Genomic DNA, 144,179 nt, shown 5'->3' on the forward strand with positions numbered 1-144,179 from the left:
AAAGAGAGTTACACCTTCAAACAAGAAGGCAGAAAAGTCTGGATATATTTTTATACGTGCAAAAATTACTCCTGTGCTTCGGAGAACTACAATAATTATGATGCTTATCAACATTTTATTTAGAAGTTACTTTGGAATTGCAAAACATCTTCCAATCATTTTTAGAACAGTGGTTCCTTGGGAGCTTTAATCATTTAAGGAATTTATGAAAGGATTTGAGAAAGCTAAGTTCTTGATTTAAACCAGGTCCAAGCCCAAGGCAGGAGGGACTTAAAGAACATTTCCGTTCCTGATATTGGAACAGTTAATTTGATATAAACCCAACTTCTTGTCTCACCAAAACTAAAGAATGACATCTCAGACAAAAGGAAGGAGTTAGGGAAATGTTTATTGCAAATAAGAAGAAAAAAGCTCATGGTGCACCATGAGGGGATTCCAGAAATGGAAAAGCCAATGTGTTTTTTTTGTTTTCTTTTGTTTTTGCCTTTTATCAGTAAATAAAGCAGCAGTGACTTATTTTTAGAGTGGCTTTGTGGGTTCAGGGTCTAAAGAAAATCAGTTATTTAGCTAGTTCAAAGGAAGCTGTTTACTCTGCATTTCTAAGTTTGTGTAAGTCCAGCCTGGTGGTTAGGGAAGAGCTGTCAATTAACTTAGCATTTCTTTTCCTAGGGAGGAAAAGTTCTTGTCTCCCCTCTTATTTTAACTTTTGTCCTTTGTTCTCATGTTTTATATGATTAATTAGTTGCTTGAATTGGCTCTTAACCCAGTGGGCTAGTTTCACCTGGCAGGCACTATCTTGGGCTCGTCTCTGTTACAATATGATTGGACTGTAACCTGTGGCAGCCAGGCGTGCTGTATGCCTTGTTCTGGATTTAAATGGCCAGGTGGCCAGATATTAAATGGAATCTGTACAATGTATAACCATAAGATGTCATTGTGCTCTGTGGGATTATTTGGGGTCTGAGACCTAACAAGTGATTGTAAATGTATTATGCATCTAAGTCTTTCTTTACTTAACTGGTAACACATGCTATTTTGGATTCCCATTTTGTCTCTCAGGCCTGGTAATGTCTAAATACCTGCCTAACATTACCTCTTCTGAAAATGTAGTAATAAAAACAAAGTACAGGTTTCACTCAGTGAAAGAGTGCTTGCTTAGGATGGGCAATCTCCTGGGTTCAATCCCCAGTACTGCAAAAACAAACATCAAAATGCTTTTTCTATTCTTATTTAGCAATCAGTCGCTCTGGTTACAAAGAAGCATGTGGGGATTTCCACTTACCAGGAACCAATCCATCAGTTCTGCAGTGGACACCAACCAGGTGTCCTCTAATTCATTTCAGCTCCGACACTACCTGGAGGTAGCATCAACTTACAGGTTGATAACTCAGCCTCCCAAGATGGTCCCCATTTTGGATGTTGACTGGAAGTTCTTCCCCTTGGGTTTGAGTAATTTAATATATTGGCTCACAGAACTTAGGGAAATACATTTAACAATTTATTACAATGGAGGCAGAGGAAGATGTGGGCAATCATGGCACCAGTGTTGTTTTATTAAAGGCCACATTGCCACTGAGTAATGAGTCTGTAGAATATTAACTTTACACCTTATGAACTATGCACAAGAATTATGTATACATCACTAGATAACCTAGTCACTTGTCATGTTGTAAAGAATACTGTTTTTTCCACTACCCCCATATGATGTCAAAAGTCTCTTTCAAGTACAAACATATAGTTTATTCTGGTCACCTTGACCACTAATATTAGTCGATCTTAACACATTTGTCAATTAATTTTACCCATAAGGACTGTTTCTAGCCATGCCAATGGCACAGGACCCTGTCAAACAAAAAGATTGTCATTTTAAACAATACCCATTATCCTTAGAATTTAGATGGATGGACAATTGAACAAACTTGACCTGATGAGAATAATATAGATAGTACAACTGGGGCTATGAGACCACTCCGCTGAAGCTGGGCAATGCCTCAGGGCCAACCCTCCCACCTTTGTCCTAAGGCCTACTACCCTGAGTCAGAGATGAGAAACAAGACCTCTGGACCTGCCTTGAAAAATTCTGAAGTCTCATACAGGACCAATTTGGCCAGATTTTCTACCTTGAACATCATAGTAACCTTTCTTCACCTGGAGCTCAGTGAAGTTTCATGCATATGGACTACATCTCATAATCCAATTATAACAGAGTGAATTATGGGAAAGGACATGTGTGATAGAATCAGCGACATGACACAGGGCCCTGTCAATCGTACTCTCAAAGACATAATGGGAGGAATCCTAGGCCTGTGGAACATTTTAAATTCTTAAACCTCATGCCCTCAAGTGTTCCTGCCATTTTCCTTTCGCTACATAAGTCCACACACTCTGAATGTACCAATTGTCTAATTAAACGTCATTGAATTTTGCTGCTTTTTCCTTATCATTGGGTGCCACCACCTAATTCTTTATTCACTGCACAGGAGAACCTAGAAATTTGTCTGGGACTGCATTGCCCACAGTAACAAAAGCACTCCTGGGATGACATTTCCAGACTCTCCCCTTATGTTCAAATAAAATATAAAAGTCTCAGCCTTCATTGTAATGGCACAGTCCTCTTCTGAATTTGCCTGCTGCTCTCTTGTAGTATGTTAATAAATTTTTATTTTCTATATTCTGTGACTATTAGTAAATTCTTTATACCACCCAGAGCACTGGGCTCTCACATTGATACAGGAAAATGATACCAGAGATGAAATGTGAAAATATTATTTCTCCCAACCTGTTAGAAGTCTGATATACTGAGCTCATATTTTCTTAAAATCAAAGAATGAATTGTAGGAACAACAGAGATTAAGAGTAGGAAGGATTTATTGAAAGAAAGATAGCTTCTGTCTAAGAGGGACAGAAGGGGTCTGGAATGGATAGCCAGGGACCCCACTTTACAAGGAGGGTTTATGGCACAAAACCCACATGAGTATAATGTGGGTTACAGCTATGATTGACCAATAAAGTTACATGCATGGTCACTTACATAATAGTGATCCAATGGAGAAGCAAGTCACATAGCAAGAGTATATGGAAAGAACAAAGAAATTCTCAGGTAGGTGATGGATCTGAGGGTCTTGGTCACCCACTGAGATGACTGATACCTATCTAGACTTTACCAAGCCAGGTGTTGTCACTTATGTCATTCCTCGAGGAAGTTTGTAGGCTTGGTTTTTTTGTTGTCATCTTGAGGCTTGGCCCCCAACTGATGTATCTCTGGCCACATTTGTAGTGTTTTTACCTTTTGTTTTGACTCTCTTGAGGGCCCAGCCCTATCTGATTGCCTATTATATTTCTGTCTAACTTAGCTGTCTATAATAACATGGCAGAAGAGATACACATAGAAACGTATAAGAGAAGGGGTGCAGAGCTTCCATGCCCTTTCTGGATGCATCATCTTCTAAGGAACCTTCATGTATTCCCTTATCTGGAAGCTATCTGAGCCTTGTCACTTAATGTTTTTATTGATTTATTATGTAAATATAATTGATTAAATTATCATCTATTAGTGATGAATTTAAGCTTAGCTATTCTTTTAATTCTCCAAAGAGTAGATGAGTGGGGTATTGAGTTCAAACCCTGTGAGTACTTGGTAGGATCCCTGGAAACCAATCCCCAATCCTAGGATTATCTAGGGATTTTTCAAAAATCACCTCATTAACGTAAACTGAGGTGTGGTTGAAGGGGCTCCTTATAAATAACAAAAGACTGATCTTTCACTTTTGGAGCTGTTCTGGGGCTACTTCAGGAATAAAAGGCCAATATTTTAACAAAAGATACTTATTGCTCTAGTTATTTGGTTATGGCAGCTATAAACCAAGACCAGGGCAAAAATCAAAAAATATATATCTTAATATCAAACCACTATTTCAAAACTGGTATGCTTGTCAACAAGTAACACTTGAAATGCTAGATATATTCATTTCAAGTAATACTTAAGAATTTTTGAATAATTATACAACACTTAGCAAAGATGAGCTTATCAAGATTGCTTGATCTCTGAGCATGTTAATACTGTTGTTTCATTTAAAGAGACATAGTATATAAATAAAAGAGGATATTTGACTATGTTTTGTATAAAAAATTAAATTCATCCTCTGGGGAAATAAAATGGTTATTTTAATTCAGTATTTTAAAAAATTATCTTTAGGTATAGATTTTTCACTATCTTATTCTGATGTTGTAAAATAAAAAATTACCTCAGTCTAAGGATATCTCTAAATTAGAGGGTTTTTTTGGTCTGCGGTTCACCTACAGAATGAGTTAGATTTTGTGATTCTTGCTCAATGCTTTAACTGTTTGTTCTGGCACCCTATAATTCAAGAAAAGAAATTTAATTCCTACTTGGAAATGAAATGTAGAAGAGAAATTTCAAAGCAAGCCACATTATGTATTGATCATAATGGGAGTTGCAGAAAATCTTTGTAGGTTTTTAAAAGGAGGTTTTTTTCTAAAGGCAATTGTACACTGACAATTGAAGTTAGTAATTTTGTTTTAACTTTAACAAATGTGGGGTTGGCTGAGTATTTCTTATTTTGAATTTGAACAAAGAGAAGTATAATAATAATGTCTCACACGTATGGTTTACAAACTCCTTTTATATAAGGTATTCTCATTTGATCTTTACAGCAACACTATCAGAAGGCAATTATTACTTTTCTTATGTTAGAGCTAAAAAAAGGGATTCACAGGTTTTAAACTCAATGAAGGCCGAGCGAGGCACTCATTTGACCCTATGTTTCTAGCATCTAACATAGTGACTGGCCTATAGTAAACTCTACAAAACTATGATATATGAGATTAATTGGAATTACATTAAATTAAATTAACTAATCAACCATTAAATAGCTTAACAAATGTTAAAAAATAGCAAAGGAAGAATAGGGCACGAACGTGCATCTTTTTTTGTTGTTTTGTTTTGTTTAGTGTCCCTTTTGGTGGCTTTGTACTTGCCCATTTCTGCACACATTTTTAAAACATGGTCGAAGTCAGGGGTTGTTACCAGCTTTGGGGGTGCCAGAGTCTCTCTCTAGATGTGGTTTCTAGGTTCTTTCTGCCCTGAGTACAGAATTGGTCAAGACAAACAGAAGTGGTAGCAAGGATTTACACTTATTAAAGGTAGGAAAAGAAACAGGCTCTGCAGAGGTAGTTTGGGCCAAATAAAAGCAGGAAAATAAGTACATTTGACAGGATGAGACCAGACTACTGTGAGAGAGAACAGTAGCAGAGAGCTCAATGGGACTTTCCTTTTTGTATTTTCCACGCCTCAGGGTGGTGTAAGGTGTAGGCTGTCCTATCAGACATATGCTCAAGTTCTCAGGATAAGTCCACATGTAGGGCCTGTGTCCTGGTATTTTATAATTAACAGGTCACACGTACTTCCCCAATCAGCTTTGCACTGCCCTAGTTCCCTACCTCAGAGTGTCCTGGCTTCAGGCTCAGTATGAACCAGGCTTTTTGTTCATCCTGCTAGGGATTGAACCCAGGGCCTCGTGAATGCTAGTAAGAAGAGCCCTACCACCGAGCTACACCCCAAGACGCGTGCACACGTGTGTGTGTGTGTGTGTGTGAGTGTGTGTGTTTTACTGGGCCTTCACACTGAACTACATTCCCAGTCTTGTTTACTTTTTGAGACAGGGTCTCACTAAGTCACTAATTGCACAGGCTATGATTGAACTCATGATCCTTCCTCAGAATGCTGAGATTACAGGAGTGTAATTCTAGGAAAACTGCCTTGTCTCTTCTTTTTCCGTTCATTAGTAGTCATCTCACCTTTCCTCCTTTCTCTTTGCTTCTCCACCCCACCAGTAAACCCATGGATTCTTATATTATACATTTAAAATGTATTTTTCCTTTTAGTTTTAAATACGTTTTACCATTAAAAACAGTTGGAAAACAAAGGGTATTTTTCTTTTTCCTGCTCTTTCTTGGTTTTGATAATTACTGCTATAACAGTATCCACATTCACCTAAAGCAATAAGGCAGAAAGATGTGAAAATCTTTGACATGATTTCACTGCGTGTGAAAGTAGAACTCTATTGAAACGATATCACGATCAGAAAAAATTCAAGTAATATACTTCTCCCACAAGGACTGTCTGGCAGGATAAGCTTACATGTCATGGACTGTTTGGAGAGCAAGATGGCAGGAACCTGAAACAACCTGCCCCAGAGCTTTCTCCATCTTGTTCTGTTAGCAAAACATTTCCCACTGGGGTCAGGAAGTATTATTTCTTTATATTAAGAAAAGGTGCAGAAGCCTTTCTTAGCCCTACTGAGATAAAAGATTGGATTTCCAACCATACTTTTCTCCTGTCCTGTCCTAACTCCTTCCTTCTCTTATCTTCCTCTGTCTCTTCTTTGCTCCTCCCTTGTCTTCTTCTCTCCCTACCCACTTTGGTCACATCATAATGGTTTATAAGTAATGTATGTAGCTACTTTTCTGCTGGTACAAAAAGGTCCTGTTAGAACAGGGACTTTCTTTACCTTTATATTCCATTCCATGGCTTATATGGTATTTTCCAGGGGGCTAGGGCCCACAAATCCATAGACTTCAGATTTGTTTCCATAGCAGTCTTATTTGCTCTTCAAAGTATTCCATAATCAAGTTCTCAGCCACCCAAATTCTAGTACTTTCATTGGCAAGTCCAAACTCATGATATCTTGACTCCCTTCTCTGCACCTTCTTCTTTCTTCTCTTTCTTATCAGGCCCAACACATAATTTCTTTTTCCATGCCTATACTATTTGGGTTTTGCAAATACCTCTCTTAGTGGATTTTTATTGGGTTCCCGGTGCTATGCTGGGTCCTGGGGATGTCGTAATAGATGTGCAAAAGTCTCTGTTCTCTCGGAGCATGCATTCTATGAAGAACTTCAGATAAAAATTAGTTAAGCAAGTTAAATATGTGTGAAGTAGTATATGTGCTGGAAACAAATAAAGAAGGGAAAGTGACAGGAAAGATTTCTCCAAACCAGCCGATCATGGACTCATAAAAAGAGCCAATTTCCTATAACACTTCTGAAAGAAAAAGCACAAGGCTACACTAAATTAGTTAAGAGTAGACATAAAAGGCATTCTCCCTATTTTAACAGAGTGGCATTGACATGGTATATATGTTAGCAAAGTTAGCAGCTACTGACAGTTTTGGACTGGAGAGGTGGTAAAGCCCAAAGGATCCAGGAGCTCAGGACCTCGGGGCATGTCTAGGTTCTGAACCTCTGTGGGGCTCAGAGACAGTCTAAGAGGAGGGGCCATTTGGATGTCATGTTGTGGCAAGAGCACAGATTTGTGAGCAGAAGTCAAACACAGTCTGAGACCTGAGACCTGACATAATGGGTGGATGTTCTGGAAAATGCTGAACAACAGGTTTTCTGAATGGAGGTCCAGCCTACATATGTTGGTTAATATTCATGTTAAATTAATAACTACAATGGAAATAAAAGCTGTTTGTCAGGATATGATTTGTATTTTTGTGCCTATTCACAATACAATAGCATAGACATGATATATTTATTTTTTTGGCTGGTACTGAGGATTGAACCCAGAGCTTTGCACATGCTAGGAAAATGGTCTACCACTGAGCTACATTCTTCATCTAAATCTAAAATAATAATAATAAAAAACCATACATCATGCTGATCATGCTGGTGCATGTCTATAATCACTGCACTTTGGGAGGGCTGAGGCAGGAAGAGTACAAATTTGAGCCAAGCCTGGGAAATTTGGTGACTTAGTGAGACCCTGTCTCAGTGTAAAAAATAAAAAGGGCTGAGGGCCGGGGATTTAGCTCAGTGGTTTTGCTGCCTGCTGTGCAAGCGCAAGGACCCAAATTTGATCCCTGGTACCAAAAAAAAAAAAAGGGCTGGGAATGTAGCTCAGTGCCAGTATAGCAAAAAATAAACAAACAAAACATCACATCATAACTGTTAGCCCTGACTGATATCCATGGTATTAATACTTTCCTCATGGCTGATTTTAGTTACCATAGTAATGTCACTGAACATCAGATTAGCAAGAGATGTCCAAGAACATTCCTTCAAATATAGACACTCTTAGCCGGGGATATAGGTCAGTGCTTCTGTTGCTTGCCTTGCAAGCATAAGGTCCTGAGTTCGATCCTCAGTACCAAAAAACCCCCAAATATAGACACTCTTTGTTTAAGGACCAAGGTCCAGTCCTGTGACTGGGTTGTTAAATGAATTGGTTGCTAAATAAGAAATTGTATATAGTATGTACATTACAATATTCACAACAAAGAAATGGTCAAAAGAGACTCCAACTTGATGACTTTGCTTTTATTTGCATAACTTTTACATGTGATACTGTAATGTACAACAGAATGTAAAAATGACAGTACTGTACAGTACAGTACAACAAGCAAAAATTACAGTACTATATAAACAAGGTGTATTGTACCAAAAAAAAAAAGATGGTTTGTAAGTCTGAACAGTTGTTAAACAGGTAAGTCATTAAATAAAGAATCTGTTCTACAGTATTTCTGCCATTTAAAATAGTAACATTAAGAATATAACTTTAAAATACAGTATAATACTTAGGAAGTGATAAGTTTTGAGTATTGATTATCTTTGCCTTAAAAATAATTTAAAGGCGGGCATGGTGGCACATACCTGCAATCCCAGCACTGTGGGTGGGGGAGGAAGTTGAGGCAGTAGGATGGCTGAGAGTCCAAGACCAGCAGGGCTACATAGTGAGCTCACAGACAGCCTGAACTACATGGTGAGCCTGCCTCAAAAAGCAGAACACCACAAAACAAAAAATAATACTTTAAAAATTCTAAATTCATATAATATTATTTTAAATAATGGTGATTTTAGGGCCGGGGATTTAGCTCAGTGGTTTCGCCGCCTGCCTTGCAAGCACAAGGACCCGAGTTAGATCCCCGGTACCAAAAACAAAAAAAACCAAAAAAAAAAAAAAAAAAAAATGGTGATTTTTAACAAATGCATGGTAAACTTCCTAAAAATGTGATAAATGGCTCCTGTGAGCCCATACATGCTGTCAGGCCTGGTCTATATCAACAGGACAAAGCAAACAGGCTGCTTTAAGCAAACAACGGCACCTTCTCAGTAATAATAATAATAAAATGAAGGCTGGGTGTGGTGGTGCACAGCCGGTACCGAGAAGTCCAGTAATTGTCTACACATCTGAGCAGACTGTCCTTGAGCATCTAAGCCATAAATACTTCACCCCAGAATCCTTTTCCCCTTCAATACCTATATAAGCCTAATTCCTTTCCCAGTTAGTTGCTAATATCTCTCTCCTAGTGTTAACCCATCCTTCAAGGATGAAATCTCTCCCAGTTAGCTGCTACTCTCTCTCTATCCCAATGTCAGCCCATCCACACACGGTTGTGATAAACTCAGCATTTCCCAGCTAGCTGGTAGAATCTCCTGATTTTAGTCCCTGTTAACTGGAATAAACTTTCCTTTCAAAAGCCTGTTTTGACAAGTGGATTCTTTATGAGGCATGCTAGCTATCACATATCACTTGTAGATGCCAAAGCAATGTAAACGTGGATTATTACTAATAATCTGATAATAGTTATTTCCTAGCTCAAGTTGCCCTGAAAGGGCAAGTTTTTTTTTGTTTGTTTTGTTTCAGTTCTTTAATTTTATTCTATTTACTTAGATTGGATTAAGAATTTTCTCTGAATATCTGAGTACTATATTTCCAAATCTCTCAGGGCGACATAAGAACAGACAATAATTCCAGTCATTATTTGTTGATTCTTGGTAGCTTTTCTGATGGTGATGTTTCACTGATTGCTCCCCAAATTGTAGTTCTCTATTGTATTCAGCTGTATACTAATCATAATCACTGCTATATAATATGTATTAGGTTGAGCCAAATGAAATTGCTATTGTTAACCTACAAAATCAGCAATTTCAAATTTCAATGTAATATCTCTGCTGTAGTCAAACTGTTGTTGTTTCCCTATCTGTGTATGTGTTCCTTTAATTTTGCCCATCTGAAATAATCTTCCTTCTCCCATTACTTCAATTCTATCTTTCAAGACTTAATTTCCACTTTCACCTCTCACATAAAGCTTCCCATAATTATTCTAATTTTCAGTAAGCAATTTTAAGCATTCTCTCCCTTAACCTTTTGTGATACTTATACATGTACCACACAATTGAACACTTAATTATAATTTGTTTCATATTATTTGTATTGTTTCTTGTATTAGTCTTGTCACTAGGGAGTAAATTCTCTAAGAGATTAAAACTTCTGTAATTTACAATGCATAATTGTGCTGAAAATTAGTATGCACTCTGGTATTTCAACTGATTTACACAATGTCCTTTGAAGTTGAACTAATTAAAATTAGGTTATGTAGGTACTGAAAACTTGGGCTTTGAGTTCAGGCAGACCTGGATCTATTTCCTTGCTCTGCTACATTAAGGTGTATCCCTGAGAAGTCACTTAAAAACCTGGAGAACTTTTTCTCCATCTGTCAAGTGTGATAATAATAGTATCGATCCTAATGAGCAATTGTTAGGACTATATAGACTGTAACAGAAATTAAAACCAATGGAATATATTTTCTTAATTGAGTAAGCCAGGGAAAGGAAAATTTTTGTGCATGTTTGTCTTAAGAATGAAGAGAGTGGGGCCGGGGAATTAGCTCAGTGGTTCCACTGACTGCCTTGCAAGTGCAAGGTCTCGAGTTCGATCCCCGTACCAAAAAAAAAAAAAAAGAATGAAGAGAAAAGTTATACCGTTATAATTCTTTTTAAGATAATGGTTTTTGATTTGAATCAACTTTCCAATCTTCCAAATTAATTTTCAAATTGGTACCTAAACATGGCATAAAGCAAACATGAACACAAATATGTTTTTGAGAGGCACAGATATTTTAAAAAATTAAACATACTATATTCCTATCTAGTTAAGTATCCATAAGTATATAGTGGTTCTTATTTCTAAAACAAAAAAAAAAGAAACTTGTTTTATTTTTATTTAGTTAGTTTGAGATGAGGTCTTGCTATGTTGTCTAGGCTTGTCTTGAAATTGTGGGCTCCGAGGATCTTCCAGCCTGAGCCTGACAGGTAGCTGGGACTACAGCTGTGCACCACCACACCCAGCCTTCATTTTATTATTATATTTTTATTGTTTTTTTTTCTTCGAGACGGGGTCTCACTATGTATTCCAGGCTGGCCTTGAACTCCCTAGAACTCACTATGTAGCCCAGGTTGGCCTCGAACTTGCAGCAATCCTCTCACCTCAGCCTCCTGAATCCTGGGATTACCACTTTATTATTTTTGAAAGTAGAGGTTTTTGTATGCAGTAGTGAGTGCTAGCATTTACTAAAAATGAACTATATCGCATTTTGCTATGTGCATCAGTTTATTTTATCCATTCAACAACAGTGAGGTATTTTTTATTATCCTCACTTCACAGATGAAAAAATATGTATGACATCTTTTGGGGTAGTGAGAAAAATAACTAAATAAAGTCATATGCAATAATATTGAGGAGAGATTTAATAAAATATCTCCCATGAAGAATGACTTTATAATAGTAACTAAATTTTAATTCACCCTTCTAAACTCTAAAATGTATTACTGAAGGGCTATTAAGGGTTACTACCAATAGTAATGAGTCCAATACAAAATAGGCATAATTTCCAAAACAGTGTATATATGGATGGAAAAAATGAAGCTGAAATAGTTTGTAATTGATGAGTACTTTTATAAATAGCATATAGTCATTCATCATTTATCTCACATTTATTGGACATATATAATGTATGAGTTATCCTTAAATATATTGGTTACTTCTCACTTGTCCTTTGAAAAAAATTTAAATTATTGCATGAATTTTGATTAAACTGATTACAAAATTTTGAAACACAATGGAACCCAAACGAGGGCCAATGCTCATTTCCTAAATGAACATTTTATGTGCAAACAAACAGCTGCTGGAATCTAACAGAATTTAAAACAAGCTGTTTGTAAATTTTACTGACAGCTGTTTTTGGTGATTTTTGTCAACAGAATTTTCTTGCTTTGCATCACAGCATTCTTTTATTATAGTGTCCCCTCAAAGAATCACTTGCTTGCTTTAATCACGTTTGCAGAGATTTATGACTTGATGCTTATTCAGTGGTGGAGCTTCTCAACACAAAATGTCAGTGAGCCTGTTATAAATTGCTTCTGGTATTCCTACTCTATCTTTTATTTGGCTGGGAGTATTTCCACCTGAAAGTGATAAATTCCTGCTATAACCGCTTTATGTGCTTCAGTAATTACACTGTACAGAAAAAGGGGGTTTCCATTGCGATATCTCCTTAAAAATAGCAAGCAATAAAAGGCAGTAGAATGGGCTGAACTCTGAAGTCCACTGAGCAAAACACAATGACCAGTGAAATAGCTGTCCAGATCTGATAAATGATCATAAAGTACAGAAGATACCAAAACCTTTATAACTACTGCCATAGGGACATATTAATGTAACTATGCCCTTAGATGAGCTGCTTTTGATCCTGTGACAGAAATTTGGCAGGTGTCCACAAGAATGGAGTTAACAGCCTTCCAAAAACCATCTCAAAACATCTACTACATGGTTCTAAAAACTTTGGTAATTTTTCACTGAATGGCAAGGTCTTTATGACATTGAGACTGAATCTATATGTGCAAGTCAAAGAGAATGTGACATATCAAAACAGTTCAGTACAGTCCACTGCAGCCAATAATTTGATCAATACATGTAGGCACAAGTGAACTGATTAAGAAAAGAGCTACATTAATCATTATGATATCCATAGGTGGTGAGTATTTATTAATATGGGACCTACTGGTATGTTTGGATAATAAAATCTGTCTACAGTGCATAGGTCAAATTAACTTTTTTAAATTACTGAGCCTGTTTTGCTCTAAAAGGAGCAACAAAATTATATAAATAAAAGATCTCCAAGTTAATTACACAAAAATTATGAAGATTTTCATTATCAAGCCCTAATAAGGATGGTGTTAGGAATTCAGTAGACGGTGATGCTTTTTCAAAGATGATAATACAACAGATCGTGATCATTACATAGGATTTAAGCTCTATTTCAGAGTTACTGCACTAATTTTGCAAAGGAATTGCTACAGCAAGTATCTCTGTCCTAATAGTTACAGGATGTGTGACTCCTCAAGAGAATTTTAAAGCATGTAACTGGCTTAGTTCAACTCAACAATGATAAAACTAGTCCTAAAATGTGAAAATATATTAAATGCTTATTATGAGCTAAGCTTAAATATATATAGTGTTAAAGTTCTGTAGTTCATTGAGAAGGAATTTCCATTGGTTGTACTATACCATTGGTTTAGGATAATTAATTTCATAATCTGTAATTCCTTTTCATAACAACCTTAGGAATATAAGATTGATACACATTTTCTCTCTTCCTTTCTCTATATATTTTTTGAGGCAGGAGTTTCAGGTGATTAAGCCCAGAGCCTCATGGTTGCTAGGTGCACATGCTATTACTGAGCTATACTCCCAGCCCTGAGATTAGAATATACTGACAGGCCCCAGAGTCAGACCTCTCTGTGCAAGCAGATCCACTATCTGCATCCACAGGAGCATAGAGAAAACAGGAAGCCAGCAGCTGCCCTGCTGCTCTCACCATTGCCCTGTTTATCAGCCAACCCCAGGCCCATCACCCAGGGAACTCTAAAATTTTCCACCCTCTCGACCAGTGTCCCCTCCCCTATCCACACTTCCCTATATCAACCATGTGCACCCTCCTGTCATTGCCAACCGCCTTTTTGCCCTTGGTCCATCTGCACCCAGGCAGTGATAAACTCATCACATATTGTTTTAACTTTGCCTGGCTCGGCAGTCTGAATTGTGCCTTGGTCTGACCTTCTATATATTAATTCTAGACTTTAAAAAGTTGAAACTAAGCCCTAAGGTAGGTTAAACAATGAACCCACAAATGTAATCCATGGAAATGTCAGTTTTGCTTGTCTTGAGCTCTGTGCACTAATCATTATGCCACATTGGATTCCAAAAAATACAGCACAAAGATTATCACTTTCACCTACGTTAATAGTATTTTCACATAGGAGGCTCAGCTCAGTCAAATGCACACAGCAGACACTATAGTCCTAGATTCTGTGATGGTTTGTCTATTATTATTATTCCCTTAATTACCATATTTTATTGCTCCATATCAATTGCTTTCAAATTGCTTTTTTTTAAAAAAAAAAACCTCTGGATTTCACAAAAGTCCTTACAAACTTTGTATCTGACAAAGAGAACGCACTTGAGTGTCAAAGTGGTCCATTCACTGCATGATACCATAATGAAAAGAGAAGAATTAGTATAAAGGAAGAATTCATAAAATTATCTTCACACTCCATGGGAAGTGTTATGGTTAATATCTAGAGTAAAGTTCAGTACAGTCCATTGTGAAGGGATTTTCATTGGTTGTGCTATACATGGGTTTAGAGCACTCTTTAATAGCAGGCATAATCTGAGGTCCCCCGAAAGCCACATCCCATCATCTGTGGGACCTTTGGAAGGCGACTGGATTATAGGGGGTTATAGTTAGGAGGTAGGTCCTGGTGGGAAAATGCCAGGTCACTGTGTGCATAACTCAGAAGGTTATACTGTGTCTCCCTTCCTGGCTCCTCCCTTCATCCTCTGCTTCCTATCTGCCAACCCATGAGCAGCTCTCCTCCATTAAGCTGCTCTGCCACACCATCCTGGCTTGGACCCAGCCAATTATGAACTGAAATGTGAGTACATATCATGGACATCCCATTTTTCTTGTAATATGTGCTTATCCAAGTGAATGAGAAAGTTTACTACTTTTAAAAACCATGCACAACATAACAAAAGAAAGAACATCACCACCGAGACACTTTTCAACAAATATATTGAGCCTGAAGATTAGGAAAGAGATCCAGGCTGGAAATGCCTTTGCAGCACAGTAGAAAAACAAACAGTTGGTAACAGAATCACTGAGGAGTGTGGGGGTGTGGAAAGAGAAAAATGGAAAAATAGGCTAAAGGAAGCTAATCTGTATTTCTCAGAATTCTGTTAGGACCAGAGTATTACTCTGGGGTAAGATGAATGCTTTTAAGAGTGTAAGGTGCTTGAGAATATTGCTTAATTGGAAAAGAACACACGGGAGTGAAATGGTGCAACAGCCTCAACTTTTATGTCCAAATGAGATCCTTACAGTGAAACTCTGGAAGGGAAACAAGATGCCATTAAGAAAAAAGAAAAAAGAAAAAAGAAAAAAGATGCCATTTAGACCTTTGTAAAGTGAGCGGATGACACAGTTAATGTGGTAAACTAAGGTTTTAATGAGACCTGCTGATGGACTACATTTCTCTGGGACAATTCCTTCAGAAGTTTTTTTTTTTTTAATTTTCTTTTTATATTGGGTATGGAGCCCAGGGACTTGTGCATATGTTCTACCACAGAGCTACATCCCTAGCCCAAGAATTTCAAAGTTTTACACATTGTTGGTGTACTGCATCCTTAAAGGGTTGTCCATGTTTTATACACACACAAGTGCACACTCACATGTGCACTCACACACGTGCGTGCATACACATGAAGAAGGAACTAACTAGCTCTTCAAATTCAGGATCCAGGGCTCAAGAAAGGAAAGTACTAGCAATTTGAGGTATAACAGAGCAAGACTGCACGGAAAAAAAGGGGACGGGAAGTTGCAGATGGGAAAGTAACCTTGCTTATTTCTGAGTTCACTACTGCATCATTACAGTTGCCAACAATGTCCTGAGCCATGGGTAGAGGCAATGGGGTAATACCAGGGGGAAGGAAAACAGGAAAAAGAACTTATCACATCTACATCAGAATTGACTTAATGTCTGATCCCCAAAGTATTCTACCAAAATGGGACATTTACATTTACTTTGGCCACAGTCAAATTATGCCCTAATTAAAAATCATCTGATAAAGATGTTGTTCTTTAGTAAAACATTAACAGTACTGGTTGTATACAGAAGCACATATATGTATAATCATCTTCATATTAGATATGATTTATTATTTATAATGTGGGTAATTTAATTTTCATTTTATAATTTTAAAAATCTAAATGATATATATTATAATCCCCATTTTGCAGATAAATACTCAGAGCTTAAGGTTTAACTTAAATCACACATTTATGTGAGATTAGAAGTGAGACTGATCTAAATCCTCAATTTATTCCACTAAAACTGTAGTTTCTCCAAGTTTTACTTTTTTAATGTATTCTAGAGCTCGATTTTCCAGAGGCTCACTAGAGAGTAAGCTATGGCTTCACAGGGTTAATAATGAAGGACTCAATTTCTTGAGTGCCTCTGAGTTTTTAAAAAATAATTTGGTTAGTTCATGTGCTTTCCATAGGTCTAGTTAAAAAACCTTATAAGTCCTAATTTAGGGGCTGGAGATATAGCTTAGTGGTATACCATTTGCCCAGCATGTGGGAGGCCTTGGATTTGATCCCTACACTGCTAGAAAAAAAAAAGGACTTTTTAATTTTGTTCATTCTAGTACTAATTGTCAGGCAAAAGAGCCAAAGACCAAGACCAGACCAGGCCACAACAAGCCTTTATTAGGGGAATAGATCTTCCGGGCTGTCTCTGAACAAAGGAGAGACAAAAGCAATATGGCTGGGGCAGGGAGAGTCTTTTATAGAGACTGGGGTGGGGTTTGTAGGGGCTGAGGCGGGGTTGACTGAGGTAGTGACTAGGGAATGGAGGAGCTGGTGATGTCACTAGGTGGTAGGAGGTGAGCGAGTATTAGGTTACTCTCTAGGTGGGAACGGGCATGCTGGGAAGAAGAGTTTGTTCTTTGGTGGGAGCAATCATCTTGGCATGACATCACACAGGGGAAGGGGCAAGGCACCGTAGGAAGAGGGCAGCTACTATACGTAATAGCTGCTGAGGTGGTGGGAGACCTATCACTAATCAAGTTTGGTTGTCACTAAAACTTCTTAAGCATTTCACAGTTTAGCGGAGCCACAGAAAAATAAAAAGATCTGCGTTAAAATTCTGCCTCTGTCATTAACTGTGTCTCCACTTGGCAAGAAAATGATCTGAGTCACACCTGTCTCCTCTTCCAAAGGTCAGTATCTTAGCTGGAGCTGCTATAATGAAACATTAGTTTTGGTGGTTTGTCTGACGGAAATTTCTTACAGGTCTGGAAGCAGAGTGTTGGAGATCGAGGTGTTAGCCTGGTGAGGTTCTGGTGAGGGCCCTCTTCTCCCATGTTCTGTTTTCTAGGGTAAACAGTGAGTTCTTCCTCTTGTACAGATACTAACAGCATTATGATGGCTCTAGCCTTGTAACCTCATCTAAACCTAATTACCTTTCAAAGGCACCACCTCCAAATGCCACCACACTGGTGGTTAGGGCTTCAACATATGAATTTGGGGTAAACATGCACATTCAGTCCACAACAGATATTAATACTTATCTCATAAGTTTTCCTGAGGCTTAAAGCAGATAATTCCAGGAAGCATTTACAATAGGCCTGGCTTATATGTAGTACAGTGATTCAAATCTTGTGCAGCTAGTCAGGGAGAGATTAACACAAACATATATATACATGTGTATCAGAGGCTGATCAGTCCTCCAATGTGCCTAAAGAAATTATGGCCAGGATTAGAGAAAGACAAAGAGATACCTTTTCAAAGTATATGAGAGGGCTGGGAGGTCCATACCAGAGTAGGCAAAGAGGAAGACACTTGGTAGCCAGTATTTATTGGGTGCATACAATAGGACAGAGTATCAGATGACTCAGAGGGCGATGGTGATCTTATGCTGATGAGGATCTTAGGTTGATGAGCATGGAGAGATGGGCAAAGCATTCTTCCAATAATAGGTGGGATGGGCTAGCAGGCTAATGAGTTTGTCCTTCCCCCAGGCAAAAACTTTCTTTTTTTAAAAAAAATTTTTTATTACTACTGGGTTCTACAGGAACCAAGACATCTTCAACTGATGTAATCTTGCCCTGGAGCATCACAGCATCTCAGGACCATTGAGGCCTCAGCTGTGACCAGAAGCACATGGAATTATGTTTCCATAGGTCATAGCCAGCAAGCAGGGTAAGGAGAAATTAGGCCTCAGACAGCCCTAACCATAATTTAATTATGAAATGATTTTTCCCAAAAAATTATATAGCATGGCTCTCAAAACATGTGTACAAATTCCTGATGTGAAGCACCTGAGAGAATCTAGTTAGGGTCCAGGAAAGTCTTTAAAGGTCTGAGGTTAAAGCTGAGATCTGGAGAATGAGTTGGGGAAGACCAAAGACAGGTTCTAAAATGAATCTTTGCACAGGAGTGCTAAGGCAGTAATGATATGAGATAGGTGGCAAAGCTGGCTGGAGAAATAAGCGGGACTTGTTCATTACAAGATCCCCCTATTGCAGATAGTTAAGTTCGTCAGAAATTATTATAAGGCAGTTAAACTAAGCTGGGCTCTCAGCATAGAAAAACAATTGAGGCACATTCACTGGTTAGCATTGGATAGAAGGGAATGGGATTAATATGAGAAAATGGAAAAATAGGAACAAAATCTTTGTAAATAGGGAGGGCTGGAGGGGTTGAAGGGAGGGCTGGGCAAGGGTGAAAAACAAGAACCAAGAGAGACTATGTAAAGGTGCAAATTTCCAATGATGAATGTCATTATATTGTATACCTAAAATGTACAAGGATTAGAATGAATAATCGATAATGTAAAATAGGAAGAAAAGGTCCAAAGGGGTAGGGGTAGTGGGAGGCACAGGGGAAAGGAAAGAAGGGAAAGGAAAAAATGTTGAGAAATGGCAAAAATGGAAATAAAGTCTTTGTAAATAGGGAAGGGTGGAGCAGGTGAAGGGAGGGCTAGGAATGGGGAAAAAATAAGAATCAAGATGCATCATGTAAAGGTACAATTCCCAATGAGAAATGTAATTGTGTTGTATGCCTACAAAGTACCAATAAAAGAATTTAATACAAAAAAAAAAAAAAAAAGAGAGAAACTACCACTGCTTGTAGCTTGCTTCCCCTAGGGATGAATAGCAGTGATTGATATTCTAAATAGGTAACAATCACCTGGGTTGGGGACCAAGACCTTAATCTCTTTCAGGAAAGGTTCCTGACCTATCCCTTACTGAAAATCCATGTTCTGTGTAGGCTTGCTAGGTGACTTGGTTCCCCATTTGATCTCCATTTAATCAATAATACCTAAGCGACTATACTTGTTGTAATCTTATTGGTTGATCATAGTTTTGTCCCACTTCATGTCCACCTTGTGCTTTCCCACTGGGCCAATATTAAATAAGCGACTGTACTTGTAATCTTAGTAGTTGGCTACAGTTTTGTCCCACTTTGTACATGCCTCACCTCATGGCTTTGTCCCATAAAACAACTTTGAGAAGCAGGGTGGGCGGGCCGGGCCACCCACTTTCCAGTTCCCCTTCAGTCTCTCTCAGAAGCTGTCTTTCTCGCTACAAATTCTTCCTACTCCTAACCTCTGTCGTTCCTAGAATTCATTACATGAACTCGTATTTTGGATATCTAGCAGGTTTGGGAGTTACATCTATTCCCTCCATATCACCCAGACTGCGCCAAATAATTCTCAGGACCCTGAAGGTAGAATTTCTTGTGGCCTCCTATGAGATGTGGATGGCATAAAAGAGAGGAGACACCAAGAGAAGAAGCCTGCTATTGTGACTCCACAGGGCAACCCAACCTTCGTCTCCCTTTCATTTTTGCTTTTATCCTTTCCTCTCTTTGTTCGGCCCAAGTTCACTCTGCAGAGTAGTTCTTCGTATGACCCTTCACCCATTTTTCAAATAAACTTTTGGCATCTTTTTTCGCTTGTCTTGTCTAATTTTTTGTTCAAAACAAGAAGGACCTGAAATGCTTTTAACTGGCAGCCATTTCGAAAGGAATTACACTCCAACAGTTAAGGTGTTTGGACTTCCCGTGACAGGAGGGATAGCCTTGTCAGGGTGGGAAAGTGACAGCTGGAGAACGTTCGGAGGGGTGGTACAGGCCTTATTAACCAGAGGGCAGAAAAATATCTTTAAGTACTTTTGGGTTTTAGCCAAGGTACTACCAAAATGAGTGTTTTTGTTGGTTTGGTTTGGTACTAGGGCTGGAATGCAGGCCTGGCATAGGCCAGGCAAATTCTCTGTAACTGGGCTACATCTTCAACCCTTTTAAAAAATCTTATTTTGAGAGTCTTGCTAAGTTTCCCAGGCTGGCCTTGAACTTGGAATTCTCAGCCTCCGGAGTAGCTGGGATTACAGGACAGAATTGTTTTGTTTTGTTTGTTGGATACCAGTTAGAAGGCCTAAGGCAACACCCCTGCTTAGGACAGGTGGCTGGGTGCCAGGTGAGATTAGGAAGGTAGGAGAAAATGCAAGGACCTGGTAGTAGACTGGGGCGGGGTCCTTATAAGGTTGACACTTGAAATCTTACCGGTCCGGGTTTAAAAGTGAACTGGAACTTTTAAAAAATGCGTTTTTGCAGATATTTACAACTAGCTAAAATGAGACAGAAACCCTTCCTTGTATTTATCCCACTCTTGACGCCCCACAGCTAGTGCAGGGGACAGAGGGAAAAGTCAACTTTAGGATGAATAAGAGTGGTACCTTCAACGTCATGGGCAAAGATTTTCAAAGTCCAACAGTAGTTAAAACAGCACTCTATAAATGATGCTCAACTAAGTCTCTCTGTTTGCGATTTTCCTTCAGTCAAACTCATCTGAGGAGCACAAGGACCCAACTCGGAAGCGCAAGGACTCAGCGGACTCTGCCCTTCACCCTTAGCTAGGCCCTTCCGCTTTCCCGCCAAGTTCCGGGCGCCAACGCGGCCCCGCCCCCTCCCTTCGGCGCACGCTCGCGGCCCCGCCCCTGGGTCTCGCCCTGGACTTTCAGCGCCTCTGAGCCGCCGACCCCTCCCCCAGGTGTCCCGCTGGCCCAGACGCCGGAACCGCTCGGCCGGGTCGGGTGGGTGCCCGCGCGGTGTCCGACGTTGCCGGAGTCCGCCCGCTTCCCGCCTTCCCAGGAGCCGTCGTCGCGACGGCGGGGCGATGCCAGGCAGCCGGCAGCCGAGGGTGCACTCCGGGAACCTGCCGCGCCCCGCGCCCACCATGGAGCAGCCAGCTGGCGGCGGAGCCTGGGCCCACAGCCGCGCTGCGCTTGTCCGCCTGGAGCAGCTGCTGCGCTGCTCGCGCTGGTGAGCTCGGGCCGGGCGAGGGGTGGCGAGTGTCTCGGGGCCGGGGTCTTCTCTTTCCACACCCCGCCGCCTGCCTTCTGGCCTGCGGGCAGCGGGTACCTGCCCGGCGATCCACCGTTAGCTGTCCCCTCCCCGTCACCACCTTTCCCGCAGCTTTTCCCGCCTCTCGCTTTAAACCAAACTCAAACGGTAGTTCTGGAACTTTGGCTGCGGAGCCGCCTAGGGGCGTGGCCGAGGCGCGCGCCGGCTCCGCCTCCGCGCTCGCCCCCCCGCCGAGAGTGGGGCTCAGGCTTCCGCGTTTCAGCGCAGCTGCCAGGGGTGCGCTGCTCGGCAGCAGGTCGCGGCCGACCTGTGCTGGACTGGCCGACTTGACATTTTCCTGGTATCATCTTTTGGGATTGGAGGGATGAAGTGTTAGAGACCCTTGTTAGGGGTAAATAAAAGATGTCAGGGTGTTGGACACTGCTATTCTGTTTTTCATTTCCTTGTTTTGGTTCAAAGACTGACCAAGGGGAATAGGAATGTGACTCTGTGATGGAGTGCCTGCCTCGCTAGCGTGCGCACAGTCCTGGGTTGGATCCCCAGCACCAAAACAAAACAAAAACCCCAAACCGACTGGTGGCGCATGCCTAATCCCAGCACTCTGGGAGGCTGAGACAGGAGGGTCTTACATTCGAGCCCCAGCCCGGGCAGTTAATAGACTTTGGAAGACACTATCTCACAATAAAAAGGGGTGGGTATGTTTCTTAGCACTGGAGCGCTCCTGGGTGATCCCCAGGACCCCCCCCCCCCGCCCCCTTAAAAAAGATTATCCAGAGCTTCTAGTGCTCCGCCGCTGGGATACATCTGTAGCCTCCTCAGGGTTTTATTCCATTAGAAGATATTATTACTATTATTATTTTGTTACTGGGAATTGAACTCAGTACCTTGGCGCTTGCGAGGCAGGCCGCGGAACCACTGAGCTAAATCCCGGGCCTAGAAGACATTATTATCACGAGTGGTACTTTTTCCTTATTTTCCTGTAGCTTTTCCTTGTATAGAATCCAAGGTTTATAAAATTCAACAGAGACCTTTGTTTTCATTTGTTCTGAAAGCATTTAATGAGCACCTGTTGCATGCACAGCTCAGTGTTTCTGCCTGGAGATCATTCTGGTGGGTTTTATTTTTCTTGTAACTGTCACAATTATATTCCCCTTTTGGACTTGGTTTTGATTTTTTTACCCAATTTTCAACTTGCAGTTCCTACTTTGTTATTCAGCAGCTTTTTCTTTGGAAGGATTTAACTGTCGCCAAGTTACATTACACCAAGTTGCAGTTACATTTTGTTTCACAAAAACTCCCTGTTTGACAAACCAGCATCATTACACTGCTTGGGAAAAGTGATATTTTTGTTAGAATGAGTACATTGTGAGTTGTGTGTATGTTTTTCCAGAGCACATGGATTATCCATCTGAGAATAAAAAAATTAAAATTGGCTCTTCTAGTTTCAGTAACACAATAGTAGTTCACACTTTAGTGGTTCAACAAAAGTTAGACATTCAGATGGTGGCATATTTCTATACAGAAACTGTTTCACTCTGACTATAGTCAGACTGCCTGAGTTGAGGTGCCAGCTTTGATACTGTTGAATGGTTCAAGTCATTCTTTTTGTGTCTCTGTAATTATTAGCTCATTCTCCTGGGTGAACTTATTAATGATAAATTTATTGAGCACCTACAAAGTGCCAGACCCTGTTCTGGCTATAGGGGAATTGTTTGTGAAGAAAGCAGACAGAAAGCCCAGCCTTTATAGAGGTTTTTTTTACACACACACACATTTTTTTTTTGTACCGGGGATCAAACTCAGGTCCTTGTGCTTGTGAGGCAGGCCAGGTGCCACTGAGCTAAATCCCTGGCCCAAGAGTTTATATTCTATGGGAGGGAAAAAATTAAATGAAAGTATACATGTAAATTATTGGTGTGATTGTCATAGAATAAATGATAACTGATAGGTGTCGTAAAAATACAAAAAGATGTGGTCTCTGCTTACTGAATGATTTGGAAGAGACCAGCAAATCTATATAAATAATTTATAGATTATCCTAAAATCTAACAAAGCCAGTTTCACTTTTTAATTACTTCCCAAATGTTTTTTTACCTTCTAAGTGTAGTGAGTTTGATAGTAAGAGCCAAAAGACTTGAGGGTAGACAGGTAAGTAGCCCATACTTTAAATTTATCTCATCTAGGGGCTGGGGATTTAGCTCAGTGGCACCGCACCTGCCTCACAAGGGCAAGGTCCTGAATTCCATCACTGGTACAGCAAAAAAAAAAAAAAAAAAAAATCTCATCTAGAGAAAAGTATTCAGTGCCAGTGTGTTTGTTTTAGTTTATAAACCACTGATGGATGAACTAAATTTTAACCATTTGTTAGAATGTACATTTTTACATTTATGCTTTGCAGGGCACAAATAGTTTTTTGTTTTTTTTTAAATATCCCTTAAAAATATAAAAACTTGTTTGCTTAAGGGCTGTATGCAAAGAGCCTGCTGGATTGATTTGGCCCACAGGCTATAGGTTGCCAAACTTACTTTTAACAGGAAAAATGTCTTAAGTTTAATAATACTTTTGATGTGAAGTTTTATGACAGGATTTAATATGTAGAAATGCTTTTGCTCTCATCTCATTGTCTTTGCAAGTTTGGCATTACCTGTAGTGAATAAAGCATGGCCAGTTGCACCTTTTATTTACCCCAAAAGAAAAATACATTCTTTCTCAACTCTGCTTTGCCCTCATAATTACCTGACATCTTTGCTGGAAAGAGACAGTTTAGTAAGGTCTGCTTCTTGCTTGCTTCCCACCAGTTAAAGTAGTGTCATATTACTTGAAATTTTGTCAGTACATCCTTTTACAGAGTTTGAAAGTTCTACCCAGTGGGCTAGTGATTACCCCGATTACCCTCACATTCAGCTCGCAGCTGTCATCTATCTGGTATTCCCAGCTGTCACCTGTCTTGTGTAGCACATTGGATCTGTTTTGCAGCAAGCGTTCCTTGCTGGCAAGGGTAGGTTGGCTACAATACAGGGCATCCTTTCTTGACCTTTAATATGACTATGGCTTCAAGGTGAAGCTGATGAAAGTGTTCAAAAGGCCAGATATGACATTTGTGTTAGGGCCAAGCCTTACAACCAGATAGAAAGAAGCTATTTAAAGATTTGGAAAAATTAGGCCGGAAGACCTTACTATTTGAGAGGTTGGCAGAAAGCACAGTAATAATGTATTTCTAAAGGAAGCAGGAAATGATAATAGGAGCAGCCCTATAAAAGCCCTGGGTGTCATATGATAATGGTTTGTGAATTAAAATAGTTAGGAACCTCTTGGATTCTTTTTGGGTGGGGGCATCTGTGACAACTGTATTTTGGGCTTTTAAAATCACTTTTAGTAAAAGTAAACCTTAGAACTTTTAGAGTACTTGAACCACACTACACCACACCCACCACCACACCCTGGTTCTTTGAGGCAGCACAGTTTAGAGATTAAGAATGGATGCTGGAATCAGACTCCCAGCTTCACATCCTGGATCATTGATTTGGGGCATGTTGTCTGATCTCTGCGTGCTTCCTTTATCTGCAAAGTGACCTAGTCGGAGCTTCTGCATTGCTAGGTTGTTATAATTAAATGAGTTTTTTAAACAAGATTCTTAGAGTCTTGCCTGTTACCTAGTAAATGCTAGTTAATGTTTGTAAAATAAAGGATGGCCAAGAGTGGTGGTGCACGCCTATAATCCCAGTGCTCAGAGGCTGAAGCAGGAGGATTGCTGTGAGTTCAAGGCCAACCTGAGCTGCTAAGCCAGACCCTGTCTCAAAAAAAAAGGGATGGTTTTCCTGACCCCAGCATTCAGCTTTTGCTATTCTTGCAGGAGCTTTCAATGTCAAAAGCATTGTTATAGGCCAGTGGTCCTCACATGGTGTGATTGCTCCCTTTGGTTTGCTATGGCACTGATTATTCATTAGGACAAGAAACAGCTGAGGCTGTGTATTAGTGGTGCTGCGGTGCACTTTTCACCTTAAAGAGTGTATGCTTAAAGGGCAAAATGTGTATATCATTTCAGGGTGAATTTTGGAGAAAGCCAGGGTGGGTATGGAGAAGAGAACTTGGGTGGGTCCAGGGAGGAAAACTTTATGGGATTTTGAGTTGGGCTTTAAAGTACAGATAGATTTTATAAATGGAACCATTGCTAATAGTGTGGAGGGATTATTGCAAATGGTGTTACCTTAATGTGCCTCAGTAAGGAATTGTAGGATAAGCAAGGAATGGGTCAGGTGGACGGAGTTAAGACAGGGTCAGGTTGCTTAGTGGTTAGTAGCCTAAAGTTCAGATGGCTCACATAGTTAACTTCCTAAAAAGAGCAATTAATGTATCTTTCTTGTGTTCTGTGTTCATATCTATAAATGAAAAGAAGAGATTAGTTGGCTTTTAAAGCTTCTTCCAGTTTGCAGATTTCATATTAGTGCCCACTGGATGTAAAACTTTTTATCAAAGTTTAGCATACATACAGAAAAGTTGATGTTCAGCCTTCATCATATCCTCCAAATTAACCTATTTGTGGGGTTTGTTTATATAGTATTTTGAGTGATGTGTCTTTCAGTTATACTATAGTTGTACAGGTTCACATTTTTACAGACACATAGTTTGTTAAATTAATGTATGAAAAAATTTAGGCTAGGTTGGGTCACATTTGCAAAGTGGTGATACCAAAATGGCCTAGTTAGTTCACAAGAATTGCCAGGAATCCTGGGGTTAATTACCTGTACTGAATAGTAACTTAAGTTCTCAGGGCAGATGTAGATGTAGGTCTTATAGGAGTTAGAGTAAAACCACCATACACATAGTCCCCTTGTGGGAATTAATAGTACAGGCTGGTTACATAGGTATTATACAAGGTGATGACTGCTGGAGAGAAACTTGCCAGGTGCATGGAACACTTACATTTATTTAATTTAAGCCAGTTAACTAATTTATTATTTTGAGACAGGGTCTTGGTGTGTTTCCCAAACTAATTTTAAGATCTTGCACTCAAGTAATCCTCCTGCCTCAGCCTCCTGAGTGCTGGGATTATGGGTGCTATCATCCTTGCTTAGAGCATCCTTTATACTGTCCACTACCATTTAGGAAATGGCCTTACAGAGGAGAGATTTTAAGATGGCAGTGGAAACTGGAGAGCGACCCGCGTGTACATGGTAATTGAAGGCATGTTTCTGGAGGTGAGGGGAAGAGTAGAATGCCAAGATGTGAATATTGGTACTGAACATTTCATTGTCAGATGGAAGAGGTGAAGCTTTGAAGGATGGGAAGATCAGTTACTTAGATACTGTTTCACATTGGAGGAAAAGGGACAGAAGACAGAATGACCCACACTTTTTGAGTCAGATACACATGACAGTCTCTGTGGCTTATCTAATAGTTTTTCCTATAGGAGGGACTATTAGTCATTAATAGAGTTCTACTGCCCGCTTTACTATTGGGATATTCAACATTTACTGATTCAGGGCCATTAGAAACAATTTAAAAATTTTCCCATGTGATTTACTTGAATCTGGCTTACAGAATAACTGTACAGAACAAGATGCCTCTATGTCATCTGTTCACTTTGTTTATTAAGTACCGTATCTTTAATTTCCTAAAGATAAACATAACAAATTGTTTAATTGACTTGGAGAACCTGTACATTTTCTTGTTAAACATATTGGTCCACAACTTAAAAACCCCTTGAGGATTCTGTAAATTATAAAAATACTGGAGTGGTTGTCTTTACTGATAATAAAGAGCAGATGATGGCTCATGGGAGCTTTGTAATTTAAGATTATCAATTTCTCATGTGCCCTTTAAGAAATTCTCTGTGTTTATATAGGTATTGTAGTCTCAGATAAGAGGGTACTGTACATCAAATAGATGTATCATGGCTTATTTAGCTTTTTCCTTACTTACAAAAATTTAGGGTTTTTTCTCTGTCTTGCTGTAACAAGCAATGGTGGAGTGAATATCTTTGTCGAGTGCCTTTTAACAATTTTTAAAATTTAAAATTACAGATGAACTTAACTGACAAAAATCAGCAGGACAGAGACTGTAGTGAATATGTTTGCCTCATTCCTCATCACCCTTAAAGCCTGTATTCTAGACAGAACACATCTTTTAAAGATAAGCTTTCTTAACTATTACCTTTTAACTTGCTCTATAGAAGATGACGGGATATAAAATTGGTAGTACAAAATGGCTTTCCAAACCACCCAAAAGGTTTATAGCCTGGAAGGGATAAAAAGGAAAGGTGGGCTTGTGGTTCCCTGTCTTCGCCTGCTACACCTTGTATTGTTTTTCCTCTTTGATGTCCTTCTGCCATGCCACCCTGCCTTAAAGCCAGCCAACTGTGGATTTAAACCTCTACACACGTGAGCTGAAGTAAACTTTTCCCTCTTTAACTTTGAATGTTGAGTATTTTCCCTCAGCAATGAGATCTAGACACCTAGATATCTTTAGTTTTGAAGTTTCATTGTTTGCAAGTATCTAGTATACCTGAAACATAAATTGCTGACGGGGGAATAGTTGTGTAAAAAGTTGGGTGCATTTAAAATTTTGATTGACATCACTTATTTGTAAGAAAAATTCTTTTATTCATGGGAATCTTCTCAGCTACGCTGTCTCTGTTCTCAGAAAATACGGCTTTGGGCAGCTTCAGCCCAGCTTAGTGCCACCTCAGCGTAGTTTTTTCTTCTTGGAGCTCTTCCATTGTATGTTATTTTATTTTATTTTATTTTTTATTAGTACATGTTTACAGTTCATAATGATTACATTCATGTGTATAACACATTTTAGAGAAGAATTTAAGGTTTAAGATGTGTATTATATGTCTTTTAAAGTTGGCACTGTTGTGTTGCGCTCCTCTCCCTGCCCTCCATGTGAGCTTGTTGCAGATCATACATGTACTTCTCATTCACGTTTCCCATGTCTTCTCTCATCTGTTACCCACCTCAAAAAATATAGCCTAGTTCACTAATTGGAGTAATTAGTTCTACTGATCAGTTATTCATAGATACTAAGTCACTGCTAATTACATGACAGCATTTGATTGCTAGGGTAGAAGTAGGAGGTTAGGTTTGCTAGGTGAAATAATGAAAAAAATGATAGGAGCAGCATGAGCATTACAAAAGAGATTTTTTTTAACAAAAGAAATCATTTTAATTGCCAGAAATCACAAATCATATTTTTATCACTATATTCTGTATAATGTGGTAGAAAAACCAGATACTGTGAGTTTTTAAAAAGTAATGGCTTTTATAATGTCAGTGCACAGCATTTTCAGTATGTTGGGAATATTGTGGCTCAGTACTCTGTGCTCTTTCTGAAAGCTCAATTTGACTTTAATGTTTGTATTTATTAAAGTGTGCAGTGTGATCCTTTTGATCATTCAAGAAATGTGGAGAACTGTTTTTATTGATAGGTGGTATGTGTGCAGAGGTAATTGGATAATAGTGATGTAAATACCTAAAGGTCCTAGGGTTAGTACAGGAAACCAAGCACAGAAAATGTTCATCTTTTAAAAGCCTTCTCTTACTGCAGTATGTACACTGAGTTTAATGACTTGATGTATGTTTATTAGGAAGTACTGATACCTTCCTAAGACTATCAACGGTTGTAAGATTGTAAGTGTTTTCATGGACAACATTGGGAATATTTTGTTTCTCTTTTTTCTTCAGTCAGTGAATCATCCTTAGTTTTTGGACTGCTACCTTAATGATTTTGTAAACAAGGCAGTCCTTGTTTACACCTCTTATCTTGTTGACACCCTTGCCTTCACTCTAAGAAATGTTCGCATTTGAACAATATTGTGACCATTCTCATTGTAGGTCACATTTTGAGATTTATGATCTTCACTTTAAATTGCTCAGTGAAGATGTGCCTTAGCAGTTAAAAGAAGCCAGCAGTTAATTTTGTCACTAAGCAGTTTAGAGATACTTGAATAAAGTTGTCCTTTCCTTTTTGTAACTTCACAGCAAATACGTTATAAAAAGTGTTATAACTTGTACTGAGATTCATAGTTGCTATTTGGATTCAGCAGTTACATTATGAGAGTGTTTTACCAGGGGAATAACAGCCTTTTAAATGAATATATCATTAATATTTCCAGCTTTGAGAAGGAGAGAAGTATGGTTGTGTACATATTTGGATTTATGAAATGATGAGCGTGAAATGTTTATCTAACAATGACCTAAATTTGACTATTTTCCTTTCATCATTCAGTACTAATATTCTGAGGGAGCCTGTGTGCTTAGGAGGGTGTGAGCACATCTTTTGTAGGTAAGTAATTATGTCTTGATGTATAAAGTGTAACTGCATTTCTTACTAGATAGCAATCATGTGAGGATGTTGATAATAGTATTTCATGTTTGTGTATCTTTCATAGCCTGTAACATACTGTACATTATCTCATTTGGATCCTTATTATTGCCTTAGTTTATAAATAAGAAAAAAATCTCAAGGTAACTTGTCCAAAGTTACAAAGCTTAGTTAAATACCTTTCCTAAATTTGAGGGGGGATTAATGACTTACATAATCCAAATGTATCTTTTTAAAAAGAATCTTCCAGTTTTGAATCTAGATTTTTAAAATTATGAAAGTCTAGTTCTTAGAGTTACTAGTTTCCTAATGCTACCATAGCCGAGTATCAAGGACTGGGTGGTTTAGAACAACAGATACTGTCTTACACTTCCCAAGGCTACAAGTTTAAGGTCGGGTATTGGCAGGGTTTGTTCCTTCTGAAGTCTGAGAGGGAGAATCTGTTCTGTGCCTCTACATAGCTTCTCATGAGTTGCTGGCAATCTCAGCCATTCCTTGGCTTATAGATATATTATCCCTGTCTTTACCTTTGGGTTCATGTGGCATCTTCCTGTGTGCATATTTCTTTCTCTGTCCAAATTTCCATTTTTTATAAGAACACTAGTTCCTGTTAAATAACGGTTCATCTCGTTTTAACTTGATCATCTACAAAGATCCCATTTTCAAATTAAGTCACATTCAGAGTATTGAGTAGCTGACATCAACATATTTTGGGAGGACATAGATTTTAATATTGACAGTATTGGGGTATTTTGAAGTTATGATTTGCCCTCTGCATCTACAATCTCTGTGCCCTGCACTTAACCAACCATGGATCAAAATATTTAAAAATTACATCTGTATGGAACATGGACAGACTTTTCTTGGTATTATTCCCTAAATAACACAGTATAAATGTTTACATTGTATTGGGTATTACAAGTAATCTAGAGATGAGTTAAAGTATATGAGAGAATGTATGTAGGTTATATTCAAATACTGTATCATTTTGTTTAAGGGACTTGAACAGCCATAGATTATGGTGTCCATGGGGTGTAGGGAGATGGGAAAGTCTTAGAACCAATCCCTTGTGGATACTGAGGGATGACTATTTTATATCAATCCCTGATAAAAATAATCTCTGTGGTCTCTTTAAGATATAGTTCATTTAAGGCATGTAGTAGAGATATCAAACTTTGTGATCTCAGACCCCCCTTTTATTTTGGTGGTATAGAGCTTGAACCCAAGGCCTTTGCAGTGAGATCCATCCATAGCCATTCTTTATTTATTTGGAAGAATATTCTCACTAAATTGCCTAAACTGAGCTTAAATTTGTCATCCTCTTGTCTCAGTCTCCCAGAGTGCTAGGATTATAGACATACAGTATCATGCCCAGCTCTCAAGCCATTTTATACTCATCGGAATTGAGGACCATAAAGTGCTGTGTGTGTAAGCATGCAAGTTCTTGCACACGCATTTACCATATAAAACTGAAATTTCTTTAGCCTTCCAGAGTGCTGGGATTACAAGGATGATTACAAGCTGGGTATTGCTTCTTTAATACTACACCAGTACTTGAGAAGTGCTAATTTTTTAGGTTAATTGCAGTGTGGAATCTGAGTATATCAGTAAATTTTATATTGTTATATTAAAATCATTGGTTTATACACTACTTTGAATTGATCTTTGAATTGAGCATGCTTGTATGATACCATACATTGACCTTTTGGAAATTTTAACTGAATGGGTTATGTAGCTCTGCTGAGAAATTATATATTTTTCCAGAATTCTGAACTAATATCTATATAATAGGGGTTCGTTTGGTTTTTTTGGTACTGGGGATCTAACTCAGGACCTCACGTTTGCAAGGCAGGCGGCAGCAACACTGAGCTAAATCCCCAGCCCAGGTTTTGTTGTTTTGAGACAAGGTCTCTCTCTATGAGGCCCAGGCTGCCTTTGAACTTGAGACCATTGTCCTGCCTCAGCCTCCCAAGTTCTGGGATTATAGTCATGCACTATCATGCTTGACCCACTGTATAATAATTTGAGGATAGTTATAAAATAGAATATGGATTGAGCATTCCTAATCCAATAATCTGAAATCCAAAATGCTCTGAAATATGAGACAAAGTTTTTTGAGTACTGACTTGGTGCTGAAAAAGTTTCAGTATTTAGAAACTTTCAGATTTTCAAATTAGGCTCACCTGGTAAAGTATATGCAAATATTCCCAATCCAAAAAGCTCCAAAGTGAAACATTTCTTGTAGGGGATACTCAGCTTGTATGTAAAGCAGACCTAAGTAGTAGTGCAGTGTTGAATAGGTGATTTAACTAACTGGATCTCATTTTCTTCTTCTGAAAATGAGCTGGTGGTTTTCAAGGAATGGATTTCAGATTGTATTTCACTGGTATTCCTTAAATAAGTAATGAACAAGAATTAATTTAAATTGCCTGAGTAATTAGTTTTTATATTTTTTGGTGTGTTGGAATTCCAAGTTAGAGTTCTGTTTTGTTTTGTTCTGTTTGGAGATAGGGTCTCACTTTCTTATCCAGTCTGATCTTGATCTCTTGACTTACATGTTCCTCCTGCCTCACTCAGCCTTCTGAGTAGCTGGAACTATACTCAACATGCCTGACACAAGTTTCAGTGTTCTTTACTATAAGCAGAGACACTCATAGAAGTTCCTTTGCTAAAGAAATTGAACATTTATTGAACTTAATGATCTCAAAGATGTCTCCCAACTCTAGTATTCATTTGCACTTTTTTCTGCATTACTTTGTGTCAGGAATCATGCTAAGAGCCAAGGATACAAAAAGTAGAAATGCCACAGGTTTTGTTTAGGATAGTTCATATAATAAGAATTTTCTGTGCCTACAAATGAATACTTGGAATGAATTAGTTGGGGGAGATGTAGCTTTTACAATTGCTGTGTTCCTCATTCCCATTAGCAACCATCTCTTGAGGATAAGGATGGAGTAGATTTAACAGGATTTTGTTCTGGAATTCAAACGTGTTTCAGGGAAGATTGTGGACTCCCTCCTTGAGAGAGAGAGAGAGAGAGAGAGAGAGAGAGAGAGAGAGAGAGAGAGAGAGAGAGAGAGAATTTGCAAAGTATTTGTAACTATAAATGTTAGGAAAACCTTCTATCCTAACTATGAGACTATAACACTTAGAAAGCCTGAAGTAACTTAGTCTATAGATTATAAACCTGTGTGACTCAAAGATCTTATCTCAAAAACTACTTTAAAACCTTTACACACTAGTCCAAAAACAAAACAAAAGGTACTTTCTTGCTCTCTGCAATGATTTTAAGTATTTCCATGAAATGGAATATTAAGACTAGGAGAGAGGAGGTTAGGATTGCATAGTTACAGTGCATTAGATACTATATCTGTTTACATCTTTCTCTGTACCCTAACTTTTTAGATGGTATGGGTTTGTTTGCAAGAAAAAATTATGCAAACTAATGTCAAGCTAAGTCAAGCCTCAAAGTAGTTTCGTAGCAAATCACGTCAATTTTATATTTAGATTTTATGTGTTTTCATACTTTGTAATCATACTGTTTTAAGTGTTTCACAATTTACCATTATATGTTGGAACAACCTCTACTTTATTTGTTCTTGTTCAGACTATTTATTGCGTAGTTTTTGAAATTCAAATTCTGCTGAATGTATGTGTGTGTGTGTTTTTAAGTGATTGTGTAAGTGACTGCATTGGAACCAGATGTCCAGTATGTTCCACCCCAGCCTGGATCCTAGACGTCAGGATAAACAGACAATTGGACAGCATGATTCAGCTTTATAGTAAGCTTCGAAATTTGCTACACAACGATAAGTTTTCAGGTAAGAAATATTCTTGTCTCTTACTAAATAGTTGATTAATTCATATTGATCACACAAAGAATATAAAAGATCTATCAGCAGTTCTAAGATTTATAGTTTTATTGTTGTTGCTGCTGTTGTTTGACTCAATTTGAGAAGTGACAGGAAATAGAGTTCTCTATTTCATAGACGAGAAACCAAGATTCCGAGCAGTTAAGTGATCTTGCCTAGTCACATTTGTAGTCTGTACCAGAAGCATGAGAAATAGATCTCGTTTCTTTTTTCTTCCTTTCTTTTGAGACAAGCCTGGCATTGAACTCACTGTTTAACCCAGGCTGGCCTCAAACTCATGGTGACCTTCCTGCCTCAGCACAAGTGTAGAAGGCCTTTTTTTGATTGTTAGTCCAGAAACTTTTTCACTACTTTATACTGACTGCTTTTTATAGTTATTCTGATTTCTGTAGAGTATATATGGAATAATGATTTTGTCCTTAAAAGTGCTTAACTCACTTAAATACACTTTTGCAAGATAGAATATAACATTCTTCCCATGGATCACTTTTTTAGACTGAATTAATTAGATGAGCACATTTTGAAAGAGTAAAAAATCTAGTATTCATTTTCTTTTCTATATGAATGGGAGTTAATGTTTTTCAAATTGTTCTTGGACTCTGTATTAACTATGTATCTACCTATTGTGCTTTCTGCTTAGAATTAATTAACTGTGAAAAGAAAGTGAAGTGTTTTGAATTTTTATAACTGGATATTGGAATTTTCTTTTTATTGACCAGATCATGCCATTTTAGCCTGCTTATGGGAGACCCTTTTCTTGCTTGGCAAGATGCCATGAATGATTAATAATACTAACATAAAATTGTTGGATTTCTGTTTCTAAATCTTTTGTTCTTTGAATTCTGAAATGATGTATTACTGTCAATTACTACAGATAAAGTGGATTAAACAAACATTAAATATTTTAAGTCTTATGGAACACAGGACCCTATTTTTAAGAGGAATTTAAAGTGCAGTCTGCCTATGAAAAGTTTCCATCTGCTTAACTGGATCATTATATTAGACTCTATTTTTAAAATGATAGTGTTAAAGTTTACTTATTTTTGGATGTAGTTATACGCACCTTTTAAAAGTATTTTTCAAAATATAATATTGTGGTTATAAACCTCTTACGAACACAATGAAGGAAAGTTTTTTCAGTGTGTTTTCTAGTTGAAAAGATTGGTTAGTAATCTGGCTCCCCTCGCCCCACATGGGTCTGTGGATTAATTTGGGGTTTCTCAATCAAGAGTCATTGCATCTTTGACAGTGTTTCGAGTTGTGCACAGGGCAGGATCAGTGAGCCCATGAGTTAATTGTACGATATGAGCAGTGTTCGTGTCTGTGTGACAGTGGCTTTCATCACATTTGTTTTTTGGTATTGAACTCAGGTCCTTGCGCTTGCGCAGCAGGCAGCAAAACCACTGAGCTAAATCCCTGGCCCTTTCATCACATTTTTAAGGGAGTGTAATTTGCTAGGCTTACAGCCATGCATTGAAATTTGGGGTCCTACTGTGAGATTCTCATATTTTGATTTGACTTTTCTCTAGTTACTGTGTAATACAAACTGGGTGGCTTACACAAAAGGCTAAAAGTCTGAGATCTAGATGTGTATATGATTGGTTCCATCCCCTCTGAGATCTGTGAGGAAGAATCTATTCTAGCCCCATTTGGTGGTTGGCTTGTAATTCAGCTGTCTTCCTGTTCACATGATGATCTCCTTGTACAAGTGTTTGTACCAATTTACCTTTTTTATAAAGTCCCCAGTAATAACGTACAGTGCATCCCCTCAAGTTACAACCATCCTGACTTAGGAGCAACTTGGTTTAATTAGGTTAATGGAAGATTTATCTGCCTCTTGTTATCTGTAGCGTGTGCCCAGGTAAACATCCAGATCTCAGCTATATTGACTTAACAGCCAACTTGAGTTACAGCCAGCTCTCAGGAACCATCGAGTTTGTAAGTCAAGAGTCCACTGTACTAGGGGTCCGCTCCCTTCCTCTACGCACATCATCTTAATTACGTCTGCAATGACCCTGTTTTCAAATAAGGTCACATTTTGAAGTAGTAGGGGTGAGGGCCTCAATGTATAGATTTAGGGAACAAGAGGAGAGACACAATTTAATGCCTAACAAGTAACGTGACATTTTCAATGATGAAAAACTAAAGGTAGAGTAACCTTTACAGGTTAACTGCCATCAATTGTGGCCTGCTGGGTGCCTTGGAGTACAAGGAAGAATAAGATAGACTCTTTTATCAAAAATGGTGCTGTAGTAAGTGATGTTTGAATCATTAATATAGTTTTCATGTAAATACCTTAATATTTCATCATTGAGGAAGATATTTAGCAGAGTGGAGTTTAGAACAAGTTTCTGGGTGGGCCTCTTAGAATACTGTCTTATCTAAGTAGAGGTGAAGTTGGATGAAAGATTTATAGTAATTCATTAATTACCAATTCATCATTTTCCAAAGGGCATTTTGTGTTCATTTTTATTATAATGAGTAAATGGAGGGCCTTCAATTTTATGCCAGCACCACAAAAAGAAAGAAAACAAAAAAGAATAATAACCATTTTAGTACTTACTAGACTATCAGTACTGCCTTCAGCATTATTCCCCCCTTCCCCTCCTGGGACTGAACCTAGGGTCTTGCACTTGCTAGGCAAGCAAACACTCCACCACTAGCTAAGTCCCCAGCCACTCAACATTACTTATTTTAAGATGAATTAGAATTTTAGATAACACATAATTACAATTATAGGAGCTACAGAAGCATCTTTATCATCCCCTTAATCTGTATCTTAAGACATTGAGGACCAAGGTTACACAGGTCAGTTCTGTTGTAATTTTCTTACTTTTTTTTTTTTTTCTCATTTAGAACATATTTTTGAATTGGATAAAGTTGGCAGTGCTGGGACTAATTTATATCCTAGAGACTACACTGAATTAAAATAATTTTAAAGCAGATTTTCAGATTTTGGTTTATATAATTCATTTTATAATTGTAACATCCTTCTTTGCTACCCTGAAAAGAAATGATAATAAATGTAAAGTATGAATACACTGATATATATCTACCGAGATACACTCAGTTCCATGGTAAAAAGCTTTTTCTACTTTAATGTAAATTGTATTGCAGTCAACTTTTTCTCTCACAGTCCTTCCAAAACAAGCCTTGAAGGGTATATAGAATTTCTTTTTCTGAAGCATTTTCCTTTTTTTGAACTCAAGGAGTGCTGAGCTAAGGTCCCTCCTGCCCCTGTGGTTTATTTTTGTTTCGTTTTATTTATTCATTTTTTAAGACAGGCTCTCCTCTGTAGTCAAGGCAGCCTAGAACTCACTGTGTGGCCCAGGCTGGTCATGAACCTGTGATCTTCTTGCCTCAGTTTAGGGGTAGCTGGAATTGCAGGCAAGTGTCACCACACCTAGCCGCCCCTTTTATAGTTTGTCTGTTAGTACATTTGACATGGTGCCTTTGTGTTAGTTCATCTGTTAAGCATTTCCGAAACTAGAGTAGTGTAAGTTACACATATATATTAAATGGTAGATGCAGTTAATAATTGGCAACAAGTGATGGTTGGACCTTTTGTAATGAGGAGATTAGAAAGTGACCTCATTGTAAGGGTGTTTGATTAAGTGATTTCTAAGGTCTATCTCCAAAATTGTATCTCTGTTAAATGATCACCTGTTGAAGATGATGAATTAAATGGAATGGTTGAGCATCTTTCATATTTTCTTTATCTTTTAAAAACGCTTATAGTTCATAATTTATCTTTCAAATGAACCTTGTTACTTGCATTTATTATAAAATATATAATTACTGTAATTAAGGTGGATAATTAAGAACTTGTCAAATCATGGAGATAGTGTATATGTTATAGTGGAGATAAAAGCCTGACTTACAGTAACACTTCCTAAAATGAGCTCCTAAATACTTTGATTTTTCTTGGTTCAGTGTACTTAAAGAGGAGAGATTGTCAGATTTTTTTCTAATGGTTTATAGATAATTTTACCTTATTCTTTATAACATAATCTGCTTTGTACTAATAGAGTTAAATTTAAAAGTTTTTATTTTCTCTTGAACCCTATGAAATTAAATTAGACCTTGCAGGTGCTGGTTCTGTCTTCTGGTTTAGAGAGATACTGGTCTTTCTGAAATGATTACATAGTGTTTCATATATACTTAACTTTTTATAATAGATTAAGATGAGTGAATAGCTGTACTGCTTTTTTTAAAAAAATAGAACTAAATATTACTTAACTTACAAGGTAGTCACTCTTCAGTAAAGATATTAATGTTAGACAGATGATAAGCAAAGTACTTTCATTTTTTAATAAGGGACTAGTTAATCAGAAAGATTTCTCAACTTCTGTTGTGAAACCTATAATAGAAAATAATTTGAAAGGCACACAATGCCCATCATTATCATTTGATGTAGATTAATGATAGTGAAATCACATTTTGTAATTGCTTCTCTTTTTCTATAGTTTATTATTAAATTTTAAGAAAAAACTTGGCTAAGCAGCTCCTTAGTAACGTGCATATCTTTTCCTCGATATTTTGTGTTGTACTCTGAAATATTTAAATTCAGAGAATTAGACTTTTTAAAAATGTTATCATTAAGAAATTTACTATATAGAAGGAAGGCTAATATTTTTCTTCCTGAAATGAATGCAATAATTTATTATACTTAGAAGCATTCATCCATAAGAACCTTTGTAGCTGTTAATAGTATGATTTATATTTTAATGGTAGTATTGTTTTTGTTTTTATAGTTTTGTCTTAGAGATGCTGCATAAAATTCAGAAATTTACAGTCATACTTGCAGTTGTGGGCCTTGCTTATTTACACAAAATTAGATAATTAAAATCTTTTGAGCAAAGTTGTTATTACTGGATTATCAGTAAAATTACTGTGTACATATAAATTACATGAATATTTACTGTCTTCATTTACTTCTTTATCAATTAAGAAATAATGTATACCTGAATATGAAATTTTTGTTCTTTTAGTTTTAGGGTCTTTAGTCAGTTAAGTATGTTATTACTACTTCTAAGCCTTACTTTTCCCTTAAGTGGCCAATTCTGCATTTTGTAAGGGTTATAAATATTGAGGATTTCGGGATTTGAATGGTTCTTAATTGAAAATATTGTCACCTGTTTTGAAAAAATACATTTAAAAAAATCAAATACGAGTTTTTACAGACTTACTGAGGATTAACGTTTAAGTCTTTGTAATCCTGAGTCTTTCTTAAAAAGTAATCTTGGTAACATTGCATTTTGACCTTTTCTCTAGACTTGAGATTATATAAGAAATGGCTTAGTTTTGAAATCTACTTACCACTGCAAAGAAAAAGACCTTCTTGAATTTAGATGTAAAGTCTGTGTGAGTGGATACCTCTTTCAGAACATGATTTCCAAGATTCAGTCTCAGTAACACTGTGGACCAGGTGATGTTCAGCTTGGACTCTCAGTGAAAAATGTTTCACGTTTTGTTCTCTGCTGTACCTCTGATCTCTAGAACACTGTCTGGCACAAAGTAGGAATCAGTAATCATTTGTTGAATGAGAGGCTAAGTGCCTGCTCTCCAATAAGGCCATAGCCTAGAAGTAGAGAAAGAAGTATGCAAATTAAAAGTGACAGACTTTAGTAGAACTACAAACAGAATTCTTTAGGAGCTCCAGATGAGTGAGACTAACCCCTTTAACCATTTACTTCCTTTCCTTCTATCAGATTTGAAAGAAGATGCATCTAGGACAAATTTATTTAATGATGCAGAAAACAAGAAGAATTCAGTAAAAATGTGGTTTAGTCCTCGAAGTAAGAGGGTCAGGTACGTTGTGAGGAAAGTTTCAGTGCAAACCAAGCCTCAGAAGACAAAAGATGAAAATGCTCAGCAAGCCTCAATGTATGAATTTGTTTCTGCAACACCTCCTATGGTTGTTTCTAAGAGAGCTAAAAAAGCTTCTACAACATCTGCAAAAAAGCAACAAAAGAAAACTTTAGCCGAAATCAACCAAGAATGGAATTTAAACAGAGAGAAGGAAGATGATGAACTTGATCTCAAAGAAGAATTTAAGGAAAAGCAGGTATCCTTCTGTAGCCAGCCAGCCATTATTGGTAGTCCAAAAGTAAATGGCGAAATAGACTTACTGGCAAGCGGCTCTGTAACAGAATTGGAAAGTTGTGGAAGCTTAACTGAAGTCTTCCTACCATTGGCTGAGCATATAGAGTCTCCAGACAATGACAACATGATTGAAGTGTCTCCTGAGAAAGCCTGTGAGAATGATCTTACATCCAAGACGTCTTTGCCATTAGGTCATAATGGAAAACGTGGACCTTGCAACAGACTTTCTAGTCCTGTTTCTAAGAAATGCAGAAGCAGCATTCCAAGCACCAGTGGAGATGTTGTTAGGCAAACCGTGCTCTCAGAAAACATAGCATTGCTTGACTGTTCATCACCAGCTTCAGGCACACTTAAAGTTGATGACACATTAAGGAGGGAAAATGATAATGTATCAGATGATTCCATTAGTCTTTCACCATGTACACTACCTTCTACACTGAATAGTTCCAGTTACAGACGACTGATGTCAAGCCCCTCTGCAATGAAGCTGTACCCCCATGGCTTTATGGCCAGGAAAAGAAATCATAGAGGAGAAACTTTACTTCATATTGCTTCTATAAAGGTAGGATGCTTATTCTGATACTCAGAATGAAACTGTGTTAATCAACTTTTTATTACTGTAAAAAAATACCTGAGCATCAACTTACAGAGAGAAAGTTTATTGTAGTCTGGAGTTTTGGAGGCTCTGTTCCATGACTGTTCTCATCACTCTGGGCTTGTGGCAGCATATCATTGGAGTGTATGATGAAACAAAGCCATTCACCTTTTGGCCAGGAAGCAAAAGAGGGAAGAAGGAGAAGGGCTGGGGTCCCTCTGCCCTTCAAGGGCATGGCCCCAGTGACCTGAAGGCCTTCTACCGGGCCCCAGCCCTTAGTATTTCTAATACTACCATTCTGGTGACCATGTCTCCAACACATCAGGCTTTGAGGGACATCGGAGATGAAAATTGTAGTAGAGACCAACTGTGAAGCAGTTTATTTGAGGTTTTTGAGAATTGGCTTAAGATTACTAGGATATCTAACCTACTGCAGATATGATACTTCCACTTCACGGGGACTGCCTGTCTACCTCAGTGCAGTGGCCCCTGGCTCTGGGAAGCAAGATCATGCAGGAGAAAACCAACATTCAATTATTTTGCAGCTCCTTTGCCAAGTGCTTTTGCCTCTGTTTTTGTTCAGTAATCATTTTTGTTTACCCTTTCTTTGCGTGAAAAATGAATATAGATAAATGCTAAGTTACTGTGGCAACATATTTTTACCTATCAGAAGAGCTAGAGGGGATGAACTTCTATCTCTGCTTGACGCTCCCTGTAGGCATGCCCTGTATCTGGAAGGGTAAAAGATGCAGTGTGTGGATCTCCAATGACCTAGCCATTTCACCATCAGAAATATCTCCTGCAGTTTGACACAGAGCTGCTGCTAGTCCTGTGCCTCCCAGTCAGCTGTTTCTTTTACTGCCCTGTTTACTGAAGTTAATTCTCTTTAATTATTGCTTCAGCACCTGAATGATGCTGTCATTCTCTGGAACTTGGCCTGTTTTCTGAGCAGGAGGCCCACTTGTAGTGATTAGTCTTTGCAGTTGACACAGTACTACCAGTAAAAGGGAGTGGGAACCAGCACGGCCTTTTAGACTGCTCCTCAGTTTGTGCCAGAGTTAGGAAAGTATCATGTATCACTTAGTACTATATTAGTGTAACTTTTATGTTCTTTTGTGACTTTGCACGATAAATTCACCCTGAAAATTTCTGGGGGTTTGAATGGATAGAAAACTGTAAGATTTGGAAGGAAGGAACTCTTTGGAGGCCCCTAAATGTGAGGCTGGCAGGGCAGCATAAAGAGAACATGCAGTAGACGTTGAGTGTGGTCCATTGGTTTCTCTGTTTTGTGTGGAGAAAAGGAAACGCACAAAAATGAGCACCTCCCCAAAATTAGTGGCTTTTTCCCTCTTGCTTTTATTCCAAATTAATATAGTGAACTCTAGTACTGATGCCAGTTGGAAGAGGGGAGAACTTACCACTGACCATGCCAAGGGTCTCATGAAAGATCCTTGGACAACTCAAGTTGTTGAAGTCGGCTCTGGTTATATTTTAGTGTGATTTCTGCAAAGCATGACTTAGAAGGCAGTCTTTTTTGTCATCTTTGGATATACACATACATACATACATAGGAATGTGTTCACAAACTATTTTAATCTTACGATGTTCTTAATACCTTTACAGACATAAGTAGTGTGATATTTAATATTTAATTTAGTATTTAGTTTAGTTTTCTTTCTGGAAATTTTTATACCATTAGGCAAACATCCACTTAGGTTAGTAGGGGATTTTTTCTTGCAACTATAAAAATAATCTTATCTTTTTAAATGAGGATTTCTAGACCAAGAGATGGAGAGAGGGAAGAGGGATGGGGAGAAATGAAAAGAAGAATTAAGATGTGTTTTATAAATGTACCAACTCCCCATGATGATTGTAGTCATTTATTGCAAACTTGTACTAATAAAAATTAGAATTAAAAATAAATGACGGGCCGGGGATTTAGCTTAGTGGCACCACTCTTGCCTTGCAAGCGCAAGGTCCTGAGTTCAATCCCCGGTACAAAAAAAATAAAAATAAATGAGGAACTCTAGAGCCTAGAGTTTAGGCCAGGGTTTGGTAGACTCTCTCTAAAGGATGTGGTTAACTATTCAGCTTTGCAGGGCAGACAGTGTGTATCAAAACTGTTCATTTCTTATATCCTAGATCAAAAATAGCAATATATAAACCATTAGAACTTTGCATAAAAATCAGTGGCTGGTCCAAGGGCCACAGTTTGTGTTTTCTTGGTCTAGGCATGGGAAAAAAGCTGCAATAGAATATTAAAACAGGAAAAATAGTGGCATGATGTTGTCTTGGGGGATTTTCTTCATTGATCTACTCATGACTGCTTCCTACAAGTTTTATCAGATTGTCAGTTTACTTAAAAGGCTTGCCAGAATTACGGTTACCCAGTTTGAGCCAGGTGGTGGCACATGGCTCTAATCCCAGTATTCTAGGAGGCTAAAACAGGAGGATCACAGGTTTTAGTCCAGCCAGGAAAATTGAATGACTTAGTGAGACCCTGTCCCAAAATTCTAAAAAGGGTTGAGCTCAATATGAAGGCTCTAGGTTCAATCCCCCAGTACTACACACACACACACACACACACACACACACACACACACACGCACACAATTGTTCCTTTAAACTTCATTATCAAACACTATTTTCTTCATCATCTGGAAGATTCTGGTAGAGTACATTTAGAAAATCTCATTGATTTCTATTGCTTTTAAATCATGAATTAACAATAGTGTTCCTTTTAAAAAATTTTTGTGAGCTGAATCAAACCTGTTTGATTTTTGTCATACAAATGTTGAGAATACCATCACCATCGACAGCAAAACCCAAAAAATAAAGCAACAGTGGATTTGTCAGTACTATGTTACTATCATTTTACAAATAATTTTCATCTTAGTCTTATCCTAATTTTCTCATTTGTAGCTACGAATGAATAATCTGGATGTGCTACAAAACAAATACTGTGATTCTATTATTTCATGTGTTTTGTAACACACCTTCAGTTAAAGGAGTTTGGAAAGGCTTTAAAGTTGAAGCTACCATAAAATCGGACAAGAAGCAAAGAAAGCAGAAGTACTATGGCATAATGAAGTTAGATTTGGTGACCTTTACAGTAGCCAAAGAAAATAAGAGGAAGTACCAAGTGTTTTGCTGTCAAAAAATAAGATTTTTCTTGGTGGTGGTTGTTGTTACAGTCATTTTTTCCTGAAGCAGATTGGTAGACTTCCAGTTTCCATAGTTCTATTTGTTCCTTTTGAGTTTCAGGAGGCACCATTGTTGCCCTGTCCATGCTTGGGCTGTACACTGAGGCAGAGTGCAGCAGTAGTTTTTTTCTTCTCTTTGTGGGGTTAGCTTCTCCTGCTGTAGGTTGGGCTTTCCCAACTGGTTCCTGAACCTGGAAGTTTTATTACTAACATTCTTTAACATCTTCTCCAAACTTACCTGGAGCTGTCATTGTTGACCATAATCTTTCCATATCTACTACCCTAGTGACCACTGCTTAAACACTCTGCTAGTTTTCTGTTGCTTCCAGAACAAACCACCACAGGCTTAGTGATTTAAAGTATGCAAATTAATTTTTTTATGGTTTTATAGGTCAGAAGTCTGGCATGAGTTTCTTTAGGCTGAAATCAGTCTGTCATCAGTTAGTTTCAGCAGGCTGTAGGGGAGGATCAGTTTTCCTGCTCATTTGGGTGCTTGGCAGGCACAGAATAGTTCTTGTGGTAGGATGGAGATTCTGGTTTGTTGCTTTGAAGGTTCTAGAGACTGTCATATTCCTTATTTGGTGGTCCTCTTTTTGTTTTTGTTTGTTTTTTGAGACAGGATCTTACTGTGCAGTTTAGGCTGACCTTGAACTCACTGTGTAGCACAGGCTAGCCTCAAGCTCACTGTGATCCTCCTGCCTCAGCCTCCAGAGGTGCTGGGATTGCCAGCCTATGCCACTATATCTGGCTGGTAACCCTGTTCCTTTATCTTCAAATCCAGCAATAGCAGCTTGAGTCCTTCTCATATCCCAGTTTGACATACAGGGAAGGTTCTCTGCTTTTAAAGATTCACGTGATTAGATTGGAGACTACCTGAACAGCACAGCATCATCTTCCCATTACTTTGTGCCCTGAATCATGCTGCAGAGTTCCTTTTGCCATGTAAGCGGACATACTCACAGGTTCTGGGGATTCAGATGTGGTCATTTTGGGGGACCACACCACTGATGTCACTTCCAAATATCTCAACCTACTTTCCTGTTGAACTTCTAGAATCCTGTTCTCTATATGTCAGCCGGAGTGTTTAGACTCAAAGCAGAACTTGACAATTCTCCACTCCCACCCCAGTCTGTAACTTTCTATGCCCCTATTCTTATTCAAGTATCTATAACCTATGTTCCTGTTTGAATATCTGTTGTAGTTAAAATGCTATTGAGAACGTCTTATGAGTTTAATCAGAAAGCACTGTAAGTAGAAAGTAAGATAAACATGTTTATTTTTCTAATTTAATAAAAAACAAATAAGACTTTTCTCTTTTCTATTATGTTACCATTGTTTGAGAGTTTCTAGGTGCTGGAATTCCCCTCCCCTAATTTCCCTGGAACAAATTCTTAACGTGACAATGAATGCTTGTAACTCATGCCACAGTTGTGAACTCACTGTGAAGTAGAATGGCCTGTATAGAATGTGCCATGATGTGTTTGTGATATAGACATAATCGATTATCTTGTGAAGGCAACTTAAGGTAAGTTCTCTTAAAATACAACAAAGGTGGTGAAGATCTCCTGGGAAGACAGAAAATCCCTTGTGAGGTTCTCCTTCGGAGCTTGACTTTGTAATTCATTATCCTTAAGGCAGTCATGTTATTATGTGTCCTTTATACTAGCTTTACAAGAAAGTAGCAAAGGCCACAAAAGCAAACTGGCATGTGTGTATGTTCAAGATTTTAATTTCTGGAACACTCCATGGAGCAAGTACAGTATCTAGCTTTTTCAGTCACCCGCACCCATGTAGAGGTCTCCTTTGGTAATACCAGTAACTTATTGTAATGTTGGCTGGGTAGTGTTAGAATCATTTACAAAATTATTTTGCTCAGCAAATTCTGACTAAGAGGTTGAATATATTTTAGAGCTCTTCCAGGAGGGAGGGAGGGAGGGAGGGAGAGAGAGAGATAGTATTTTGTGTATTTAAAACATTTGATTGCTAAAAGGGGGAAATTGTAGCTACTTGGTTATGCTGGGTAAGTCATTTTCATTGTACTTAATTGTAATGTTCTATATTGTTTTTTATGAAGATTTTTATTAATATTTTAAAAGAGCTAATTTTTATAAGGAAAAAATTGTGTGATTTTGGAAAGTTAATTTATATTTTGGGATATGCAGGTATCTGCAATATGTGAGAATGTATGAAGAACCTTTTATTGAAGTTAGCAGTATAACAGTTCAGTAGAATACACACATGCACTCCTTATTTTCGGTCTTTAAAGTATTACTTGAAAATGCCAAATCCGTTTAAAATTACTTTCCTTAGGTAAATTTTTTTGGCTGTGGTTTAAGGAAGGCTCAATTCTTTCAAGTTGTGAGAAATAAGAGAGTGCTTCTTAGCAAACAGTATTCTATTAAAGAAGAAAGTAATTTTTAAAAAGGAGATGGACAAGTTAATTTATAATGATTCAAACTTACCCTGTTACTCTGGACCTATCTAATTATCATAATTTTATTTATGTGCATGACATTAAATTTACGTAAAGTAAAAATGAAAATATGACAAACTTAAGTGTTAGGGAGGAGATAGCAGATTGGTTATAAAAAGCAAGTGGTTTGCTAATCAGCTGTAAGTTTCAGGGTGGAATGTTAATAGAAGACACCTTTGATAATATGAAGAGGTGACATGAAAGAAAAATAGCAACTGTCTAGCAACTTAAAAGAAAGGCAGCTGTGTTTAGACTGTCACTGGGTTCCTATTGTACTGTAACCATGTGACTGCCATTTCACATTATGTAGAACTAAAATGTGGGAAGTTTTGAGGATGTTTTAAAACTATTTTGTAGAAATTTGTTATGTTGAAGGTAGGGAATATGTATGGTTCTAGCAGTTTGTCCAATACTCAAGAGATCATTTAAAAATTATTTCAAGTTTGTATCTTGCTAGAATGTTCTTTGGTTCATTTGGATGTAACTTAGAATATAGAGCAAAAGTTATTAAATACATGATACGTTCTGTATTTTCTTTTTCGGGATAGGGTCTCACTAGGTAGTTCAGGCTGGCCTTGAACTCACTGTGTAGTTCAGGATGGCCTTGAAATGTCAGTGATCTCCTGCCTTAGCCTCTCAAGTGCTGAGATTACAGGCATGCACCTCCATGTCCAGCTGATAACTTATATTGAAAGTACAGAATTTGCACCCTTAGGAATTTTGGTTGTTTTTGTTTGTTGTTTTGTTTTGTGAAACAGGAGATTGACTGCAGAGTCTGCACTGAGCTACATCCCCACTCTTATTTTTTATTTTGAGACAGGATCTCACTAAGTTGCTAAATTTTCCAGGCTGGGCTTGAACTTGTGATCCTTGTGCCTCAGCCTCTCAGGGTACTGGGAGTACATTTGTGTGAATCAATTTGAGACACATATAATGCTTACTTTTAGGCCCATTAAACATTTAAGGCCATTTTATTAACTTCAGGCCTTAAAAATATAGGTTTTTGTCCGTGTGTGTGTGTGTGTGTGTGTGTGTGTGTGTGCACGCGCGCGCGTGCGTATGTGCTTTCCTGAAAACTTTCAGGCTTTTTGGGAAGTAGCTCAAAATATGCAAATAGAAATAAATGAAAATAAAAGCAAAAGTTTTTATATTGTATATTATTAACTCAATGAAGGAAAAACTTCATTTCAGAAAAGCATATTGTCTGTTACAGTTCAATATGAATAAGAAGTTATGGTGTATTATTTCACATAGTAGGGTGTGCAGTGGATAATGTACCATATATTTCAGAAAGCTAGAAGAAAGGATTTTGAAGAAGAAAAAAATGTGTTTGAAGAGATAGATGTTTTTCTTGATTTAAACATTATACAGTGTATAGCTCTATCAGAAGTCACATGGTACCCCATAAATATGTACTATTTTTATGTCTATTAAGGAAGAAATACAAATTTTTTAAAAGTGTAGAAGGTAGTTCTCCCTTAAACATTTTACAAAACCACCTGAACATAAACTGTATAATGTTTGTCATATGTAGCTTTATTTATTCTGCCTTGTTCACAGTAAGCTCTGTTAGTTATCTTCATGGACATTGCTTTTCTCATGTTACCCTAAAAGAACTCATTTAGTTATATTTGCAGTGACTGGTAATAGTGTCATTTTAAGAGAATTTTACCTTCATTGTTTTAAAAACTGACAAGGAAGTATCTTATAGCAAGATTTTTTTTAAAGATTTTAAGAGTTGACAATACTAACTCAAAAACATAATCAGATATAAAAGATAGATGTCAGATTTTTTTCCATATGAGATTAAGGGATGCGATGAAGAGATGACAGTATTGAATAGTTTGAGGACTATATTTCTCAGCTCTGGGGAAAGCACCAAAAAGAAGAGTGAGACCTAGGGGTATACAGCTAAGTGGAAGAGCATGTGCTTAAGTAAATGCAGGAAACTCCAGGTGCAATTCCCAGCAACTTTCCCACCCCAAACCAGGGGTAAATATTAAGTGATGATTTCATTGGTTGTTTTGAATGTTTTTTCTGATCTCTTTTCTGTTATTTTAAACAGCCAACTGTTTCTGCCATGAAAATATTTTTGAGCAAATAAAGTGAATATAAACTAAAATATTAGGATAAATAGAATAAACTGCCAATGAAGTGACCATTTTTGGCAATTTTAACATTGATTTCACTGTGAATAGTTTTTTTTTTAAGTAATAATGAGAAACCATTTTTATGTGTGTTCAAAAAAATTTTTTTTTCACAAGTGAAATGATAACTTCATTATGTGGGCAACTGAAATGAAGAGACACTTGTCAGAAGAAGTACAATTGGGCAATAAATGGATGAAAAAATGCTTATCATTGTAGCCATCAAAGAAATACAGCTTAAATTGCACAATAATCTTACCCCAGAAAGAATAGCCATCGTCAAAAAATCTAATAATAACAAATATTCTCAAGGAGGTAGAGAAAAAGGAACTCTTCTGCCTGGTAACTGGGAATGTAAAATAATACAACCACTATGGAAATCTGTGGAGAGTCCTCAAAAACTAAAAATAGAGTTTCTATTTGATCAAGCTATCCCCCTTCTAGGTATCTTCCCAAAAGAGTTAAAATCATCATCTTTCAGGGATAGATGCATACCCATGTTTACAGCAGCACAGTTTATGATCGCTAGATCTTGGAAACAACGTATATGTCCATCAATAGATGAATGTATAGGGGAAAATGTGGTATTTATATACACAATGGAGGACTATGTCACCATAAAGAAAGATGAACTTGAGGCATTTGTGGATAGATACAACTTGAAAACAAAATATTAAGTGAAGTGAGTTAGACACACAAGCTTAAATATCACGTGGTTTCTCTTACGTGAAAAACACTGTATAAATACTACATAAACACATACAAAGAGCAAAATAGAAAAGAGATAAATAGGAAGTAGGGAGATGTTCAAGTAGTTCCCCAAGTTACATATTCCATTGTTTCAAAAATATTTTAATATATATGTTGTTTTATTTACACTACTAGTTTCTCTTAGTTCATTGAAAAGAAAGTTTTGTTGTATTGTCTGTTTCATTCTTTGTAAGAATCTTTTTGGTCTGTGTTTTACTTTTGAGTATTTTGAACACAATGATACACAGTGTATTAGCTATTATTCTCTTATTTTGTTATAAAATTTTATTTTTTTCATAAAATAAAAAAAACCTTCATTATGATCAGATGATCATTGGCCAGGGTTGTTTATTTAGTATCTTGAAATGAATTTTGAATAAATAGTATCTCAGGACTATTTATACATTTGTAACTTGTTTCTTAGCTTATGAACAATAGGTGAAGAAGACAGTCTTCAAAAGAAATTTTCAATATCTTGCCTTGTTTTTGATGCTTTTAAATATCTTTTTATTTTTTCATTGTTTCACCAGGGCGATGTATCATCTGTAGAGTACCTCTTGCAAAATGGAACTGACCCAAATGTTAAGGACAATGCTGGATGGACACCATTGGTAGTTTTCTTTTTTCTTTTTATGCTGGGGATGTTTGTTTTCTCTTCTCCTTCTCTCTCTGTTTATGGTTTTTACAGTTTATAGTTATGTGATTGTCCATATATCATCCTCTGCCACCCATACATTATAGTCTGATGAGTTTATCTTTTCACTGAATATGAGAAAAATAATTATTTTCCATTTAGCTTTTCAGTTGTGACAGGTAAGAAATTGGCTACTTTTTGGCTACCTTTAGATTTAGAATCCAGTTGCATTACATTGCTGATTTAGCTCAGGTACAAAGGTAACTTACTACAGTTGACATGAGGCTTTATTTGCAGTGTGCATGTTACTGGAACCCAATTTTGTGGAATAAATAGAAGTCAGAAGGATTGAGTATGGCATATGATCACAAGGGAGTGCTTCTTACTGAAGATCTGTTTTAGCTTATACCCTCTCTTATCTAAATTGCAAGTAGATTGAGGCAATAGAAAGCTTTTCTTACATTAAACATTTTTAAAACTTTGCTTTATATTGCTATAAATATAATATGAATATTCTGGGAGAAAACTGGCAAAAATACTTGGAAGCAAATGCTACATGGTCTAATTATATTAAGAAAATAAACATGAGGTTTGAAAGCAACCACAGAAGAATCAACAAATGAGGTGGAAGTGTATAACCTATAAGCTAGAACTTAGAAGATATTCATTAGACCAGGTACAGAAAAAGTATGAAGGAGTGTGTGTATGTGTGACTTCTCCTTGTCACGTTCTTAAGTATGGAGGGTTTTTCTGGATCAGCATCCCTGTATTTGGACACTGCAGGCTTACTAATCTTTCTCAATGATTAAACTTAGTTTTAAAGTCACTAAGGCAAATTGTAATAAAGGTTGATGAGTGATTTAGAAGGATCTGATGCCCACTTTGAATTCTTTTCTCCTAGAATAGACCTACAGATGATGAGCATGGTGTCACCTATTATGAATAGAAATAGATGTACCAAAAAGCACAGTATGCCAGAGATTTAGGAGAAATCAACATAGTGGCATTGGTGGAGTTCATTAGACACCAGAAAAGATTTGCATGTAAGGCATCTTTGAACATTCTGCTGTTGGCAGTTCTGTCATTCATTTATTAAGATCTTTTTGAATATGTACTCCCTGTTATTATTGTCATGGACATTTCCTTCATCTAGTACTTCATCCAGTAATCTCCTTTCACCAAAGAGAACTTGTTTGGTAATAAGCACATCTGGAATATCCACTCTGTTGGGTAGATAGGTGTTTGTGGTGGTCCACTATTTATGTATAACCTGATAGAGTGAAGAATTCAGGTTTTACACATGGTATGATTTTTTTTTTTTTTTTTTTTTTGGTACCGGGGATCAAACTCAGGACCTTGTGCTTGCGAGTCAGGCACCGGAACCAATGAGCTAAATCCCCGGCCCCACATGGTATGATTTTTAAATACTCTTTTCTTTTTTACTGTTTAATTGTGGGACAAACTTAGGAGTTATAATTGGACTAAAGCTACATTTTACAGAAAGCACGTTTGACCTAAGACTTCTTTTCCCATGAATTGCAGAAAGATTATTATTAGTGACTTTTACTCTGTCACTACATATGGCATATGGTCTGTGTGAATAGTATGTAGGTTAGAATAATTTACTGACTGTAGTTCTCATTTCTTTCTCTAAAGTGTGGTGTTATATTATCCTTTGGTCTTTCTTATTACACTTCCCTCTCTTAATTAGCATGAAGCCTGCAATCATGGGCACCTGAAGGTAGCAGAATTGCTGCTTCAGCATAAAGCCTTGGTGAACACCACCGGCTACCAAAATGACTCACCACTTCACGATGCCGCCAGGAATGGGCACTTGGATATAGTGAGGCTCTTGCTGTCCTGTGGAGCCTCCAGGAATGCTGTGTAAGTAGTCATCCTCTAACTAACCATTAAGTTCCATTCTGAAGGTCAGTATTTATACCCTTTTCCTGGAAGAAACGCAGGTATTTGGAGATTTGCTATGTTACTTCAGAAGCAGTTGTCAAATCCATTTTGGAAACTTTCATTTTATGTAAAAATTCATTTAGCTTTTGTAGTCTATAAATGGATTCCTACTTATAAAAATGTATAATTGACTTAATTATTTTTTATGCTACTTAATTCTTTAGAATTATTTTAAATATTCCATTCTTTCCTCATATTTAGCATAACAACAGTGAAAGTATATAAGAATTCAGATATGGGGCGAGTACAGCTGAATTATTTCCTCGATTTTTCACATTATTCAAATGAGGCTCTGAGTAAATTGTTTTGCAGTGTCAGGGCACAGAGGCACATTACTGAATGCTGGCGGCTGCATTTTAAAATTGCTGTTGTCAAGAGTATCACAAGCAAATGCTGTATGTAGATTTTATATCTTTAATCTGTAACTTGGCTCATGTCTCCCTATATATTATTTTACTCTTTTCAGTTAATTAGGTAGTTGAAATGAAAATGCAAGTATTGCCTCTCTGTACCCCCATTGCTTCTACAGACTGGGAAAAAGCACACAAAAGTCAGGCTTTTCCTGTGCAGAATCAAATAAGAATTAGAAAATGCAGCACTTCTAGGTTGTAACTTTTTAATAGGTAATCATTTATTATAATTAAAAATAAATTAATAATACAGGAATGTTCTAGACCTTGGTGCTATTAATTTCAGTACATGTGTCATCGCCTTTCTTTTTTTTTTTTTTTTTTTTTTTGCAGTACTGGGGATCAAATTCAGGACCTTGTGCTTTCAAGGCAGGCGCGGTGCCACTGAGCTAAATCCCCGGCCTCCTTCATTTTCCATTACAAGTTATAAGATAGTTGTTATATATATAAGATATATATATATATGAATATAGTCTTTTATATTTTTCTGTGTGTGTTTGTATGTTTATACACATGAACATAACAGTATTTTGTAAGGACCTAACAGATATGACCCTCCTGTGGGTATAGTGAGCTTTTTGAAGAAACAAATGGTTGCTTGGCTCAGGTAAACCAAATAGCTTCCATCCTAGGGTTCCTAAATCAGCCATGACTCCTTTAGTGAGTGGAGCACTGGTCGGGTGTTAGGGAATCCAGTTTTTATTTGTGACTCCATTATTGATTTTATAGCCACAGGCAGGTTAATTTCTGTGCCTTGGTATCCTCACCTATAAAACATGGATGGCACCTGCTGCTTTTCTATTTCTTCAGAGCATAGTGAGGATTAATGAGCGAAAACACAGAGCCTGTCCTGTGGTTTGTACACCATGATTCTTACACTACACCGTGAGGGCTTCGGAATATACAAGGTGTGGGCCTGAGACAGTGAGTCTCCCTTCACATGTATTTTTCCAGAGAGATCAGGTAACTGCTTTGATTGGCTTTCTTGGGAAGATGACCGACTTAGGTGTCTCTGCATAGCCTAACACTGTCCAATAGATCTTTCTTCAGTGATGGAAATGTTTATGTCAGTGCTGGGCATTCAGTAGCCACTAGTCATCTGTAGCTATTGAACACTTGAAAACTGCTCTTCACTACTGAGAAATTAAATTCTAAAATGTATTTAAATGGCCCACTTGTGCCAGGTGACTCTTGTGTTGGACAGCTGGTTGATACCAATGAGGACAGTTGTGAAAGAGTGACAAAGAAGTTAGGATTACAGCTGGATAAGGATAGTAGGGCAGATGCAGATATAACTTTAGCCCTCAGGTATAACAGTGTGGTTGCTGTTTTTGAAAATTATTCTTTCTGACTGGTGGTTATCATCCTGAAATACTTTCCTCTTTTTTTTTCTTTTTGTTTTATCTTGTACTTTTTACCTGACTGGCTTTACCAGTTTCCTATTGGTCTCCTCTTTTGATTGCTTTTCTTTAATTCATTTCATATATGCAACCTCAATATTTTCAAAAAAATCATAGGTCTGGCCAACTAATGTTTTTTACGTAAGCCTTCGGTGGCTTCCTCATAATGTATTTAAAATTACTTCAAACTCCATAACATGATTTTTAATGCCCTCAAAGGTTTGGGGTGCTACTTTCTTTTCAGCTTCATCTCTCCACAGTTCCTCCATGCCTCTTTCCTTCAAGCATTTTTTATTTTGTATTATCCTTTCTGAATTTTTATTTTCTTCAAATGTGCCAGGCTGTTTTACTTCCTAGCCTTAATACATGACTTTCACATTGTCTAAGAGTCCAAGAGTTCAAGAGGAAAGATTGCTTTAATTTTGGAGAATGAGGAGAAATTTCATATCATTCAGTATTTGTTGTCTGGGAATTTTTATACTGGAAATTGTTTTAAGACCTCTGTATCACTCAGTGCTTACTAGAGAAACAGATTTAACGCAAGATATACAAATAGAATATATAAGATTGGCTTAGAATGGGCCCCTGCAGTCAGGTTTGGAAGAGTACAAAAGGGCTGTTTGTGCCCTGGAAAACTAAGGATCCAGTTGTGGGCCTAGAGCTCACTCTAGTGTCCCATGCGAGTCCATACCAGGAGGCCGAAGGGTCTGAGATGGAAGCCTGAACGGTCTACAGAAGGCTGAAGGGTCTGCATTGGAGGCTGAAAAGTAAATGCTGGAAGTCAGGAGACAACATCCAAATTAAGGTGAAAATTGGAGCTCCTCCAAAGAAACAGAAGCGAGCCTTCCTTCTGTCTTCCATTTATTGCTGTCACTCATACCCAGGGTGGGTCTTCTGTCTTCAGTAAATCCCTTCAGCCGCACCCAGAACTATGCTGATCCTATTTAGTTGGGTGTTTCTTGCTCAAGTTGGCACAATCAGTTAACTATCACAACCTATTTGGCCTTCCATCTTCCACTCTGCCTTCTGAACATCCTAGTGTGAACCTAGGATGAAAGTTCTTGTTGTCACTTTAGAACCATTTGTAATATGTGGAGAATATTAGTGTGTGTGTGTGTGTGTGTGTGTAACAGATAATGTGAATGTAGGATGTGATGCTGTGCTGTAAACAGACTTTTTCTTGAAAGGATGAATTCTGAAGTAGAAGATATTATATGGACCGTTGGACTTATTAATTATCTTCTTGCCCTAGTTAGTATCTTTAAAAAAAAAAAAGAATTACCTACAAGGATAATTTATGTTTTAAAGCTTTAAAAACCATGTTGCTCTTTTGAATGATTGTGCTTTTTCCTGTTCAAAGGAAACAAAGTGACTTGAAAAATTAAATCTTTGTGTTTGCAGTTTTGTAGTTGTTCATAAAGGATTTCATTCATGGTCTGTCGTGACATCCTGTCAGGCATGATAGGTTTGGCATTAGTAAAAATGACTTGCATATATTTTTGCATATTGGATGATCTTACATGCAAGTACAGGTTTAAATTTGCCCACCACTCCCTCTCATATTTCCTAGTGCTGTAGCTCATTCACAGCTCAGTTGTAGGTAGGCATCTACCATGTCCTTGCTGTACGGAAAAGGATGGTAAGTGGTTTCACTGTATTTTGAACTCTGCCTTTTGCCTGAAACATTAAACACTGGAGCTTAACCCTTTGCTGAGTCATCAAGCTTGGTGATCAGAAAGAATCCTGGTTAGGAAAATGATTTTCCTGTTTGTCTAGTTCAGACTCTTTAATCTTCAGATTGTACCAGACAGGAAAATGAAAATGACTGTTATTTTTAACGTTGAAAAACCATAATCCTGTACTTTCTAATTATTTGAATTGTCATTACAAGAGCTTGCAAAAATATATTATAAAATTGGGGAAAATGATGTTAAGAGGCTAACACTAGGACATAATTTACTATGTTTTCTTATTTTTATTTTGTATCTGTCTCCTAATAATGCAAATCTAGCAATATTAATAGCAGTCACCACGCTGGTACTATCTGCCAGGTACTGTTTTAAGCACTTCTAATGTGTTCCTCTAGTCCTAGTAGTAATCTTAAAAGGTAGGTTGCCTTATTCTCATTTTTACATATGAGGAAGCAGGCAAAATAGGTTTTAATTAATTTATCTAAAGTCACGCACATCTGATTTTAGATAAATTAGCTGAAATTTAAATTCAGGCATTTGGATTCTGTAAGCACCTCTCTCTCTTTTTCTCTTTCTCTTTTTCTCTTTCTCTTTCTCTTTCTCTTTCTCTTTCTCTTTCTCTTTCTCTTTCTCTTTCTCTTTCTCTTTCTCTTCCTCTTCCTCTTCCTCTTCCTCTTCCTCTTCCTCTTTCTCTTTCTTTCTCTTTCTCTTTCTCTTTCTCTTTCTCTTTCTCTTTCTCTTTCTCTTTCTCTTTCTCTTTCTCTTTCTCTTTCTCTTTTCCTTTTGGTTGTACTGAAGATTGAACACAGGGCCCTTGCACTGAGCTGTATCCCCAGGCCCTTTTAATTTTGAGATAGGGTCTTGCTCAATTCCTTGGTCTAGGCTTGAATTTGAGATGCTCCTGACTCAGCCTCCCAAAGTACCCAGATTACAGGCATGCACCACTATCCCTGGCTTGTAAGCTTGTCTCTTAACCGCATGCCTGGTTGGTGCTATCTTTGGTATTATAGCTATTTCTGGATATGTTCAGGGTTTCTTCTTAGCTTGAAAGGAAGACCGAACCCTTAACACTACTCCTTTGTTCTTACGTAATCTGGCCAGTTCATAATTTCAGAACAACCAATTCCCTGTGGTGTACTTTTTTAAAAAGTCAGTATTTCTGATTTGCCATGCGTCTGCACTCAGAGGCCTTCACACACTTGTCTGTCTCTTTCCTTTTCCAGAAAGCTCTGGGAAGCTTCACTAGATTTCAGTCCTCCTTATGTGCATCTTTCTGTTTTTCGCACCATGCTCCATGAAGACAGAAACAACTTTTTATGACATAGGTTCATTAGTACCTAAAAGAATTCTTTGTACATTAAGAAAACAGGGACTTAGTGAATGAGTTAATAGTCATCAAACTGATTACAAAGCAGTGTTTCCTCTGTGTGTACAAACAGGTATACTCATTTTCTGTCTATCAAATAAACGCTTGTTGCTAGTAGTAAAATATGTATCTTATGTGTATGTATGTTACACATATATCTGCTTTTATATAGACACTACTGCGAATGTTTATCAGTAGCAATGACCCTCCACTATTCCTTACTCATAAGTAGTATCTTTTGAACACTTAGATCTCTTGTCAAGGTTTTAAAATTTAAAATGTTTCTTTAAAGGTTTTATAGGAAACATTTTCTGAACTATGATTTAAAATCACAGCAAAAGAAATATGGCAGTAATATATTAGGAAAAAAAAAACTTCACAAAATCTGCCAGTGTACTGTGTTGTAAAGGAATAGGGGAAAAAATGGAATTAAAGAGTATCCTCTTGGTCAAAGATCATGTAAAATGCTTCAGTAACCAGAAACAAAATAATTCTGGGGATTTACTGTATATAAAGTATATTATTTATATATAATCATGTAAAAATTCACTGAATTGTAGGTGACTGTCTTTGATAGGGCATCAAAGAACTAAACTGTCAAAAGTAGAACATGTGAAAGTTAATACATTCTCGTGAACTGCATGTAAAGTTAGCAGTTAAGATGTTGACATTTTCCTGTATCCTGAGAATCTTTAAATATATTGGTGTTACATTGACCTATGTAGTTGAACTAGTAGACACATGTGCCTGTGGATTTTCACAGCTGCATTCTGTCTTTACCTCTAGCTCTAGTGTATATTGCCTTATGCTGACTTTTATTGTTTCTCTTATTGTATTTGCCCCCTACACTTGAACACATAGTGATTCAACTCTTTAGCTTGATAGAACTTCCATCAGATCCATACATTTCAGCAATGTAGAGATTCCTTACTCAGGCTTTTCACATTCATCTCAGTATTCCAGTTTCTAGTCCCGGGCTCCAGGCCATTTTATTTGCCAGTGTGTGTTACTCACCTTCTTGGAAATCTGTCCACGTTTCATCTTACTACTTTGGTTTAGACTTATCTGTTTGATACTTACTATTGAATGAGAATTTGTCCTCATTAAGGTCATAGGGAAGGACATTGTTTTCTTTCTTAACATAGCTTTCCAGAATATGTAATGTGAGTGTTAAGGCTGTAGGTTTAATGCCAGAAAATAAGAGCACATATTATAATTATATTTCTAAAAAATCATTCTGTAATCTTCCTTTGTAACCCATTCTAATAAAATAGCAAATTGTTGATATCTATCTTGAGTTCATGCTGTTGCAGTAGACCTTTTTTTTTTTTTTTTTTTTTTGAGACAGGGTCTCACTGTGTAGTTCAGCTTTCTGCCTCAGCTTCTTGAGTATTGGGATTACAAGTGTGTATCACTTTCGCCAATTATGTTGCAATAAATCTTTTTTTTTTTTAACAAAACCTAATATAGTGATGGAGAATAACTGATTTATCACTGTCTGCAGTTAACCATCACATTGGTTTGTTTGGTTTTTTTGGTACTGGGGATCAAACTCGGCACCTTGTGCTTGCGAGGCAGGTGGCAGAACCGCTGAGCTAAATCCCCGGCTCAAACCATAACATTGGTAGTGCCTGATATTTGTGACATGTGACTTGTCGTTGTCCTTCTTTAGTACTTGCAGTATCTATTTTTTGCAAAGGAAATAAACCTAATTCTGTGCATTTTGAATTGATTCCAGTGTAACATTATATGAAGAAAGCACACCTTTCTTGTGGCCAAATAATGAAGAGATCTTACACATGCGCCATCTATTGCTATGGTTTTTCTACGTATAAACTGTGTCTGATTCCACAGTTGAGTGGTTGTCAACAAAGCAGAAGCAGCGTGACAGGATTCAGTTGGTTCCTTCTCCCATGATGTGGGACTGGTTTAACTGATTATCTTTCATCTGTAGCATTTGTAACATATCATTCTTCGGTTTGCTAGCAGTACAGGAGAGCTAAAGCAACTTTTGTATAAGCAGAAGCCACCCATAATCTGTGTGGAGAAACTACATGCTTTAAGGGTGTAGGAGATAGTAAGTTTTGTGTAGTAAGGGTCCTACATGTAAACAGAAATCCTGTCAGTCATTTTACAAAGCAGAAGGCAAAAGCTCCTGACTGGTTCAGATAATTGTTTTATTATTTTTTTGGTTTAAAGTGCTGAGTAGCTGATGGTGGTACTTTGAGAAGCATTTTGACTTAATGGTTTTTCATGTTGTTATGAACTTCTACTTATTTATATAGAATAACTATCCTGATGTCATCCAGTTACTGTGTATTAAAAATGCACTTGATTGGAATTTTCTTTCTTTGAGGCATAAAATCAGTTTGTGAAAATGTCCTATGTGTTTAGTGACCTTTTTGTTGTTGTTGTCCATGTTTGCACTTGATGGTTTAAAAACTAGAATATTGGTTCTTTAACTCAGATTTCTGGTTTTGGATTTTCATATGTATAGCATATATGTGTGAGGAAATTGTGTACTGGTATGTGAGCATAATTTAGATTGTGAAATTGGGAAGTATCAAATAAGGTGGATGAGATTCTTCAGAAATATTCCAAGTTTGTCTGCTCTCGATGTGAACAGTGACTTGTGTAACTTTGTGGTAAAGTAGGAAGCAAAAATACAATCGTTTGCATTTTTTTTTGGCTGGAGGACTTTCCCAAAATGGTGTTGAGCTGGGGATAAAGTGGAATCTGAGAATACATACAAACTTCTCAGTATTTATCCAGCACTGTCCAAAAAAGGAGTAACTGAACCTGATGATTATGAATAACAGTCAATAGAAACACATTTTGTTGTGGCCCATTTCTTACCTTAATCCACTGGCTTTTTTCCCACTGTGCCATCAAAGTGATAGCCATTGATGACCTTGTCTCTAAACTTCGTAGCGGCTTTACATCCTTCATGTATGTGACCTCTGTGCAGTATCAAACAATTGACACTTTCCCTCTTTTCCTAATGTATCACATTTCCTTCTGGACCTCTTTCTACATACTCATTAGTTTATAAAATCCATATTGTACCATGTTTATTGTTTATATCCTGTTTAACACATTGCATTTTTCATGTGAACTTTTATTTGTTATACTGTAGATGGAAGGAACCCAGGGCTTTGGCAAATGATCTCCCTGAACTACATCCCCAGCCCTGTTGAACTGTAATGATATCTATCTATCTATGTATCCATCTATCACATTTTATATTTATATCATAATGTTGAAAAACCATAAAAGATTATAAGTAGATGTTCATTTTTAAAACTTACTGCCATAGTATACTATGTTAAAATAATATATTGAAGCCATATACAGTCATACATACGTTGGTGTTCAACTGGTTTGAAACTCATTGAATTTGGTATGTAACATGCAAGCCAGAACTTGTTGGTGTGGATTCCCTCATGACTTACTACGTTTTCCAGCCAAAACAGTTTATTTGGTACTCTTTGTGCCTTCCAGAAGCAATTATCAGTGAATACTGAGCTACTACTGTATAAGTCAGTACAACAGTAGATAAAGTCTTGTAGTTTTAACAAGTTACTTATAACTGGAAGACTGCGTATGAACAATATTGAATATTAATGGAACAAACAAGGAAAATGTGATCTTAGTCAAGTTATTGGAGCCTGCTCCTTTCTGTTTTTCTTGTCTATAAAGCATTGGGGTTATACGATGGCTGGGTTATTGTAGATTATACATACACATTGAAATTAGTTTTTAAAATGCCCCCTGTTATTTTAATGTTTATCATGTGGTAGTTTTCTTTCTAATGGATCTAAATGCCTGTGCTATGAATTTATCTAATCTAGTATTGTTTATATGGACTATAAAGCCTGTAATAGCTATAGAAGATGACTTATATTTCCATGTGAAAACATCCCACCCATAATGGTTAATGATTAAGAAGTTGTATTTTGAAATAGGAATACAGAATGCACAATTGTGAAAAATTCATATGTAGATTACAGTATATTTAATTAAAAATACTCTATAGTGATCTAATGTTAAATTGAAATTTCATATCTTTTCTCTGTTGAATTCAGCAACTTTTGATATTCAGTCCTTATGTCTAATGTGAGTTCTGAATCATTTATTGTAGTTAAAGTTTTGTGTCATTAAGGGTGTTGAAAAAGCTGTTCCACCAGTACATTCATTTTGGTGAGAATCAAGTCACATTTTATTTACTTAAACCCATCTGCACTTATTTTATCAGTAACATATTTGGTCTGCGGCCTGTGGATTGTACAGACAGTGAAAATATGAAATCATTATTGCTGCTACCAGAGAAGAATGAATCATTCTCAACTAGCCATTGTTCAGTAGTAAGTATGGATTTTGCAATGGGACATTTATATCTTTTATTGAAATTGGTTGTGAAAGAAACATAATGAAAAAATTTCCAGTTAGCAAATTGCTTTCATTCACCAAACAATTATTGAGTACTTCCTGAGTATTAGCTACTGTAGATTCAAAGGCATAATCAGAATAAGACTATCAAGAAATACTTATTGAACCCTCTCTATATTTTAGGCAGCATTCATACAATGAATATGACTGATAGAACTCTTACTTCAAGGACTTTACTTGCTAGTGAGAAGTAAAAAAAAGATACCTACACTAATATAAATAAAATAACTTAAGAAGCTTGTGTGTATTTGAAGGTTGTGTGGAGCATAACTGGGTAGAGGTAGTGGGCTTCTGAAAGGGCACTCCTTTTTCTAGGGCTGTTGAGGGCCTTCAAACAACTGATTTTAATTCAAACCTGAATGCTAACCAAGGTTAGTGGTGCATGCTTATAATCCCAGGTCTCGGAGGCTGAGGCAAGAGGCTCACAAGTTTAAGCCAGCCTGAGAAACTTAGCAAGACCCTCTCTCAAAATTAAAAGTAAAGAATAGGGGCTGGGGACTTAGCTCAGTAGTTCCGCCGCCTGCCTCGAAAGCTCAAGATCCTGAGTTCTATCCCTGGTAGCCCCCCCCCCCCCGAAAAAAAGTAAAGAAAGAGGCTGGAGGTACAGATGTACCTCAATGTGAAGGCTCCAGGTTCAATTACCAGTACTGCAAAAAACCCCAACCAAACAAAAACATAGTGGTGAGGAGGAGGCAGCAAGGTAACAGTCTGACAGACAGTATATAGGCCCTTATTTGATGAGCCCAGCATGTTTGAAGGTTGGAAGGAACCTGGAGACCACTGAATATCTAAGAATAGTGGGAAGCTGTTGAAAGGACTAAAAACTCTAGAAAGTCATGCTTGGATTTTTGCTTTAGAGTTCACCCTGGCTGTTTATAAAAGAGAGACTGTATGGCAAGAGTAGAAGCAGAGAGATCACTTAGGACTGTTTGTTGTGGCAGGAGAAGGATACCACCGTGGCCTGGGTTAAGGGAATGGCAGTGGAGATTATAAGTCAGGAAGTTTAGTATATACATTTGGGTTAATGCCAGTAGGGCTTTCTGATAGGTTATATATGAAGTGTGGGAAGAGTGGAATTAGCATGTGATGCCATTGCTGCCATGGGGAGGGGAATCAATATCCAGTTTGCCTTTGCCAATTTTATGTCCGCAAGACATGGACTGGAGAAATTGAATTAGTTGGTTATGTAAGTCTGGAGCTTAGGAGAGAGGCACAAGGAGAAGTGAAAAGCATGGCTTTTCCTTATCCCCTACCTTATTGGGGAATATAGATGTAAAAATTTTACTACACATTATAATAAATTCATAATAGAAGCTGCTAAAATGTTCAGTAGAATCACAGAAGGAAGCTAACTTCAGGCAGGGTCAGGAGAAGCATGACAGAATTTGTCTTAAGTCTTAAGGGTAAGATTTTTATTAGGGTGTATGATAGAATGTTTTGGCTGCAAATAACAAAAATATTCTCAAATTCTTAAAGACAATTTATTGTTATTATTATTACTATTTTTTTTTTTTTTGTACCGGGGATCGTACTCGGGTCCTTTTGCTTGCACAGCAGGCAGCAAAACCACTGAGCTAAATCCCTGGCCCGACAATTTATTATTTTAAAGATACTTCTAATATAGGAGAGCTCTTCATCTAGGACCCTGATTCTTTCTGCCTATTTACTTTGCCATCCTCAATTGGGCAGATGTGTCCTTACCAATCTCTCTTGGTGGTTATGAGATGATGGCCACTTTTCTAGATGTGATAGTGGCCAGCTGAAAGAGAGGCATTAAAGTCTTTTCCAGGAACCTTGCTGAGGACCCTGTGTCTTATTAGTGAGAACTGATCACAAATTGGTTTTGACGTACCCTAGGGTAAGAGGGGTAAGAGAGAGGATCAGTCTTTGAGGCAGTGCCAGACAGAATTGACCTTCTATTAGTGTGAAGAAAACGAAGAATGGATTTTGTATGAACAACCGACATTACCCACTGTTCCACACAAGGGGAAGGCAGTCACTAGCTAAGGATCTCAGAACTTTGAGGCTCTCTAGAGTTCAATGCAAGAGGAGCATAGGTATATTAAAGTGGAATTCAGGGTGAAGAACTAGGCTGGGATCGACTTGTGAAAGTCTAGAATTCCCTGATAGAGATCAGGCAATTTAGACTTAATGAGGACACCTGGTCAGGAGACTAGTTGGGAGTCAGAAGAGACAGGCTGACCAAGAGGCTGCTGCATTTCCATGAGTGAAACATTAAGGCCTGGAATTATATGTGGTGGTAGTAATGTGAGAATGGAGAGAGAAGAGGGGTTTGAGAGACATACACACAGAGATAGAGTTAGAGAGAGAGGTAGAGCAAGGAGGAGGGGAGAGATGGTGGACTCTTTGGTAGATTAGTGATTGCTCAGATGGTGCAAAGAGATGAGCTTAGAGCTAGGGCCATTCTGCGGAGACTTTGCTATCCAGGAAGGATGGTGGGTAGTGCATGATATCATTGTTTTAAGTTATGAAGGGAGCCTGAGGGAGTTACAACTTGATATGGTCATGGGTTACTTACCTTTATTCCAAAAACTGCTTATCTTCTGCTTCAGCCTTTAGCCTTATAAGTGTGCTCCAAATTAAAGTTTTGGAAATGAACTGCAAGAGAACCTAGAAGTCAGCAGTTTAATTCCCTCCTTTTACAAATGAGAAAACTGAGACCTAGAAAGGTTGTGCTTTGCCCAGGGTTATTAGCCAGACATTAAAAAAAATTTTTTTAATGGACCAGTTAGAACTCAGATTTCTTAAGTCTTTGGTCAGTTCGTATTCAGTACTGCCATACTTAATATCTGTAAACTCATACTTACTTTATTCATTTGTACTTGGACTCTCCTGGCAGAATATAGCATATCTAAGTTGTCATTTGCCAGTGTTCCTTGTATGTAGAAGCTGGAGAAAGGTTATTTTAAATGTGTCAGAAATAAAGATATCTTCATTGTAATTTTGGAGTCTGAGGATTTCAGTGCCCTTCAAAAAAAGAAGGATTTGTATCATCAATTGTCAGAAACGTAAGACTTTCTACGTGTCATATGGATGTGGCCTGTGAGTATTGTTATTTACTGTCATAATGGTTGATGCATAGCTAAGAAAAGCTAATGAAAGGTAACCAGTCTTTGTAAGTTGAAGGGTTGTTTCTGTATGTGCTGTCCTTAACATGTGAGCTCTGGGATCTGCTTCCCCCAGCCACTCCCAGACTGCCCCATCTGGGTGTCCTGGCTGGATTTTTTCTTTTTTTTTTTTGGTACCAGGGATCAAACTCGGGTCCTTGTGCTTGCAAGGCAGGCGATGGAACCACTGAGCTAAATCCCTGGCCCTTTTTTTTTTAAATTAAATTTTATTGGTACATTTTATTGGTACATTTTAGGTCTATGATTCTTTTACATTTATCATTGGGTGTTTGTACCTGTACATGATATATCTTGGTTCTAATTTTTTTCGCCATTACCTGTGTGCCCTTCACCCCCTCCACCCTTCCCTATTTACATAGATTTCATTTCCATTTTTTTTTTCTTTTCTCATAGTTTTTCCTTTCCCCTTCCCCTCCCTTCACTCCTTCATCTTTGGACCTTTTTTCCTATTTCAAATTATCAATTATTCATTTTAATCATTTTAACTCTTGTTTACACTATCAGTTTCTCACACTAGAGAAATTATTTGGTATTTACACATGTGTGTCCTATTTATTTCAGTTAAGAGTATGGCCTCAATATGCATCCATTTAGCTATAAATGACTAGTTTTTCGTTCATTATGGCTGAGTAGTACTCCATTTTATAAAAAAAAACACATTTTCTTTATCCGGTTTCCAGTTGATGGGCACTTGGACTGCTTCCAAGCTTTAGCTATTACAAACTGTGCTGCTATGAACATGGGTGGACATATATCACTGTGGTTTAATTCTTTTAATTCTTTTGAGAAGATACCCAGCAGGGGAATAGCTGGGTCAAATGGGACCTCTAGTTCTAGTTCTTTGAGGTATCTCCACACTGATTTCCACAGTGTTTGCACCAGTCTGCACTCCCACCAACAATGGAGAAGGGTTCCTTTCTCCCCACAACCCTGCCAATATTTGTTATTTGTTGATTTCTTGATAGAGGCCATTCTTTCTGGGGAGAGGTGGAATCTCAGTGTTTTCATCTGCATCTCTCAAATGACCAGGAATGTTGAACATTTTTTCATATATTTATTTGCTGCTTTTACTTCTTTGTCTGAGAAATGTCTGTTCATTTCAAATGCCCATTTTTGAATGGGGTCTTTGAATTTGGGGGGGTCTGAGTTTTTTCAATTCTTTATATATTCTAGATAGTAGTCCTTTGTCTGAGGTATAGCTGCTAAAAATTTTTTCCCATATTGTAGGTTGTCTGTTAGCTCTGTTGGTGGTTTCTTTTGCAGTACAGAAGCTTTTTAATGAGATGACATCCCAGTTGCTGATTCTTTCTGCTAGTTCCCATGCTGCTGAGGTTTTGTTCATGAAGTCTTTTCCTATGCCAATGTCTTCAAGAGTTCTACCTAACTTATCTTCCAGCAACTTTAGTGTTTCTGTCTTAATATTTATATCTTTAATCCACTTCAATCTTAGTTTAGTGCATGGTAATAGGTATGGGTCTAGTTTTAATCTTTGGCAGGTTGAAATCCAGTTTTTCCAACACCATTTATTAAATAGGCTATCTTTCCTCCAATGATGGTGGTTGGCTCCTTTGTCAAAGATGAGGTGGCTGAGCATGTCTGGAGTTGTTTCTGGATCTTCTAATCTATTCCATTGATCCTCAGGTCTGTTCCTTTGTCAGTACCATGCTGATTTTATCACAGTAGCTTTGTAGTATAGTTTCAAGTTGGGGATTGTGATACCCGCCTGGCTGGATCTTGATTCCACCAGATATGCTTACTCCATCCAGTCTTCAGTATTAATTACAGGTATTTTCCATCAAGAATGGATGTGGAGAGCCAGATGTCCCCATGGCCTGCATCCTCACAGCCTTCAGATCCAACTGTGCCACTAATAAATAGCAGCTTTCAGTGCTACTGATGCCTGGCTCTGCTTTGTTTTATTGTACCACTGATTGCCTGACATCAGCTGTTTTATTTTGGGGTTTTTTTCCCGTCTTAACTAGAATATAAACTCCATGAGGGCTGAGACTAACTCTTTTGTTTACATTAGTAGCTCTGATCTCAAGAACAGTCTCTGGCAAATACTGAGAGCTCAATAAGTGCATATATGTTGACTGTGCAAATGAGCACCAGAGAGCGTGAGTGGTGTGGTGCATTCTTGCCCCTGCAGCGGGAACAGATACTTGGTAGCTGAGTCCAGAACCCTTTCAGTGTTTTCTAAGCTATTCTGAGGAGCTGCTTCAGGGGACATCGTGAAGGAGGGGTGATAAATGGGTAGAGTTTCAAATCTTTTGCTTCCCATCTAAAATTCTTGTTTATTTCAAGTAAAGATTACTGCTGTTGGAAGGCACTGCTTTGACTGAGTGGCAGCCTCTGATGTCATAGATCTTTAAAGCTGCTGGCTATGTTTATTGTGGGATGTCTCTGCCCATGATCCATTTTGAGCAGTCTGTTATCCTTTTTATTCTTTCCAGATTTTTTAACCCCATTTGTGATACACTTGTTAACTAAGAATAATTAGTATTTTAATCTAAGCAAAAGTACCACAGTGAGGGCCGGGGATTTGGCTCAGTGGTTTTGCCATCTGCTGGGCAAGCGCAAGGAGACCCGACTTCAATCCCCGGTACCAAAAAAAAAAAAGTACCACAGTGAATTTTATTTGAGAGTTTATTTAATGCTGAGAAATATATGTAATCTCTATAACATCAAGGTATTGAACCCTTGGGATATTTCTTTGAACCTCTTTAAAGCCTGTGGTTCTGAGAACTCTCTTCTGAAATCATATCCCCAACTCACGTGCTGTCCTGCCCCAAATCAGACATGTGCCTTTGGCAGCTATTTGCTCTATGTTTTATTACAGTCTTCCTTTACTGTAAGAAATTAGTGCTAGTTTCTTTTTTTTAATGCAGATTTAAAAACTGTGATAGGAAAATGCTTGACCCACTTTGGTGCTTTCCTTGGTTGGTACAAATATTATCACTTGCTATATTTAGAAATTATATCTTTTCTCTTGTATTTTGTACCAAGAACTAATTTAGCTCAAGTGAAGTTGTATAAATTGAGAAGTAATGCATTCTATTTAGGGCTGTTCTGTGACACTTATTTGTATGACAGGAAAATATTTTTAACATAACTTTTTAAATATTACCATAGTATAGTAATTGAACAATTCATAAAGCACACTGAACATGATTACATCATCTGATAATTTAGTGGCTAGGAAAGATAAATATATAGAAATGTGATTATAACTGTGTGTGTGGGGATGTGTAACACATCCAGTAAAATATTTGCTGCCAGAACCTTTAATTTAGGTAGCTGAACTTTTAAGTGCTAAGTACTGTAATTTAAAAACTTTTAAATTCCATTTTTTGAACTCATTTAAAAATGTTTTAATAAACTCTCACTTATATTTTGAGTGAATGAATTACTGAGCTGAATCAACCTGTTCATAGATGTAACCAACAATTAATTAATTAATTTATTTATTTATTTTGGTACCGGGGATCAAACTTGGGGGACCTTGCACTTGCGAGGCAGGCAGCAGTACCACTGAGCTAAATCCCCAGCCCCATAACCAACAATTTAGATGTGATACATGTGTGCTGTGAGACTAATAAATTATCACTATTCTAATATGTAAAATGAATATTTAAAAACCTAACTTTCTCTTCACCTAGTTCCTGAACTAAACTGATGGTTATGCCTCATTGTTTTTCTCATGTTAGTCAGGGCTTTTGAAAGCTCTGATAGCCAGTATACATATTCATAGTGCATTTGACATTTGATCCTTTAATACAGTAGTGCTGTTTTACCTTTTCTTCACTGGATTGTTAGCTTCTCTTTTTCAGGTAACTTTTGGCTAACTCAATTTCATTTATTAAATTTCTTACAGCTACTATTTATTATTTGAATCTTTCACTTACAGTTTTTATGCCTCTATTGTGACCTCTTTATTCTTTTTTGTCTCTTGTAAGTTCTGAGTCTAGATATTAGAGCAAAAATACTAGTTTTTTTTAGAGCACTTCTTTTCCTTTGAGTGGCATGGATTTCTCACTATTCATGGATCTGATGTAACTTTTGAATTCTCTTGTCTATTTTCATTTTGGTTTTGAGAGGTTGCTGTCTGATAATTATTATTTCCTTTCTTTGGAATCAGTCCCATTCTAGAAGCCGTAGTGTTCTTTGACTTTTTAGATAAATTTAAATAGACTAAGTTTGAGTTTAGCTCTGTTGCCATAAGTTGTGGAGAAGGGGGCAGGAATTGGTCTTTTTAAGTGGATATTTTGGGTTACTTGGGAACAAAAGGTTTACTAGTGACAGAATAGAAACGTTACAGGGCTGGGGATTTAGCTCAGTGGTTCTGCCGCTTGCCTCTCAAGCACAAGGTCCTGAGTTCGATCCCCAGTACCAGAAAAAAAAACCCCAAAAAACCAATATAAAGTCCTACAGAGATCCAACTTAGTACCAAGGAAACAAGATGCCCTGGATAGAGATACCCCAATTTATGTGTTTTTTTTCATTAGTACATGTTTGCAGTACATAATGTTTACATTCCTTGTGAGGTGTTGGCACATGTACATAACACATCTTAATTCCTCTTTTTATCCTTTTCTGCTCCTTTCCCTCCACCATTTCTCCATCTCTTGATCCCCTTGTCATTTGAAAAAGATCTGTCTCCCTACTTCATATTATCTTTTATTTTGCTCTTAATTTATATTTTGGGCCTCTCACATAAGAGAAACCAAAAGCTTGTGTGTCTGATTTCATTTAACATTATGGTCTCAAGGTCTTTCTTTATGACAGAGTAGTACTCCATTGTGTGTAAATACTGTATTTTACTAATTCGTTCATCTGTTGATGGGCATATAGGCTGCTTCCAAGATTAAGCTAGCATGAATTGTACTGCTATAAACATAGATATCCATGTATGTAGTATGATGTCTTGAACTCTTTCAGGAGATACCTAGAAGGGGAATAGCTGAATCAAATGGAATTTTTAGTTTTAGTATTTTGAGTAATCTCCATACTGATTTCCGTAGTGGTTATCCTTGTTTACATTCCCACCAACAATGTACAAGGATTCCTTTTCCCTCACAGTCTCACCAGCATTTATTAATTTCTTGATGATGGCCATTCTTTCTGCGGTAAGATAGAATTTCAGTGTTTTTTTTAATTTGCATTTTTCTAATGGTCAGGGATGTTGAATTTGTTTTTTTGGAGGAAAACAAATAAATAGAAAATAAGTTATTAAAATGACTTGAAAAAGTTCTGAATGAAAATTCCATATAAATTATTGAGAATTATTAAAGTAAGCTAGATAATGAAATTCATGTTTCTATTAAGTGAAGTTCTGTTTCATGTCTCCTTCTAGTCTTTGAATGTATTTTTGTTTATTTTTTGCCATTGTGGCTTCACCTTTTCACAAACAGAACACTGGGCAACGTAGAGATGGACCTCTTGTGCTTATAGGCAGTGGACTTTCTTTAGAACAACAGAAAATGCTTGGGGAGTTGGCAGCAATTCTTAAAGCTAAAAAATGCACCGAGTTTGACAGTACAGGTAAGAAGTTTTGATCCTTTTTTTTTTTTGGTAGAAAAGTTTTGAATAAGTAACCTCTTTGGACAATTACCTTTGAAAATGTATATGTTTTAACCATTGGGATGTGGCTACATATTTTGCATCTTGTAATAAATCTAAAATAGTTTACAGTAATAAACTGTTATAGACAGTGTTGTTAGGAAATGTAAAGTTTAAAGCCTTGTGCATATTTTAGAACAGATCAGTGTATCAGAAGAACAAATTTATGAGCTTTCTAATAACAAGTGGTAGTGCAATGTAATGCCATAATTCCTTAGTTATAATTTGAAGATAGCAAAAAATTTGTGTTTGTTAATGTGGCTTTAAGATATGGTATTGCTCTGACTTTTTCTGTTGATGGCCAGGTTAGAGAATGATACTACATAAAAGAAGTCTCACAAAAGTGTAAAAATCGCTACTTTTGAAGAAAATTCAGATATGTTAATAAAATAGGCTAAGTAGTTATAAAAAGTGGGCTAGATATAGAATTCTTTTGGTTTGTGTTTGTCTTGCTTACTGCTTTTTTTTATATCTTTAGTAACTCACGTCATTATTCCTGGTAATGAAGCTCAGAGTACTCTCAAGTGTATGCTGGGGATTCTCAATGGATGCTGGGTCCTGAAGTTTGACTGTAAGTACTGGATTTGAGAGAATTACAAATTGAATTAACTAGACTAGTTCGATTTTATAGTCATTACTACTATTGATTATTCAAGGAACTTACACTAATCTTCCCATTTCTTGTTAGTTACTATATTTTGAAAAACTTCTCATATTAGTAGTGTCATTTAGATGTTCTTAGTAAATGTCCACAGATAAGTTCTGCTTTTAAAATCTATAATGCTAAATATATTAATAAAGAGTAAATGGAGTACATTTTAGATTTTAAGCCTAACTAATCCATATTACTGTTAAATGATAGATTTAATATACTCATGTCTTAAGTACCTTACCCAGTAGGTCGGTGAAATGAAAGTAGATTATTGCTTACCTTTTATTATTTCTAAAATACCTCCCTAACATCGTTTTTCCTCTCTTAGCTACCTTAGTATTTTTAGACAGCGGTTGGGAAATTTCGACTGCCGTGTCCTACCTGGTCTGGGGTGACTACAGCAGCTGTTTCATTCATCTCCACTAGTCACCTTCTTGTTGGTGAACACTACCACCTTCACAGCTACCTTCCACCTTCCTTATAGTTACTTGTGTGGTTTTCTTAACCTTGGATTTTCTTAGAATTTAAAAGAATATAAAAAAGAATGCTCATTTTTAAAACTTTGTTCTCTGGCTTTGTGCTTTAAAGGTTTTACAGTAGAATGGTTGATTTGTCAGATCTTAATTATATTATTTAATTTGTATACTTTGAAGTTGTTTTGGTTTGTGAAAGTGTTTCCTTTCTGCAGTTGGTGTTTATGCCCTTTTTAAATACTCTTCCACTTGTGATGTTGGTCTCCACTGATGTCAGGTCCAGCTAAGTGCTGTGACTAGCAATGCTATTCCCTATGTTCTCATCCATCTCTTTATTAGTCTTTCTGGTCACAACCACTTAGAAAAGTATGGTAAGTAATTGGACTGACTCCATTTACATAGGAAAAAACCTTTCTCTTTATGTCTATTTTTGAATATTATTTTCCCTTACAAATCTGTGGTAAGCCTCACTGAGCTTCAGTGTTTTAAAAAACTCATTTAAAAAGACTCCATGAATATGGATTGTTTGCTTGTTTTCTGCTTTTTTTGGACAGTACTAGGAATTGAACCCAGGGCCTTGTGCATACTAGCCTAGTGCTCTACCACTGAGTTGCATCCCAGTTTGAGTATAGGTTCTTTTGTACCATACCTGTGTGTGTCAGACACCTGGCCAGTGGTTATAAGAAAAGATAGATTTTCCTAATAATAAGGTCTCAGTAAAAAAGAAGCCATATAAAATTTTCAATATTAAGACATTTACAATTGAACTTTGAGTCTAGTTCTTGAGAATATGCTGAACTGGCATTCCGTTACTTATACAGGCTACATGATTCATTTCCATAAAATCTACCTTCTTCAGGAAATGTGAGTTTTGTCATTTTAATGGTTTGCCCATGTCATTTTTATAGAATCACTGATGGGCTCAAGCTGACTTAATAGTGTGCTACATGGTGATTCTCACAGTAGTGAATAACATCCTCTAATATCAGTGGCTCTTTAGGATAAAGGATGGATGAAATCTCTTATTGAAGTTCATACCTTCATATTTTCTAATATAGAGTTCAAAGAGAAGTAAGTTCAAAGTTTGAGAGAATTTAAATAATCATGGAGTTTATAAAAAGGAGGCAAGAACTCTCAAGTGCCTTCTTTCCTAATACAATATATATATTTCTTACAGTTTCTAAATTGTTCTTAGTGCCATGCATCTGAGTTTGATTTTAAAAAATGTTTCAGAGCTATTTATAGCTACTGAAAATCATTTATGTTAAAGAAAGATGAAATAGACTGAAGCTTTCAAAATTAGCTGTAAGGATTTATGGCTTATTAAAACTAGGTCTTGTATTTGAATCTAGATATTAGCTTGTTCAAGGTTATACAAAACATTTACTAGATTAACTATTAAGAATGCCTTTTTATGAGATTTTCTATAAACCAAATAGATTCAAGAGGAATTTTAATCTGTTTTCTCTATAGGTGGTTGATTCAGTTAGTAAATTAAATTAACAAAAATTATTCAAAGAGTTCTTGACTCAGTGAATCCATATTTGTTAAATGTTTCTGTTTAAGTGCTTTATCTAATTGGTAAATATTTCTTCCTGTATCATGTTATGTATAACATCTTTGACTGCCACAGTTAATGGACTTACCATGAAGATTCTGAGAATAGGACATAATTATACTGCTGAAATAGCCATTGGTCTCATATTTATTTTATAGATATTTTACAGAGTAGTATTTATCTTAAAGTTTACAAAAATAGGAGCTATAGATAGGGAAAGTTCTTTTTTTTGCCACCTATTCCTTGGACAGAGGACTAATATTTGGAATATATAAGGAACTAAAAAAGGCTCTTTAGAAAAAACACCCAATCAAAAAATGAGGAACTGAAATAAACACTTCTCAGAAAAAGAAATACAGATGTATAGTACAAACATGAAAAAATGTTCAACATCTTTGGCCATCAGAGAAATAAAAATTAAAACAACACTTTAGTTTACATCTTACTCCAGAAAGAATGGCCATCATCAAAAAATCAAATAATAACAAACGCTGGCAAGGCTTCTGGGAAAAAGGAACCTTTCTACATTGTTGGTAGAAATGTAGACTAGTACAACCACTATGGAAATCAGTGTGAGATTCCTCAGAAAATTAAAGCTAAAAATTGCATTTGACCAACCCATTCCTCTGTATCTTTCTGAAAGAGTTAAAGACATCATGTTACAGTGATACATGCATACCCTTGTTTATAGCAGCACAACTCATAATAGCTAGATCTTGGAAGCAGCCTATGTATCCATCAACAGATGAATGGATAAATAAAAATTGGTGTTTACACACAATGGAGTACTACTCTGCCATGAAAAATAAACTTGAATCAGCTGTAGGAAAATGGATGCACCTTAGACCATGTTAAATGAAATAAATCACACACACAAGCCTAAATATCTCATGGCTTCTCTTATATGAGAAACCCAGAATATAAATAAAGAGCCAAAATAAAAGATAATAGGAAAAAGGTGGATGTATCTTTTGCAGAGCAAACAAGACCAATACATGGAAGGAAAGAGGAGGGAATGAAAGAAAAGGGGAGAGAAGGAATGAAAACAGAATTGTGTCATGTCTGTGTACCAACCCCTGTAAAGAATGTAATCATTGTGTACTGCAAACATGTACTCATGAACATAAAAGTTGAAGTTGTGAGAGGTTGGGAAGGTAGCTCAGGGGTAGAGTATCAGCTTCACATGCATGAGGCTCCTTGACTTCCGTACCCAGTACCACCAGATTTTTAAAAAGCAGTGATCTATTTTGTAACTAAACTGCTTCAGCCTTAGTTTTGGTACTAATTCCTCACAGGCAACTTACCCTTGTATAAAGCTGAGTTTTGGTAAACAAGTGACTAGAATGAAAGAATAGAAAAATGTATAAATAAGTCAAATTATTACTCTTAGAATATAAATAGGATGAAAGCTACATCCTAAGGGTGCAAACTAGCTTTCTATACAGTATTTTTTAGTGATCTATTCTTTTAGTGCATAGCTTTGAAATTTTTGTGTAGCTTAACCTTTTTAAAAAAATGAGTTCTGCATACTCATTTCTCACCTTATTATGTAGGGAGAGCAGATGGCTGTCATCATCTTTAATAATCTCGCCTTTTTTTCCTCTCTCATCTAAGTTTAAATGAAATTTCAGCTGTAGAGGTTTTAAGAGTCCCATCACCTGAAGGAATTGCTGAGATGTGCCAGACATTGTACATTGGGCTTGTGTCTGTGAGCTAAGGAAGGGCCAGATGGAGTGTTTGTTGTTTTTGCTTTGTTTTTGTTGAGGGGTGATGACCCCTAAAAGACATTAGGTGATTAGTCATTAGGTAATTAGTTTATAAGTAACCTCATAATCAGACTAATGGATTCATTTTCTTCCTCTTTTTTTTCTTCCTAAATTGCCCGGGTGGCCCTCAAATTATCAATCCTTCCACCTCAGTTCCTGAGCAACCAGGATTACAGGCATGTACCACCATGCCCAGCTAAATTTATTCTTTTCTATTAAGATTTACTTCTATAAATGGAAGTTAAAAGTGCCATGAAATTTTAAATATTAGTGTAATTTTTATTCTACTTAATAAACTGAAAATTATTAAAAAATAGATACACCAAAGCATTTCTATCAATATTAATTAGGCAAATTAATACTTACAGAAGGCCTCCATTAAAGATTTTTCATTAAGCAAAAATATATATAAATTTAAAACTAGGCAAGGTGGCAAAAACCTGAAATCCCAGTCTACAAGGCTGAGGCAGAAGGATTGCAAGTTTGTGCCCAACTTGAGCAAGTTCACAATTTAGTGAGACTCTGTCTCAACAAAAAAAAATACAGAATCCTTTGATCTAATAGTCCCACTTTTTAGAGAATTTTCCCTAAGCAAATAATACAAATTAAAGAAAAAGGTATTTTCATTGTTATTTTTAATGGAATTAGGGAGAGTGACCTAAAATTAAAAGGACATTAGAATGCTTAAAGTTATTCTGTGGAAAACAATCATTTTTCTCTAAGACTAAGGTATTATGAAAAGGAGTGTATAAATATTAAAAAATAGTTCTCACTTTTAACTATATAAATGTAAATACATATAGGCAAGAAAAACAAGAAAATGGTAGTAGGCTGATGGATTACTGAAGAGGCCAGTTTGTTTTAACAGTTTTTAAAACAATGTATGCCTGGTAGATTCAATTCAAGTTCTCTAGGGGTAAATTCAGAATTTCAAGTTCTAATATTAATGAGAAAATATATTTTCTTGTTAGTCTTTTCCAAAGATGATATAGATAGGTAAAGGCTTTCATCTTAAAAAGGGAAATTATTACCTGTGTAATATGTAAACATCTCTCACCTGTTGCACCAGATCTTTTATATTTGTTATGCAGATCTAAAAATTACATTTTACTGTGGTGATTGTTCTAATCAGATCAGAACATTTTACATAAATGTTTGAACTTTTAATATATTTCTAAGAACATTGAGCTTGCATTTGCTGGGTTTTTTTGGTACTGGAGATCAAACTTGGGACCTTGTGCTTGCAGGGCAGGCGCAGTGCCACTGAGCTAAATCCCCGGCCCATTCATTTTCTAATTATGGGAAATTTGGACATTAGATTGAGTTTGGTCTTCAACCATAGACTATTTTGATATTATTCATAATATCAGATGTCATAATTGATACTTGAGTTCTGCTTAAAAAATTTTTATGATATATTTTTGTGATAGAATTTGATTTCTTTTGATATATATATATAAACTCACCATGTTCTCTTAATTAGGATGAAATACAGTTTTATATGTAAATTCACTTACAATTAGCATTTTAGTTGTTTGTCTGTTTGGTTTGGCTTGTTTGCGTTTTTTTTGAGAAAGGGACTTGGTGTGTAGTTAGGCTGGCCTTGAACTCACTATGTAGCCCAGGCTGGTCTTGAACTCACAGCGGTCTTCCTGCCCGCAGCCTGCTAAGTGTGATAGTTTTAAAAGTAGCCAAAAATAATAATTGTAAGTAATATTTATATGCAACCACAGAATCTACTAATATATGACAGTACTTTTTAGGATATCCCAAAGTAGATGTTTGTGATGGCATGACTGTTTTGCACTTTCAACCTTCATTTCATGGTCTTCTCACTCTTGGAATTTCATATATGTATTGGGCTAGTTTCTTTAATTTTTTCTTGCCACCCAATTTTTAAAAAAAATTAGAGCTAATATTATAAATTATTTTTGCATTATTTTCTTTGTCCTAGAATTTCATCTTATAATTTTCCTTTTTTCTAAAGCTTAATGCTATCATAGTCTACTTGACTACAAAGCCTAATATAAATAAATGCATTTGCAAAAAAATTATTTTGCTTTTATAAAAAGCAAATGGATATTAATTTTTAATAGAATAAGAAATTCTTCAGTGATTATTTATATGCTCTTATTTTGAATGTTACAACTTTCTGGGTTCAAACGACATTCTTGTGAGGCCTTTTCATTTTGACAGGGAGCAGAGTGATGTTTGGTTGTGTATTTTAATTCTTTTAAAGGATTTTTTTTTGACAGTATCTTCAAAAGAATAACAATTTTTTAAAATACGGGTTTATGTATTGCTCTAGCTTTTGAAGAGAGTAAGGAAATTTTTTGGCTTTCTGCACAGAGTAAATCTCCGTCTTTGGATACTAACAGATCTCCATTTTGATGCTTTATTCTGTCTTCATTGCATTCTCTAGTCTTTTTGTGTAGCTGTGGACTTAGGATCCCTTTTTTCTATCCCTTTGATTTTTGTGATCCTTTTCTTTTTTTCCTTCTTAAACTAGGAAAAGTGACTAAATTTAATATAAACACATAACATCATCAGTGGTTCATGCAGCTAAAATGAAAGTATACAATCCATTCATGTATGTACTCTAATGAGTTAGGAGGCAAGAAAGGTTACTAGCGATTTAGAATAAAGGAATACCTTTATGTGTAGTACATGTTTCTATTTAAAAAATAATAGCCATGAAGTTCATAAACTGTATTAGTATGCTGAGATTACAGGCTTTGCAAAGTTACCCAGAGCTACCTTAATGACTGAGTTAATGACTTTGAGTTAAGTTGTACTTTGGGAATTAGGCTGCTTATCTATATGTAAAGGAGTAATAAGATCTCAAGGCAAAAGGAAAGCTTACATGAAATGGTAGACATGATTAGGAATACATCTGGGCTAAAAGAATCTCTCTGTTTTAATAGATAGGTTGTTCCATTATTTCTGCAAAGTGCTAACTTTCACGCAGAATCTCAATATGTAATGGAACATCTGAAAAGTAATAAAAAAAAGACACAACACAATAAAGTGTACCTTTTATAAGAGTAGTAGTTTGATACATTTTACAGGATATATTGTTCTGGACTGTGAGAGTGTCTGTATTTACATAAATGTACTCATGTAGAGTTATTTTAGTTTGGAAAGTAACAGTTGAGAAAGCTAACGAAGATATTACCTTCTTGTACCTGCTCCTTTTTCCTTCAAAATGGAGAGTAAGAGTCCATCTTTCTGTTGAAATATTTTAGTAGCAAATGATTGTGGACTTTATTAAGCAATTCATTACAAATATAAAATAATTTGGTTGAATTTTAATAAGTATCTTTAGATTGGTAGAAAATGTCTTATTTTAAAATCTTGATGTATATGTAGATTACAGATTATAAATCAGTATATATTTTACTATAGTAGAGTTAATGACTAAGAATATTATAAAAGTTTTCATATTTTAAGTGGAAAATAGGATAAGAATTCCCACTGCAGTTTGCTTAACTTTTATTGAGTAAATAAAACTTTAAATTTCTATTATTTGTACTCATTAAATAGTAGTGTTTGGCTTGTAGATTTCTTCCATTTCATTGATGACATTAATATATCATTTAAATTGTTGAAATTTTACAGCATCTTATTCTAATTGTTTTACTTGATTAGGGAATCATTTCAGTTGGCTTATCTCAAAGAAGGTTCACTAGAAGTTGATATGAATTTCTTCTTACGTTAAATGTTCATTGAGGCTAATGTCTTTATTCTGAAACTCAAGACAGTCGTAGAAAGTGGCAACTTTGACCTCAGTCGGCTTAAATACATTTTTTGATATTGAAGACAAAACGAAAACCATTGTCCCTCTCACCCTACAATCCCTTCCCCCTCTGAAGTAGTCTGAATGTATGCCATTTAATGTACATTTTCCCTAATCTGTGAAAAATAACTTTTTGTCTATTAAGTGATTGTGTGATTTATTTTAAGAGAAATACAATATTTTAAATATGAGTAGAAAATGGCTAGCATTTAAAACTGGAGGATATCTGAATTCCCATCTCAAAGTTGTGTCTCTGGGAAAGCTGCTTAAATCTCTTAGGATTCGTGTACTCTATTTGGTTGTAGTCATTCAAGTTGTAACCCTTGGAGTAGATGTCACTCTTAGCTTTCAGAAAGTTTTCAAGGTTTTCTATGCTATGACAGCTGTTCTACCAAAACACTTTGTCACTTTTCAAACATGTTGTAGGCTGGAAACTTCCTTGGTTTTCAGGGGAAAAAATAAGCATTTTGATTTTACTCTTTAGTGATATTGAGTGGCATAGAGTTGGAATAAGAGAATTAGCAAAGTGCATTTGATTCAGTAAATGTAATTAGAGCATTGGATTTTTCTGCTCTTATAGAAATTTACCGATCCACTGCTACTGAGCTAGAAATTGTGTGAATTGAGGCATTTTCACATGGTAAAAGCCTGGGTGCCCTCCCACAGTAGAGCCATGGGGCCCTCTTGGTAGTCACTATTTTATTCATACCTAATTAATTCAGGGGTCACCAGCACCTTGTTAGGACCAGTAGATACCATTTTAATGTGTTACTTGTCAGAGTTTAATCAGCTGAATAAACCTCTCGCATGGGTAAGCAGCCAGCATAGGCACAGTTTAACTTATCTCTTAACTTATCTCTTAGCCAGTGAAAGTGTGAGTGTTAGCTCCTTGGCTTCAAATCCTTCACCTAAAGGTACTTATGAATGTTCTTCAAATAATAGGAAGGAATTTCAAAGGTGCCTATATACTTAAGTGATTCAAAAATTAAAATAATAATTTACATGTAAAGTAATGAGTTTAAGTCAATGGTTTTGCTAGATTGCTAGTATTTTGTGTTGCTGTTAATTTTTTCATGTATACTTCTTTTTAGTTTTTATTAATATATGTTTCCAGTACGTAATGATTACATTTATTTTAGGGAGTTGGTACATGTGCACAACACATCTTAATTATTTTTCCTGTGCTGGTGTTTGTATGGAATGAGTGAGTATATGGTGTAATAACCAGCATACTGGCAGTGTTTTCCTAACGATGACATTTTGACCTAGCCAAAAATTTTGAGTCTCATTTTCATATACATTAAGTTCTTTAATAATAGCTTTGTTAGTTTTTTACTCAGTAAGCAATTTTTAAATGTGCTATTTTTAAAATATTTTATTTACATGCAAAATAATTTTTATAAGATATTTCTAAGTTAATGAGAACAATTGGATTTAGAAATTCAGGTTACCAAAATGAGGTGATACCATTATTGTATTAGAAACAACTGGGGAAGGAGTTTTGAGCACCGAAGTGCAGCCAAACCAACAATTTTTTTTTTTCCATTAACTTTATTGGTACATTTTAGGTGTTTTTTTTTTTTTTTTGGTACCGGGGATTGAACTCGGGTCCTTAGCTTGCGAGGCAGGCGGTGGAACCACTGAGCTAAATCCCCGGCCCGATTGGTACATTTTAGGTATACAGTACAGTTACATTCATCATTGGGATCTTGTACCTTTACATGGTGGTTCTTATTTTTTCCCCATTCCCTTGCCCTCCCTTCACCCCAAACCAACAAATTAAGAACTAGGTGATAGGGAATTAAGATGTCCTGAGTGTGTGTGTGTGTTTGTGTGCGCACACGCTTGCGTTGGGAATTGAATATGCATTCAACAGTCCCAGGTCAAGGAAAAATTCAGTCTTTTGGCAAAGCTTTGTGTTTGGAGAGGTGGAATATTCAGTTGTTAAAATCTTGTGACTTTTACATATTAAACATCATGGAACACCCAAAGCAGCTTTAAAGCATTCAGCATATTCAGTCATGCCTTTTAGAGCCCAAGGTTTATCTTGCATACTAGAAAGCTGTATTTTAGTGTAAAATGCATAGGCTTTAGAAAACTAAGTGGACTTGGGTTCAGATTCCCACTCTACCACTCATTGCCAGTTAACTTCTTTGCACTTGTCTCTTACCCCGAAGTGGAAATAATATATAGTAAATCTTCATTCTTCATTGTGGATTCTGTATTTCCGAATTTGCCTAGTTGCTGCAGTGTTGTAATCCCCAGATCAATACTCAATGCTGCTTTTGCAGAGGCATGCACAGTGGCTCACACTTTTGAGTTGCCGAATGAGGGTGTTGCCAGCTGCTGAGGTCCAGCAGGTTGATTCTTTCCACCCTTTTTTCAGCTCTCTTACTCTAAACAAATGTCCCTTTCACAGTTTTTCAGAGCCAAGTTCTTTGCAGTTTTGTGTGTTTTTGTTGATTTCACTGTTTAAAATGGCCTGTGAGTATAGGTTGCAGCACTGTCTAATTTTCCTAAACTCAAAAAGGCTTTGCCTTTCAACGAAAGTATTTGTTGGAGAGAGGGGCTTTCTCAAGGCCTGAATTGTATTACTGTTCGCTGTGAGTTTAATGCTAATGAATCAACACAACAGAATAACTAAGGTGCCTTTAAACATAAACACACAAGACAAAGTTAAGTATGAATCACTTGACAAAAATGTTGGGGGCTAACTCTCAGAGGGGCCTAACCCTGTATTCCCTCTAAGAGCGGTAATACAGTATGTACAAATTCATATTCACAGCATCTTCATAGAACATGATGACTGTAGACAGTAAGCATCAACTCTCCCAAGCTTGCTGGATTTGAGGAAATAACAGACATATAACGGAGATAGTAGCTGTTAATCATAATTTTCATAAGAGTCTTTCCTTAGAACAAGTATAATTATACCCTTGGTAATTTCACGTTAAAATAGTCATTTTTTAAAAAATAGAATGGAAGAGAATAATTTGGGCTTTAAAGAATTTGTTTTTCTTTGTTCTCTCATTTAGCCAGAAAGTATTAGTATGCAATTTAGCATTAGTTTTCTGTTCTTTTAAATATTTGGATAGGCCTTGTAATTATTAATATTTATTAATTATGGAAAATTGGGGTTTTCTGAGTATTGGATAATATTTATACATTAAGATTATAATACATTCTGCTCCTAGGATGAATATTGGATAACATTAATAGTTATCATAAAATGATAACTGCTATGATACTTTTCCACTAATGAAAATTTATGAGAATTTTCTCTTAGTGTATTTACAGGTGTAAGGATAATACACTTAATATGTAAGTAGATAGATTCTTTTCACGTTCTACTTATTTGTGCCCATGGAAGTAACAGTGAAACATCCTGATGATCCATGTTTTCCTAATGATGTACTTTTTTCAACATTTAATTAATCCATTTTATATTTAATCCTATAAAGGGCTAAATCTCTAATTGTACACTATTTCCTGCATGTAATTTTGAGTCCCACTTCATTATTTCTAAGTCATTAATACTTCCAGAATATTTGATTGGCAGGTTTTTTAATATTTAGAATAAAATTTGTCCTACATTGTTTTCAAGTTCTTTAAATTTTTGGGCAAGAGTAATGTTACCATCTTATATGTGCCATAACTTGAGCTTATCTCAGTGGTAAATAAAAGAATCAGCCATAATTTTAAATTAAGCACTTAAAGTTACAACCTTTCTGTTTTAATGAATGTTTAGATTAGATTATGGGACCAAAAAGTAACAGGAAACAGCAGAAATACAAAAATGAATAAGAATTTGGACTTTTACTGTCAAGTCTTATAAGATGCTGCAATTATTCTTTTTTTGAAATTTTATCTGAGTTTATTGAGTAATGTCGAAGACAGCAAATTATTCGGTTTTAATTTTTATAATGAAAATAATTTATTATAGAATCCAGTTTCTAGAATACTGCTTGCATTTTATCTGTGAAAACTTGGTTTTGCTAGTTTTATTTTTGTTTCCATGAGCAAGGAAGCAAAAGCTTAAGGAATTTAAACAAATAACTAGGATAACTGTCACTTGACCTCACATGTCAAGTTTAGTTTATTATATGCCATCAAACTCTGGAGCATGGTTACTACATATACATGGTGTCAATTCCTACCCTCAGTGGTGACCTCTAGATTAAAGGTCTCTTTCCTCCCGTCTAGACTGGTCAGTGACATTCCTAAGACGTTGTAGGATTTCTAGAATTTAGGCAGACTGTAGGTGCTGGCAGTCAGCTAATGGGTCAGCTGAGGGCTTCCCCACCCAGGAGCAGGGCAGAGGAACAAACGACTCCTGACTCCCAATAGCACCAGACTGTTATCTCCATGTTACTCTTGCTTTTTTTTTTTTTTTTTTTTTAACCTGAAACTGGGTACAGTTATCCAAATTATTAGAATAGTGGTTTTTTTCCTGTGGAGCACAACCAAATCTCTGAAGTAGTGACTTCAATGTGAAATTGCAAGCAAGTCCAAGTCTGCCTGTTTAAACAGGTGCTGTGGAGCCCTGTCATATGGTCAGCTCAGCTAGGCGCCAAGGGCTAAAGCACCTTCCTAATGTTGGGTCATATAGTCTGGCCTGAAATTAGACTTTTGACTGCCACAGTGGGCAGTCAGGTAAGTGCTCAGTTCAGACTATTGTACACTGGACTCGGTAATGGACTTTTTATTCACCTCAGTTTTGGTAATTGCTATTAGTAAAACTGTCAGTTTTTATTCTTGTGCTTGAAATAGTGTATTGGTTTAGGTTTTTTATGAAGGAGATTAAAATTAGTGCTCAGTACTAATTCATTGCTTAGTCCTCTGAAGGAAGAAGTTCTTAAGTTTTCTTTATATGGAAGACTAGTTTTATTATATTTTCTTGTGGCATAAGTAAAATTTCTTAGATAAACCACGAAGAAGATAAAACGGATAATTTTGCTTAATTTCAATGATAGAAATAATGCTCAGTTGATATTGATTTTTATTTTTCCCTATTTTTTTTTTCAGGGGTGAAAGCATGTCTACAAAGAAAAGTCTGTGACCAGGAAGAAAAATACGAAATTCCTGAAGGTCCACAGAGAAGCAGGCTCAACAGAGAACAGATGGTATTTTCTTTTGATACTACTTTCCTTGTTCTTATGACTTCATATTATCACCACCATCAGGAAAAACTTCTGCCCTTTCAACAAGTACAGGTGACTGATCAAAATTTTAATTGTGCTTATTTCAAGCACTTGATTCTAAGAGATGATCACAATGTGCAGTAAAATCCAGAAGGTAATAAATTTCATACTGTTAATGGATTTTTGGCATCTTGAGCATTCCCATAAACCTTTCAGAATCTGAGGTAAATTTCAGATACAGGAAGTAGCTTGAAAGAATACTTATAGCTACTGCTCGGATTTGGTTACCATATGTCTTTATTGCCACATATTGCCATTTTAATGGATATTATTCCATTATCTTGTTGAAAGATATATATAGCAATGAAGCAATGAAAATTTTTTGTAGGAAGGAATTGTGAAATTTTATTTTTCCATGAAACATATGGAAGTGTTGTATAGCTGATTGAATCCCTCACCATCACTTCATAATGTCTTGTGCCAGAGCATACACTACATCTCAGGAATGCCCGAGACCTGCCTTAGAGACTTGAAGTTGCCAGTATGTGGGGCCCTGAATATGGATGGACAAAATTGAATGGTCCATCAAAAAGGTATTCCTGTCACAGTTTAATTCAGTTTAACCTAGTATTCCTGAAGCATATCTCAGCTATCCTAGGAATTTTGGGGACTCCAAGTCCTACCCAGTATGTATAAGCATCCTGACAAAAGAAATTTGATGAACAATTGTTTTTGTCCTTTTTTTTAAGGAGCCTAAAAAGGATCTGAGGTAGTTAGTTGATCTTAGGAAAAATAAATTGCCAATAGCAAACCCTTATTTGCATAAGTATTTTTGTTGATCCAGTTATTTCAGTTGTGAAATACAACTTATGCCAGCAGCTTATAAAGTAGCTTCTTAATTGCTCTTGACTATTGTTTTTATTTCCTTCATTCATTTGCAGTGTTTTAAAATATTTTGATATGCTTTCAACAGTTTTTTTTTTTCTTGTTATTTCAGTTGCCTAAGCTGTTTGATGGATGCTATTTCTATTTTGGGGGAACCTTCAAACATCATCCAAAGGACAATCTCATTAGGCTGGTTGCTGCAGCCGGGGGCCAGGTCCTCAGTAGAAAGCCCAAGCCAGACAGTGACGTGACTCAGACCATCAATACAGTTGCCTACCATGCCAAACCCAATTCTGATCAGCGCTTCTGCACACAGTATATCATCTATGAAGATTTATCTAATTATCGCCCAGAAAGGGTTAGGCAGGGTAAAGTCTGGATGGCTCCTTCCAGCTGGTTCATAAACTGCGTGATGTCCTTCAAGGTGCTTCCTCTTGACAGCTGAATTTTGTATCAGATGAAATTTTCAAACTGAACTTGAACATTTTGTGAGAATTCAGCCATTGCAGTTTGTTATTCATATTTTTACAGATAGGTAGAGTCATTCACATGTTTTTTTCTTTGTATTAAAAAAAATGCCAGATTAGGAATTCATTCAATTCATTTATCATTTAAGTGCTAGGACTGCTTTTAATAGCTTTTCTTTTGGGGGTTGAGGATACAGCTCAATGGTGGAGCACCTGCCTAGCTACATACAAGGTTCTGGGTTTGATCCCCAGCACTGCAAAAATGAATTTTTCCTCTTAAAACTGATCTTTTTTTTTTTTTTTTCTTAATCATGTCCTATTCCAGTTATCAGCTATCAGAGATTAATGAGAGGCTATCAGAACTGTTGGTTAAATCTGTAAATGATACTGTTACTATTTAACCTATGAAAAAAGTCCACACCTGCCCCCAGCAACAATACTTGACATCCTTTAGTAAACAGAATGTTGTCAAATCATTATTCTGGCTTTATTATAATGAGAAGAGAGTACTTAGATCTAAGTGTGCTGCTGTAAGTGTTAACTTCTCTTTGTCTGCAACTGCTTTCATTTTACATCGGTTTTAATTTCTTACAATGTTCTTGGTGTGTTTGAGCTTTAGCCCTTTTTAAAATCTTGTGTATTCATTAAGAAATCATGATTTGGACTATAACAGTATTTTTTTTTTGCAATGAAAATCAATATTGGGCTTATGGTACATATTTTATCATGTACATTTACTTATTGTTAACTATAGCTGTTTACTATAAACATGTATATACTTTATTACTTCTGTGACATATTTTAATATCAGCATTTCTCAAAGTCTCAATAGAAAATTGTCCATCAAATCTCAATACTTTAGATTAGAAGCAGTCTGTCTGGTAGACCTTGCAAGGGATGGAGCCTAGGACCATGAATATACTAAGCGTATGCCCTATTCAGCTACACCCTAGCCCAGTCTTGATTTCATCATAAAGTTTTTAGGTTGGTAGGTAGGCAGAAGTTGGAGATGTAGGAGATATTCCCCAGGTTATACAAAAGGCTGTAACAGTAAATGTAGAGGAAGAAGTGGAAAAGACTTGCTCTGGATACCGAAGTCAAGGCTTAAGTGTTGGACAGAGCGCAGCTTGAGAATGGCCTGAGTGAGGAGCTTACTCTTTCTGTTCTGAATGTTTTTACTCTGTTGTACTTACTATGTAAATGTACCGTAATTATAATTATTTTCATTTTTTAATCAGATTCAAGCTTCCTTTTGTTTGCCACAAATCATTAAAGTTACTTGTGTTTCCACGTATCTGTATCTTTTGTAAAAGTGGCTTATTTTGTATATTAAAGAATTAGACTTAGCATGACTTGTGACGATATCGTTTAGCTTTTTTGAACATTTGACACTTTTAACTAATTTCGAGTAGAACTATTTTTAAAGTATATTAGCTATTCTATTACATTAAGTAAATTATTCTGAACAGAGTGTAACTTTGATGGTTTGGATAACATTAGTTGTGCAGTGATTCCTTCATGATTCTATTAAGTCATGTGCTTGGTAGATTTTCCACTTTGTTTACGGTGGCTGTTTACCAGTTCTGCCTGTACTTGTAGCTTTTTTCCTTTTCCCTTGTCTGCTGCCTTTTTTTTTCCTTCTCACTTGCTAAAAATGAAAAGCACATAAAAATTACTATTTTTAACTTTTATCTTATAAATAAAAATAAAAACATTAAATAAAAATAAAAATGACAAAACAGATTTTTAAAAAATGGACTTAAAATTTAAAGAATTATTATTGAAATAAGGATGGATGAATAGTGTGAAGGTTTCAGTGGCTTGCCTGAGTTAGATACTTAAATTTTAGTAGACATAGTTTGCCATTTATTTCACCTGCTTCAATTTCTTATTCTTCTCTGAGAATTTGGTAGATGACCTGAGTCTAGATGAAGTTTGTGTTTTGAGAGGCCTGAAGTTCTTGTGAGAATGAAGACCAGGGGTAGAGTGGCAGGATGGAGGTTCTTACCATGATGAGTATAAAAAAGGACTTAGTTGTTTTAAAGGATTGTGGACAACTAAAAGTCACTATTTTGTTTGAAGTTGAATTATGAACTGAATGAGTTTATATGTCAACCTCTTTCAAATATATACATATCACAAGCTACCTAATAAAAGAGTAGATAAGTTGAGAATTCTCTTTATTCAATTAATATTATATTTGGCTAGTTAAGCTATACTCTGTTATGAATTAGGGATTGTTTGTGTAGCTTCTGAAGGCACAAGGTCCTGTTTTTGGTACCTGAAAATTTTGTTAGGATGGGCATGTGAGAAAAGAGAAAAAACACTGGATTAGTCTCCCTGTGCCTTGAAGGGTTGATGACTAACACCCAGCTGCTGAGTAGGATCCTGCACAGGCTTTGAAGCCAGTCAAACCTGCACTTGATTGCCGTCTCTACTTTACCTAACCAGTGTCTACAATGAGGAATGTGCTGTCTTCTCATGTGAATGGCAAAATGTGAACACCTACATTGTAGTTAGGTTCACCGCCTAGGGCCACTGTGAGCAGGGTGGTTCAGTTTAGAAATGTCTCTGAAAGCAGCACCTGCAAAAATAGCTGTTGGTAATACAGCTTGTCTCCATCCTGAATAGTCCTGGTGGTAATCCCCTACCCACCCAAGACTGCTGCACAAGACTTTCCTTCATCCCATCAAGTTTTCCCATCTGTAGCCCCTCCTGTCCATTCAACTCAAATTTTCTTTAGCTTTTGTTGCATGAATGGATTTACTGTGGGAACCAAGACTGCTTAGGCCTCTGCACACAGGTGATGCACTGTAGCACAGGCCTGACTTACCTTGTTGGCATCATGTCACAAACCATTTCTGCCACCTCAGCTTGAGCCCTCCCTTTGATGTCCTTGGGGTAAATTTACTTTACACATCTAAAAAAAGATTTCTAAAAAACTTTTTTGTCTACCTTTTATAATTTTGAGACTACAGTTTTCATTATCAGTGCTACAAATTTGTCAAAAACTGCTCCCCATTTGCCCTGTTTGCCTTTGGATTGAAATAATATGGCCTACGTGCACAATTGAAAGCATACATTCACACAATCCCTATCACTCTACTCTCTTCCATTTATTTTAGTTGGGCCTTGGAAACAGTTAACCCAAAACTCAGGAATAACAACTATTAACAGTCTTGGTTGTTTTTGTAAAGCATTTATACATTCAGCCCTCAGTACCCACTGTGGGAGGGGGCAGGGGCGGGGTTCTTCAAAGACCCTCCCCACCCCCACAAGATACCCAATCCACAGATACTCAGGTACCATACAGTGGCATAGTATAGGTGGGAGGGTCACGAGTTCATTGAGTATGAGACCGGCTTGGACAACATAGCTAGATCTTGTCTCCAAAACAAGAAAGAGAATAAAATAGTATAATTGTGTAAAACCTATGTACCTCCTCTCATCTCATTTCTGGGTCACATAATATCCAATGTAATGTAAATGATACACAAACAGTTTTTATACTATATTGTTCAGGGCATAATGATGAGAAGAGTATGTTCAGTACAGATTTTTTATTCTGAATATTTTGGTTCTCCTGTTTGAATTGATTACAGATCCCATGAACACAGAGGACTGACTAGCTTTATAAGGGCTTCAATCTTCATATACTTTTACTTTCTACATTTTGTCATGTCATTAAATAATCATGCGTAATTTAAAATAGTTGTATTCTGTCAACAGGATATATCAATTTAACTGAAACTATGCTATTGAATATTTGGGTTGTTTCCATTATGGATAAATGCAAAGAAGTTTTGGAGGAGGGAGCACCATTTCTTCAGAATGTCAAGTTAAGTCAGCAACTGTCCTTATCAGCTGTACAGGATGCAGTGCACATTCTACACATTTAAATTAAGACCTTTAGTTACACTTAAAAATTACATAATGAGCTTTAATTGATTGCTATGATTTTCATGAGTTGATGAGGCATTACCTGTAATGTTTAGAGCACTCCTGCCCTTACAGGTTAGGAACTAACTAGGAAAGCAAAAAGAATTAGGCCTTTTGGTGTGACCTTACAGGTAACCTCATGTGAGGATAGGAGCTCTCGTGCTGGAATGAGGAACCAAGCACACACAATGCCAGAGACTGGCCCAGGATGGTGCCTCCCACTAAAGGCAAAGGTCTACCTTGTGTTTTTCCCACACCACACCATCTTCCAGGGCACATTGCACTGTTGTCTGCATGGGAATCTGATCAGACATCTACTTATGTGAACTTACTGAAGTGCTCCAAGACAACCAGAAGGGGAGATGGTATTCTACACTCCTATAACACCCCATCTCCACCTCCACAAACATTACTGATCAGTGCACTTTGGTTCTGAGACCAAGAAGAATCATGCTTTTCAACTCTTCGTTCAGTCACCACCAATTGATCAAGTTGGTTTATCACTAAAGAAGCCATATTTAAAAGCTCAATGTTTGAGTATGTATGTTGCTTTCCTCTGCAGCACACCAGAAACACAGGGTACACTCCAGTCAATTCCCGTGGCTCACACAGAAACTACTAGGAGGCTGTGTTCCCTAGCTGGGAGTAGAAGGGTGACAAACACCTACATGTGCTCTCAAAGGCAGAGAGATGAACAGAGAGGAGGAATATAATTTGAAAATGCTTTGTGGAAAGTACAGTACTTGGAAGTCACTGCTCTGGCACCCACTATTGTTGGAATTACCTGCTACATGGTCACACCATTTTGACATAGTATTTCTGATTCAAGGATCTACTACAGTGCAAAATGTGTGTTTCACTACATACAACTACATATTCTGTATATGAAATCTGAGGTCATTACAATTACTCAAATAATCATTTCCGTTTTTCTATGAGTGCTGAAGTTTTGACACCTTGTAGTAAATTCAAATTATTTTTGTGGTTGTGAAAGTAGTGATTAATACATTTGATATTTAAATTACATTGAATAAATTCTGAAAAGTAAACTAAGTCTGTGGAGATTTTTTTCTGTTGACCTTTTGCATATATGTGATAGAAAGCATGAAGATCAGGCTTCAGTAAGCACCCTCTTAAGGTGCTATGTAGCATTTCGCACACACACACACACACATATATATATAAAATCTTTTTTTCCTTTTTAAAAATACAGACCTGCTTCAACATTTTAAAAGGAAGTTGAATGAGAATCTGATAATGATTCACTGAGTAATTTGTACATTCCATTGAATATTTATTGAGAACCTCCTACGTATCAGATTTTGAGTAAGGCAGGCCACAGTCCTCAATGGATGCTCTGCACCCTGCTAGGAGAACCAGAGAAACCAGCATGCTCACACAGGTATTGTTGGCATGGCAGGCCCCTGTTCTCCTGTCCAGGAGATACCCCTTATTGGAGACCTGCATGCCAGTGAGCATTGTGATGTTAAGAGACACTCAAAGTCTATTTTTGATATATGACTCTTGGTAGAACCACCCAGTGTTTGCTTTCAATATAATCATGTGTTTTTCAGAAAGGTACCTAGGACTTACTGTAGAAACAAATGGATTAATATTCACTGTGATATGTACTAAGCATTTTTTTATTCCCCTTGAGTGCTATTTCTAGTCTTTTGCAGAAGAGAATGACATTTTATCAATATTTTATTAGACCTTTTTTCCCTTTAATTAGGAATTCAAGTCAGAAACAGGAAATGCAGCTTGCTGAAACCATGAATTAAAAATGAGTTTTTTGCTATCCATGTTTAATTTCCTAAGTTAGCAAATTTAATCTGAAGATAATTTAAACAGTAGTTAAATCTATACAGGTTTATTTCATCTACTTTTTGAAAAAATACATCTTTTTAATATTCATGCTTGTTTGCTATGAATTCAGATATAGTCATTAGAAGGGAGGTTTTTTAATGGGATGGTTTTTAAAATGGATTGTTGGCACTTAATTTGTATTTTGTAACAAAATAATTTATGTACATAGTTTTTAAAGTCCAATAATGCAAACATTTAGACAAGAAAGTATGTATCCTGTATGTCTCAATCTCTGCCTAGAAACCATCACTTTGTACTCTTAGTAGTTTATTTTGGCATTTACCTTCTACATAGTGTGTCCATATTGCATTTTCTTTTTTTATATATTGCATTTTCTTAATTCATCCATTTTAATATTTATTGATTTCCTATCATGGTAGATTATGATTTTGGCACTCAGATTACTCAGATTCCTTCTTTGACTGTGGTGGATTGCCTAATGGTCAATTTGTAATGCCCAGCTGAACTGAATCAGCATGGTTGGGTGTAGAAGATTCACCTGAGGATTGTTGTCAATAGTTATAAAAAGAGAACTGGATGGGAAGATCATATGCTGTTGATTTTCTAGGAGAAGCTTTCTGCAGCTGGATTTCCTGATGAGAACTTGGCTATTCTTGTCGAAGGAGGAGCTCAGGGCCTCACTGTCCCTGGGAATGGCTGCTATTCTTATCAGGGGAGCTCTGATCTTCACTGTGAGCATCACTTCCTGGCTCCAGTGTAGATCCCTCAGTCTGGTGGCACAAATCCTTCATTCCACTGGCGCAGGCTTTCTGGCTTCCACCACTGACCTTTGGGCCTTCCTGGTGCAGATCCTTGAAAACGGACAAGCATGAGACATTGTTGTGGGCTCTAGGCCACTGGCTGGGTTCCTGGGGGCCATTGCCTTGGACTCTAAGCCTTTACCTTGACTTGTGTTGGATATCGCCATGGGATCCTGGCCCTTGGCTGGATTCTTTGGGCCTCTAGTGTGTGGTTAATCTCTTGCACACCTTTGTATTTGACTTTTTGGATAAATATCATAAAATAATCCTATAAATTATGTGTTCTGTACTAAAAGTATTCCTGTGCCAAAACCCTGACTACAACACTCTCATCTTTTCAATAGATAATTTAAACCTATTTCCAGAGTTTTTACCGTAATGACAATTCATTGCTCTTTCAAGTTATTTATGATTTCATTTCCTTTTTTGTGAACCTCGGTGTTTTTCTTAGCTATTGGTTTTTAAATCTGTTTAATTTTTTGAACCTATCTAAATTTAATATTTTTTTTAACATCTGTATAAACAAATCTCACAACATAGTTTTTTCCCCCAAGACAAACCTGTTTAGTAGACTAGTTTTAGTTTGTCTCAGAAGTATCCATCCTGAAGATCTCTGCCTCCCCGTTCCAAGACAGACTTCTTGCCTGGCTTTCATCTGGGACTCCACTTTTCCAGACGCTGGGAAAAGAAGAGACTGCTTCTCTTCTTTATTGGATTCCTATTTTCTGCTTTACATTTATATTTTATTGGGCTTTATTTATCTTCCAGTAGCTTCATGAGAAAGAATGCAATCAGTAAATATTTTATCTGAAAAAGAGTTTTATTCTGCATTGCAGCTTACTGGCTTCAAACCTAAGGGGGCAGTTGCTTTCCCTTGTGGGTTTTGTGGGTTGGATCACCTTCTTCCTTTTGTCTGTGTTCCTTTTGCTGGTACTTGGGTTTGATATTACTCCCGTCTAAGTCTCTTTTACCCACCATAGGAGTGTTGCAGTGTGGTTTATGTCAAGTTGTTTATTATGTTATTTCAGTATGGTTTCCAGGCAGAAAAAAGGACAGTCAGTGGAGCACTGCCTTTAGCATCCATATCTGTTCTTTTGCAAACCAGTTTATCTTTTGTATGTATGTTATTTAATGGTGGTTTAGTCTACTACTGCCTTTAAAAATAATTGGCATTGTCTTCAAAATAGTCCAGCCTCACCCTTTGAAGCGGGTATTTGACAAAATAAAGAAAGTTAGTTGTGTAGGTCTTGGAACACTTTACTAGGAAAACAGTGAAGATTTTCTTTTCTAAATGGGCCACTGAAGGATGCTTCTCAATGACTGAGTCATCTGGTGCCCAGATAAGGCCAGTGATTCTATCCACATTATTCTGTATACAAAATATCCATAGATCATTTATTTTAGCAGCAAACCCTTCTATATGTTTCCTAGCCAGGCATTTGGCTTTAGAGCAAATTGTGTAGATATTTATTGTGTAGATATTTATAAATCTTTACAACACAAAAGCAAAGGTAGTATTAACAGAAGATCTGTAAAAATGCAAATGTAAGTAATCTAGGTGTAAGGGAGGTGATGAAAAATTTTTAAAGGGATAAAAAGAGAAAGTTATCAGTTAATGATGACCCAGAAAGAAGACCGTCAATTGATGGGGACCTGGTAGATATTGTGGGGGATGGGATATCAATTATAAAACCAACCAATCCAGAAAGGAGAAAGGAAGAAATTGAAGTATATATAATTGCTTGATATCTTTTGACATAAACTTCTTAAGAATTGGCAGGTAAGCTATTCCCTCTCCCTGCAAGATGAACTTGTAGTTTTGTGATTTTCTTTCTTTCTTTCTTTCTTTCTTTCTTTCTTTCTTTCTTCCTTTCTTCCTTCCTTCCTTCCTTCCTTCTTTCTTTCTTTCTCTCTTTCTTTTTTTGCGGTACTGGGGATCAAATTCAGGACCTTGTGCTTGCAAGACAGGTGCGGTGCCACTAAGCTGAATCCCCAGTCTTGTGATTTTCATCTGTAAGAAAATAGTCACTCAAATTTCATTCTTCCCATACATTGTGGGAGTTAGGGGCAATAAATCACATAGTCCATTTTAGGTGGTAAATAATAGGAATATCGTATTTAATTGGTAACCTCGTGGAATTTAATTACTATTATAATTTTGATGGAAAGGGATCTATACAGTAAAATAGAGGAATTCAAGAGATAGACACATCCTTGATAGGGTCATCCCAACTAAAATTGTCAGTCTGTGCTTAGTATCAGGAAATAGTGAATTAGAATCTTTTTTTTTTTTTTTTTGGTACCGAGGATCAAACTCGAGACCTTGAGCTTGTGCGGCAGGCGCCGGAACCACTGAGCTAAATCCCCGGCCTGTGAATTAGAATCTTGACCGTGATCCATTTCCTTCCCTTATTTTGAAACTTTTCCAAAATTTTGTTCCATTATAAATAATTTCCAAGTGTAGGTGAGCACCACAACCACTAAAGATAGCACCCTACTTCAGTTGTCATCTGGTTTAAAGTGTTATATTGTCCATAAGCTAAAAATCTACAGAACTGGAGCCCAAGGATTTTTCTCCCTTTATTACTATAGATTTCTCTTTTTTCTCCATCTTTACCTTCTTGCTAATTCAGTCACTAGGGGTTTTAATAGGGTCTTTAATGGAAAGGCTTCTGCCTCCATCCTGCTCATTCATTTTGAATAGAAGACTGATTGCATTATCTTTGGCTTACTATTATTGTTTTTTTCACTTCTGCTAGACTTCCATCCACCCGTATGTCACCATTCTCTTCCTTCAACATTTACCCAATGTTGCTATCAAATGATACCAAAGGTTTTATTTCCAGATAATGGTGAAACTCAGTGGCCCTTTGCCTCTTACTAATAAAGCAACTGTGCCCTAATTGTTATAAACTTTTTAAAGCAAGAACTATGGAGTAATTCTACAGAGGATGCTTTTTTATTTCCTACTATGACTAGACACTCTTTTCATTATTTCATATGTGTGAATTTTCACAACAGCCTTAAGTATTTTTTGGTACTACTTTTGCTCCATTTTAAAGATAAGAAAACAAGCTCTAAAAATTTGAGTTACTAAAAAAAATAATAAAAAAAATAAAAATTTAAGTTACTCAAGGTCATGCAAATAGTTTTAGTTTTTCTGAGAGATGAACTCAGATCCTCTGATTTGAGAGTTCAAACTATAACTACTACCCATTTCTAAACCTAGATGTGGCTACAGAAAAGTCTTTGGTATGAAGAGTCAGCTGCCCATGAGCTCACTGAAGCAACAAGCCAGAGAGAATTGATTCTGAAAGGCCGTGCAAATGAGACAACCTATATGTCATAGTGTTTAATAATGGACTTAGTTGATTTGATGTTCAAAAAAACAAGATTGACCATGGAAAGTAACTTCATGTCTAGTACTCAGTTTCCTCATCTCAAGGGAGAAAAGTGATACCTATAAGTGCCCTGAAAATTAAATAAAATCTACAAAGTGTTTTGCATAAAGAAGGCAATAAAATATGGTATCTATCTCAGGATTAGGTCAGTCACATGGATCTGAAAGAGAACAGCCTAAACCAGGTAGGGGATTATTTTTCTCTTATGTAACCTGAAGTCTGGAGACATGTGATACAAGGCTGGTACATTGGCTCCCTATCTCCATCTTGCATCCTTAAGAGTCTTTGGTCCACTAAAACTCTGACCATGGCACCTACATTTTAGACTAAAAGAAGAGAAAGCAAAAGGCCCCACCAGCTCTAGCAGTCACTCCATAAAACTGCTTCCTGTGTCTTATTGGCCAGAAAGTCACAAGATCATCTCATCTGCAAACTACTGACAGCAACACCAATAACTAGAGCTGTTAGGAAGAAACCAAAGGGCTGCCGTGTGTGTGTGTGTGTGTGTGTGTGTGTGTGTGTGTATAGTGATTGTATATGTATAGCATATGTCAAAAGAAGCTGCAGAAATAAAACTGAGCAGGAAGAAGAAGAGTCTACTATCAGCAGCAAATCAAAGCAGCAGCAGCTAATAGAGGCCAGAAATAATTAATTGGAGAGACAATGACAACATATTCCCACTACCTATGTGGGAATATGACTAAAACAAAAAAAAATGAGCTTGGTCCCTTGGTCAAAAAATGGCATACAGTTTTTGTTTAAGTTTTATTTGAGCCTTACATTTCCTTAATTGATTAGACAGAATGATAAAATCTCTATATTGAGCTTGGACTCCATAATGCACTCATTACTTGACACCTTATCCTTTATCCTTGGCCAATTTTATAAATGAGTACAGTCCAGACAATAATGTAGCACGTTTTTTTTCAACCTATTCCCACTCCCAGGAGAAAAGCAAACCCAAACTTCAGAACACTCAATAGAAAGTGGGCGAAGGCATTGTCTTTGCATTAAAAAATAAGAGCTAGTCTAAGATGATAGACTGTATAGTTGGCTTGGGGTGTAGGAGCAGTTAGGAATCCATTTGTCATCAGCCTACAGCACACTGGATCCTTTTCTGGAGTGACTCTTTCACTGTAGAGGTCTTCTTAACCCTGAGAAGATCTAGTGACTAACTTGGCTCTTGCTCTGCAAATGGTTCATATCATTAGCCTGGTTGATCTGTAATGGCAAATAGACTTTCAATGCCTACACTCAATTGTTTGAAACAAGTATATAAAAGAAGGTTAATTTACCCTTGAGTGTATGATCAGATTACATTTAGAAACCATTTTGGTATCATTTTGTTTGACAAAGTTGACTTCATCTGAGGACAAATGTGGATACAAGTATTCAAATCACATTTCTAAGACTGAGATAAAACAAGGAAATGGCAGCTCTTCAGAACAAGGCAATGATCAATGTACTTAATAGCTAAAATGATAAACAACAGGTAAATAAGATTTAAAAACCATATAATTAATGGATTGAATAAAATAAGCTTTAAGCATTACAATAGAAGATGGATGATATAAAAAAATATAACCCTTAAGGGGTACTATCCAAGTTCACTGCCTATAATAAATATTTCATAGTATGGGAAATGGACTAAATGCAAAATATAACTATAATTGTTTTTCTATCTTTAAAACATAAAGAAACTGTGATTTTATTTTTATTTATTTATTTATTTTTTGTGTGTATTAAATTCTTTTATTGGTACATTGTAGGTATACAACACAATTACATTTCTCATTGGGAATTGTATCTTTACATAATGCATCTTGGTTCTTATTTTTTCCCCATTCCTAGCCCTTCCTTCACGCCCTCCACCCTTCCCTATTTACAAAGACTTTATTTCCATTTTTGCCATTTCTCATCATTTTTTCCTTTCCCTTCTTTCCTTTCCCCTGTGCCTCCCACTACCCCTACCCCTTTGGACCTTTTCTTCCTATTTTACATTATCAATTATTCATTCTAATCATTGGTACATTTTAGGTATACAACATAATGATATTTGTCATTGGAAATTTGCACCTTTACATAGTCTCTCTTGGTTCTTATTTTTCACTGTTGCCCAGCCCTCCCTTCAACCCCTCCAGTCCTCCCTATTTACAAAGATTTTGTTCCTATTTTTCCATTTTCTCATGTTAATCCCATTCCCTTCTATCCTTTCCCCTAGCCCTCCCACTTCCTTCCCCTTTGCCCCTTTTCTTCCTATTTCACATTACCTATTATGCATTTAGTCCTTATTTACACTTTCAGTTTCTCACACCAGAGAAACTATTCGGTATTTACACATGTGTGTCCTATTTATTTCACTTAAGAGTATTCCCTCAATGTGCATCCACTTAACTATAAATGTCTCTAATTTCTCATTTTTTATGGCTGAGTAGTACTCCATTTTATTAAAAAAACCACATTTTCTTTATCCAGTCTCCAGTTGATGGGCATTTGGGCTGTTTCCAAGTTTTAGCTATTACAAACTGCGCTGCTATGAACATGGGTGCACATATATCACTGTGGTATGATTCTTTTAATTCTTTGGGGATGATCCCCAGCAGTGGAATAGCAGGGTCAAATGGGATTTCCAGTCCTAGTTCTTTGAGGTATCTCCATACTGATTTCCACAGTGGTTGCACCAGTCTACACTCCCACCAGCAGTGGAGCAGGGTTCCTCTTTCCCCACAGCCCCGCCAGCATTGGTTATTGGTTGATTTCATGATAGCAGCCATTCTTTCTGGAGTGAAGTGGAATGTCAGCGTTGTTTTCATTTGCATCTCTCCAATGACCAGTGATGTTGAGCATTTTTTCTTGTATTTATTTGCTGTTTCTACTTCTTTGTCTGAGAAATGTCTGTTCATTTCAGATGCCCATTTTTTGATTGGGTCTTTAAATATGGGAGGTCTGATCTTTTGAAGTTCTTTATAGATTCGAGATAGTAGACCTTTGTCTGAGGAAGAGCAGGTGAAGATTTTTTCCCACATTGTGGGTTGTCTCTTCACACTGCTGGTGTTTCTCTTGCTGTGCAGAAGCCTTTTAATAAGAAGAGATCCCATTTGTTGATTGTTTGTGCTAGTTCACGGGCAACTGAGTTTTTGTTCATAAAATCTTTTCCTACACCGATGTCTTCAAGGGTTCTACCTAACTTCTGTTCCAGCTGGTTCAGAGTTTCTATTTTAATATTTAGATCTTTAATCCATTTTGATTTTAGTTTAGTGCATGGTGAGAGATATAGGTCTAGTTTGAATCTTTGGCAAGTTGAAGCCCAATTTTTCCAGCACCATGTATTAAAGAGGCTATCTTTCCTCCAGTGAGGGTGTTTGGCTCCTTTGTCGAAGATGAGATGGCTGAGTGTGTCTGGCGTTGTTTCTGCATCTTCTAATCTGAAGGAACTGTGATTTTAATATGCCTGCTCTTAAGCATGACCCTTTTTTGTTGTTGTTGTTCTGTTTTCTTTGTTTTCTTGTTGTTGTTGGGTTCTGGGAATCAAACCCAGGGCCTCCTAAATGTTAAGCACACTCTCTACCACTGAGCTATACTTCTATCCCTGGTCTGTGTGTGTCTGTCACTTTATCTATCTATCATCTACCGTATCCCTGGTTTGACAATTTATTTTTTACCATTTTACAAAATAGGCCATTCCAGAGAAATGTCTTGGCTACTGAGTTTAAAAATACTACTAATAAAATAATACAAGAGAGAGACAAAAAATGTGTTTCATCTTGTGAAAAAGGAATATTTGAAAATGTGGAGAAGTATTTAGGTACTGGCCTGCCTTTAGATTTTACCCAAGGTCCAGAACTGAGGCCTTGAGGGTTGCAGATGTGAGTTGTCCTTGGAGGAAGATAGATGTACTTGTGTCCTGCAGTTAGCTGAGCCCCTTTCACCGTGGCAGTGATTGAGTACGCAGGCTTCTGCTGCTGAGGTTTTGCCATTATGAAGATAAGAGCTGATGCAATCACTCAGAGGCCCCTGATATTCATGTAGATGTGCTTTCTATGGCTTGAAGAATTCTGCTTTACTTAATTCAAATCACTGCTAGGCATGATTGGCCCAGTACAATGTTTCTCAATTTCTTGGAACTTTGCTACATATTTCTGCCACATAAAAGTCAAGGATTTATTAAATTAAATCTCTGTCTCCTGATAATGAGATCTGTGACTGCCACTTTTATATCTGAGCACACACCCACATCCAGGACTTGGATGTCAAGTACTTCTGTCTCTATCAGAATAAATGCAAGCTTTTCTAAAGCAGGGCTCAAGTTTAACATTTTGTCCAACATTTATATTTAGCTTACATATTAAGAACAATGCATTGAAAACATTGTTTTATTTTTCAACAAAGAAATGTTCCTTTTGCCTTGTATATCATTGCCGAAGATGGTGACTTTGAAATCAGAGTTTAGTCAGCAATATTTTTGATTCATGAGGCAGAATAGCATGCCTTTTGCTCTTCTGTAGCAACATTGCTTCTGCAGGGGAGATGGTAGTAAAATATTTACTTTTCTGAGAAAACTAAGCAGACATGAATCAGAAGACATGTGGGAAAGAAATATATGTTCTTCTGAGATGTTTTTTGTAAAGGGTCTTTTTGACAATAACCACACTTTATGTCCCTGTCCTTTACAATATTCTGTAATTTCTAATACATCATAAAATAAATTTACACTTTCCCTTTGAAGACAGCAGTTATAGGTCCTGCTATCAATCCTTCAAGTTAAAGTATGTTGTGTGGTCTGAAGCAGAGTGATACAGCCACAAGCTCATTAGACCAAGTATTGAAAGTTCAAGAAGGAGTCCCTCTGGGCCATTTACTGTTGGCTTGGACAGGCCTTTCAAAGTCTGTTGTTTGTGACTTGTATTTCATACGTAATAATCTCTAACAGTCCCATGGGGTTGCTGTGAACATCAAGTAAGATAATATCTGTATAAATTATTAGATCCACCATAAATATATGGAATTAGGACTTAAGAGGCTTTTGACACTACACTACCCATGCTAAACTCAAGGCTTATTCTAGTTAAGTTGAAAAGAATAGCTGTAGCTGAAAGTGATCAAGGCAAAGTTATTGGCCATCGTGAGAAATTGGGAAAGTTTTTTACATTAAATAAGTTTTAGGTTCCATATCTTGGAGGTAGGTGTCAATTCCAGAAGATTCCTAGGTAAAGATATAGATTTGTAATAATTGCAATATTATTGTCAGAATATTTACAAATTACCTACATTTGAAATATTTTATAGATGACATGTAATCAAAGGTAAATAAAATCAATACTATATCTAAATAACTGTTAAATTCCATTACAATTGTAAAATACTATAACTTTGTTATACACAAAGGTATTTTTATGTAGTTCAAATAATAGGTCAGATCATTATCCTTCTGTTATATGACTTCATGGTAGTAAATAATTATTCAAGAAAGATTATTTATATTTTAAAATGAATATTCTTAGAAGAAAATTTTTTATTTTTAACAATCATCATTTTTTTAACCCCTCAAAATAGACAGAATATTTCATTGAGCTATTCTTCATAATTATATACTCTCACTGGTATAGGAAAATCATAAACTGCAATCAAGATTAATCTTTATATTAGATTTTCAGTCATGCATAGATTCCCTATCACCTTTACAAATTAGAAAGGGGACTTTAAATGGCATAGACTATTAAATTCACAAAGTAATCAAATGAGAGGGGTCTAAAAGTCTATAGTCTGAAGACTTGTTCTTTACAATGTAGTAAGAATATGTGAAATTCAAATTTGGTTCTGAACTCATAAGCTTGCAAAATGCTACAGAACAGAACAGGAAATACGTTTTGAAAAGTAGTCAGAAATCAAAGGTCAATTCAACATGACTAACGAAATGAGAGATTACTAAAAATGGTATTCTTCTTCCTTCCTTTTTTCCCTTTTCTTATTGAAGGGAAACATTCTATCTGTAAATGTCATACTTCTTAAAATGCTCAAAATAATTTCCAAAAAGATGTCTTTTCTTGAAATTTTACCCTCTTTATGAAAAAGTCTGCATTCTTTCTACCTCACTTACTTTTGACATTATAAATGTATATCTCCTGAAAAGCATCATTTCCTCAATAAATATTTACATAATAACTATGTCTGCAACTAGTCAAAGCAGCATGAATTTAAAGATGAGACAACATAGTCCTGATTCAGGAAGAGAATTTGGTATCTACTGATGATTTAACAACTCTAAGAACTCTTATTTTAAAAAATATTTGAGTCGAAGTCAGGCAAAAAAAAATTATATTTAATCACCCATCTAACAAGGTAGAATGGTACATGTCTGTTATATGTTATTATATAACAAAATTCAGTGGCTTAAAAATGTATCATATTTCATGAACCTGTGGCTTGACAGGCTCAGTGGGATGGCAGCCCTCCAGATGGTGTCAGCCAGGCCACCATCATGTGTAGATGTGGCTGCACTGAGTCATACAGCAACAGCTCACCCGTATGATCCGCAGTTGGTACTGGCTGCACCGCCCCCTTCTGTCTCTGCTCTTCAACTTTGGCTCTCGGCTTGGCTTAGGCTTGTAAGGACACAGCAGCTGGGTTCCAAAAGGAAGCATTTCAAGAAATGAAGGAAAATAGCATTGATTGTGCTGCATTCTATCGACTGAGGCATGTTCACAGGGACAGATGAGTTCTTGGGAGAGGAAGTAGAGTTCTGGCTCAAGGGAAGGAGTGGGGCGAAGAATGGAAGAATGCACTGCAATTTGTAGCCAACAATAGAGGGAAAAGTGTTCGTGTCTGCAGTGAAATCCTCATAACATCTTGTGAGTTGTGTCAGTCTGTGCTGTTACTTAGTTGACTACTTGATTTTTTTCACCACACTAAGGTGTTCACACTGAGCTATATCCTCAGCCCTTTTTTATTTTTCATTTGGGACAGGGTTTCACTCATCACTGAGTCGCCCAGGTGGGACTTTAATTTTCAATACTCCTGCCTCAGCCACCCTCAGTGCTGGGATTACAGGTGTGCACCACTGTGCCTGGCTCTTGCTATTTCTAACATTGTATTTCTTTGCATAATGACTTGAAACAGAGTTCGGCATATACATAGAACATTATGACCTTTTGATCTTTAACATAGCTTTGGAATAATACATGTATATAAAAGACTGCAGAATAATTATCATAAGCATACAGAAATCCAAGAAAAACTTAAAAATGACTTCATTCATGGGAGCTCATCACAACTTTCTCAGTACCATTTATAAATATAAAAATTATCTATCCTTATTGTTTAATTAGACTTGGTAGATTGATAGAATTTTTGGTATTACACATGCTCCTCATAGCAAAGATTTCTAGATGTTACCTCTTATTATTCACTTTCTTCTCCTTCTATAGTGTAAACTTAGAAATTTTTAGCCTACCTAAAGGACAACACTTCCAAGTGTCCATTGCAGTTAGCTGTGTGACTAAGTGCCAATGGGCCATCACAAGAAGTGCTGAAGAGTCCTTCTGGGCTTCTCTCGTGTTACTTTCAAAGTGGAGGGAACTGTTAAAGCTGGATCCCACCCAGGTCTCATGGAGTGGGCAGCTGAAGAGAATCTTGTTTCTTGATGACACGGTGGAGTGCCTGTGACAGCTCTTAACTGCCAACACTGAGATTCATTTTATGTGAGAGAAGCCTTGTCTAAACTACTTTTGGACTTTGTTTGTTATAAAGAGCCAAACCTAATCCAAATGGATCCACCTGCTAAGCAAATTCTCCATCGTAGATTTAAACTTAATGAAAATACAATGGTGGTAGATACCTTCTCAGTAAGTTAAACATGATTCTTGAGTGAGAGTGTGTGTGTGTGTGTGTGTGTGTGTGTGTGTGTGTGTGTGATGTGTGATTTCTTTTTGGCCTGGAACAGTTTGGTGGCATTCATGGGAAAAAAATAAACCCATCCTGTGAGTGCACATATGCTCATTTATACGGAAGGAAAATCAAGGAATATTTAAACCTGGCATCAGATTAATTTTTGACTTTTACTTGCCAAATCATAATTGGCTGGAGACTACATCAAAGAAAGTTGATTGTTTTTAATGCTTGTTGACTTGATTATTGAAGCACTAGTAAGCATCCAAAAAGAAATGAGTAAGTTTAATTAAAAAGAAGTAGAAAGTTCAAGTTTTTATTTTTGTCATGGAGGAGGTAGAATCCAGGCCCTCGCACATACTAGGCAAACACTCCACCACTGAGCAGCATCCCTAAAATAATTCTTATTTTAAATCAGTATAATTAATATGTAATCAGTGGCTAATACAAACAAAATTATGCAACATTTTATGTAAATAGAAATATTTATTATTTAAATACAACTGAAAATTTTTGTACTTTGCTTGAGTTATGTTTTCATGCTCATGAGACCCAATATTTTATAATAGTATATTTATTAAGGTGTAATTCATAGATCACAAATTTATCTTTTTAAGTTTGTAATTCATTTAGTTTTAGTGTGTCTACAGAGCCATGCAGCCATCACCACCAGATAACTTCAAAACATTTTCATCACTGAAGAAAGACCTTTCTTTGACATTAGCAATTGTTCCCCATTTAGCACTACCTCTTTTTCTGTCAAACACTAATCTCCTATTTGTGTTGGTTTGCCTATTCTGGTCTTATACAAGTGGAACAGTATGTGGCTCTTTCTGACTGGTTTCTTTCACTTAGCATAATACTTTCAAGTTTCATTCATATTGTAGCATTTATCACTACTTCATTCCTTTTCTGCTGAATACTTTACACTGTATGGATGTAATGCATTTTGAGTTTTGTCAGTGGATAAATACCTGAGGTTTTTCTCCTTTTTGTCTATTATGAATAATTTCCTTCAAACATTTGTGTAAAAGTTTTTGTGTGAACATATGTTTTCATTTCTCTTAGGTATGTAGTTAAGAGTAGAGTTCCGGGTGACATGGTAATTCTGTGTTTCATCCTTCTAGGAACAGCCAGATTGTTTCCCAAAGTGGTTGCACCATTTTACTAGGCCATCACCAGTGTATGAGAGTTGTGATTTCTCTACATTCTTCACAACACATAGTATCAATCTTTTTGCTTCTTGATATCCTAATAATGGAAAATGGCATTTCATTGTGGTTTTCATTTGTATTTCCCTAGTGACTAATGATGTCAAACATCTTTACATGTGCTCATTGGTCATTTGTTTATTTTCCTTGGAGAAATGTTTATTCATTCCCTTTGCCTGCTTTTTAATTGGTTGTCTTTTTATTATTGAGTTGTGGAGGTTCCTTTTTTTTGGTACTGAGGATCGAACTTGGGACCTTGCGCTTACGAGGCAGGCACCAGAACCACTGAGCTAAATCCCAGCCTGTGAAATTTCTCTATACATTCTAAGTGCAAGTCCTCTATCATATATATGATTGCAAATATGTTTTCTTTTTCTGGGAGCTGTCTTCTCACTTTCTTGATGGTATTGTTTGAAACAAAACTCCTCCCTTCCCCCCTTCCTTTCCTTCATCCCTCCCTCCCTCTCTTCTTTCCTTGCCCTCCCTCTCCCTCCCACCCCCCTCTGCAGTACTGAGGATCAAACAATGATCAACATCCTCAGCACACTTTTATTTTACTTTGAGATATGGTCTAGATAAATTGCTCAGGCAGGCTTTGAATTTGGAATCTCCCTGCCTCAGCCTTCTGAGTAGCTGGGATTACAGGTGTTCACCACTGTACCAGCTACCTTATTAATTTTGATGATGTCTGATTTATCTGATTTATCTGTTTTTTCTTTTGGTATCATATCTAAGAAACCATTGCCTAATCCAAGGTCATGAAGATTTACTCCTAGGTAGCTACAAGTTTTATAGTTTCAGTTGTTATAGTCTAAGAATATAGTGTATTACTTGGATAAATTTTAATATGTTGCTAAAATCTTTCATTACTGGGACAAATTCCACTTATTCATGTTATGTATTCTGGGTTATATATTTTCAGTTTTGTATTGTGTATCAGTTTTAGTATTGTGTTTGTGACGTTTGAGGCTATATTTACACAGGATATTGGTCTGTAGGTTTTTATGATATCTTTGGTTTTGGTATTAGGATAATTCTAGTCTCATAAAATAATTTGGAAAATTTTTCCTTGTATATTTCCTGGGTGGTTGGTGAAGGATTGCTGCCTTTTCATCTTTAATGGTTAATAGAATTCACCAGTGAGGCAATGAATAGTTGTATGCCACCACCATGCTGTCCACATTTTTGTGGAAAGTTTCTTTTCCACCTTTTTCATTAGTATATGTTTGAGATATGTAATAAATACATGTGTTCCAATTTTAGTATAAATGAATGCTGCCAAAGCCAGAACCGTAACAATTATATTCATCATGGGAGAATTGGTGTACAGCAAGACCTTGACTTTAAGGACATTTGAGCTGCAAACTTTTACAGATAGAAATGTATCTCACAGTAGGAACATTCATAGATGCAAACAAATTGTGGAAGTACTGTACAACCATTTGAAGGTAAGTGTAAAAGGAAAAATAGTTTTAACAGTATTTTTATGGTATTTGGTTTTTTAATGCTTTACATTGTATATTTGTGTCAAAGATGTATAAGACTGTTGGACTTAAAAATGAATCCTACCTATAAACATTCTCCTGAAAAAGGGCTTGTTTTTAAATCAGGCAATATATATGTATCTCACATGGTTGATCCTTTTTGCTTTACCTTCCCTTCCACATCTTCCCATTTCCCTCATTCTCAGGTCCCTATTCCATGTTTAGAAACAATGCTTTAATTCATTGATCTTTTGTGATTTTTTATCTTTATTTCATTAATTTCTTCTCCAATCTTCATAATTTCTTTCTATTAGTTTCAGATATAGTTTGTTCTTGTCTTTCTAGGAGCCTGAAGTGCTTCTTAGGTTATTCATTTGGGATTATTCTTTTCTTTTTATGTGTGTATTAACAGCTATAAACTTCGCTCTTAGAACAACTTTTACTGTGCCTCATAGGTTGTGCTTCCATTGTCATTTTTTTTTCAAGTTTGAATAATAAGCATCCCTTTATTTGCCGACTTCCATTGCAAAAACTGATTACATTAGCAACAAAGTATCTTGAGTTGATGTCAGAGGCAGTTACTCCCCCAAAGTGTTAAGTAAAACAATGTACAACATCAATACTAAAATGTTAAATTTTAAGTTGTCTTTACCACTTTGATCTTCTGAACAATCGAATTGAGCAAAATAAGGTAAAATATTACACATTTATCTTCAGGAACGTAAAGGTCTAATTATTCAAACAGTTTTTATTATAAAACTAAACTCTGAAGGTGTCAACAGAGTTGGCTTCTTTTTAAATTTTTCTCTTTAAATCCGTAATCTAACAAGGATTAAAAAAGACAAAACTCTGTTCAGTGTTCCTGACAAAGTAGAAGGGGTGAATACATAAATAAGGCTTTAATTTGGCAAAATATAATACAATGGCTTCTGTTGTCCTCAACTGAAGTTTCCCAATTACTTCACTCCAAACCTGGTAGTGTTATTTCTCCTTTGTGAGCTGTTTGTCATTTGATTCTTGAAACTTTTAAAATTTCTTCTGTGATTCATTGCTTATTATGTAATGTATTATTTTTTAAATTTATTTTTATTAGTGTATGTTTACAGAACATAAGATTGGTATATGTACATTACACATCTTAATTATTTTTACTTCCCCTTCTCTCCCTACTTCATCTTTCTATATCTTGGTCCCCTTCCTATTTGCAAAAGATATGTCTCCCTGTTTCCTATTATCTATCTTTTATTTAGTTCTTTCATTTATTTATACTTTGGATTTCTCATATAAGAAAAACCATGCAGTTAATTTTGTGTGTCTGATTTATTTCATTTAACATTATGGTCTCAGGGTGCATCCATTTTCTTACAAATGACTCAAATTTATCCTTCCTCGTACTAGAGTAGTAATCCATTATATAGAAAAAACATACTTTCTTTCTTTTTCTAGTTAATATTTTACTTTATTGGTACATATTTGCAGTACAAAATGACTACATTCCTCATGGGGAGTTGACACATGTACACAACACATCTTGATCATTTTTTATTCCACTTCTTTCCCCTCTTGCCCCTATTCCTCCACTTCTTGGTTCCCCTCTATTGTGCAAAAGATTTATCTCTCTATTTCCTGTTATCTATCTTTTATTTTGGTCTCTATTTATGCTTTTGGTTTCTCATATAAGAGAAACCATGCAATATTTAACCTTGCATGTCTGATTTATGTAACATGGTGTTAAGGTGCATCTTTTTTCCTAGAAATGATTTTAGTTATCCTCCTTTGTGGCAGAGCATAATAAAGAGTTATCCTTCTTTATTATACACCATTGTGTATAAATGCCACATTTTCTTTATCCATTCATTTGTTGATGGACATATTGGCCACTTACAAGATTTAGCCAGTATAAGTTGTGGTTCTACAAACATGGGTTTGCATGTATTACTGTAATATGATGTCTTTAAATCTTTCAGGAAGATACCTAGAAGGGAAATAGCTTGGTTAAATGGAATTTCTTATTTTAGTTTTTTGAGGAATCTCCATACTGATTTCCATAATGATTGTACTAGTTTATGTTCTCATCAAAAATATTAAAGCCCCTTCACCTTACCCCACCCCAAAGCCTCACCAGCATTTGTTGTTATCTGATATCTTGATGATAGCCATTCTTTCTGGAGGAAGGTGAAATTTCAGTGTTGTTTTCATTTTTATTTCTCTAATGGCCAGAGATGTTAAACATTTATTTTATGTATTTATTGGCCATTTATATTTCTTCTTTTGAGAAGAAGAAATATAAAGTCTTTTCACTTTAGTTACCATTTTTTAATTGGGTTCTTCATTTGAGGGGTTCTGATATTTTTTAGTTCTTTACATGATCTGGATATTAGTTCTCTACCCAAGGGATAGCTAGCAAAATTTTTCCCATTCTGTAGGCTGCTTTTTCATTCTGTGAGTTGTTTTCTATGCTGTGCAGAAGCTTCTTAATTTGATATGATCCCATTTGATTATTTTTGTATTATTTCTTTTGCTATACAGGTTCTGTTCAGAAAGTCCTTGTCTACCCCTATGTCTTTAAGAGTTTTATCCGCTTTATCTTTGAACAGGCTGAGTGGTCTGTTTTAACATTTAGATCTTTGATATATTTTGATTTTAGTTTAATACATGGTGAAAGTTACAGATCTAGATTCAGTCTTGTGCACGTGGATAGCCAGTTTTCCCAGCATGACTTTTTAAAGAGTCCATCTTTTCATTCAGTGTAGGTTTTTGGCCACTTTGTCAAAGATCAGGCAGTTGAGTATATCTTGAGTTGTTTCTGTAACACTCATCTGCATGCCTGTTCACTGCCATCACCATAACTTTTTTAGTCACTGTAGCTTTGTAGTGCGATTTGAAGTGCAGGATTGTGATGCTCCCTGCCTTACTTTTGCTGTCCAGTATTGCTTTTGCTGTTCTAGGTCTCTTCTGGTTCCATGTGGATTTTAGAACTGTTTTCTCCAGTTCTGGAATACTATTGGTATTTTGACTGGGACTGCATTAAATCTGTATGCTAGTTTGGAAATATGGTCAATTTGACTATTTTGGTTCTGCCTACCCAGGAACAGAGGATATATTTCCATTTTCTAATGTTTTCTTTCATCTCCGTTTTCAGAATACTATACTTCTCATTGTAAAGTTATTTCACTTTCTTGGTTAGGTTAATTACTAATTATTTCATTTTTCTTGATGCTATTGTGAAAGATATTGTTTTCCCAATTTCTTTCTCAGTGAATTTATTAGTATACAAGAACGTTAATGATTTTTGTATGTTAAATTCATATCCTTCTATGCTACTGAATTTGGTTGTTAATTCTAGGAGTCTTTTGGTTTATTTATTTATTTATTTATTCATTTTTGCTCTTGTATGTACAGAATCATGTCATCTGAAAATAATGATCATTTGGCTTCTTTTCCTATACATATCCTTTTTATTTCTTTCTTTTGTCTGACTGTTCTGGCTAATATTTCAAGAACTATATTGAACAGTACTGATGATAACAGACATAATTGTTCCAGATTTTAGAGAGAAAGGTTTCAGCTTTTGTCCCATTTAATATGATTTTGGCACTAGGTTTATTATAAATAACTTTTACCAGATTGAATTAAGGTCCTGTATACCTATTATCTTCAGGATTTTTATCATAAATGGATGGATTTTATCAAAAGTTTCTTATTTGTCTATTGAAATGGTCTTGTGATTTTTGTCCTTCCTTCTGTTTATGTGATATATTACATTTATTCATTTGTAAATATTGAATCATCCTTGCATACCTGGGATGAAGCCTACTTGGTCCTGATGTATGATCTTTTTGATGATTTGATGATTCACTGTAATCTTGTTGAAGAGTTTTGCATCTGTGCTCATTAAGGAGATTGGTCTGTAGTTCCCTTTTTTGGTTGAATCCTTGTCTGATTTTGGAGTCAATGTAATATTACTTTCCAGAAATGAGTTTGGTAGTCCTCCTTTCTTTTCAATTTCATTAAACAGTTTGAAGAATATTAGCTTTAGATCTTGTGGAATTCATTGGTTAATCCCTCTGGTCCTGGATTTTCCTTAGTTGGTAGGTTTTTTAATTATGATTGTAACTTCATTGCCTTTTATTGAATTATTTTTGTTTCAGTTTTGGTCACTCATATGTATCTAGGATCTCTTCATTTTTTCCTGGATTCTCAAATTTATTGGGGTACAGGTTTGCAAAGTATTTCTTAATAATGTGGATTTCTATGATGCCTGTTGTGATTTTACTTTTTTATTTTCTTTTTTCTTTTTTTTGGTACTAGGAATCGAACTTGGAACCTTGTGCTTGTGAGGCAGGCAGTGGAACCACTGAGCTAAATCCCTGGCCCGCTTTTTCATTTTCTAATTACCTTGATATGGAACTCTTTTTTCACTTTTTAAAGAAAGATCTGTTAAGGATTTCTCTATTTTTGAAGAATTAGCTTTTAGATTCATTGATTCTTCATACTGTTTTTTCTTAGTCTCAATGTCTTTTTTATTTTGGTGCCGGGGATCAAACTCAAGACCTTGTGCTTGTGAGGTGCAGTGACCCTGAGGTAAATCCCCGGCCCTTAGTCTCAATGTCTTTAACTTATGTTCTGCTTTTTATAATTTCCTTCTGCACACTAGCTTTGTGTTTGAATTGTTCTTGCTTTTCTAGGAAATTGAGATCTGTCATTAGGCAATATGTTTGGGCTTACTCTGTTTTTCTGATGTGAACATTCATAGCTATAAATTTCTCTTTTAGGACTGCTTTCATTGTTTCCTATGATTTCTGGTATGTTTTACTGATAACATTGTTAGATTTGAGGAGCAGTCTAATTTCTTCCTTGATTTCTTCTGTGACTCATTGATTATTTAAGGGTATATTATTTAATTTACATGTGTTTGCATAATTTCTGTGCTTTCTTTAGCCATGGATTTCTAGTTTAATTGCACTATGATCTGATAATATGGATGGGATAATTTCAATTATCTTGTATTTATTTAAGCATGTTTTATGGGCTAGTATGTGTTCTATTTTGTTGAAAATTCTGTGTGCTACTGATAAGACTGTGCATTCTGTTGTTGAATAGAACACTGTAGATGTCTATTTTGTCTATTTGTTCAAAGGCATGGTTCAACTCCAATATATCTTTGTTTCTTTTTGGTCTAGTTAAGTGCCTATTTGTGTTAGTGAAATATGAGTTTCAACACTGTAATTGTGTTGTTTATCCGATCTTTTATGTCCAGTGGTTTTTTTTTTAATTATGAAGTTGGGTATGGCAGTTTTTGTGTATATGTGCTTATACTTATTATCACTTCCTGTTGAAGTTTTCCCTTTACCAGTACGTAGTGTACATCTTTGTCACTTCTGAGAAATTCTGGCTTGAAATGTGCTGTGTTGAAAACAAGATAGCGATTCCTGCTTGTTTTCAGGCTTTGATTGAATGGAGTGTCATTTTCCATCTTTTTTATTTTGGTGTATGTACTTCCTTTTGGATAAGGTGTTTCTCCTCTAGACAATATATGGTTGCATTTTGTGTTTTAATCCAATCTGCCTGTCTACATCTTTTGATTGGGTAGTTCAGACTATAGACATTGAGAATTATTATTATAATATATTTATTGAATCCCATCATTGTATTATTTTCTCAGTGCTGATTCCTTTATTTTTAAATTTTGTTTAACTATTCTCCCAGTTAGATGTATGCTCTCCTTTGGGCTCTTTGGGGATGGTAGCCTCCCTGTCCATGTCTAGGGTTTTCTTAAACATTCTGCAGTGTTTCTTAAATGATCATATATTTGTTTAGGATTTCTTTGACATGGAAAATCTTCTCATTTAATTTGGAGGCTAATTTTCCAGGGTGCAAAAGTCTGCACTGACCATTTTTTCTGATAGGGCTTGAAAAAGTTCATTCGGAGCTCTCCTGGCCTTTTAAGATTTGTGCTAAGAAATCTGTGGTTATCCTAATAGGCCTTCATTTATAGGTTATTTGCTGTCTTCTCTCCTTTTTTTACTTTCTGGAGCTCTGATTATGATGTGTTGTACAGAGGTTCTTTTTGAATTGTGGAACTTTCGGATTCTGTGTAACTCTTGTACCTGAATATTAAATTCTTTCTTCTTTCTTTGGAAAATTTTTTGCTATGATTTCAATGAATAAAATTTTTATAACTTTTGAGTCATCTTCTAGTTTTTCCTTTTAATTCTGAGGCCCTTTCTTTTGGTTACTTAGAAGCTATTGTATCTAACTTGCATATTGTTTTGTCAGTTTTAGGATGTTATTGAGTTTATGGTCTACTATAGCCACTTTGTCTTCTAATTTTGACACTCTCCTCACTTTTATTAAGTCTGCTGTCCATGCTATTAATTGAAGTTTTCGTTTTGGTCATTTTTTTCATATGTAATTCTTTACCAAAGTAGTCATTCATATTTTGTAATGCCTTTTAAAAACTCAATTAGTTTATTGTTTGTTTCTTCTTTAAGCTAAATAAAACTTTTATTGGTAAAATACTTTATTACATTAAATCTTCTTTGAGCTCATCAAAAATCTTAATGTATTTGTTTGTGTGTTTCTTCTTTTATCTTTTTAAATGTTTGGTTTTTGAGTTCTTTGCTTATAGCTTCCTTTACTTTGGTGCTCATGAAATCAGCTTTTGGGGACTTAGGGGTGCTTGGAGTCATCTTATTGCCTTGTTTTCTAATGTTCCTGTTGTTTTTGCATGGTGGGTTGAAGATCAGTTAAAGTAGAGAAACTGTCACTACCATGGAGATCTCTTTTGCTAAATTCTGTCTCCCTGTGATGTGTTCTTGGATTTAGTTATGTTTTGGCATTTATACTTCTCTTCAACATATTCAGTGTAATATTTGAGGGTCTTCTCAGTGTCCAGCCTTTTCTGGGAGCTTGATCCCTAGCACCATTCAGAGAAGAGAAAACAAACTGCAGTTCAGTTGATGACATAAAGAGAAACCAGATATTGGCATATGGTAAAAACCAATTAATGGCAATAATTGTTAACAATAGAAAATAAATCAACAGTAATAATAGAGTCAAAGACAAATTGGATATTAACATACCATAAGAATCAATAGCTACAACTATATCATCTTTAATAAAAGAGTTCTGCAATAATAATGTAGATACAAAGACAAGCCAAAGGCAAAAAATATCTACTAAAAGCAATGACTATGTCACCATGAACAATAGGAAAGAACTTGGATAATAGCACGGAGTCAACTAAACAGCTAAAAATTGTTTGAAGAGATAGCAGCCTCCTTTCTTGGAGCTTGGGCTAGCATTCTGGATTATTTCGTTCTTTTCTTTGTGTTGTATTTAGTTTCTCCATGGTTTCTGGTTTTTCTATTGGCTCTTTCTCGTTTCCTGGAGCTTTATTTCTTTCTCTCTTTGCTAAGAGGTTGTTTTCCAGGTGTCTCAATTCCTGACCCTGAAGAAGTTGTGTTTTGTTTCTGGCCTTTATCTTACCATTTTTATTCCTCTTTGAGGAAAGTTTTCTGATCGTTAGTTCAAATTCTTTTCCTGTTTAAAGATCTACTCAGATTTTTAAATTTCTTCTTGATTTGGTTTCAGTAGTTTGAATTTTTCTAAGAATTTGTGCATTTCATTTAGGTTAGATACTTTATTTTGCCATACAGCTATTCCCAGTATTCCTTTAAAATATTTTAAATTTTCCATCCACAGTAGTAGTGTAATGTCTTTCATTCCTAATATTACTGATTTTAGTCCTTTTTTTTTTGATCAATGTAAGGCTAAGAAAAAGACTTAACAATTTTGTTAAATCTTTCAGATAACAAGTTTTGGTTTCACTGCATTTCTCTCATTTTTTTTCACTTATATACGTTCTTACATTCATTATTTTCTCCTACTTTGGCTCAATTTGTTCTGCTTTCTCTGGCTTCTTAAAATATAAATGTAATTTGTTGAAGTGAAAATTTTTGAAGTATAGGAACTGACCTCTATAAGCTCTGAGCACTGATTTGTTTGAATCCTATAAGTTTTGGTATATTGGATTTTCATTTTCATTAATTTTTTCTGATTTGATTGTGATTTCCACTTAGATTCAGTAGTTATTTAAAAGTGTGCCAAATGTTGCTGTCAAATTATGGGAGTAGGGTAAAAAATAGTGAAATAAAATATTAATGCTTAGTATGAATAGGTCCTACTGCAAAATCACATTACTTACACTTACTAAAACAAGTCACTACCCATGTTCATCTTATGCCTATGTTTCTTTATTACTATGTATTACAAGACTTTATAGGTGGGACATCCCAAGATTTTAATCATGTTTTCACCACCTGTAATATCCTGTATTTTTCCATGATTTGATTTTACTTTTTGTGATTTCTCAACAGTCAGTACAATACAGATCTTTGTTTGTTTGTTTTTCCTTTTCTGTATTGACAGAGAAATGTAGTCAGCAAGGTGTCAACTATTCATAACTTCTACTTTCAACATAATGAGTTCCAGCAGAAAAGGACTGACATTTAGTGGACCTGATACATTTTTATATGCTATTTGAATTAATTACTGCACTACCACATTGTAAGAAAAATAGTTCTAATTTTCCACATGAGGCTCAAGAAAACTAAGAAATGTTGCATAAAGTCAAAATGACAAATTATGTACTTGTATTTGAACTTAATTTTGTGCAAAGTTAGATCCCATAATCTTTATACTGAATGTGCTTCACAAGGGGCATGATTATATTTCCATCATGACTATATTTCCATCATGACTATATTTTGGGAATTTTATAATAAGGATTAGGAATATACCAGCCATAGTAGCTAGGTTATACAATTTTTCTCTCCTTGTTTAAAATTATTACCTATTTATTTTCCCATTAATTTTCACCTGAATGTTCTTCACCAGACGATCCTCCTTATGAGTTTAGTTCATTTCACTTAACATTATGTTTCCAGGTTGTATCCATTTTCCCACAAATGACTCAAACTTATCCCTGTTTATAACTGAGTAGCATTCCATTATGTTTAGATACCACATTTTCTTTATACGTCTGTGTATCGAGGCACATACAGTATATACAGGCTACTACTAGGATTTTGCTATTATGAATTGTGCTGCTATAAACATGGGTATTCATGTATCACTGTACTATGATGTCTTTAACTCTTTTGAAAAGATTCCCTAGAAGAGAAATATCTGGGCCAAATGGAATTCCACTTTTAGTTTTTTGAGGGATCTCCATACTGATTTCCATAATGGTTTAACTAGTTTATATTTCCACCAGGAATATAAGAGGGTTCCTTTTCCATTGCAGCCACATCAGCATTTGTTATTTTCTGATGTTTTGATGATTGTCATTCTTTCTTGTGTAAGATGAAATCTCATTGTGGCTTTAATTTGCATTTCTCTAATGACCAGTGATGTTGAATATTTTTTCATGAATTTATTGGCCATTTGTATTTCTTCTTCTGAGAAGTGTCTATTCACTTCAGTTGCCCATTTTTTGATTGAGTTTTTTATTTTGGGGCATCTAATTTTTGAGTTCTTTATATTAATATTCTAGATACTAATCTTCTGTCTAAAGTGTAGCTAGCAAAATTTTTTCCCATCCTGTAGATTGTTTTTTCACTCTGTTGGTTTTTTCTTTTGCTGTGAAGAAACTTTTGATATAGTTTCATTTGTTGACTCTTGCTGTTATTTCTTGTGCAATTGGAGTTCTGCTCAGAAAGTCCTTGCCTATACCTATGGCTTCAGGAGTTTTACGTATTATATCTTCCAGAATTTTATCATTAGTTTCCACTTTTAGTTTTTACATTCTGTTTTAACATTATATCTTTGATCCATTTTGATATTAGTTTAGCATATGGTGAGAGATACGGGTCTACATTTAATTTTCTACACGTGGATTGCCAGCTTTCCCAGCACCATTTATTTGTCAAGCCACTATTTGTTGTTACTGTACTATGACAGTTCTAGCAAATGAAGACACAAGCCCTTAATTTAAAAATAAAAATATTAAGGTGCAACTAGTCACATGGTTAAGAAGTGGGGACAGGAGACTTACATTAAGACTTCTGACTTCCTCCCATACTCTCTACTCAGCGCTACAAGTATCTATTGTTTATACCGCATATCTATCTGTCTTTTATTCTGACTGTTGAATTGTTCTTAGGTTTAGCTGAAATTTGTAGCCCAGTAGGTAATACTGATTTATGTTTCCTTTTCCAGTCCCAGAATAAAGATATTTATTTTCTATGTAATGGCTCTTCATTAACTTATTTGCCCTCTTTCTTCTATTTTCTGTCTCATGCTTTTTTCTATTTTCTTGATTAAACATTCAATTTCTTCAGTGGTTCTTTTAAAAATTTTAATTGTAAAACACATAACATAAAATTTAGTATCTTAAATATTTTTAAATATACAGTTCAGTGGTATTTTCTTTTTTGGTACCAGGTATCAAACTCAGGACCTTGTGCTTGTGATGCAGGCAGTGGAACCACTGAGCTAAATCCCCAACCCCTACAGTTCAGTGGTATTAAGTACATTCATATTTGTTGGTACAACCAGTAATCTCTAGAACTCCTTTCATTTTGTGCAACTGAAACTGCATCTATTAAGCAACAACTTCCCATTTACTCCCCTTTTTTCCAGCCACTGGCAACAGGCATTCTACTTTCTGGGTCCATGACTTTGACTTCTTTCCATGCCTCGTATAAGTTAAATCATGCAGGATTTGTCCGTTTATGACTAGCTTATTTTATTTAGCGTAATTGTTCCCAAGTAGTTTCTTTGATGATAGGCTTTCCATCTCCCTCCCCAGCCCATTCGTTCTTCTCCAATCCTGTTCACTCTTATCCCACTCTACAAGGTGAGGTCCAGAGCAGTATACATTAACCCAAGTTTAGTCTGAGAGGTAGAGAAGAGAATTCATTCTGGACTTTGCCTTTCTAATGCAGAATATGTGAGATTTTCTTGATTGCCTCCTGCCCATTGACTCATAATGAGCTTTACAGTCAACTCAATTGCTTAAGTCTTTTAAGACATTTCCTTGCCATTGCCTCTGCCTCTCTTCCCTCACCTTATGCCCTATGTGTATCACCAGGCATAAGGAACATTAGAAGTTTTTATTAAGATCATAATTAAACTGGAGAAATATGTATAGGATCTGCATGAAAAATGAATTTCTTATACAATTTCTTCTATAATAACATTTCATACCTTCATTAAACTCTGATCCAGAAAGAATCAATGTAGTTACTTTGGGAGATAGAAAATGATAAATGAGAAAATTATTAATATACATTGACCTTATTCTCCAAATTGATGCTCCGAAATGATTAAGAATTACTATACAAAGCAGTTTTTTTTTCATGGTAAGCACAATCATATGAGATTGAATTTTTTTCTTTTGCAAACACACAACAGTTTGCATTTAACTAGCCAGTAGTTCTCAAATATCATGTCGAGCCACATTTATATATGTGTGATAAAATAGGTTGTAAACCCAACTATACGTCATTTGTTAGTAAGAGGAATACTAAAGTTTTGAATGAAGTTACCATTTGTTAAAAGTTAAGGTGGATTAGAGGATATCTGTCATTCATTTTCTGATACGGGAGAAAAAATGTTGACTTTTAATTAGTTACCTAGGTGACAATTCTACATAATTCAAAATTTTCTCCTTGGAATATAACTCTTATTAAAATACTAATAATACTTGAGGATTTATGTATCATTTAAATTCCTTTAAGTTTCAATTTTAATTATTTTTTCTTTTCAATTTTACCAAATAGGTAAATTTATAATAAGGAAGAAATTAAGTATAAAGAACATGTAAATAGGAAAGTAAATCTTATTTCTATATTACCTCCCTGGGACTAATTTAAAAATATTTTAGGTCCCAGCTATTTCTTCATTTCAGCAAAATCTGTGTAATCATGGGAACGTGTTCACATCAACATCATTCATCTCATATTTTAAAACAAAAATTATATACTGAAAGCCAAAAGTGTAGGCAGTTAGGATAATACATATCTGGAAACATATAGGTAATTTTTTATATTATATAAAAATACTATATGTATTTTATAAGTCATGTGGAAGTTTGATATTTAGACAAGTGACAACCTCATGGTAATCAAATTCCCTGAGAATCTAATTTACTGATTTCTGCCACGGTAGCATTTTGGTGAAATAGTCATTAAAATAGATTGCATTTTAACCTGTGAAATGGACAGGCAATGTGGTATTGTTTATCTTTGAAATTGGAAAATTTATTTACCAGTACTCATGGTTTTCTAATAACCTCCCCCTTAAATACATAAAGCTTCTCAAGGCTACTGCATATTAAGCTTTTCAGACATTATCAGAAAATTCAGAAAATACATTTTAGGCAAAATATATAAAACCGTAATTTATTTATCCATAAATAGGGTTAGAAAATTATTCTATTCTTATATAAAAACTGTAGCCAGGATACTTAAGTTCTCTAATAGACCATTTCTTGTTACCTTCATTTGGCCATAATTTTCAATTTGGCTAGTTCTTTTCCTCCCGATCTTTATGTCATATTTCAAGGAAGTCATATTTTATTGATAAGGTATTTTTCTAATTAAATTATTCTATTTAACTTGCAATCTATTTAACCAACACTTTCATTTCCTTTCCTCTCATCTTTCTTCTTTTTCTTCAACACACTTGTGTGCAACATGGTTTTCTTACACTACATTACCATTTAATTTTCACCACATGTGTTCTCTATGGCTGTTATAATATTAGTTATTTCAAAGTTTGAATTGATGGGATTTAACTCATTTAATGTCTCCACTTTTGGCCAGTACGTAGCACAGCACACTTTTTGTGATTCTCTAAGCAATTAATAAAATTGGCTTTTAAAATTTTTAATCATTTCATTAAACACTGTTTAGATTGCTGGGCTGGCTGGACAGGTGACCTCAAGGTCTGAAGCAGCTGCTGTGATTGGTACCCTCCTGCTGCTGCTGGACCTACTGCCATTATACTGTTTCCAATTTCTGCAGTCAGTTCTGCTCTTCATTGCTTCTTCGACACTTGAATGTATCATCTGGTCTCTTCCTTCTCACTTTTCTTGCTACTCTTCCCACTAATCTGGTCCTGTGAGTATTGCTATAGGTCAGTATATTTCTTTCCTTGGGTTATTGAACCAATCAACCCCATGCCACCTTTTGTAGCATTCCCTTATTTAATTGTTAGCAGCTGACATCACCTCTGATGGTGGTTCATACCCTCTTTTGGACATCTCGTTTTCAGCATGCTGGTTTTTCTTCTTTTGCTTTCCCTGGCATGGACTTAAGGTGGCTACAGCAACTTTAGACACCGTGCAACAAATTCCAGTGGCTGGAAAAGTGCCTATCCCTTTATAATTGCCTACAAGTTACCATAGCAGATTTGCCTTCATGCTTGAATGGTCAGATTTTTGTTGGGCCAATTCTGCAATTGGTTATTGGGGTGGCAAATAGAATTCCTATGCTTGGCTTACACTACACAAGATTTGTCCTCAGAGTTGGGGAGGGGCCCAGCTTCTCCTAAAACACATGGACACAGATTCTTGCACAGAATCAAGGTTCTGCTAGCAAGACAGTCCAAGGATGGGTTTGCTATTGGGTAGGATACATTCACTTCTGCTGCAGAAATGAAGGAATTTGTCCACATAAGAACCAGGCTCAGATATGTGAGATCAGGCTTGGGGAAAGATGCTGGATCAAAAAGACCTTCTGCCAGGACAAATTATCACTATCCCCTCAATTCCTGCAGCAGTTGTTGATGTAACTCTTATGGTTTGTGTCTAGATGTCTGTCTAAAGCCTCATGTGGTCATAGGTTGGGCTTTTTGGAGGTGGCTGGATGTGGAGTGTGTGATGCTGGGATTAAGGGTGTGTAGTTCCTAAATTAGACCACTAACTGGTTTGGCATACTTCTGAGTAAGATTAGGGGTGCCCCACCCTGGATGTAAGTGCTATCTTTCCTAAGGGTGGGTAGGCTAGATAAAATATAAGGGATAGAAAGAGGTTTGCTGCTTGTCACTTGCTTGCTGCTTGCTGTCTTCTGCCTGCTCTGCTTTTCCATGGACTGTTTATCCTCTGTAGTGCCCCTCTGCCACGCCACCCTGTCTTGGAGCCAGCTGATGGTGTACTAAAACATCTTCAAAGTGTGAGCCAAAATAAACCTTTCCTCCTTTGACTTTGGGTGTTGGGTATCTTGTCTTGCAATAAGAAAAATAACTAAGTAACACTCAACAAAACTTTACAGTCTGACAGTTTAGGGTCAATTATCCTCTTTTGTCTGTATTCTGGTTCCCAAACTAGCTGATAGTTGAACATTTTGACAGGTGGAAATCAGTGAAGGGACATTTAGGCTCTAGGTCTAGACCATTAATCTCCAGTGTACTTCCACACACAGAATAGAGACTGGACCTGAACATTGGATAAAATTGTCTATTGTTCCTGCCTTCTCTTAAGCCAGAGGCTGCAAACTGCCAGGTTGGGATTGTGTTGATCCACAGGCATGTGTTTCAACCTTGCAATGGTTTTAAATATCAAATGTTATTAATATTCAAAAACTAGCTAAATCTTGGAAGTGGCATATATGTCTATCAACAGCCAAATGGATAAAGAAAATGTGGTAAATATACAGAATTGAGTAGTATTCCACAATACAGGTCAAATTTCAGTCATTTGTAGGAAAATGGATGTACCTTGAACCCATAATGTTAAGTGAGATAAATCATACGCCCAAATTTAAATATCATAATTTCTATTATATGAGGAACCCAAAGTATAAATAATTAAAAAGCAAAGTAAAGGATAGATAATATGAAACAGGGAGATCGATCTTTTGGAAACTGAAGTGGACCACAAGATAGAAGGATGGGATAGAGATGGCAGTGGAAGGGGATGTAAAAAGAATTAAGATGTGTTAGGTACATATACTGACTACCAATAATGAATGCATTCATTATGCACTACAAATGTGTACTAATAAAAACAAACAAATAGCGAAAAAAGAATGAGTCACTATAAAGCTAAAGTAAAGAAATTTAGAGATGTTATATAAAATTCCAATTCTGACTTCTTTTGAAAAATCTGATACTATGACCTGTGTCTACATCCTTCTGCCACTGATTAGCTTGAGCTGCCCAGAGTTGGTTTCTTCAGAATGGTGCTCAGCCTCTCCTGCCCTCCCTTGCACTGGCAGTACTAGGTTTTTCTTACTATAAGAGAATTTCACTCATTTAAGGCACCATAATATTTATAGTTGAGACTCTTATTTTGAATCATTTTATGTATTGCTGCCATATTAATTTTTAAAACAATCTCCCACTCATGCCATTGATTGCTTCTAATTATTTTTAAACAATGTTTCCAGCTTGCTTAGTAGCATTTTGTTCTATCAGTCACATGCATGGAGATTCACTATGTCCGTTGCATGTGCCCTTCATCTTGCCGTTCCTCAAATGATGATGTCCCCACCTGCTTATATGTTTTTATTAGAAATTGTTTTGGTCTGGAACACTTCTTTAGGAGGCGGAATAGTGTAACTATGTCCTGGAACCTGTAAATATCTTAAATGGCAAAAGGAAATTTTATGGATGATTTTAAGGTGTTAGGATGGGGGGATTATTCTGTATTACCCTGTTGAATGTAATCACAAGGGTCTCCTCACAAGAGTAGATCAGACTGCAAGAAGATAATATGAACGTGACACAGACACATGTTGAGAAATGCTAAAGAGGCCTTTTCAAAGCTATAGGAGGCCAGGATTGATGTTCAAAAGGAATCAACACTGCTGACTTTTAAATTTTGCTTTCTTAAGACAAATTCTAGATTTCTGGCCTTTAGAACTGTAAGATAGAGAATTTGTTTTGTTTTAAGTCACATTTGCTACAACCACAATAAAAATTACTATAAGCTTTCTCTATATTTTCTTGCAAGTGCTACCTTTTTCTTGAAATATTTCTGGATCACCAAGACAATGCATGATCTCTCACCGATTCTTTATGTATGTATGTCTTAGTTCTCCTATTAAATTGCAAGCTCATTGAGAACAGGCCCTTTTTGTTTCTCTGAGGACTTTTAAAGTGCTTTATCACAGTTAATACTTTAAAAAATACATGTTGAGTGAAAGGAAGAAAGGATAAAAGGGAACACTAGGGATATTGGTTGCCAAAATAGGCAAAAGGAACAATTGTAAGTCTAATAGAATGCTTAAATAACCAAGGTAAATACATCTTGGTATCTTAGCATTTTAGTATATCTCAATTACTCACATTGCCCTGACAAACATGCAGGAAAGAAGAGAACAGACCGACAGAGAATTTGGTTAAAATAGGCAGACTAGACTTCTCTTCTTTAGTCTGGTTGTAGAAAGGGTCATGGAAAGCTGACAGCGCATCTTGGAACACTAGGGGTGACAAGTTCACTTATCGAGTTTAAAATTCTACTTCTATGGAGGGCTCCACCTAGATGATGTGGATTATAGAATTCTAAAAACATTTTTTCCTTGTGAAACTTGTGGTTTACAATGCTACTCCACTCTAGAAATTGTAGATTCACTCAGCAAATGACATCAAGGAAATTTTTCCTTTTTTTTTCTTTTGTGACACATGTTAGAGTAGGTTACAGCATCTACATGGACAATGTATTATTTCACTGGAACTTAGATATAAACATCCAGGCAGAAAGTCTCCAGGGAAGGTTACACATTTGCATAATGTCACTGAAGTTTTGTGTTGCTACATTAACTGACAGCGATGGGCAATGACAGGATGCCAGGCAGCTGTGTTGATGGCAGGGCATCTGAAAATAGAGAGTGCATGTTATTTCCAGATGACATCAGCCTTCAATTATGGGAAGATGGGAGAACATCCAAAGTAAGGAAAGTAAGGAAAGGTGAAACGAGATCTGCTGAGAAGTTGGGGTGGTGGAGAGTAGCCTTTGAGTACTGAATAAAGGACAAAGGAGATGTCTTAATTATGTTAGATTTTGCATAGCATAGTGTGAAACTTGGTGCAAATAGTTTAAGCATGTTCTTTAACTAAAGTGTTGATGAAAGAGGAGAAGGTTGGATCAGGCTAGTATTATTATTGCTGCCTTTTCCATCCTGCCTGTTGAGCACAAGCTAAAATCTTTTCCTATATGTGATGAGAATGAAGTGTGCCCTTATGATCTATCCCTGTACTGGTTCAAAAGAGCAAGCTCCATGCTTCTTGCCCATCCTGATGAAGAACTTCACTCTTGGTCCGATTCTTCAAAAGAATCCACTTGGTGTGTGAACACCTTGGAATTTGGCCTATGGGTTACTTAATAATTCATAGAGGATATGGTCTGTGTGTGTGAGGAATCGCAGTAGTGATGATCATACCTCACAAATTGCCAGCTCTTTTTAGAATCTACCGTGCTAATTCATATTCTCAAACCACTGACACAAAGGCTCTTCTGATGAATAGGATCTACCAATTCTAAAAGCAGAGAGTGACTGCTTTTTGTTACTTATGCACTCTTTGGGTTTGCTGCCACCACTCCAGTGGGTCACTGTCTTAAATTGCATCCCCAAATGTAATTCTAAGATGAAAACTGGAGTGCAGGTTATTTACTTAAGGTGTGCCCATGACAAACTGGAAATGGAGTGAGGGAAGCAGAGCACAGAAGGGGAATATACCAGGTACAGATGTCACCTCAAGTGACATCATAAACTTTACCTGATCCTGTGGAGTATAAAGTAAACTCATAATTTGTAATTGGAGGTGAGAAAGCTGGGCTTCCATGCTCTGCCACTATGGATCATTGGCCAAGTGCTCACACACCAACAGGGTTATAAACCCTCACATACTTGGGGTTTTCTGACATAGGGCTCTAGTCACTTGAAGGCAGCCTCTCAAAGAAGAGAGCATTGCTGTGAGCCTTGAGAGTTGAGTGCACACTGGATCTGAGAAGGGGCATAAAGAAACAGGAGAGAGACCCAAGAGGTTCTTGAATGGAATTTGACTCTGTCTGCTGCACCTATCAAAGTTTTCTTTCCAAAAAGTGAGTGCTTTCTCCAAGAGGAATTCTTAATGACAACATTTGTGCCTCCCAATTTATTTTTATTTCTCTTCACCAAATGATATCTTGGGCCTTGATTATTATAATAGCTTTCTCCTTCCCTTCTCCTTCTCTTTTCCTCTCCTCTTCTCTCTTCTCCTCCTCCCCTCTCCCCCCCTTCCTCTCCTCCTTCTTCTCCGTCTCCTTCTCCTTCTCCTTCTTCTTCCTCTTCCTCTTCTTCTGATTGAATCCAAGGTGTTTACACTGAGCTATACCCCCAGCCCTTCTTTTATTTTATATTATGAGATGGATTCTCTCTAAATTGCTGTGTTGTCCAGGCTGGGCTCCAACTTGTGATCCTCCTGTCTCAGCTTTCCAGAGTAATCCCCCAAAGGGATTACAGGCAATTATCACCAACCTCAGGTTATAATGGATATTAATCAAAGCATAGTGCACTTTAGAAATTGCACAAATAATGAGATGGGTTATACAAATGAAAATTTGTTGTCTACATGGGTTCTTCATACCCTTGATTCCATTTGAGTACTTTGCCTCAACTGACACTGAATTATGGTCCTATATCCCAAGTGACATAGTTATGGTATTTCTGCTTTATTTTTTTTCCTAGTTAATCCACAGCCTCATGGTTTTAGGGTAACATCTCATCAACACACTTTCTTTCAGCAATCTCAGCAGGTATTAACCCTGTTCTGCACTGTTGAGATTCATTCCTAACATATTAATGATAATGATGATGATCAAAATAAGAGTAACAACTACTGCTTATTGCTTTTGTATGCCAGGCAATCTAGAAATAAGTTTTCACATTGACCTTAAGAATCATGTATTACTGGGGGCTGGGGATTTAGCTCAGTGGCACTGTGCCTGCCTCAAAAGCACAAGGTCCTGAGTTCGATCTCCAGTAACAAAAAAAAAAAAAAAAAAAAAAAAAAAGAATTGTGTTATTGTTTCTTTTAAGGATAAGGAAACTGAGGCTAAATAGGAAAAAAAAAAAAGCAATTGAACTTTCCCAATAATCTCTCCACTCTTTCAACATGCTTCCTTAGGCTTAGGATATCTAAAAGGTCAGTACTTTTTCTCCCCAGGCATCACCACTCAGCACTATCTCCTGGCCAACTGGCTTTTGGATTTTAAAGAAATTGGAGGAAATTAAAGGCAAATACATGTTTGTCTTCTTTAAGGTCAGTAGTGGCTTCCCTCCTTTAGTGAAGCCGGCTGGTGAATGAAACTTCATTCTTCAATCCTTATGTGTAGACTGCTAACTAAGAGCAAAACAGAAAGCTGGGGTTTTTTTGCAGCCTAATGTTTTCTTTTGAATTGATGGTTTCCGTCCTCATTAGAGGCTCTTAGCATATCAAAAAGGTGTTTTAAAAATCACTCTGAGAATCCAAAGAGCAAACCCAAGCATATTTTGATGTATTCATAATGAGGCTAGCTACTTCAGTTAATAAACAGGCTTCAGCACTATGAACAGAAGTGCCCCACCAAAAGGTCCACACAGATCAATTTAGTTATGTTAAAGTCCCCAGGGAACTCAGCATTTCTCTGATGTGGTGACTCCTATGATTCTATTGATCAGGAAGAGCAGTGATATTGTCCACGCTGGGACCAGTCCAGGCTGCTTTGTATTTTCTTTGGAAAGTCTAGATTCAATCAGTTTTAGCTTATTTTTATTTTCTTTTCAAAATCTAGATTGGAATTTGTTATATCTATCTGCCTCTCAATGTAGTAACTCGATTTACTACCATTTTAAGATGATTTTATTATCTGTTGCTGTGTAACAGACTATGTCAAGTGTAGTGGTACCTTTAAGAAAAATTTTATTATATCTCAGGATTGGTGATGTTTTACGTGATGTGTCATTTAAGCTCACTTGATGTTCTTCAGTTGATGTCTGGGCTTTTAGAATAAGAACTCAGTGGATGGACTGAAGTGCAGAATGAACTTAAGTTAATGAGTTGAGGGTTGGGGGAGTGCAGCTAAGTGATACAATTATTACCTAGCATGCAAGAGGCCCTGGGTTCAGTTCCTAGCACCACAAAAAACAAAACAAAACAAACTTGAAAAAAAAAGAATTGGTGAGCTGGAAGATCAGGTTGAGGAATTCTGGGAAAATACCAGACTAGAATAATAAAATGGAAAGGATGAAAGAAAAATTAAGAGATGTGAAAGGTAGAGGTAGAAATGTCTGTGTTTATTTAATATGAATCCAAGAAAGAAAAAAATATTAGTAGATGGAAAAATAAATAAATAATAATAAATACAAACAAAACCCAGAAGCATTCTTCTACAAAGATAATAATAACTTAGTAGAAAATATGATATTTTTCTTTCTTTTTTTTATTAAATTCTTTTATTGGTACATTGTAGGTATACAACACAATTCCATTTCTCATTGGGAATTGTACCTTTATATAATGCATTTTGGTTCTCATTTTTTCCCCATTCTTAGCCCTCCCTTCACCCCCTCCACCCTTCCCTATTTACAAAGACTTTTTTCCATTTCTCATCATTTTTCCTTTCCATTCTTTCCTTTCCCCTGCCCCTCCCATTACCCCTACCCCTTTGGACCTTTTCTTCCTATTTTACATTATCGATTATTCATTCTAATCATTGGTACATTTTAGGTATACAGTATAATGACATTCATCATTGGAAATTTGCACCTTTACATAGTCTCTCTTGGTTCTTATTTTTCACCCTTGCCCAGCCCTCCCTTCGACCCCTCCAGTCCTCCCTATTTACAAAGATTTTGTTCCTATTTTTCCATTTTCTCATATTAATCCCATTCCCTTCTATCCTTTCCCCTAGCCCTCCCAGTTCCTTCCCCTTTGCCCCTTTTCTTCCTATTTCACATTACCTATTATACATTTAGTCCTTATTTACACTTTCAGTTTCCGGGGATTTAGCTTAGTGGTTCTGCTGCCTGCCCTGCAAGCGCAAGGACCGGAGTTTGATTCTTGGTACCAAAAAAACAAAACAAAACAAAAAAATACATTTACCCACAATATGGGAAAAAATCTTCAACTGCTCTTCCTCAGACAAAGGTCTACTGTCTGGAATCTATAAAGAACTTAAAAAGATCAGACCTCCCGAATTTAAAGACCCAATCCAAAAATGGGCATCTGAAATGAGCAGACATTTCTCAGACAAAGATATTTTTCTTAATATCAGCATAAAGCATAAAATGTTCAGGAATAAACCTAATAGCATATACAAGATTTTAAGTACAAAAAGTTCTTTAAATTAATAAAAAAGATTTAAATGAGTGAATAGATATAGTATAGTAAAGAATGAGATAATGTAACACAGGAAAGACCTAATTTCTCCCACAAATTAATCTTAAATCTAATGCTATCCTAGCTAGAATTCCTGGAGGATTCTTTCATGATATTTAAGAATCTAGCCTTCTAAAATCTATATGGAAAAATAAAAGACTCCTATGAATAAATACAAACATTTAATGAAAAAAATAAGGGACATGTCAAGTCTTGGGATTTATTACAAGAAATATAAGTAGTATTTATGTTGCTGCAGAAGAGAACTTGTGAAAGGAAAATTAGAGGAAAAGATCCACATTCATATGGGCATTAAAATATGATAGTTGTGACTGTTAATCATGTTATGTCAACTTAAGAAATGCTTGGCAGATTAGTAAAGTGTACTTCTGAGTGTGTCTGTTGGGAGTTTCCAGATGATTGACATGCAGGCCAGCAAACAGAGTGGAGAAGATCCACACCAATTGTTGGTAACATCAAACAATAGTCTTTTAGTCTGAATGAAATAAAAGGGAAGGAAAAAAATTTGATGAGAGTTTTGAAGAACTCCATTCTGCTTGAGAGGTTATGTCTTTTGCTGTTATCACCTGTAGACATCACACTCCAATTTCTTCAGCCTTACAATACAGATTCATATCAGTGACTCTCCAGAGAGCCTCTAGCTTTTAGTCTCAGACTGGTACTGCATCCTTGATCCTTTTTGTTATGGTACTTCCAGCTTCTTGGACTGAGCAGTTACTGGATCCTCCAGCTAGCTCTCCAGCATGCAAACAGCCATTGTAGATTCTCCCACCTCTGATCTTGTAGGGCTATATAAAGAGTCCGCCAAAAAAACTATACACCAAGAGAAGAAAAACTTGCATAAATATTTTAATACTAAATTTATTGAGTTATCATGAGATTAACACAAGTTATCTTAGGCCTCTACAACTACAAGAGGTGCTCAAAGTAGTGGCCATTAGCTTCCAAAGATTTATTCATTTGTTAGTATGCTGAATTGCTGAAATGTGTAGACATTTTTTGATTCTCTCTCTATATATTTATATTTATATATACATATATATGTGAAATATACATATTTATATGTATATATACACACATACATGTGAAATATATAAATATATATGAACTGCTTAAGTATATACAGCTTTTTGGTTTTCTCTCTATATAAAATATTCACATATATATATTAATATATACACATTAATATATAATATATACATATGCATATACACATATAGATCCTATTGATTCTGTTCCTCTAGAGAACCCTATGAAGATTTTGTACCAGAAGTAGGGTTGTTGTGAATGTACTTGACCATATCATTTAGAAGCCTTTGGAATTGCTTTGTGGGAGGAGTTTGGAAAGGTTTGGAAATGAAGGCTAGAGAAGCCTTAGAATGCTATAAGCAGAACTTGAAGGTTAATTCTGGTTGGAGCTCAGAAGACCAGATTGCTGATAGGAATGTGGACAGTAAAGGTCAGGCTCAGGAGTTCTCAGTAGGGAATTAGGACTTCTTTGGCAATTGCAGTAGTGGCCTTGTGTTTTCAAGATAGTTGTATCATGTTAGGTAGAATTATGACCCCGTGTTTATTTGGTTATTAAGTATGATTTAAACCAATGTGTTTGGATGTCAAATTGACAAGGAGTGGGATGTGATGGTTAAATTTGACTGTGTCAACTTGATTAGCTTGGGAGCTGCCCAAAGTATTTGTAGAACACACTTACTGGTATGTATGGTGTGGAGGTGTGACTTAGGTATTAGCATATGTCTGGTCTCTTGCCTTTCCTCACTGGTGCTGCACCCCTGCTCTGCCTCTCAGGCACCATGATCTAAGCAGTTTTACTCAGCAAAGCCCTTCCACCATGAGGTTCCTGCCTTGGAGACTGCTGACCATATATTGAAAACCTTGAAACCATGAGCTAAATTAAACCTCTTCTTCTATAAGTTGTGGGTGTTGACTGTTGTGTCCCAGCAATAGGAAAGCTGACTAATGCAACAGTCATGGTGTTACATATCAGTAAGTATAGGCTGGATTATCAATAGAAGTGGGAGAATTTATCCTTCTATTAAGAGAAAAAATAAAATAGAATTACTACTTTTTATATGGATCACAGATAAGTTAAAGACTTAAATACGACAAAATTTAAAAGCTAAGTAACATAAAACATATAAAAATATCTTTATGATCATGGATTGTCAATAGATTTTTTAAAAAATTAGATTCCCTGAAATATAAACCTTCAGGTTAAAAGCTTCATGCATTTGGAATTTGTGAATTTTTATCACAAATTCATTTTTCTGTTTAATAAAACTCATCATAACAAATGTTAAGGTGTGGTGATAGATTGATGCAAGATATTTGCAGTGTCCAAAATACAAGGGATTATATTATAGGGTAAGATTTAGTCTGTGATATATGATCATCTCTAGGGGATCTGGTATTAAAACTGTGGCATTGCTTATAATAGCTAAAGCTTGGAAACAGCCCAAATGCCCATCAACTGGAAACTAGATAAAGAAGATGTGTTTTTTTTTTAATAAAATGGAATACTACTCAGCCATAAAGAATGAGAAACTAGAGACATTTATAGCTAGATGGATGCGTATTGAGGTCATACTCTTAAGTGAAATAAGTAGGGCACACATGTGTAAATATCAGATAGTTTCTCTAGTGTGAGAAACTGGAAGTGTAAATAAGGATTAAAATTATTAAAAGGAATAATTGATAATTTGAAATAGGAAGAAAAGGTCCAAAGGGGTAGGGGAAGCGGGAGGGGAAGAGGAAAGGAAAGAAGGGAAAGGAAAAATTATGAGAAAAGGAAAAAATGGAAACAAAGTCTTTGTAAATAGGGAAGGGTGGGGGGGGTGAAGGGAGCACAGGGAATGGGGAAAAAATAAGAACCAAGATACATCATGTACAGGTACAAGCACCCAATGATAAACGTAAATGTATTGTATACCTAAAATGTACCAGTAAACTGTGGCGTAACCACATAATGTAACACTTTACTTAAATCAGGATTAAACAGCTATGTTGACAAGCAAGAATGTGGCTAGAACTGGAACATGGTAAAGTAAAAATAAAATAAAAGCCACTTAAATTCAAGATCGTGTATAAAATTATATATATTTATCTATATGCACATAAAGATCATGTATGAATGTTCATTTTTTAACAACGTAGGTGACTAGAGGGGGAGAAGGAGAATGAGATTGGGGTCAGGGAGACAAGAAAGGATAATGAGATAAAATAAAACAAAGTATGTAAGCTACCGACAACAGTACGCCAAGAGCAGACTCAGTAACTTATTTCTGTGTACCTATGATAAAGGAGATAAAGATAGAAAAAGGAGGAGGCAAAGTGAGAGTGAAGTAGGGCCAACTGGAGGGGGAGGCCTGAATCATGATCCAGACCTGCAGAGCCAGTCACCAGTTTACAATTCCCTAAACTTTCTGTAATCCTTTAATTCATTCCATCATTCATTCATTCATTCATTCCTTTAATACATAGATAATTTCCTTTCAGAATTTTTGTTGATAAAAATAACTGGGACAATGACAACTACACTTGATAGAAATAGCATGAGAAATATTGAAAGCCAATGAATAAACCCAATACCTTTTTTTATTAAGCCCCCTGACAAAAATCACACACATCTGTTGGCTGCATTCCAACCTCTGTTAAAAGAAAACTATGATCACAGACAGAAGAATTTGTTTTTTAAATAATTGTTTTTAATAAAAATGTTAATTTAATCCCAGAGACCAAGGAATTGGGCAGTTTTGCCTTCTCAGTGTGGCACATCTTCACCCTTCACTGACTTTTATGCACCTGTCAGACTACAAACCAGTAAGCAACTGGAGTGTGAAGTCACACCTAGTCTATATTTTCTACTAATGACTCTGCTGTCACTTTGCATTTGAAAATATGGAAGTTGACGATATCTGTGCCGAGAACCTTTTCTGATGAAAGGCCACTTGCAACTATTTTAGTGTGAGGTGGTGGATTTCTTTCCAAATAGGAAATAGAGAATCAGTCAGTAATATTTGAAGATTTTCAAAAATGTATAAACCACTTGTCAGAATTCTGATGATATTTATGGCAATTGTTTGGCATCAAACAAATCTAGAGTCTAAAGAAATCATACCAAAATAAAAGCAAGAATTCTAGTCCTATTTACTTATATCATGGGATGAAAACAGTGGAATTTTATACTGTTACAGAAACATATTCATTTGGAGATTTTTACATATTAAGAGAGCAGTTTGGCGATTAAGAAAAGATACCAAGTTGCATTTAATGTACCTCCTTTTAACTTTCTATCACCTCCTCTTACCTCTGCCTTGATAGTGTTTGTGAGAAAATGTCGAGATCTCTAGTTTTCTTGTTGTACCAAATAACAGAGCTGAATTCCATAAAGAAGACAAGTACACAAGCAACACACTTATTCTGCCTAAAAGAAGTCCTTCACTCTGTTCTTGGGTGTTTGTGTCTCTTGAGTACAAACTAACACTAAAAACAAATCTTTTGTTGTTTCCAAATAATCTGAAATGGTTATCCAGTTGTTTCTTTAAAACCTCAGCATCAGATTTTATTTTGATTTTGGAACAATTAATATATATCATACATACATGTAAGTATGCATACATGTATAAAATAGTTTGTAACATTTTGCATTTATATATGTGTATAGACATATACACACATAAAAGAGATTGTGACCATTATCATGTTTTATATACCTATATATGTATACACGCACATATATACAATGCATATTATACATTCTATGTATGGACATACAAAAATAAATTTCAACAACTGCACATTTATCCAAGCCCATTTGGTCTATTGAAAACCTTTTTTTTGGGCGGCTCTCTGTAGTACCCATAATTATGGAGAAGTGAGGGTATATTGTTTTGGTTTGCCTGCACTGGACTTCATTTATGGATATGTATTCTGCTGCTGCTCAGTGTGGTGGGCTAGCACTCTTAAAAGTGTGTTGGTGTGCTGGACACCATGGTGCATGCCTGTAATCCCAGCACTGAGGGAGGCTGAAGCAGGGAGATTACAAATTTGAGTCAAACCTTTGGTAACTTAGTAGGACTCTGTCTCAAAAGAGCTTGGCGATGTGGCTCAGTGGGGAGACCCTGGGTCCAATTCCAATGCTGGAAAAAAAAGTGTCTGATTTGGCTGAAGTTATATGGTTAGCCTGCTTTCGTCTCCTCCCCTTCAATCTCCTCATCATGTAGTATATTATATTGCAAACAAGTCTTAGACCCAGTTCCATCATATAGAAAAACTACTAGCAAAAAGGTACACAGACAGGCACAAAGCCTGTTCTGAACTCTTGTTGGAGCCCATGTCTATTCCTATAGGCTTTCTGCAACACCTGTCTAAAGACCTAGTGTGCCTAAAGCGTCCATGATTCTGAGTTCCCTTTTAGAGAAAAAGATTCCAAATACAGAACTAGGGATGCAATTGAATATTCACTTAGAAAGAGGAGGGAAGACAGCCCAACAAATTATACACTGTGGAGCTGACAAATACTGAAAGCTACACAAAATTCAGACAAATAATAGAGTATCCTGTCTCATCATTATAAATTTTTTCAACTTTCTTTTGCTGCATACTCTTTGGTCATTTATTCATATTATGACAAATTATATATTATTTGTTATTATTTCATCTTGTCATCAGTATTTACTCATCCTTTTTTTTGTGTGTGTGACAGGGTCTTGCTACGCAGTTCAGGCTGGCCTTGAACTCACTATGTAGTCTAGGCTGGCCTCGAACTCACAGGAATCCTCCTGCCTCAGCCTCCTGAGTTTTTACTTATTCTTTTACTTATTTTCCTCTTCTCTCTTTGTTTCCTCCTTCCTTCCTCCCTCCACCCTCTCTCCCTCTGCCCTTCCTCCCTTCTTTCCTTCATTCCTTCCTTCCTCCCTTTTTTCCTTCTTTTATTGATTGATCAGTTGATTGATTGAGATTGAACTCAAAGAGGGCTGAGCTACATCCCTAGACATGTTTCATTTTATGTGAGACAACAGCTGACTAAATTACCCAGTTTGAGGTTGATCTTGTGATCCTCCTGCCTTACTTAGCTTTCTGAGTAACTGATTATAAGCATGTGGCACAACACGCAGTTTTGTCTTTTGTCTTTTTAAATTTTTTTCTTGCCTGTTCTAGAATTTACAATATAGAATTGATTTTCAAATGCTATATGATTTCATAGAAGCTGTGGCTCTACAGCATATATTATTTTTCTCTTCCTTTTGCTATTCTTAGCATTGTATTTCTTCATAATTTATAAACCCTGTGAGTTATTATTACAAAATAATAATATTGTCCAAATTTTTTCTTCATATGTTATAACCCTCATGTACTTGTTAAGATAATGACAGTACTATTAACTTAAAATTATTTTAAATAAATTAAATACTAGGAAATATGGGTCATATGTTATCCACATATTCAATTTGTCCAGCTGTTTTCATTCCTTGTGCAGATTTGAGTTTTCATGGAGAATGTTTTACTTGAATATGGAATACTTCATGTAACATTTACATGTGTTGAGGTCTGCCAGTGAAATTCTGTGTTTTTGTTCATCTGAAAAGCTTTTATTTTTCCTGTAGGTTTGAGGAATTTTTCACTGAATATAAAATTTGAGATTGATCTTTTTTTTTCCTTTGAATATATTATTCTATGGTCTTTTGGCTTGAATTATTTTGGTTGTCAAATCAAGGTTTGCTTTTCTTTAAGCAATATCTTGTTTAGGTATCTTTCCATCCTGAGGGGAGTATTCAGCTCACAGCTGCCTGTGGTTTCAGATTCAAGAGCTTATGCTGATTTCCTGAGATCTTGTGTATAGCAGTGTCCTCTCCAGGATTCTGCCTGCAAATTTCAGTTGTCTTTATGAATCTCAGCTTTTCCCATCAGTACGATCACTGTGGTTTTCTTGGGGTTTCTCCACTTCTGTGCTACTGGATGGAAATTACCTCTATGAAGAAAGCCAGGGCAATTATAGAATTCTCCATGTTGTTTACCTGATTTACAAACTTTTGGTTCACTCCCCTGGACTCCTTATTTTTGAGTGTTTATAAACTATTACTTTATATTCTGCTTAGTTTTCTAATTGTTTATGTTTGTGTACCGAACTACTGAATTCATCATGACTAGAAGCTAAAGTCACATCGTCTGAACTTATCAGTAAAAACCTTTAAAACATGGATTACTACAAGAATAAGCATTTTTGTTCACTGACATAGACCAAGTGACAAAGTACCTGTAATAATGTAGTTGCTCAATTAATATTTATTAAACACATGAACAAATGAACAAAACCTAATGTATAGAATTAACCTGACCTTTGAGCAGAAAGCAAGATTGATGATATGATTATTTTACCTCTTTCTGGAATGCAAATTGTTGATCAGCACTTTTAAAGATACTTATTACTAACAGTTATTAAGGTATATATTCCTGGTTAGGGCACTTCATATATTGACTCCTCCCCCAAATAGGGTATAAGAATAAGTTAAAAATATTATTTCAAAGTATAAATAATTTGAAAACTGAAAATGTAAATAATTTAAATATCTTGCATATACATGTGTGTGTAATTCTCCTTTGTCTTGCAAATAACTGCACAGTATATATATTAAACTGTACCTTTCTACTTTCATATAACTGTATTTGTTGAGGAAAATTTAGCAAGCCACCTAATTGTTTTAAAATTTGCCCAGCATTTCATTGAATAGATATAATTTATTAAAAACCTTTCCTGTTGATGGATGTTGAGGTTTTCTCTGCATTTATTTTTGCAGTTACCAATAGTGTAGTCAACAATTTTGCCTGTATTTTCATCATAGAACTATACAAAGTTGGTTCGGAGATTTAGCTCAGTGGTTCCTCCGCCTGCCTTGCAAGTGCAATGACCCGAGTTCGATCCCCAGTATCAAAAAAAAAAAAAAAAAACCTTCCTGGGCTGGGGATTTAGCTCAGTGGTTTCGCCACCTGCTGTGCAAGTGAAAGGACCCGAGTTCAATCCCTGGTACCAAAAAAAAAAAAAAAGAACTATACAAAGTAGCCATAAAATACACTTCAAACCAGGTAATGGACAAGTCATCCTTGAATATAAGTCATTTATTTCTGCACAATAACTACATCTTCCCAGTTCAAATTATTATAAGAAATTTCAGGCACACAAATTATCCTGAAAGCATTAACCTTGTTTTGTAATACACCCATGTTTCCTCTCAAGTGACTCTATTTAACATGTGGTATTAATACAGTAAAAGTTCTTTTATTAAGAAAAGAAATTATGTCTTTGTACTTCTTTGATCTTGGGATAAAAAAGAAAAATAAAATGTTGAGCCTTTTTTGTGTGTGGGTCAAAAAAAAAGGTGCCTCCTTAAATGGAACACCAGATTCTTGTTTGCTTTCCTTGTTTCTTTAATCTACTGTGCAATTCATTAAATTAGCTGTTTGCATTCACAAGAGAATTGCATTTCTCTCACCTTTATTTTCTCATTAAGTTGTCTTGGGATGCCACCTCTGACAGAGGGGACTTGTTTAAATTTCTAAAATGCACCATGGAATTATGGCTACAACAAGTTACATCTGAGATGAGTCATAAATACTCTCAGCTGTTACGAAAAAAAATGCAACTTTTCCAAAGAATAATTGTGGGTCATGAAGTCCTTCAAATACTTTTCTTGTTCTCCAATTAACTTCTTCATGTAGTGGAGAAATTCCCAGTAGAAGCCTAAAGACGTTATTAAAACAAAGCAGAAGCTTAGATTTTGTAATGTAAAGATTCTAGATAGACACATGAGAGCCTGGACGTGGAATAATTCTCAATTCCTCACAATTAAAGGTCATTTTGTATGACATTGAAAATGTAATTTTCTTAAGGCTTTGATTCTTAATTGTTTTTTCCTTATCAACACCTGGAAAGTTTCCCTAACTTGCTTACTTCACAATGTTCATTTTATAAAACAGCCCAAAACACTCACAACAGTGATTTTAGAAATGTTTTGTAAGAGAGAGAAAAAGCAGAAGACCAGCTCTGGGGTCAGTCAGCCAATTTGGGGTTCAGGCCAAAGCACATGCTACAGCAGGAAGGGTATAGGATGGCTACAAGATGAGGGAGGAGAGGTGGAGCCCCAGATTTTGGGAAAGTTATTGAAGTCACATGGGTTTGGGAATCTAGGGACTGCATCTGTTGACACCCTACTTGTATACTACCAATGCCCTAGACTCTGTGATAGACTTATATTTGACCAGCAATTGTATGCAGATAATTGGATCTTGTTAAACAAAACTTCTGCCCTGGTATCCAGCTCTCTGATCATCACAGCTATAAAGAAGCAACTAATAGCAAACTACTGTTATTGTTTAGCATTCATAGCAGTTTTCTTGGTGCTATGAAAATGAGGAACACAGTACTGAGGTTGATGAGTTCTTTTTGTCAAGTAAACAGTGGCAGCTAGAGCAGCATTAGGTCATTAGGAAGCTTAATGAAAAGGACGGGGCAAATTTGCTGAATTCAGTGGTTTGTTTCTCTTTCCCTCCTCCTTTTAGTGTTCTTGGATGACTCATAGTGGCAGCTCAGTGTCCTCAAACTTGGCTACACGTTGGAATCATCCAGAAAGCCTTTTATAAACACTGCTGCCTACTTTTTAACCTAAAAATCATTGAGGTAATCAATTGAGAGTGTGCTCTGAGCATTGGCATTTTTAAAAGCTTCCCATATAATTCTCATGAGCAAGTCAGGTTGCGAACCAGAGTAATAGTTTTATTGTTGTAGATTTGTTTTTATTTTTTAAGTTTATTATTTTAATCAACTGCTCCCAATACACTGCATTTTATTTATTTAAAAAATTTTTTTCAACTGTATATCCTTTTATTGGTACATTTTAGGTATACAATATAATGACATTCATCATTGGAAATTTGCACCTTTACATAATCTCTCTTGGTTCTTATTTTTTCCCCCTTCCCCTACCCTCCCTTCAACCCCTCCATCCCTCCCTATTTACAAAGACTTTGTTTCCTTTTTTCATTTTCTCATATTAATTCCATTCCCTTCTTTCCTTTCCCCTACCCCTCCCACTTCCCCTTCTCCTTTGCCCCTTTTCTTCCTATTTCACATTATCTATTATACCTTTTAGTCTTTATTTACACTTTCAGTTTCTCACACTAGAGAAACTATTCGGTATTTACACATGTGTGTCCTATTTATTTCACTTAAGAGTATTGCCTCAATTACACTATATTTTAAATAGCCTTCATCTGTATTCTCATCAATATCTCTTCTTGTTGTGCCTTTTGCAAAAAAAAAAAAGAAAAAAAAGAAAGAAAATTAACTTTACTAACCAATGCTTTGTCTGTCATACGAGGTGTGATCAAAACATAGGTTGAACTTAAAAAATAATTATTATAGTAAAAGACATATTGCTATTAACCTCCTTCAGAATACTACCTCTTACTTAAAAAAACACTTCCCGTTGTTGTTGCCACCATCTTAAGCAGTTCTGGAAGTCTTGGTTTATGTCTAATTGTGCTGGCATGGCTGCCTTGTTGTCCTGAATCCATTCACAATATTTACCTCTCACAGTCAATTTGACTTTGGGGAACAGCCAGAAGTTGCATGGTGCCAGATCTAGTGAACAAGGCATATGAGGACACACCGTAATGTTTTTAGGAGCCTGCCTTTCTACTGTATGGCCATTGGCAGTAGCATTCACCATATTTCTGGCTATACTTCATAAAGATATTCATAAAAGAGGACTTGGTGTCACCCAAACACAGTGACTAGGTGGGCGATAGTCACAAGAGACAGTCGCAGAGAGGGTACAAGTTAGACTTCCCTGTGAGATGTTTAAGTGCAGGCCAGGAAGGTCATAGACATCCCATCCTCTGTGGTGAGGAGATAGATCAGTTCTGTGTTGTTTTTAGAGGAAGCTGAGTCTGAAAGTACTGGCATTCAGTCCAGTGGACTGCCTGACCCCCAACCCCTGCCCTACTGCCTACATCCAGCACAGAACTCAGTGGTCTGTTTGCTAAACATACTAAATGTAGGCTACATCCAACTATTAAATTTCAGGAGTAGACTGGTGTGTTATTTATCTATTGCTGATGACAATTACACCACAATTTAGGATGCTTAAAGCAACAGACATTTATTATCTTAACAGTTCTTGAGGAGTAAGAATCTAGGAGTAGTTTAGCTAGGTTATTCTCACTCAGGATCTCTCATGAGGTCGTCACTAACCTGTCTTCTGAAGATTCTTTTGGGGCCAGTGGATCTACTTCAGACCTCAATTCACATGGCTATTGGCAGGCCTCAGTTTCTTGCTAGCTGTTTCTTGGCAGAATTAGCTACCTAATGTATGGAGTGCTCCATAGAGCTTTTTATGACCGGGGGGGGGGGGGGGAGGAAGAGGAAGAAGGAAGAAAGAAGAAGGGAGAAGAGGAGGAGGAGAAAGAGAAGAAGGATTAGGAGGAGGAGGAAGCTGCAATACCCTCTATACCTAATCTTGGAAGTGACATACATAATTTCTGTTGTATTTTATTGGTCACACAGACCATTCCTGGTACAGTGTGGGAGGAACCTTTACAAGAGATGAGATTATCAAGAATCTTCTTGGAGACTGGTTACCACATCTGCACTGAACCAAGGACAGCAAAGATTGTGTGCATTTTGATGATATTTATTACCTATTCCTATTAAGCCTTCTATTAAGTTTCTAATTGTATTAGTCCCAGCTAACTGAAAGAGACAGATGAAAATCAATATTCTCACAAGTGGGCATTTCTTGGAGGTAGCTCTCTAGGATCCACAAAACCTATGCAATTAAAAGGTTACTTACAAAGTATTCAGTTTGAGGAGAACATCTTCCCCCCAGTGTTGGATGAACAATATTAAATGTTCCTCATCTTTGTTGTGCTTTTCATTGTTTGAAACATAAATATACTTTGCCTTGTCTCTAATTCTCATTCATATTTTGCATTTTGAATTGTCTTTATAATTCTACTATATTATTTTCAACTCTAATTTACCATCTGAGGTGTAAGCTGATCATGACTGTCAAGGATTATGCTGGGAAAGGAAATATGTTGATCTTCCAAGGGATCATGATGACTCCTGGGAGCTAGATTGTGGTCTTTGTAAAGAGGGTGACATTTTTGAATAAAGAAAGGATTATTGAGACCTAGGCCTTTGACTCCTATCTAGGAACCATTTTCACTATTATTGTTGCTATTATTTAGATTTGCAATGTATCCCAAAGGCCCATGTGTTAAAGGCTTTGTACCTACCTTGGCAGTGTTGGAATGTACTGGAATCTTTAAGAGTTGTGGCCTAGATGAGGGTTGTGGGACCTCAATCTGTTCTTCTTTCTCTGTCACTTCTCTGCCATATGTGAACACCTTTGTCTTGCCTTATGTTCCCACCATGATATATTGGCTTGCCATAAGCCTAAAAGCAAAAGAGCCAAATGATGATGCACTGGAACTTCTAAAATTGTGAACCAGAATAAACCTTTTCTAAGTTGACCATCTCAGGTATTTGTTACAGTAATGGAAAGCAGACTAACATATTTGTTGACCCATAATTTAAATTTTTTAACTCTTTTAGCAAGCAACTTTATTAAAGCATAATGGAAAAAAACCAAATTTCACATATTTTAGTGTACAAATTGATTAGCTGTGATCCATGTGTCCATCCATGAATGATCATTAGAATCAAGAATATGCATGGATCTATCACTCCTGAAAATTTTCTGGTGGTCTTTTGTAATTCCTTTTCCTCATCCCTTCTTGGACTCCTACCTCTAAGTAGCCACTGTTATCACTTCATTTACTATGGATTAGTTTGAATTTTATGAAACAATTTCTTAACCTTTGCACTATTAACACTCTGAACCAGATAAGTCCTTGCATAGAGGTATGTTTTATGCAGTGCAGGAGGTTTTTTAGTATTGATGGTCTCTATTCACCAGATGCCAATAACATCCCTACCCCAGTTGTAACCACCAAAATGTCACATAGTATTATTACATGTTCTCTGGGAGGAAATATTTGTGTTGGATGTGAAGCACTTTTATAGAGTTTTATACAAATGGAATTGTGGAGTACACATGCTTTATCATATAACTTCATTTTCTGAACATAATTATTTAGAGATTCATTCCATAGAGATTCTTTTTATTACGCTACCTGACCAGAAGAGTTTCTGAAAGTGAATGTTTTGTTGTCAAGGTAGATAGTATACATAGTATTGGACAATGCAGAAGTCATAAATCTCAGGTTCTGATTCTAACATTTCTGCTTATTGCCTTTTATGTATTAGTGATTGTTTTATTACTTCCTCATTGTTAGGACAAAATACTCAACACCTACAAGTTAAAGGAGGAGAATTTCTCATTACCAAGACACAATATCTGACACACTATTATGGCTTGAGTCTTGATGTCCTCCCAAAGCTTCATGCAGTCACAAGTGGGGCTTTTTAGAGGTGGGTGGATCTAGAGTGTGATACTATGCTCAAGGGTATGGGATTACTAAATCAGTCTGCTGATTGTTTTGGCATAGTTCTGGGGTGAATGCTACCCACTTTAAGTGCAGGTAGCCTAGATAGAATATAAGGCTCAGAAATAGGGCTACTGTTGTCACATGCTTCTTGCTACTTCACTGCTTTGCTGCCTTCTGACTACGTGGAACTGTTTCTCCTCTGCCATGCCACCCTGCCTTGGGGTTAGCCAATGATGGAATGAAACCTCTACAAACTGTGAGCCAAATAAACCTTTCCTACTTTAACATGGGTGTTGGATATCTTGTCTCAGCAACGAGGAAAGTAAGATAGAATTTGATACAAGTAGTGGGGTCATTATTGTGATTGTACCTGACCATTTGGTTCAGGTACCTTTGGAACTGGCTTGTGGGGAGTGTTTGGAAAGGTTTGGAGATGCCAGCTGAAGAAGTAGCCCTGAAATGTCTTAAACTGTACTTAATGGGAGATTCTGGCCAGAGTTCAGAAGACCAGAATGCAGATAGAAATACTGTTGGTAAGGACCAGGCACAGGAGATTTCTGCTGGGAAAGACTGCATTGACTATTGGACTCCAGAACATGTGTATTATGCCTGGGCAGAAAGTTTGTCTGCATTTTGCTTATGTCCAGACACTTGCCTGAGACTGAGATTAAGGGTGGGGGACTAATAAATCATGCAGAAGAAATTTCAAGACAGTCAAGTATTGAGGTGATGTCATGGCAACTGCTGGGGGTTTTTAGCTAGATCTATGTTGAGAATCAAGAGCAAAGAATCCAATAGAATGATTTAAAATGTTTTGAGTTTGGCTGGAAAGGAAACTCCAGTTAAAGCTGTGGACTGCAAAGATAAAACAGAAGAAAACTTGGTTGCTGAGAAGGAACAGAACAGTGGAAAAGAAGGCCTGAGTACATCGTAATAAAAAGTAGGACTCCAGCCTTTGGAACATCAAGGTTCCAAAGATGAAAGAATTTGCTTTGAAAAGAAAGCTCCAGAGCACTATGTTCAATATGGTGACAGCCTAGATAATTTGTTCCTCGGGATTGGGCTCAAAGTGCTCAATGATCCAGGCACTCAACCCCTACAACCAAGAGAGAAGGAAGCCTGGCTACTGCTCCAGTTAGCAGCAGACTGTGGTGTCATCCATAGGGATCTGGTTTTAGGTGCACAAAGAATGCAAGAGTTGTGAGGACAGGAAGGCTTCCAACCAGATTTCAGAAGAAAACCTGGGAGGCCAGGCAGTGTGCTCCTGAGAGGGCAGTGTGTGAAGCTGTGAGTATGAAGCTGAAAGTGCAGTGGAGACCCCAGAAGGTTGTTGTGTATCTTGTCTCAACAATGAGAAAAGTAAAACATATGCACAACTTGAATGAAAGGTTTATTTTGGTTCACAGTTTGGATAAGTTTTAGTCCATAGTTTTGGCTGGCTCCAAAGCAGGGTGACATGGCAGAGGAGAAGTAGCTCATGACACTATCACTGGGCTGGGTCTGAGAGTTTCTCAAACCTAACACACTTTGCTGTAGCAGGCTTGCTTACTCCCATCCCAGAAAAAGAATTTTTAGTACACATTGGAAAGAAGTACAAGTAGGGTTTATTAGGCAGGGAGAGAGATTATAGGATGCACTCAAGAGAGGACTATGGGAGCTCAAAGAAGTGAGATATGTTAGAGTCTGAGACAGGCATGAGATTATTATTAATTTTTTTTGCTAAGTGATTTAAATATTCTCTGGATTCATTCAACTAGTTGTTTACTGTTGGGAGCAATGCTACATAATTCTAGGGAAAAATCATTTGGTTAGCCTAGTTCTCTTGCCTACAGCCCAGCTACAGAATAACTCCAGTTTGGCCTCCGGTCACAACTGAGACTTCAGTGATCCAGTAATGCTGTGATTCTCCAGGACAAGAAACATCCTGGGAGAACAAACATCTGCTCAGTTCCTCATTGTTCTTGGACTGATTAACATCTTGTTTGCCGGAGATGTACTGAACTCTCTGCAAGCCTTCCGTTACACCTTGTTTATCCCAATGTGAACTGTTGAACTCTCTGCAAGTCATTTGTTACATTTGTTTCTCCCGATGTACTGAATAAAAGGTGTGGTAAGCTGCGGGCTTTGTCTTTGCTGCCCAGAGCAGCACTGATCAGAACCAAAGCTCAGCTTCTTCTCAGTCTCGTTTTTCTACCTTTCCTGTAATTCGCCGTGTGCTGCCGTGGCTCGCAGGAGACCAGGACTCACTGCAGAGGTTCTGGTAACGTCCCCTTCCCCTGTCCCCTACAGTTTACTTTCTTAATTGGGCCAATTTATGCCCCTGTGGTGATGGGTCTAGTAGGGAAGGAGTGTAAATCTGCCCAGGGGGTGTTGACATTGGGGCTGCTCTTATTTCATGGTCAGGTTCCTATTTCTTAATTTCTTAATCAAGCCAATTTATGGCCCTGGGTAACTTCATCTATGTCCTAGAAGCACAGTCATCCTAAAAATATAATTTTTACTTACTATTTCCTTATCTCCTTTCTACCTATTTTTATTTCTTCTATCATACCTCAGCATGGTGTCAGGAAGTAGAGAAAGAGAGATCAAGGAAACAAGGGAGGGGGAATAGACCTTTCCAGGCCATGCCCCCTGTGACTCAGCTTCTCCAACCAGGCTTCACTTGCCAACATCGCAATTAGCTATAAACTCAGTGGACTAATCCCCTCTGATGAGGATCACATCCATGGAGTGCAATTATCTCCAAAAAGCTCCACCTATAAGCACATGAGGCTTTACAGGGACATCCAGACATAAGCCATAACATTCTGGCCCCCCAAAAGACTCATGCCCATCCCTTTATGCAAAATGCATTTAGTCCGTCTCTAAGAGTTGCCAAAGTCCTAACAGTTTCAACATTGGTGAAACGTCTAAGTCCAAAATTTCCTCTGAGACTTAAGGCAAACTCTTAACTATGAGCTCCTGTAAAAATGAAAAAAAAGTTAAACACTGCCAACATACAAAAGCACAGTGTAAATATTCCCATTCCAAAAGGGAGAGATAGGGGATAGAAAAAAATGGAGCGAAAGCAGACTGAAACCCAGCAGGACAAACATTAAATTCCATAGTCGCCCATACAGGACCCAGGGCAATCTATGACAAGACGTAAATTCCAAACTGCTTGGATACCCCATTCCCCTCCCCTACAGCACTGCCAATGGTGGCTGTCCTCATGGCTTCTCTTTTGGCCCAGCTTTGCCCGCTTCTTGCTGCTTTTCCATGTCCCTAGCTTTTTCAACATACTGAGGTCGCCACTGCACTTTTGGTTTCATACTCACAGCTTCACACACTATCCTCTCAGAAGCACATTGCTTGGCCTCCCAGGCCTTTTGATGAAAGCAGAGTGGAAGCCTTCCTACACTCACAACTCTTGCATTCTGTATGCACATAAACTAGCACTACATGGATGATAAAAAGTTTGCTACCAGCTGAAACAGTAGCTGAGCCCTTTATCTTACAGGTGGTTGTAGAGGTCTGTGAGTGCCTGGATGGCTAAGCACAGTGAACTGAATCTTGTTGCACAATCAATTCCCTTTCCCTAGTCTGGAGCCATTCTGGAGCACAGTGCCCTGGGGGCTCTCTTCTCATAGACTCATCTTCACTTTCCCACCATTGAGTCTTCGAGGTGTGGGGTTTTTCCGATTCCTCATATGTCCTCAAGGTATCCTTTATATTGTCCAGATCCAAATTATTTGGCTTTTTTTGTTTGTTTGTTTGTTCCGGGGATCGAACTCGGGTCCTTGCGCGTGCGCAGCAGGCGACGACGAAACCACTGAGCTAAATCCCTAGCCCCATTTGACTTCTTTTTAATGCTAAACTTCAGCAACCAAGTTTTCTTCTGCTCTATCTTTACAGGTCCCAACTTTACTAGGGTTTCCTTTTGGTCGAAGCACAAAACTTTTAAAATCATTCAGCTGTGTTATTTGCTCTTGATTCCCAACATAGATCTGGTTAAAAGCTCCCAACAATACCCATGTCATTGCCTCCATATTCAGCTGCCTTGAAGTTTTCTCTACCCGGTTAGTTTGCAACCCTTAATCTTAGCGTCCTTAAACGTTTCAAGACATGAGAAAATGTTGTCAAATTTTCTGCTGGAGAGTAACACGCATAGCTTAGAGTCCAACTGCCAGTGGAGGGCTTCCCAGCTAAAACTTCTTAAGCCTGGTCTTTACCTGCAGCATTATTGTCAACATTTTGGTGTTCTGAGCTTTGACCAGAATCTTCCATCAAGCTCCTACAGCACTGCAGGGCTGCTTCTCCAGCAAGCATCTCCAAACCTTTTCAAACTCCTCCTGTGAACCAGTCCCACAGGCTTTTGAATCACATGGTGAGGCAGGATCACAGAAACAACCACACTCTTGGAACAAAATCTGTCTTAGTTATTTTTTCATTGCTTGGACAAAATTATCTGACTCACACAAGTTAAATCAAGAGGTTTTTTTTTTTTTAATCACTAAGATACAATACCTGACACTCACAACTCAAAGAAGGAGAGATCTATTTTGGCTTACAGTTTG

At 36.5% G+C, this 144,179-nt stretch overlaps 1 protein-coding gene across 1 annotated transcript; it reads left to right on the top strand.

The window, feature by feature from the left end:
* Nucleotides 1-20,908: 20,908 nt before the first annotated feature.
* Bard1 (BRCA1 associated RING domain 1) lies at nucleotides 20,909-85,892 on the top strand. The gene is made up of 11 exons (XM_004851102.4): nucleotides 20,909-21,248; nucleotides 29,520-29,576; nucleotides 33,288-33,436; nucleotides 39,199-40,154; nucleotides 49,291-49,371; nucleotides 51,106-51,278; nucleotides 60,482-60,590; nucleotides 69,236-69,365; nucleotides 69,922-70,014; nucleotides 82,714-82,811; nucleotides 83,827-85,892. Exons 1-11 carry the CDS (start codon nucleotides 21,103-21,105, stop codon nucleotides 84,157-84,159), a joined length of 2,325 nt encoding a protein of 774 aa, XP_004851159.2. The 5' UTR covers nucleotides 20,909-21,102; the 3' UTR covers nucleotides 84,160-85,892.
* Nucleotides 85,893-144,179: the final 58,287 nt, after the last annotated feature.

This window comes from Heterocephalus glaber, unplaced genomic scaffold, assembly GCF_053883595.1.
Source record: "Heterocephalus glaber isolate CG9 unplaced genomic scaffold, H.glaber_assembly_v1.0 deba00000621, whole genome shotgun sequence".
NCBI classification, from domain to species: Eukaryota; Metazoa; Chordata; class Mammalia; order Rodentia; family Bathyergidae; genus Heterocephalus; species Heterocephalus glaber.

Bases quoted from the DNA above. Each gene is read 5' to 3' on its own strand.
- Bard1 (XM_004851102.4), top strand. From the start codon at position 21,103: ATGCCAGGCAGCCGGCAGCCGAGGGTGCACTCCGGGAACCTGCCGCGC. The intron at 29,577-33,287 runs GTAAGTAATTAT...TGTGTTTTTAAG, and splicing joins TGTGAGCACATCTTTTGTAG to TGATTGTGTAAGTGACTGCA. The intron at 49,372-51,105 runs GTAGTTTTCTTT...TCTCTTAATTAG, and splicing joins ATGCTGGATGGACACCATTG to CATGAAGCCTGCAATCATGG.